This window comes from Lepus europaeus, chromosome 16 (assembly GCF_033115175.1).
Source record: "Lepus europaeus isolate LE1 chromosome 16, mLepTim1.pri, whole genome shotgun sequence".
Lineage (NCBI taxonomy): Eukaryota > Metazoa > Chordata > Mammalia > Lagomorpha > Leporidae > Lepus > Lepus europaeus.
Window position 1 is genome coordinate 55,085,746 of NC_084842.1, and position 144,179 is coordinate 55,229,924.

Consider the following 144,179-nt stretch of genomic DNA (forward strand, 5'->3'; position numbering starts at 1 on the left):
TTGGTTTGCCTCCAATTATAAATTTCTAAGTTGTAAATACAATCATGCTGGCAGATTATGAGTTTTGAATTTAAACTGCAAAAGAACTGTGACCTTCTAGCTTTAGGAGGCTAAGCAACTCTGATGACAATTGTAAAAGCTATTTTAACAAATAATTATTTAATATCATCTGATGTTAAATTATCTGAAATTAACTTTAAAACAGCATTTATTTGTGAGCTCCCATTATCTATTAAGAGGGATCTTCAAAAATAATCAAATTTTCTTTTGGTTCACTAGAAGGATAATCCAATTAACTATCTAATTAACATGACATTTTATGGGCATTTTCTAGAGAATCTTCAGAAATAAAATTTTAATGTAGATTCTTTTTTCTTTTCTCCAAATTTTCAATGAACTTCTGAACTTGTATGTAGGTCTGTGTGTGCGCCTGTGTGGGAGGCATATTTGCATACATATGCTTTTATTCTCCATAAGTTTGGTCTGAAGAAAAGCTTTTGGAATCACTCTGGATGCTGCACTTTATGATAGATTTTTTTTCTCTTAAAATCAGCCTATCTTGCCTTTATTCTTTACATGGAATGAACTTTCAAACTCAAACTATTCTTAATTCTTCCTCCTACTCAAATCACAAAGCCATTGCAGAAACATAGTCTTTGGTTGAGGCAAAAGTGATCTCTCTAAAATATCATAAGGATTTAACACAAAATAAACTTCAGGAAAAAAAGTCATCTTAATTTAACTTCAACTTGAGTCTGTACCTAAACTAAAGAAAATTCTATATATAATATTTTGTGTGATCAACAGAGACTTTTCTTCTTTGTATTGTTTGTCTAATCAGAAACAGTCAAGGCAAATATTAAAAATCAAGCTCAATTTGGGCCTTTCTGTATCTCACGATCTATATTAAGCTTCTATTTTTGTGCTAAACAATAAGAAAATTGACAGCAATCTAAGCACACTCTCAAGAACTTTATGGTTGTACACCTTCAAGAGCTGACCTTAGGGATGTTATGACTTATTATTATTGTGTTATAAAGAAAATTGATATTAGGTATTATTGTTTTGCATATTTTATGTGTAAAGTTCATTGTTTCTCTTACAGCAAGTTAGGTGACAATTGTACTTGAATATCTTCCCATAAATCCAGTCTTGAAAATATTCAAACATGAGAAAATAATAAGCTAATGATATTATTATACCAGTTCACTGTAATTTTATTTATGTATTTAAATTAACATATACATATGGTATATTTTTATTGTATACAACATGTTTAGAAATACACATACATTTTGTAATGGTTAAATCAGGCTAATTAATTAATATCATATAAATTTTCTGTGATGAGAAAACTTATAATCTATTATCTTAGCAATATTTATGTGCACAGTATATTATCATTATCTGTTATCATTTTTGTAACAATGGATTTCTGCTACAGGAAATTAAACTTGTATTTCAAATAGAGATTTTGTCTGCATGTAGAAGATGAATTGGAAGAGTGGATACCATTCACAGAGAGACCAGTTGTACTCACAAGTCTTAGTGAAAGATGATGACAACAAAATCTACAGCAAGTGATGAAAGCAGAGAAGGAGGGGTTAGGTGAGATGTGTGAGGGAGTAGACTGTGAAGGACTTGTTCTTCTACTGTGAATTCCTAAATTATATCTCCGATAAAGAATTTATATAACTGGGTGAGTTATCTGGGAGAACAGAGTGCTGATGTGGGCGATTTATTATTTTTCATCCAGATTCTTGTGTCCTGTTGATACAGAAATATCAAGCAGAAACTGATATCATACACAAAGAGAGACAAAATGTATCTGGCAGTGTGGAAATAAACATACATTCATAAATAATATGGGCCACTCTACACAAAGAAATACACAAAATGAGTGGAACAAAGAGTTACCTATAAACTAGGGAGAGCAGACAAACTGAAAATGATATCTGTCATTGGGAAGGTCTAAGAACAGGAGGATGAAAGAGTGGAAAAGCCTTGAGAAGAGAGGCTCAGTACCTGAGAGTGAGGTCCTATGTGGAGCGTGATGGAAAAACTCCATTGGAGTGCTGAAAAGCTGGGTGCACTACATCTAAGCAGGGTCCAAGGTGGAAAAAAGGGGGGTGGTCTCATGTTTTCTACCTCCTTTTGTTTCCTATGCACCCAGGTCCTGGATGCAACCGTTGCATAATGGGAAAGCAGGCAGTTTGATTGACAAGTAAGAGTGCATGGGATGGGGCTTGTTAACTTCCTGCTCCACAGACCTAACAAGCTGCCTACCTTTTTATTCCACATCAGTGCTACACTTTTCTTCAAATATTTTGAGGTTGTCCATTACATCTATCCTCTATACCTTTATAGAGAAGTATAACTCAAAAAGTTCGTGAAAAAAATTGGACTTAATAGGTAAGAATTTGATGCCAAAGTTTGAGAATTCCATGCACAGGTTTTTGGTAATATGAAATTTCTATGAAGTTCTTGAAGACCTTTCATGTGCATGGCTTATAAAAAAAATTGGGTGAAAATAAACATGACTTTTAACTCTGCTTCCCATGAGGTTTTGAAGTAGTCCTGTCTATATGGGTCCAGAGTTTGGGGGAAAATTAATTTAACAAATATTTATTGATCTCCTATTGTGTAGGTAGTAGTTTAACAAATATTGTGTAGGTAGTAGTTTAACAAACATTTATTGATCTCTTATTGTTTAGGTAGTAGTTTAACAAACATTTATTGATCTCCTATTGTGTAGGTAGAAGTAGTGTGCAGGTGGAATAATTAATGAACCTTCCCTTAAGGAATAGCTAGTCCAATACAGTAGTTTAAATAGGGTAGTTACCAGCAGAAGTTGTGATCCTTGGGATAGTTGGCCATTTTGATAGGAAGTAAAAAAGCAAAGTAATAGAGGAGTAAGGAGGAAAGGAGAAAAAGAAAAGGTGAGCAGAGGAGAATTAACACATTGAATCTTAGTGAAAATCAACCATCAAAGGACAATATGAGCATAGCTCGGTAGACATTAGCCTATGTACGTAAGAGGGGCCAAAGAAAAATGGTGTTTTTTTCCTGCAGCAACTTTTCTGTTTTTCAGTGAGGGAAGACATTGAGAAGTGAGCCTCAGGAGCTGACCTGCATTTACACATCACCTCTCTTCCTTGTTCAATAATCTGGTTGGGTGGGTCCCAGCATGGAGGAACCATACCAAATCCATGAAAACCTCACTCTGGCTGCAGACTGGGCTCTCAGTTGTCTCCTGAGGTGCCCACCAGTCTAACAGATGTATTTCTTTTCATTAAACTTGGCTTCACCCACCCTCCTCTTTCCCTACCTTCATACTTTCATGAGACAGCAAATCCAAGGAGCTCTTATATTCGGAACAGCGCATTAACAGAAAGCACCAAAGTCTCAGGGTGGAATTATGGAGTCTTTATTTCTGAGAGCCAGCAGCTGCAAGGGGGCGTGTGCTCTCCAAATCATGCAGCCCTGATTGAGCTCAGGGGTAAGATTATAAAGGCAAAAACCACATCTTGTTGGAAGTTAATTATAAAGCCAAGCATTTGTTACAGAAGCTAGGACAAGCAAGGTTACACTTATCTCTTGGGGCATCTAATGTTTTCCAGCACTTAATGTAAATAAACCTTACAGATAGCATTCTTGCAAGATTAGTTTTTGAGTAGAGTAGTTGTGGGACTGGTTAGAAGAAAATAGGCCACGTGGGGGCAAAATGGAGTGACTGGTCAGGCCACAGCTCACAGGAATCTCAGAGCTAAGAAGGACCCACTCCTGCTTCAATTTCAAAATAGCCACAAAAGAAAACATTAATGTTTAGAAAAGTAAAAAAAAAAAATCATTTGAATTTTAAACTAAAAATCGGGATCTTAGATTCCAAAGAATAAGAAAAACCAAGACGATGATTGAAACATCTTAAATGTTAAGGAGATTCAAAAACAATCTCTTGTATCTTAGCAGGCCTTACTGGTAAATTTTTGTGACCAGGTACAGCAAAACATTAGAGGCAGATTTTTGATGGCAGAAAAGTAAGAAGTAACTCGAATGTGAGAGTTCCTATTTTGAAAGAAAGAGTAAACATTGACTTTTTAGCTAGAATTTCATAGTAGAAGAAACAAATTGCTGTACAAAGGATTTTTTTTTAAGTTAGCAAAATAAATACTTCATTGTATGTGAAAAAACAATGAGGAGGAAGAGAGAGAAGAGAATTTTTTTGTTTGTTTGTTTTTGGATAGGCAGAGTGGACAATGAGAGGGAGAGACAGAGAGAAAGGTCTTCCTTTGCCATTGGTTCACCCTCCAATGACAGCCGCAGCCGGCGCACCGCGCTGAACCGAAGGCAGGAGCCAGGTGCTTCTCCTGGTCTCCCATGGGGTGCAGGGCCCAAGGACTTGGGGCCATCCTCCACTGCACTCCTGGGCCACAGCAGAGAGCTGGCCTGGAAGAGGGACAAGCGGGACAGAATCCGGCGCCCCGACCGGGACTAGAACCCAGTGCGCCTGGACCAGGACTAGAACCCAGTGTGCCGGCGCCACAGGCGGAGGATTAGCCTAGTGAGCCGCGAAGCTCACTAGGGAAGAACTCCTGAACAGTGACTGATTTTAGGTATAACAGAGCAAATGTGAAGAGGTGGACTAACAAGCAGGTAGGTCAGGTCCCTGTTGGAAGGTGGAAAGGGAAAGTCACTTTAAGAGTGGAGAAGATGCTTGCCTCTCCCCAGTTCCACCCCACTTTGACCATTTTCTTGGACTTTCCTCTTTTGGGGCCCTTCTTTTGATGCCGAGGCAGGAGGTTTCTGATTCAAACAAATCTTGCTTTGCTCACTCACTGTCCTGTGTGCAGTTAAATTCTTCTGTGTCAAACAGGAACCAAGGTCACCTTTGCCTTCAGGTTTCCCCCATAATACAAAGATAGGATTTTTTTTTAAATGCACAAGAAGAGAAATTTGCTATTGATATGGGATAGGGTAGCTAGCTGAGCTGGAGGTCACAAACCAAAGGCCCTGCCCCAGGTCTTTCATTGCTTTTTGGCTGTCAGATCACCACATTTTCTAGGATGCATTATTTTAATTCAGGACCTGGGAAAAAGTTCCCATGTAAGCATGTATATCAATCTCCATGTGGAATTTTATGGATGTATCATAAATTTCCCAAGTGCTCACAGTACCCCATAAAAAGTGCTGCTGGGATGTGTTTGTTCTCTGTTCTGTTGGGGATCAACTAAAGGAGGTGCTGAGCTTCCCCCACTTCTAGCCTCCCCCATCCCTTTTCTCCCACTCCACTCCTCAGATACGTGTGTTTGCTTTCTTATTTTTAAATAAAATTTATCACTTTGTGCACTATCTGTGTGCCTGTACTTAAAATGCTTTTCAAGTGAAGGACTAAGACCTGGATTAAAATTAAACCCATTCCTCCCACCTCACTTTGATCATGAGGAAAAAAAAATTTTTGACTGGATGAAATTGGATAATAATAGATTAAATAATGAATGAGTGCATGATAGATAGATAGATAGATAGATAGACAGACAGACTATATTTAATGCCCAAAGTTGAACTCCATACTTTCAATTAATTATGTGGAGAGAAAAGGTAGATCTTGTTGCAACATTGAGAAAATATCTCCATTATTTTTACTAGTTAAAATTTGTTCTCTTCCTGAATGTATATTTGTTGTAAGATTCTTTTGATTGTTAATCAGATTAGCTGTTATAAAACTGTTAAGTTGGTTGACCTAGCCAACAGCACATTATATTAGTCAGTTACACATGACTACAAGGGTGACTGCATAATACAGCAGCATAATTGCAAATCTGATCTTAATAAATTAATACCAACAAATTTCCTTTTGAATTACTTCATGCCTATTAAAATCAAACAAGTTTTACAAGTAAGGTGACTCTCCTGTAATACTTGAAACACAGTGTCTTTTTTATTTTTCAGTGCAATTTATTTTCATCAGCATGGTATGGACCTTTATAATTCCATCTGGTTATCCAAAATGCATCTCAAACTTACATGTCTCGAACAAAACTACTGATATCCTCCATAACATGCTATTTATCACAGCGAATAGCATAACCATTAATTCTTTTGCTCAAGTCACAAAATAAACGTCTTAAAATAATCCTTGACACCTTTCTTTTCCCCATATCTGCCTAAATACATCAGCAAATCTTTTCTACAACTGTTATTAATGGAGGCCTTTCCCATAGACACACACAAAAACTTCATATTGACATCAATCCTCTTCCCAACTTTAGATTTTCCTCTAACCACTATCTCCATCTGACACTATTTGCACCCATTAGGTTATAAATGCCAGGAGGGCAGGGATCCTGTCAGTTTTGTTGGCTGTTATTTTGAGTATATGCAAATGGTACTTAATCAATATTTTTTGAATTAAAGAAGGGATCTCCTGCTCTGGGAATGCAAGTGCTGAATTGTTTTTCTGTCAAATTTGAGAAACGTTTGAAAGAAATGGCAGCATGTAGAGGGGAGTGGTATTTGGATAAATTGTTCATCCTCATCTGTGATTACTGATGGTTTCAAACCAATTTCATTATTGAAACTGGAAATGGCCTGCAAGCTACATGGTTTGCTTAAAGTGTGATTTAGTACTGTGGAAGCAAGGCAAGAAAGAGGTGATTGAAGGCACACAGAACTACAGCATGGGTAAACTACATTCTGGTTGTTCATCTTTTGTGTATTGATAAAAATGTCTTAAAGTCAACATAAACCTCAAGATCCATAAACTGACAATGTAATATATTTAAACTTATTTCTTATTATAATATAATATTGATATCATACTATAAGAGTTATAAATTGCTTCTTATTTATTGGTTTGATTGCTATTTTTTATTGTTGTTCATTTAAAACTTTCTTCAAAACCCAAAAGATTTGAGTTCTTAGTACACATAAATATATTGGTTGTCTTCTGGATTTTTAGATATAATTAAGTTGTCCAAATTTTGTAAGCAATTTTGTTAAGATTCATTAACGTAATCATGATAATGGCAATTTATGTTACATATTTGCTATGAACTTCACTTAATCACTGAGATCTGGAGAAGTTGAAATATGTGAGCTCTCAGGTCAGAGTGTTGCAGGTCTAATCCTGATATCAACAGAGTCCTGATGCTATTGAGTCCCAAAATCAATGCTAGCAAGGCTCTCCATTCATAACAGTCGATATGAAAGGAAAATTAAGTCCTGCTACTTAAACCACTGTGTGTCATGCATTCTGTTGCTTATAGGGGCAGTGCACCCGACAGATACACCATCAGTATGCTGGTGGTTTTCTAATTTACTTTCCTCAGCCCCTTGTGAGATGTCATATCTTTGGCGCCAGGTGAGTAATTGTTAAATAATTAATCAATAAAGTAAGTTGATCTCTTATCATAAACTCCCTCTGACATATGAAATTCGATGTTTCAAATCAAATATATCATGATTTAAATTGGACTAATATTTCCCCCCACTTTAAATTTTATTTCTTTTATTATAACCTTTTTTGCTATAAAGATGCATTTATTTATTTGAAAGGCAGAGCAAGTTAGTGACTGTGTGAAAGTGAGTGAGCAAGATGAAGTCTAGTCTTTTTGTAACCTGATGCAGAAAGTGACATTCTGTCATTACTGCCATATCCCTTTCCCAGGAAGAGCATCTGCAGGTGAAGCCCACTTGGTGGGAATTCATGAAAGAATAAATACTAGGAGGTGGAGATATTTCAGGCCATGTTAGAGGCTCCCTACACATAGCAGTACTTTAGAAATCTATGAGGGGACTGCTAGATTTTCATGGAAAAGTGAAATCAAAATATACTTTTATTTTGGTGTAGAAAAAATTTGAAATTCATTTGTAGTTCTTGTTTTCATAATATGAACTTTTTGAAGATCCCTCATACTTTAAGTTTTTATATGTCATCTGTATAATGCTTTTTTATCCTCCAGAATATAATGCACATGGACATTTAATCAAATATTTGGTTAAGACTATCTCTCAGGCTTCCTGATCATGACAAGACCATATCAGATACTTGTATTAGGTTAAATAATGTCCTGCTCTCAAAGATACCCACATCATGCAGCCCAGAACCTATGAATATTAGTTTACTCAATGAACAGAGATTTTGCAATTGTGATTATGTAAAGATTTTGAGATGTGAATTTATCCTGGATTATCTGGGTGGTGTGACTTAATCAAAAGGAGCCTTTTAAGAGGGAGGCAGGGTGATCAGAGTGACTAGGAAGAGCCTTGTTGATGAAACAAGAGGTGGAAATGATGGCAGGAAGAGCCATTACAAAGAATGCAGGTGGCCTCCAGATGCTGAAAAATTAAGAAAATAGATTCCCTTCTTAGGCTTTCAGGAGAAACTCCCTAAAAAGCCAAACAACCTAGACCTCTGTCCTCCAAAGAGGAGAATAAAGTTGTGATGTCTTAAGCTACTGGATTGTGGTGATTTGCCTCTACCTAAAAAACTAGTATAGCACTCAAGAAATACTTGCTGAAAGATTGAAAAGTTTCGTACACACGAGTTTTACAACTATCACTACCTATCCAACCTTGCAAATAAAACAACAGGTAAAATAATGAAATTGACAAAGAAAGAATGGAACAGTACAGTGAAAAATGAAGAAAGAAGAGAGGCATAAAAGAAGAAAGGACTGACAGATGCAGAGAGAGACAGAAGAGAAAAAAGGAAGGAAAGAAACTTCAGTAGCTATCTAATTTTTTTATTACCTAGATTATGAGAATAGTTCAAATATATTCCAAAGAGGTTATATCTCAGTTAATGTATAACTATAGTAATGAAATTTTAAGTGAAGTTTTTAAAACATTAAAGTACAGGGAACCAGCATTTTGGAACAGCAGATTAAACTATTGCCTGCAATGCCAGCATCTCATTGAGAGTGTTGGTTTGAGACCCAGTTGCTCTGCTTCCAATCCAGCTCCATGCTTATGCACATGAGAAGGCAGTCAAAGACAGCCCAAGTGCTTGGGCCCCTGCCACCCATGGTAGGAGGCAGGATGGAGTTCCTACCTTCTGTGACCTGGCCCAGCAGGGCTGTTGTGGCTATTGGAGTGGATGAACAGATGGAGGATCTCCCTGTCTCTCCTTCTTTCCTTCTCTCTCTGTTGTTTTCCCATTCAAATAAAATAAATGAGTATTTTTTAAAAAGAAAAAATAATAATGTATATATGGAGCTGTTTAACATGAGAGAAATCACATTTACGAAAGTATACATGCTGCTGTAATTAAAAATAATTAGTCTAGCGGGCAGCGCGGCTCACTAGGCTAATCCTCCGCCTGCGGCGCCGGCACACCGGGTTCTAGTCCCGGTCGGGGCACCGATCCTGTCCCGGTTGCCCCTCTTCCAGGCCAGCTCTCTGCTGTGGCCAGGGAGTGCAGTGGAGGATGGCCCAAGTCCTTGGGCCCTGCACCCCATGGGAGACCAGAAGAAGCACCTGGCTCCTGCCATCGGATCAGCACGGTGCGCCGGCCGCAGCGCGCCTACCGCAGTGGCCATTGGAGGGTGAACCAACGGCAAAGGGAAGACCTTTCTCTCTGTCTCTCTCTCTCACTGTCCACTCTGCCTGTCAAAAATAAAAAAAAATTAAAAAATTAAAAAAAATAATTAGCCTGAAAAAGAGAACAAAGAGAATTAGACACTATTTTTATTATGGATTTCTCAAAATATAAGTTAAAACATGAGAGGATGGGCGCTATGGCATAGCAGGTAAAGCTGCCACCTGTAGTGCTAACATTCCATTGGGCACCGGTTCGAGTCCTGGCTGCTCCACTTCCGCTCTAGCTCTCTGCTATGGCCTGGCAAAGCAGTGGAAGACGGCCCAAGTCTTTGGGCCCCCACTCCTGCACGGGAGGCCATTTGGGGAGTGAACTAATAAATGGAAGCCCTCTCTCTCCCTCTGCCGCTGCTTCTCTGTAACTCTGTCTTTCAAATAAATAAATAAATCTTTTAAAAAAAATATGAACTTTGAACTTTTCAATGATTGAAAGACAGTGGGTATTGAAATAAACAGAGTTGTAGATCCCTTCCAAATATCATTGCTTTATATCGTGATTATTGGATTAATTGAATTTTGTCTACATATATTATACCCTTTAAAAGCTATATATAGATGTCAGCTGAAAATGTATGTACATTAAAAGCACATGTATACATGGTAGTGAATTATATATTATAACCAAATTAATTCAATTAAGTACACTTAGGTAATCAAATTCTTCTGAGAGAAAAATAAAATATCCTATTTTTTTTAATTCACTAAGGATAAAGAGAGATTGAATGAAGTGTATGCTTAAATTGTATCAGTATGCAAATGTAATTTGATACACTTTAGAAAATCTGCTGAAAATACTTCTACAGGTTTATATAAATTCACTTCATGTATTATTCTTGTAATTTTATATTGAGGAACTGTGTTGATTATTTCAGTGTTTAGAATGACATTGTTTCTACTGCTTTTACACTAGAAAATTTTTTAATTGTTTAAATACTTATAATATGCACTATTACAGAGGTTTACATTATAAAAAGCATTTAGAAATTACTTGAACTTCAGTTTGAATATATTCCAAAGACTGTCATGAAATTACACATTTTTTTTTTAAAAGCTAAAGGTTCATCCAGAAGGAATTAGGAAAATACAATTGATCTGTCAAATTATAGTATCAGATTTTCCATCAAGAGTCAGCCATGAAATGTGTTTGTAAATTAAATATGGTTGTGGTAGCAATGTCATATTTGATTGTCACTTGTATTTAATAAATTTCTCTCTTTAATTTACACAGATAGATATAAAACTACCATTTCACAAGAAACCTTTCTTTAGAAGGCCATGGTTTTTGAGGGTGAACTGGTAACTTACAGTTAGAGTAAATATATTTACAATTTCATTGTGTTTAAAATATCACATAGAATACCAAAGGGCATTCTTTTCTCTCACTGCATTTTATTCCCTGCTTTAGATTTTCATGTGAGAGTAGTTGGCAGCCAGTAACCCTGTCTATACTCCTGAGAATTAGAGTGGTCTTTCTACTTACTTCTTGTTGAAGTATTTATTTAGTGGAGGATTAAGCCTGTGATCATAAAGTTATAAAGTTAAAAGCTATGTCATTGCAAAAATTAAAAAAAAAAAAAGGCGGGACAAGGGAGATGAAAGGGAAGGAAGGGACGTTGGAGGTATCATTATCTATAAAACTGTTTATATGAAATACTTGAAATATGTTCCTTTTATAAAATTTTAAAAATCCATCAAAGAAGAAACTAATTAACACACACATTGCACACACACACATGCACACACATACAAGTAAACCTTGAGAAAAATGTGAGTGTGAAAATTAGAGAGGATAACGATGAGTTTAGGCAAAGAGGATGGTTGTAGTTATAATCAGTTAAAATAGTTAACTTAGCTCTGTATGGCTCTTTCAGAATAATAGTGAGTCTATTCTTCAGTTTAAATCTATCCCTGTCTTGCACTTTCCTTTATTTATCCTTTCTTAATGGGAGTGACTACAAAGCAAGCATTCAAGAGTCAGAACACTTATTGTCCCCACCCACATTTGAATCTCAGATCCATCCCACTTAACTATGTGAAAATGGGCAACTTAACTATTAAACTCTCAGTTTAATCATCTCAAAATAGAATTAGTAGTGGAGAGTTATGAAAAAAGATCTCTGAAGATTTGTTAGATATGAGGATTTAAAATGAGAAATCAGAGCACACAAAATATTGATATGCCTGTGCAGAGTAACTGCTCAGTAAATAATAGATATGATTTTTTTATGGGGCAAATGCTGATCTACTTAGTTCTTAAAATTTTTTAGCTTATTTAATTACTCTCCTGACTCTGCCAATATTTTCTCATTTGGTTTTATAACTTAATACCCTAATTCTGTGTTTGCTCTCCCAAGTCTCTCTTCATGCTATTATTGGACTTGTGGATTTCCTTTATTTAATTTTATAATAAACATTTCCAAGACTCATTATTTCCACTAGACAACACCTGAATCTCAATCCTTTGTATTAATTCACAGAGAATGATTCTTAAAACAACATTTATTTAGCTTACATTTCCGGTTATTTGCACAAGGTTCACCTGGACCTGATTGAGTAGCATTGAGGGTGAGTCAGTTCGGGGGTCACTGGTGTGTGGTGACAGCCATGGTGACTGGTGCCTGCCTCCATGCATCATCCCTCACCAAATTAGCCTTAGCTTCTTTGTGTGGACACTACATGATTCCTAGTGCAGAAGATTTATCTTGCATGACTTCTTTGAGCCTGGATTTGGATTGTCATAAAATCGCTTCCAAAAAATTCAACTTGTCAAAGGAAGTCTCAGGCTACTAGATTTAAGGGAAAATAGATCCCACTTTCTAATGAGCAAATGGTAATGAACTATGATCATTTTCATCAGCAGACGCAGGCAGTAAACTAAATTTCTAGGTAAGCTACTAAGTACACACAAATCAACCAAACAGAATCTTTACCAGCTAAGAAGAGCAACCTATTTCCCATATTTGATTTTCACTCTAAATTAGTTAACATTTCTTTTTTTTCCAAATAAGTGGTATACACTGAATTATTTACTTATTAAGAAAATTTATATTTGTAAGCATAGCTCATTTACATGGTCGCACAACCAATAAGGGGAAGCCAAGATTGCATATTGTATGTCAAAAGAAAAATGTACATTTTGAAGAACACATACACAGTCTCTGTTACAGGATTACTCCATCATCACCTTCTTAAATATAATTGGCAAATAATTTTTGACCAATATTGTGAAGAAAGCATTACAATGGATATTTAAGCATGTAATTAAAAGACCTTAAAAACTTTAATTATTAAATGTTAGAAAATTTGTAAATGATTACATGAGCAATACTACATAGACATATATATATATATATATTATCAAAATAGTCACATATGTAGACATTTGTCTTTGGTGTCATTCAGTGTGAAAAACATAGTACAATGCATTTGTCTACTATTACTGAAAGGGATACTATATTAATTGAATTTACTGCTTTCAAATAATTTTATAATGATGTACGAAGTGAAAGATTGTGAGGGATGAACAGCTATCTAATTAATTAGCTAGCTGGATAAAGTTTTGAAGACAGAAATAGTTGGATTGGCTCTCATTCATTACTATCTGATCTTGTACAAGTTATATATTTCACAAGCATCTTGTACAAAAATCATGTCTTAGACTCTTCATCTGTAAAACAGAGACAATATTTTCCAACTATATTTTGTGATGATTCTATAAAAGACTTAATAGGTGCAGGAAGGCTCATTAATTATCATATAATTAGTTTCCTTATAGTTTTCATTTGTTTGATGTTGCCGTTGGACAGTGAATGGATGGATAGATAAATAGATAATTGATAATTATATATTTAATGGAATCTTGCCATTTCCAAAAACCCTTCCATCCCTTTGGAATGAAGTTTTTATTTTTTTACATATTACCCATTTTTCTACCTTCTTAAAAAGAAAGAGTGGGGGCCAGCATTGTGGCATAGGAGGTAGGACCACAGCTTGTGAAGCCAGCATCCCATGTGGGATGTGAATATTCTCTCTCTCTCTCTCTCTCTCTCTCTCTCTCACTTTCTCTCTCTCTCTCTCTCTCTCTCTCTCTCTATCTGTGTGTGTGTGTGTGTCTCCTCTATCTGTAACTCTGCCTTCCAAATAAATAAAACAATTTTTTTAAAAAATCACTTATTGATAACGTACATTTTTAAATAGTACAAAATCCCCTTAATGTTATAAAGTTCAGCCTATAAAAATACCAGATTGGGGCATTTTAAGAAACACTAATACAGTCAATAGGCATTAAGAAAAATATTCTTACAGCTGTAGACTAGGTTGATGATTAGAAAAATGGATGCTTTTTAAATATGGATTGGAACATATGAAATGCTTACTCATGGTTCCTTCCTATTTTTGTCAGTCATATTTGTTTGCCTCATGCTACTGATTGTCATGGTTCAGCAGGGAATAAAGAAGGAAAAATGACATAAAATCAATGTAAAATTGTTTAATGGTTGAAAATGTAAATGATTGATTAAAATAATGTTTGGCTATTTTAAATATTAAAAAAATGTAGAAAATTCCTAGACATTTTAGAGATTTGAAAAAAAGTTTAGTTTTGGTTATGTTTATATGTCTTAAATCTATGTTTAAACTACATATACGAAAATCACTTTAGAGCTGAGCAGCCACAAGTGCACACTTTTTCAGCATCTTTTAAGATTATCCAGGAGCTGGCATTGTTGCACAGTGGTCTAAGCTGCAACCTGCAACATCAAGATCCAGTATAAGTGCTATATTGAGTTCCAGCTCCTCCCCCTCTGATCTAGTTCCCTGTTAATGTGCGTGGGAAAGCATTGTTTATGTCCCAAGTGCTTGGGCCCATGAACCCACATGGGATACTCAGATGGAGTTCGTGACTCCTGACTTTAGCCTTGCCCAGCTTGGTCCTAGCAGCCATTTGGGGAATGAATTAGCTATGAGAAGGGCTCTCTCTCTCTGTCTCTCACCATCTCTCACTCTCACTCTGTGTAACTTTGCTTTTCAAGTGAACAATTAAATCTTTTTGAAAAAGTATTTTTCAGATTGCATTCTTCATTGTAATTTTTCTTAATTAATTTGATAAAAATTAATTTTATAAAAGCATTATTGGTGATCTTACGTATTTATTTACATTAATTGTCATTGTAAATGTAGGTGAAAAGCTTATGTTTATAAATGTTATCAGAAGCCAGTGTTGATATAAATTAATCTTTATCCATCTTGGTGGTTTCAACTGAGGGCAAGTGTGCTGCCATGATCATCACCATTTTTGACAATGTCTGGGGCTATTTTTGATTGTTGTGAATTGAGAGAGGGATGCTAGTGGCAAATAATGGAAATAAGCCAGGAATGTTACAGCATCCTATGACACACACTGATCTGCCTATACATTTTCAAAATTGTAACATACACAGCAATTAGTCATTTACTAGTAAATGCAGAAAAATCTATTATCCTCAGATATGAAAACTGGCCAAATTAAGTACGTTTTTAAAATTACAGTGGAAGGACATTGATCTATACATGCATTTCTTTTTTTTTTAAGATTTTTTTATTTATTTGAAAGTCAGAGTTACACAGAGAGAGAAGAGGCAGAGAGAGAGAAAGATAGGTCCTCCATCGAATGGTTCACTCCCTAACTGCCCGCAACAGCCAGAGCTGTGCCGATCCAAAGCCAAAAGCCAGGAGCTTCTTCCGTATCTCCCACGTGGCTGCAAGGGCCCAAGCACTTGGGGCATCCTCCACTGCCCTCCCAGGCCACAGCAGAGAGCTAGATCAGAAGTGGAGCACTGGGTCTTGAACCAGCGCCCATAAGGGATGGCGGTGCTTCAGGCCAGGGCTTTAACCTGGTGCACCACAGTTCTGGCCCCTATACATGCATTTCTATGTGTATGCATGTAAATATAAATTATGTTGATAGTATTATAGATGCACTTATTTCTTTAGAGTATTTATTATTGGTCATTGTCCATAGAGTTGAGTTCACTGTGTAAGCAATGATTTGTTCTACTGTGAGGCCTGCTTCTGCAGTGAAAGTATTGAAATGTTGTCATGTAGTACGATGATAGCTTGCTGAAGAAAGCACTAGGAAAAGTCACTGACTACTTCAGCTAGAAAGGAAGCAATGACACATTTGGGTCGGCAGTCATACATACATCAACCACCTAAGACATTGTTAAACTCCTTTAAGCAAGTGTCACAGTTTAAACTTCAGCAACACAGAGTTGTCATACAGCAGAATTAATTTGGGCTTTCAAAACAATCCTAAAACCATAAAATACCTAATTTCTCAGCTTAATTATATGTTCTCCTATTCTGTGCTCAATGTGGATGAAAAACAGCTGTTGCTCATCTTCTGGAAAAAATCTCTTCTCAGTTTCGAATTCTAGTATTAAAAATAGTTCAAACTTCTTTTATTTAAGATCATTCATTTTCTCAAGATCACATAAGAAGTTTTGTCCTACTTGTGAAGATTAGAGCTATATGTGAAATATAAGAAAGCCCTTCAAAACTCCAGTAATATAATTAAAACTACATTTTAATTAAACTAATTCTTTTGATTAAAAGCTTAACTTTCCAAAATAATTCCCCATGCCAAAAACCTTCTCTGTAGATGCTGTGTCTGCTGGACTTGAAATAACTTTTTCTATCCTGTTCTAGCATAGATAAGCCCAGGAGTATAAAGTATAAACAATTATCAATAATAGACTATCAATGTAATTTTCATAATATTAGATGTAACAAAGTTGTAACAAATTCAAATATATATATATATATATATGTAGATAGAGAGACAACTTAAATCAAATTGATTAGCACTTGGATATAATCAGTTGTGGGCATGAAATGCTGTTTAATCAGGTAATGACTTCATTAAACATGGTTAATCACATACCACCTTGAACTCATTTTCTAAACATAGAATTAATTATTCAAATTATTGCAATTAAGACACACCAGTCAATGGCTGGATTCGTTTTTTAAAACTACCTAAGAGAGCTTGCCGGAAAGTGTACTCATCACTTGCAGGAGTTGGAGTGTGAATTGAATATCTAATTCAAGAAAGAGAGACCTCTGAGTTAAACAGTACTATAGGAGCAAAGTAAGGCAACACTGTGTTGATATTTTTAGTCAAATAATACAGAAGAGAAGTAATTAGGACATAAGCAATGTACTTGAGACTTGGAAGCAATAACTCACCAGAGTTTATATATGTTCACCATTCATGCCTCAAAGAAGGTATACTTGTTTCTTTATCATGACAAAACTCAGGCAAAGTAAAAATATGTTTTCCTTACTCCAGGCAAAATCAGCAGATTTGTAAAAGATGCCTTTTCAATACATGCTACTATGATATGTGAAAAAATCATAAAAAGAATGATCTACCTGAGATAGTAAATCCAGCTTGTGATGCTAGATTCAAACTGATGGAAACTACAGATAAGATGCACTAATCATATTCAAAGAAGGAAGAGGTATACTTGGAAAACTTACCTTTTTTTTTTAGCTCATCTGAAAAAATTAGACTGAATTCTGTTTCAAAGCACTTTCTTTTCTTTTTTAAAATTTACTTGAGAGACATAGCTTCAGAGAGAAAGAGAGGGAGAGTGAGAGAAAGGTCTTCCATGCACTGATTCACTCCCCAAATGGTTCCAACCACCAGAGCTGTGCTGATCCGATGCCAGGAGCCAGGAGTTTCTTCCAGGTCTCCCACGCCGGTGCAGGGGTCCAAGGACTTGGGCCATCTTCTACTGCTTTCCCAGGCCATAGCAGAGAGCTGGATTGGAAGTGGAGCCGGGACTTGAACCAGAACGGATAAGAGATGCTCAGCCTACTAAGCCACAGCGCAGATTCCTCAAGGCACTTTTCTTTTCTTTTCTTTTTTTTTTTGACAGGCAGAGTGGACAGTGAGAGAGAGAGAGAGAGAGAGAGAGACAAAGGTCTTCCTTTACCGTTGGTTCACCCTCCACTGCACTCCCGGGCCAGAGCAGAGAGCTGGACTGGAAAAGGGGCAACCGGGACAGAATCCAGAGTGCCAGCACCGCAGGCAGAGGATTAGCCTATTGAGCCGCAGCGCCGGCTCCTCAAAGCACTTTATATGTGGTCATTTCTTGACCACTCTTGCAATAGCAGAGGAGTGTATTTATTTTTTTAAAGATTTATTTATTTATTTTGAAAGTCGGAGTTACACAGAGAGAGGAGAGGCAGAGAGAGAGAGAGAGAGAGAGAGAGAGCGATGTCTTAGAGAGAGAGAGCGATGTCTTCCATCCGACGGTTCACTCCCCAATTGGCTGCAATGGCTGGAGCTGTGCTGATCTGAAGCCAGGAGCCAGGAGCTTCTTTCGGATCTCCCACGTGGCTGCAGGGGCCCAATGACTTTGGTCATCTTCTCCTGCTTTCCCAGGCCATCATAGAGAGCTGGATCAGAAGTGGAGCAGCCAGGTCTCGAACTGGCGCCCATATGGGATGCCGGCACCGCATGCAGGGCGTTAACCCGCTGCGCCACAGCACGGGCCCCGAGGAGAGGAATGTATTTCAATTTAGAATACACTTTGCATGGTCTAAGAAACATTTAGAGAAAAAAAATATACTATATTGCCTTAAATTTACATTGTGTTTCAGAGTCATTACTAAGAGAAATTTTAAAATGGCATTTTTTAGAAGTCCTTTCCTTTTGAAAATTTGACCTATCACTTAATTATTTCACAATAAATTCAATATTCCATCTGCTAATATATATGATAATAATGCATATCTAGAATTGTAACAAAGACTTTTTCAAACATTAGTTAAAACTGCTAGAATACCTTCAGTGACTGGCTCTGTGGCGTAGCGGGTTAAGCTTCTATCTCCAGCACAGGAATCTGTCACAAAATGTGATTTAAAATGAACAGCTATTAATAAAGGAGTTATATTAAAATAATAATGACAATTTCAAATCCATTCTACTTTTAACCTGTATCCCAACACCAGCTATAAATTTTCTGAAAAATAATGTTACTGCTGTCACTCTGAACCTGTATTTACAGCATACTGAAATAATACTATTAACCTGGTAATTTAGTTTAATGGAAATTATGACTCATCATAAATTTATAAAATAACACTGAATAATTTTATGGGAAATTGTTTCTGAAATGATGGCATTATAACATTATAATAATTCAATAAATGGGAATGATATGAAAGGAAAGTTGCTTCTTGTTTCTCAGGTAAAATCGTATTTTAATAAAGGCTAACTAATAATATGGATGTTATTTCATTGAGGCTAGATATAGCAATTACAAAAAAAGAGGCATTATTATAATCTGTCCTGAAAAAATATGTTTCTATTCCTATTTTGTTATACATAATAAAGCTATATTTTATTATCTATCTAATAAATATGGTTTAACTGCACTGTCAGCATCAGGAACTGAGTATGCATTGGTGAGTGTATACAATTTGCTGCCAAATACATTATCGTCTGCATGTCCGTTTCAAAAGGAATAACTTGTTTGGTGACTACTCATGGAATAGAATACCACTATTTCAATGTTTATATATTTGTCAGGTCAATTTTAGGATAGTTCATGTTTCATGTTTTAAAATTCAACTTAAATACCGCCTCTTCCATGTAATTTCATTACCCCTTTGAGAATGATTCAAATATGGTCAATTTAGTTCAGAGTACTATGATTATTATTGGTCTTTGACACTGCCATAATAAAGCAAAGGAGAATTTAGACAATGATGTCCCATGGTTGCAAATGAATGTACAAAGTTAGAAAAAAAAGTGTGAGTGATGTTGAGAGACTAGGTGAGTTGCTTTGTTTATGTAGTACTCAATAACAAATTCTGTGAAATCACTGTACATTTTAAAAGGCTTTAAAATGTTGATTATTTTGTTATTTGCTGCCCATATATTATTTTACTTTTCTGTTTTTCTTTCTTGACATCTTAATTCACATTCTGATAGACTAGGCAAAAACAAATTAGCTGGGCCGACGCTGTGGTGTAGTAGGCTAAGCCTCTGCCTGCAGCGCTGGCATCCCATATAGGAGCCAGTTTCTGTCCTGGCTGCTCCACCTCTGGTCAGCTCTCTGCAATGGCCTGGGAAAGCAGACGGGCCAAGTGTTTGGGCCCTGCATCCACGTGGGAGACCCAGAGGAAGGTCATGGCTCCTTGCTTCGGATAGGATCAGCTCTGGCTGTTGCAGCCATTTGAGGAGTGAACCAGTGAATGGAAGACCTCTCTCTCTCTCTCCCTCTGTCTGTAACTCTGCCTATCAAATAAATAAATAAAATCTTCAAAACAAGTGGATCATCAAGGTTTATTAGACTATTATCTTACACTTTTGGGATAAAGTTGTTATTAATGCCTGAAATCACTTATTTAAAAAGTGCTTAAATTTTACAAGTGCTAATTATATCCAAGAAAGGGGAAAATATTTTCTATTTTATACTTAATTGGATTCTAAAATCTTACCAAATCAGGTCTGACACTTCCAAAGTCTTAAAAAGGATCACATCTGTATCTGGAACAAAGGAGTGATACAAAATATTTCAGAAAAATATAACCGATTAAAAATCAATAAAAGAGACAATAAAAGGTTGCTATTTAAAGCTGTGTCTTGGGGCTGGCACTATAGCATAGTGGGTAAAGCCACCACCTGAAGTGCTGGCATCCCATATGAGCACCAGTTCAAGTCCTGGCTGCTCCACTTCCAATCTAGCTCTGTGATATGGCCTGGGAAAACAGTGGAAGATGGCCTAAGTCCTTGGGTGCCTGCACCTGCATGGGAGACCTGGAAGAGGCCCTGGCTCCTGGCTTCAGATCAGCGCAGCTCCAGCCATAGTGGCCATCTGGGGAGTGAACCAGTGGAAGGAGGACCTCTCTCTCTCTCTCTCTCTCTCTCTGCCTCTGCCTCTCTGTAATTCTGCCTTTCAGATAATAAATAAATCTTTTTTCAAAACATTAAGCTGCATCTACATCCAAAATATTCTCAACGATGTTTTGAATAAATTTATGATGCAAATGATGTGAGAATAATGCAAGTCACTTCAACTTTGCTCTTATCACTTAATAATACTACAATATATTTAATTACATTTCATTCTTTTCCACTGAAAAGAGAAAATAATAGAATAAATGCATTAATATAAGTTAATTTATATATTATTTGAGGAGTAAAGAATCATTTTAAATCACATTGTTCAATATTTTATAACTTTTTGTTGTATATATTGTAAATAAGTTCCCTGATATTCAAAGAAAATTTAAATATTTTATTATAATCATTATGTTTTTAAATACTTAATTCTTTCATAATTTGATTGTACTATTAACATAATCTATTACCTAAGTTAACATTAACAAAATAGTAATACCCTGAAAATGTTTTAGGACATAAAACTTGATCATTAAATGTACTGAAAATAGGTCATTATAAAAATTAAGAGTGGAAATCTGAGAGGGAGGTAGAGGAAGGGTTGGAGTGTGCGTGGAGGGGAGAGTAGGGGGAAGTGCCACTATGTTCCTAAAATGGTATAAAGAAAATATATAAAATATATATATATATATATATATATATATATAAAATTTAAAAAGAACTTCATACACAAGAGTTTGTTTGAAGAAAATGTTGTGAAGCCAGACTTTAGTTTCTTATTTCATTGAATTGGAATCCGCTGGCATGTTTCTAGCTCTACCACTAGGGGTAAGTCCGGGTGAGCATGTGCCGAACTGTACATCTCTTCCCTCTCTTATTCCCACTCTTATGCTTAACAAGGATCACTTTTCAGTTAAATTTAAACGACTAAAATAATTGTGTGTTAATTAGAGAGTTCAACCAATGGCACTAAGTAGAACACAAAATACTTAAAGGAATAAAATAGTAAGTTGTTTCTCGACAGTCAGGACAAGGGCTGATCAAGTTATTGTTTCTCAGAGTGTCCATTTCACTTCAACAGGTTTCCTTTTAGGTGATCAGTTAGTCGTCACCGATCAGGGAGAACATATGATATTTGTCCCTTTTGGACTGGCTTATTTCACTCAGCATGATGTTTTCCAGATTCCTCCATTTTGTTGCAAATGATCGGATTTCATTTTTTTTTTTACTGCTGTATAGTATTCTATAGAGTACATATCCCATAACTTCTTTATCCAGTCTTCTGTTGATGTGCATTTAGGTTGATTCCAGGTCTTAGCTATTGTGAATTGAGATGCAATAAACACTGAAGTGCAGACAGCTCTTTTATTTGCCAATTTAATTTCCTTTGGGTAAATTCGAAGAAGTGGGATGGCTGGGTTGTAAGGTAGGGCTATATTCAGGTTTCTGAGGAATCTCCAGACTGACTTCCATAGTGGCTTTACCAGTTTGCATTCCCACCAACAGTGGGTTAGTGTCCCTTTTCCCCCACATCCTCTCCAGCAGTTGTCATTAGTTGTTTTCTGCATGTAAGCCATTCTAACCGGGGTGAGGTGAAACCTCATTGTGGTTTTGATTTGCATTTCTCTGATGGCTAGTGATCCTGAACATTTTTTCATGTGTCTGTTGGTCATTTGAATTTCCTCTTTGGAAAAATGCCTATTTAGGTCCTTGGCCCATCTCTCAAGTGGGTTGTTTTGTTGTTGTAGAGTTTCTTGATCTCTTTGTAGATTCAGGTTATTAATCCTTTATCAGTTGTATAATTTGCAATCATTTTTTCCCATTCTGTCGGTTGCCTCTTCACTTTCCTGACTGTTTCTTTTGCAGTACAGAAACTTCTCAATTTTATGTAATCCCAATTGTTAATTTTGGCTTTGACTGCCTGTGCCTCTGGAGTCTTTTCCAAGAAGTCTTTGCCTGTACCTATATCTTGCAGGGTTTCTCCAATGTTTTCTAATAATTTGATGGTGTCAGGTCATAGATTTAGGTCTTTAATCCATATTGAGTGGATTTTTGTGTAAGGTGTAAGGTAGGGGTCTTGCTTCATGATTCTGCATGTGGAAATCCAGTTTTCCCAGCACCATTTGTTGAACAGACTGTTCTTGCTCCAGGAACTGGTTTTAGATCCTTGATCAAATATAAGTTTGCTGTAGATACTTGGATTGATTTCTGGTGTTTCTATTCTGTTCCATTGGTTTATCCATCTGTTTCTGTACCAGTACCATGCTGTTTTGATTATAACTGCCCTGTAGTATGTCCTGAAATCTGGTATTGTGATGCCTCAGGCTTTGTTTTTATTGTACAAGATTGCTTAACACTCAATGTGACTCTTAGCAGAAGTAGGGCTTTTAGGAATTAATTAAGGTTAAATCAGATTAAAAATGTGGGTGTTTAATATCATAGGATCAGGGTCCTTACAAAGAGAAAAATAGAACTTTCTGCCTCTCTCTCTATAACTCTCTCTATATAACTCTCTCTCGCTATGTAACTCTCTCTCTCTCTCTCTCACTTTGTCTCTCTCTCTCTCTCTCTCTCTCCTTCTCTCTCTCTCTCTCTGAGTAGAGGAAAGATCTTGTGAGGGCACAGGGAAGAAGCATTCATTTGTGAAGCAGATGCACTCATCAGAAATACAATTTGCTGGCACGTTTATTACGGACTTTTAATCTCCAGAACTGTGAGAAAATTAACATCTGTTGTTTAAGTGCAGTCTGAAATATTTTATTATTGCATCCTGTGCAAATTAATAAAGCCCCTCTCTAATTTTGTGTGTGTATTTCAAATTTGAATATTCATTCTTCACATAGTCTTATCTCTATAAACCACATCCTTTCCCTCACCCTCTAATTAATCATTTTGACCTGTTCCATGTATCTTTCTGTATATCATTGCAAACTTGGAAAATGTAACCTAAAAAGCATATATTATAGTTAACATGGATGGTACTATTTTTGCATCTCCTCATGCATCTTATACATTTTTTTGCTTGTCACCTTGTCACTCTATCTATGTGGCTTTATATAAATCTAATGTCTTACTTCCAATTTCTGCATAATATTCCGTGGTCTGCATTCAACATGCTAATTTACTCATTTTCCATTGGTGACCTATAAGTCTCTGCCTCTATATAGTGGTATACTGTAGACTAAACTTTATGTAAATCTAATGTCTTCCAATTTCTCCAAAATATTCCATGGTCTGCATTCAACATGCTTAATTTACTCATTTTCCATTGGTGACTTGTAAGTCTCTGCTTCTATGGAGTTCTATACTATAGACTATGCAAGTCCTGCATTTTATATTGTCCCTAGTCATCCCTCATGTACTCTGAGCCCTTTATGTGTGATTCTCTCTTCAATTTTTTTTTAAGAATTATTTATTTTATTTGAAAGACAGAGTTACAAAGTTACAGAGAGGCAGGGGCAGAGAGAGAGAGAGGTTCTCCATCCTCTGGTTCATTGCTCAAATGACTGCATGGCCGGAGCTGAGCTGATAAGAAGCCAGGACTCAGGAGCTTCTTCTGGGACTCCTATGTGGGTGTCTTCCACTGCTTTCCCAGGCCATAGCAGAGAGCTGGGACAGATGTGGAGCAGCCAGGATTCGAACTTGTGCCCATATGGGATGCCGGCACTGCAGGCAGTGGCTTTACCCACTATACCACAGTGGCAGCCGTGATTCTCTTTTCTTTAAACCCCTAATCATATGTTCAATATCAATATTTCCAGAGTTCTTTTTGGATAATATCTGCGAAAATAAGCATTCCTCCAGAAAAATTCAGTCAAGGTCATCCACATTATAACCTGGGGCTTTGCCTCTAATGCTAAAGGAATCAATTACTGTAGGAATTAGGACAAACATTCAGGAAACTGCTGTTTAAACTGGTGTTTTTCTCATTATTTGAATAATTAAAGTTAAAATTTAAAAATTTAACTAACTGGGAACTTAAATAACAAAACTGGTTGCAGGCAAGATTAAGAATATATTCTATTTTTATGTTCTGCCCATTACCTTCTCCCCACCCACCCCCATGTCTCCCTCCATGAAGTACACGGTTTTGGCTGGATCCCACTGTGGATTAAAATAAAGCAATTTCTGAGCCCTATTTTATGTCTCAATCAAATAAGGCAGTGTCGTTTTAAGTGGGCATTGCAAATTCCAGACTTCACCTTCAATTAAAAGAACGCAAAGTGAGGCTCTTTTCTCCTCACAGTCCAAAGCAGAGACCTGCAGGCATTTGGATTTCCTCCTATACATCACTGGTGTTACCCATTATCTCCCAGCTACAGCTGGTGACACCCAGACACTGTGCCTTTAGGAAGACTTCCTTTCCCCCTTCCATCTGTTTCAGTCCATTTACTTCAGAAATAAAACACTGCTTTAGCTAGTCAGCTTACAACATCTTATCCACAATGAAATTTAAATCCCTTCAGTTAGAGGCAGGAGATTTTGCATTTAGAGGCTAGTTTTACTTTAAAAATCAGCTGAAGATGGACATTTTGACAACCTGATAATCATAGGGAAACTTTTTATAAGTAGAATAGAAAAATACATGTTGCCTATATCATCAAAAGAAAGAAGGCTCATCTGTAAATATGTGTAACTAAAATATACTGAGGGCAAGAGGTTAAATTTAGAACTAAGTGACTTTTCACTAGAGGCCAGGAAGTACTAGAGTTGTTTCTTTTACATTCTAAAGAACATGTGATTTTGATTTTTTCATTGCCATTTTTATTTCAAAGGCAGAAGGAGAGAGAGAGAGTTGGAGAGAGATCCTCCACCCACCGGTGCACTCCCCAAATACCCACCAATAGCTAGGATTGGGCTCGCTGAAGCATGGAGCTTGATCTGTACCTCCCACGTGGGTAGCCAGACACCCACGTACTTGAGACATCACCTGCTGCCTGTAAAGCTGACACTAGCAGGAAGCGTGACAGGAAACATTGTAACCAAGACTCGAGTGGGTCACACTGATACCTACTGTGTGCCTCGAGTAGCGATTTAGCTGCTGCACCAAGATGTCCCTTTTGTGTGTGTGCAGGGGACTAGACTATCTATCTCTTTTAGCTTCTGCTCTCAATTGGGAGGTAGTGATGGGCATCAGTGAAAGATAAAGCAACCATACCTTCTGTTCTGTGTTCACATCTTTAGATCTGACTTAAACATGTAGACTATATCTATAAGATTTTTCTTTTGTTTTTCTTTTTTAATTTATAAGTTTACCATTTTAACTTTGACATATAAGGATTTTTAACATTTGCCACATTCACTTCAAATATAGACAATATATAACTACACATATGCACTGTTTTTTCTTTCTTTTTTTTTTTTGAGATTTATTTATTTTGCTTGAAAGTCAGGGTTACACAGAGAGAGATGGAGAGGCAGAGAGAGAGGTCTTCCATCCACTGGTTCACTCCCCAATTAGCCGCAACAGTCAGAGCTATGCTGATCCGAAGCCAGGAACCAGGAGACTCCTCAGGGTCTCCCACATGGGTGCAGGGGTTCAAGGACTTGGACCATCTTCCATTGCTTTCTCAGGCCATAGCAGAGAGCTGGATCGGAAGTGGAGCAGCCAGGACTGCAAGTGGCAGCTTTACCTGCTAAGCCACAGTGCCAGCCCCCAGTAAAGCAATATTTTAATATATACCAAATGATATGACATCTACTCAATATTTATACTCTTTCTGTATTAACTGCCACAAATATGAGAAAAATGTGAAATTTGTCTTTCTGGGTCTGGCTTATTTTATTTAGCCTAATGATCTCCTGTTCCATCCATTTCATTTTAAATGTCAGGGTTTCATTCATTTTTATGGTTGAGTAACATTCCACCATGTATATATATATCGCATTTTCATTATGTAATCATTGTTGATGGGCTTCTAGATTGATTCTATATTTTGCTATTGTAAATTGAGCTGCTATAAACATGGGAGAGCAGGTAAGTCTTTCCCAGGCTGATTTCACTTGCTTTGGATATGTTCCCAGAAGTGAGAGGTGGTAGATCTACTTTTAGTTTGTTTTTCTCTTTTTAAGTCTCTGTGTGTGTGTGTGTGTGTGTGTGTGATCTCTTCCTTCATTTCAGAGAAACTTAGTTTCTGCAGTCAAACTGTGTGTGAAGCAAGACTACAGCCTTGGTGTGACTTGGGTAGGTTATGTAACATTTCTAAGTCTCAGTTTCATGCTCTCAGAAATGAGGTGCCTATTTCCTAGAGTTTCCGTGAGGATGAAGTGACATGTTTCATTTCCAGTTTTTAATACAGTGCCTGTTCTACTGTTGGGGATGAAAGGTATGCTAGTCTGAGTGTTCCCAAAATAACGACATGTTCGTCTTCCTGCTTTATGGTGATTCTCCCTCATTTTCAAACATGAAGAATTCCATCAGTCTTTTGAATTAGTCTCTTTGTTTTGGTTTGAGGAGATGAAAAAAATATCTTGTACTTAACATTGAGGCTTTAAGAATTACATTTTTTTTTCTTCCTAGATTCAGTTTTGCAATTAAGTTAATTTTGTTCAGCAGAGCATAAAGTTAATGTTTATATTTATGTTTTGTAATGTACAATTTTTTAATTTCTGATTTAGTGGAATTTTTTGAAGCAGTTTATTTTTTTAATGTGGTGAGTATATTCTTTTTCCTAGTGAACACTCTTCATCTTCAGTTTGGAAAAGTAAAGTACATGTTAACTTTATTCTTTTTGGCTGTTTCAAAGTTTGCATATTATTTTTCCCATAAAGCAATAAAATCTAGGAATCTCAAGCTATATTGTTACATTTTCTTATTTCCCACTCTTTTTTTTTTAAATCAGAATTAGTGGAATTTTATTTTTTACTCTGAGGTTTTCTTTTTTTATTTTTAATTTAAGTTCTACAAGTTTCATATACTTCATATATATATATATATATATATATATATATATATATATATATATATATATATATTTAGGAACAAAGTGGGGCTTCCCCTCCTTCTGCCCACATTCCAACACTCCCCAACCCCTTGGTCTCCCATTCTTAATTTTATAATTATCTATTATCAGTTTACTCAGTGATCTTATGGTTGATCCTACTCTAAGTAGAGGAATTCAGCAAATGGTATGAAGAGAAAGAAAACAAAACTAAACAAAACTAAAGATTGTTTCTCAGTGGAAGAGACAAACAATACAAATATAATTATTCATTTGAGAACATTACATTTCAGGTATTCTATTAGTTGCATTGTATCAGGGAAAACACATGATATTTGTCTTTTTTGGTACTGGCTTATTTCACTAAGTGTAATGGTTTTTAGTTGTGACTATCTTGTTGTAAAAACAGGATTTCATTTTTTTCACAGCTGAGTACTATTGCAACGTGTATATATACCATAATTTCTTTATCCAGTCAACAGTTGATTGACACCTGGGCTGATTCCATATCTTGTGAACTGTGATGTAAGAACATGGGTTTACAGATAACTCGTTCATATACTGTTCTCTTTTGGTTTGGGTAAATTCTCAGGAGTGGAAAGACTGGATTATATGTTAGGTCCATATTCAAGTTTCTGAGGTCTCTATACTATCTTCCACAGTGGCTGCACCAATTTACATTCCAACTAGCAGTAGATCAGAATACCTTTTTCCCCACATCCTCATCAGCATTTGAGCATGTAATGATGTATTTTTTAAAATCAATGTTTTAATAGATGTACAGTTTTCCTATTTTAGAATATTTTTAAAACTTTAAATGTATTTTTTTATTTGAGAGATGGGAAGATAAAAGAAGAGCAAGAGAGATATCCCACCAACTGGTTTACTCCTCAAATGCCCACAGCTAGGGCAGAACGAGGCCAAAGACAGGAGCCAGGAATTCAATCTGCTTCTATTATGTGGATGGCCGGGTCAGAACTACTTGAACCATTTCCTGTTGTCTCCCAGAGAGGTCAGTAAGCAGGAAGCTCGAATTGGAAGCAGAGTGGGAACTTACGCCCAGGCTCTGCTGCAGGATGTGGGCATCTTATGTGAGGCGTCACCTTGTGATGAAAAAAATAAATAAATCTCTCCCCCGCTCCAGCATATTAAACACTTGTATTTTTCATCCACATTTTAAACTTTCACTATTACCAATGTGATTATTATTCCCTAACAAACATTCTGGTCCTAATACCTCCAGGACTCCATTTCTGCAGTAAATGTGTTGCTTTGCCTGAGTATTCCATGTATTCAGAGCATTGCCACTGAACATATATTCACATATGTTCTCCTCCTCATGTTTTCTCCTCTTATTGTATATGAAATACACCACTGGCTATCCAGTCATTCAGAATTGAAACCTGGAATTCCTAATTTGTCTCTGTTTTCCTCCAATTTCCAATTGATAACAAAAACTTTCCAGCCTTTGTTTCCATCACTGCTTCTACAGCTTATTGCTGCTACATAGGGAGGGATCCGTTAGGCCAGGGACCTTCATCTGTCTTCTGTTTCATCTCTCCTTCATGTGTCACAAGGTGAAATATTGTTCTAAAGTGCAAAACAGATTAAGCAATGCGCTTAGTAGCTCACAATCCTCAGTGTAATAACTTTGAAATTCCTTACTATGGCCCTTCCTCATCTGTTCCCAGAGCACTTCACAAAGTTTTCTACCATAGCATGGCACCAGTCACTGTTGGTTTTGCCTATAGTAAGAGTAAGTCCTACGGGGGAAAAATGATCAAAAATTCTTGCACTCATGGAGTTATATTTTAATGGAGGAAAAAGAAAAATAACGGAGCTGGCACTATGACTTAGCATGTTAAACCTCTGCCTGCATCCCATATCAGTGCCGGTTTGAGTCCTGGCTGCTCTACTTCTAATCCAGCACCTGGGAATGCAATGGAAAATGACCCATATGCATGGGCCCCTTCTCCCACAGGGAGACCAGAAGAAGCTCCTGGCTCCTGGCTTTGGATTCATCCAGCTCCAGCTGTTGTGGCCATTTGGGGAGTGGACCAGCATTTGGAAGATCTCTCTCTGTATTTCTCCCTCTCTCTGTGTTTAAGTCTTCCTTTCAAAGAAGTAAATCTTTTTTTAGAAAGAATAACAACCAATAATATTAATAATTGCTGTGAATAATGTCAAACACATTTTCGTTATAGAAAATACCAATGCGTTATCAAAGTATGTTTCTGCCAAGACTTGAATTACATGTAAGTTGTAACTCTCATAATTTCCTCACCTTGCACTACTTTTCCATAGTATTTCTCACCTGCTAAAACAAATAGCAATTACTTATAATGATTGTATTCCCACAGCCAAATAATAAGCTTTGTAAAATGTGTATATTTGCCCCATTCTTTGATCTCTAATTCCAAAAATAAGCCCAGAACATAGTAGTTTCCCAATAAATATTTGTGTCTCTGTGTGTCACATTGAACTGAACTTCAGCCATATGTGTGAAAAAAAAAAGTTGTAGAAAGAAATATAAGAAGCATTCAGACTTCATATTGTGAAATTAAAACTTGCCACATAGGCCACTGTGAAAACATTCCAGCATCTTTTCCTCCTTGTATAGAGTCTCCTCAGTTAGCATCAGTGTGGAAAGCCTGCAGCAGTAACAGCTGGAGCAGCGTGTGCAGTTGTGCCCCCTGCCAGTTCAGTAGGACAGAAACAACAATGGGGTAGCAAACACGAGATGGAGATCGTCGCAACACCATTTAGTTGATGCTGACAACTTGTGTTATGGCTAGCATTCTAGCTATCAGATGTCTGAACAATTCTTTTTCTAATGTGAATGTAATTTGCTTTAATGTTAATACAGAATTTCAGGAACAAATATGTGACTTCTATCTATGTCTGTTCAGGCATACCCTGAAATACCTTTCCCTCTTTTAGTGACAGTTCAAGCTATTACTTGTTGACTACCATTACGTGCCTGCCATATTTTCTTATTAATCTTTGTGAAATTCCTACAAGGTAGATATTATTATCTCTATTTTATGGGTAGCAAATCAAGGAGGAAAAAGATTAAATAACTTGCCTCACAATCACATAGTAATGACATGGGGGGATTTGAAGTTACAAGTCCCAGAATTCAGTTTATACTGTTAACCACTATTTTATACTGCATTCTTCAAATTGTAGAAAAACGTGTCAAAAATTTATTATGTGGGATTGTTTCCTCCTTATTTTCTTATACAGAAATTAATGTGATTTAAAAGGCAACAAACTTGGCTTCTTGCATTATGCCCTATATTTTTCAAGAAATTAGGAGCAACTTAACCTCTTTATAAATTGGAAGAAAATGTACATTTAAATTTTAAGACTCTGAAATTTTTGCTTCTTTTTAATTTTTTAAGATTAATTATTTAATTGAAAGGTAGAGTTACAGAGAAAGAGGGAGAGACACAGAGAGAGAGAGGTCTTTAGTCTGTTGATTCACTCTCCAAATGGCCACAAGGGCCAGAGCTGATCCAATCTGAAGGGAGGAGCCAGTAACTTCTTCTAGGTCCCCCACATGGGTGTAGGGGCCCAAGGACTTGGGCCATCTTTTACTGCTTTCCCAGGCCATAGCAGAGAGATGGATTGGAAGTGGAGCTGCCGAGACTGAAACAGGTACACGTAGCGGGATGCTGACAGTGCAGGCTGCGATTTTACCTGCTAGGCGTTAGCGATGGCCCCTAATTTATTTTATTATACAGCAAAATGATGCATACTAATTATAAAATGTTTCAAAAGGTAAATTTTAGAGCAGAGAAGAAGAAAGCAAAATCACCAAGAATGTGCCCCACTCGAAGACAGCTACTATCACTGCTTGGAGGGAAATACTTCAAGTATGCAACAATGGCCACTTAGACACATTCATATAAGCACTTGTACTTGTGGACTCTGTAAACTAAAATTTTTCTTAATTTCGTTATTATCTTCTGTATTCATACAAACCATTTGCTCCACAGAGAAAAATTTCGAAAATCTAACCTTGATATTATTTTTCTTAAAAATTTATTTTCTCCTTGATGAATTGCCAACACTCTTCTGAAGTTGGTCCCTTTCTTAAGAGGTAAATCTGTAAAGCCACTGGTCAGAGAAGTCTCTTTACAGCCACTGAATATACAGAATACTCTTGAATATACCCGGGCTTGAATCCAATGCAGATGCTGGGAATTTGTATTGTCATAATGTGTTACATAATTGCTGATAGATAAGTCAATGGCATCAGTCTAAATGCAAAATATATATTTCACATTTTCAATGGCTAAGAAAAATTTCAATTGTGTGAATATCCTTTATCTACACTAGGAAGCATAACAGCTTGTCTGTTTGCTATTTAGAGATAATTATGTACATATTGATTGATCTAGCCAGGCCTTGCAGGGGAGAAGGCAGACTGTCCCTTCAAGTAAAATATTTTGTTTCTGTATTTTATCATGATTTGGAACATCCATTTTAATGAATGACTCTGCATGAGCATGCTGTGTGTTTTTTACTTTGTAACCTTTTAGATCAAGTCCTCTCCAAATCTTCATTTTACAGTTATCCTAAGAATAAACAAAAAGTGCTTGTTCTATATGAAAACTGGTATTTTGTTAAATACTTAATACTTGGTTCTGTAGGGAAAAATAGCCCCAGTTGGTAGTATTTGCCAATTTCTTTGTTTTAAATACTATCACGATGGCAAATGTCATGCTATGAAGTGACATTGCTGAATGCATGAATGGGAAGGGATGTGCAGTAACATACATTACACGGTGTTTCCACTCTGCAGAAATAGTTGGCATTAGCAATCTCAGATCAGAGGTAGTGCAATGTGATACAATGATCGGGAAGTAATGAGTCTGACTGCTTATTACCTTTATTTGTAGTAGCAGGTATTTAAGGTCACACAATTTAATTGTTCAGTATTGCCTTTCTTCTTTCCTGAAGACATAACAATTTTCTACACTGGCCAGTACAATATATGATCCTTCCTTGTGAGATGTGTTTTGAGGTAAAAGCTATTTTAAAAAACAAGGATTAAGAAAATGAGGGATTTGGCATCATGTTTTGCTGTTCTCATACGCTAGTCACAGTGTTGGAACTTTCACAGTTTTCCCCACCCCAGTTCTTCCCATATATTCCTGGCTGAGAAGTAGTCTCTGCTTTTCCCCTAAGTCTGATTCTTGTTATAATTTTCTATTTGGTGACTGTTTCTTCAGGCTGGCTTTCTTTTTTGCTGCTGAGTTCTCACTGGTACCCATGATCTAACAATCAAGTCTTCTTGCTAGCTACTCATTATCATTTATTTACCATTTTCTGTGTCAGGTACTCTGTTTGACAGTAATAGGATTTTGATGAGTAAAATAAGCCTTAGTATTTGCTGAACCCAGCTCAGGCATATTCCTTTTGTAATCAAGTTTAGTTCCATCAATAGTTATTTTTGTGAGTTAACTAGAAATTGTGAGTGGTTGCGTACACACACCAAAAATAACTAGGAAAAGGCCGGTGTTGAGGTACAGCAGATTAAGCCCCTGCCTGAAATGCTGGCATCCCATATGAGCTCTGGTTCTCTCCCAGCTATTCCACTTCCTATTCAGTGCTCAGCCAAGTTGCCTGGGAAAGCAGAGCATCTGCCACCCACATGTTTCCTGGCTTTTGTCTGGCCCAGCCCTAGCTGTTGTGACCATTGGTCGCATGGGCTAGTTGATGGAAAGATTGCTTTGTGTTTTTCACTCTCTGTCTTTCAAATAAATAAAAATATTACAAAAAATAACCAGCAAACTCCTGTACTATATTTGCATATTCTATTACGCATTGATTTGTAAAAACTTTTAAGATATTAGCTTAACTTATAAAATAATGTTAGTAGTTTGATAAACATTAATTACTTCAACTATAGTTGAATTCAGTATTATATTAATAGAATCATTGACTTGGTCATCATTTTTGCCAATGGCACCAACAATACTATGCAGTTTGGAATCTTCACTGCTGAATGTATTTGCTTATATTTCGTAAAATAATATCTTCAAAAAGATTTTAAGAACTTTTGCTATAAAATGTTAAAAGCCTTTTCATGTAAAACAAATTATTTATTATATAAATATATATTTGCCTCTGAATATAATGTGTTCTGAACCTTTCTGGAAAATAACAGCCTTCGGCACACTGGTTATAAATCAGACAAAAATTCATTTTTATATTTTTATGAACCTGTAAAATAAATCAAATAAGAATATGTGATTGAGACCTCAAATATCTACTATTTAGGTTTCTACAGAAAAGGTTGTTGATCCTTAATGGGTAGTTTGAATAAAGATTATTACTGAGGGGCTGGCACCATGGCGCAGTAGGTTAATCCTCTGCCTGCCACACCGGCATCCCATACGGGAGCCGGTTCTAGTCCAGGCTGCCCCTCTTCCAATCCAGCTCTCTACTATGGCCTGGGAAAGCAGTAGAAGTAGAGGATGGCCCAAGTGCTTGGGTCCTGCACCCCATGGGAGACCAGGAGAAGCGCCTGGCTCCTGCCATCGGATCAGCGCGGTGCGCCGGCCGCAGCACGCCTACCGCGGCGGCCATTGGAGGGTGAACCAACGGCAAAAGGAGGACCTTTCTCTCTGTCTCTCTCTCACTGTCCACTCTGCCTGTAAAAAAAAAAAAAAAAAGATGGCCAAAGTGCTTGGGCCCCTGCACACATGTGGGAGACCTGGAAGAAGCACCTGGCTCCTGGCTTCGGATTGGCGCAGCACCGGCCATAGCAGCCATTTGGAGAGTGAACCAACGGACGGAAGACCTTTCTCTCTGTCTCTCCCACTCACTGTCTGTAACTCTACCTCTCAAATAAATAAATAAAATCTTTTAAAAAATTACTACTAAACAATTTTGACATTTTATATATGCAAATGTTATTAGGATGTTTTAAATTTTCTATTAGATATATTAGTGCATTTCTGGAAGTTTATTAATGAAAATTTGTTAAAAGAAGTATGATAGTGGACATTTTTGTTGTGTTCCTTACTGATGTATTTGATATACAAAAATTTTTACTCTAACAAAAATGTACTTTTTTATATCCTCCTGAGCTATAGAACCATGGACAAAGATAGTAATATATCCTCTGAGTTCTTTAGGAATTAAAAAACCTATTATTGTTTACATGGAAAATTGGAATGTGACAACTCAATCCAAAGAGTCTACTCTTACCAGGTCAATTGTTTCATCTCCGTTTATATAATATTGATAGTTTAAATGTCTTAGTGAATATTTTATTTACTTCTGTGGCTCACAGAGTGTGGCCAAAGGCCTAGAGTATCATGAATAATGAAAGGGACTCCCTTGCTTTTGTTCAGCTGTCTACATCAACCTGGCAAAAGGAAAACACAACATATGTGTCTCACCACAGCGTTTAAATTCAACTTACTGTTCTCTGACACAGCCAGAAGTACCAGGCAATTCCAAACTTATACAGCCTTGGATGGAAAACATATTCTTTTTCGACTACTAAAACACAAATATCCACATTTATCACAAATGTACGTGAAGCCAAGTCCCTACACAGGACATTGGAAACATACAGTCACTAGGTATCATTAGATACTGATCTCCCACTGTCTTCCAGCTTCGCTTTCTCCTTAGCATTTTTTGCCTTGCTTTTATGAAAAGCAGCCTGTTATAAAAATTAGCTTACTGAGTTGACACAGTGATGCAGCCAGTCCAACAGGATCCATGGACACAAGATTCATGAGGTCATTTATGCCTTGTCCTTTTTTTTTTAGATTTATTTATTTGAAAGAATTACACAGAGAGAGAAGTAGAGGGAGAGAGAGAGAGAGAGAGAGAGAGAGAAAGGTGTTTCATCCTCTGGTTCACTCCACAACTGGCCACAATGCCCAGAGCTGTGCCAATCCGAAGCCAGGATCCAGGAGCTTCCTCTGGGTCTCTCATGCAGGTGCAGGGGCTTTCCCAGGCCATAGCAGAGAGATGGATTGGAAGTGGAGCAGCCGGGGCTCGAACTGATGTCCATATGGGATGCCAGCACTACAGGCAGCGGCTTTACTCACTATGCCACTCGCTAGCATCGGCCCCAAAGGTTCTGCCATGTCTTGAGGGATTTCTTTTCAAGGAATCCCAGAGCCTGACCAAAAGCACCATTGACACATATTCCCTATACTGACTGGAACTCACTTTGCCATCGTACAAATTTCCTAAAGAACACAATATCAGTGACCTGTCGACAGAGGGCCATTGGTAAGGCAGACCAACCAGGGACTTGGACGCACACTGAACATGCCGCTCAGTCTGTATGAATCTTTACCTTGGACTCTTCAAGGATTCTGGGAATTAAGCAATAGCTGTCTAGTTCCTTTCTCTGTACTTTGCAAAAAAATCTACTTTCTTCTACAGCCCAGTGTCCCTAATCGTCCTGTTGTGCATCAAGCACACAGACCCAGTTTTAGAGCTTCTATAGGAATTCCTCTAACCAGTTTTGGGAGATACTCTGTATATAACTAACCACTATCAATTGTGATTCAGTATGTTCTGGTGTAAAGAAAACAGAGTGGAGAAAATATTAAAGAATTATTTAATTCTAAAATTGATTGGAATCTGTGTAACATCTCTTGTCCCCAATCTTGTGGTTCCTATATTTGTAAGAAATAGCCTAACAGTAGCTTTTCTGTCTGGAGTTTTTGTGAAAAACATATCAGATTATGTCCTTATTTTAATAGTTATACTATGGTAATGAAATGAAAGAAAATGTGTATATGAGTATATACATAGAGAATGATTTTATCTTTATGAATACATACTGAAGTGTTTACAGGTAAAGGGTATGATGACTATAGATTACACTTAAACATTTCAGAAAGAAAATATGAATGTATATTCGTTGTACATATATGTGTGTGTTTTATATTTTGAACCCAAATGTGATAGCTTTTACCATCACAATGACCCCTATGTATAAATGCTGACCAATATGATTTTTGCAGTTCCTCAGTTTTACTGACCTTTTTAAAGGTTTCTTCTTAATTATCAGCTATGATTTCACTGTTGCTAGAAATCTTACTTTAGAAAATTTAACTATAAATACTTTCTTGCTGCTTAGGTATGTAAATCTTCTAGCTTCTTGCAAGTTTACAGTTCAGGAATGGCAAACTCAAGGGCAAGGCAATGATTCCTTTGAAATGTCAAAAAACATAGCAACTCTATCCCCAGTCTCTGTGTAAGTCTAGCATCCTTATTTAGATGAACAACCACAACAGTCACTTTGACCAACTTCTCAGGTAATGTCCTCCAGCATTAAAAATACTGTAGTGTTTTGTCTCAGGGAAGCTGAGTTGTCTCTCACTTTTGTTGCAACAGTGTTGCATAAAGTCTTCATTGTCACACACACACACACACACACATACGGCATATGAAAAGAATGGTTAAACAAATATAATAACTTTTGGGGAAAAGTAAAGATAAATTTACTTTTTTTTCCTTTTAATAATTTCAAAATAAAAACTGAAATAATCGTGCATAAACATATACAAAATGTTCTATACCATGTTAATCTTAATGATAATCACAATCATTTCAAAACCCACTATCTGCACCAACTTGAGATATATCTCTCCACATAATAAGTTGCTGAGAAAAGCATTGAGAAGCAATTATGATTTGGCATCACACATATATAAATAGTCTCAGGAGGCAAGAGGAAAATTTTGTTCTTTTGTACAAATATAAAATTTCTTTCATCTTGCAGGCCAATTAGCAACATAAACTATTCAAAATATGTTACATGAAATTCAAAGACAAAGATCAAAAGACCATGGAATCTTAGAATTAGAGCTATTCTTGGTGGTTTTGTGGTGTAGATTAACACTCAAAGAGTAATTTGTTCTATGTTCCTCCTGGGAAATGACCATTTCATTCCTGCATGATAACTCTGAGCAGCAAACACTTTGCCACTCTCAATTTTGGATTTCTATATGATAAAATAAACCTTGCCTTCTCATAATTTTTACCCATTAGTCTCTGCTCAATCATCTGAAGTAACATGAAATTAGCCTGCATGTGTGCCTTTTAAATATTTAAAATGTCTTTCTTCCATCTCCTTAATTAAATCTTTCAAACAGTCCTCCTTTAAGTATTCTGGTCTTTTCCTTGGTACTATTCCTTATTGAATACACTGTTGAAGTTTACTAAATATTAGAGCTATTGTTAGATAAATACTGAATATTGCAAATAGCTATGTTAGTTTACTACAAGGAAATACCTGAGGCAGGCTAGCTTTATAAAGAGGCTTAATTTAGCTCTCAGTTTTGGAGGTTGAAGCCCCAAATGGCGTGGCAAAGGATTTTGCAAGCGTCTGCCCTAGCTGTCCCCTTCATGGCAGATAGCTTTCCTCTGGTAGTCCCAAAGTGACTCGAGGCATCATATGGCAATTGACAGGGAGCATGCATGTCTAAGTCCGTGTCTATGTGATCTTTGTATCTCTCCTTATAAAACCACCAAGATTCAATCACAGAAGCCCCATCCCAATGCTCAAATCTAATCTGATCATGTTCCAAAGGCTCTATCTCTACATGCTGTAATTTGATTTAGATTCTCTAAACATTAGCCTAAGACTTTGGGTACTAAATTCTTGCATAAGTTCAACAGAAAAAAAATCATATCCAAACTGTAACAGTGGCTGAATGGGGGTAATCACATCCAGCTCCCAGGTACAAAACTGGGAGCAATGCTCCTGGTGGGGTCAGATGTTTGTATGGGTCATGGTTTAAGACAGCTAGGTAGATATTACCCTATGTGTGTAAGAGGGGCCAAAGAAAATGAGAAGAAAATAAATTTATGTTCAATAAATGAAGAAACAAGTCTTGAAAATAGGACTCAGCCTGTTGTCTGTCTCCCCTACCCCAAGGTGTCCTTGCTAATCTTTATCAAAAGGAATTCATGAACTGAGGGAGTGATACAGCTGGCCTTTCTGGACTGAATAAGTCATTAACTTCTCCCATAAACGAGAACTCTGATGGCCAGGACTGTCTGGGAGGGATTTGTTTAAGGGAATTCCACATAAAAAAAATCTGCCACTCAGACTTTCCCAGAAGAAGGAAGAGGGGAGAAGAAACAGGGAACCTATACTCATGTCCATAAAAATCCCATACTGAACACAGACTGGGCTCTCAACTCTTAACTGAGACACTCACCTGGTCTATAAGGTACAGCAATTTCTTTCTCTTCACATTTTCTAGTAAACTAAGCTCGAATTGCCTTCTTGCCAGCTCATTCATTGGCCACATACTTTGTCACTGACAGAGCAAGTTCCTGGGGTTTAAATCAGCAGCAACATAGTGATAATGTAAGCTATGAGATCTGTGGTTCAAAATAGCTGTGTAGTGTTTTCATCCAACACTTTCTTTGGAACAATTTGTTGGTCTACACTACCATCTCACCTGCCTTATTCCTATGCATTTTACAAGTTCCATTTCCCAAGTTCTTCAGCAAATTTTCAATATATTCCTAGCTTCTTGGATCAGCCAAATATAGCTTCTTTTGTTTAGTTCCAAAACCCTGATGCTGATGCTTCTTTTCAACTAATCATCTGATTGTGGAATATTATTCTATGAAAGCTATGATCTGTGAAAAATGTTCTAAATATCAAAGTGGCATGGCCCTGGACAAATTGTAATAGTCTCCCTTAAAGCCAATCATAAGATTGTTATTCATGGCTTTATTCAACTGTTTCTAATTTCATCTTGTATCATGGAAAATTAGGATTTGAATTGTTTTAAGCTACAACATCTGTGTACTATAGAAATCAGAGCTCAAGCTAGAAATATTGTATTCTTGTTGTAAAGTCAGTTTGATGGAAGTAGAAGTACGTTAACAATCCTAATGTGCATGGATGGGCTACAGAGAAAGAAACCAGGCCTAATAGCTGCTCAGGGTTTCTAAAAATTGATTTTATTTATTTATTTAAAAGTTGGAGCGATAGAAAAGAGATTGAGAAAGACAGAGAAGTGATCACCTATCCACTGGTTCACTCCTCAAAATGGCCAGGCTGAAGCCTAGAGCTGGAAACTCAGTCTGGGCCTCCTATGTGGGTTGTAGAGATCCAATGACTGGAGCAGTCACCTGCAGCCCCCTAGGGTATACATCAGCAAAAAACTGGACTTGGCATCAGAGTGGATCCTCAAGCCCCTGCACTCCAGCATAGGATGCAGGGGTTCTAAGTGATATCAACTGCTAGGCCAAAGGTCCCCCCACTGCTGGAATTTAAACAAGGAACAGGTTACCTGTGTATAGTCTGAGAGTCTACTAACAAGCTTAGATCAGAGCTAATGAGACAAATAATATTTAGTAGGGCAAATATCAAAAATGATTTTTGTAAATCCATGCCATTTTGTCACTCACTCAAAGTCTGTAGTTAACATTTTCATTTGTGAGATGACTCATATCTTAATGTCAACTTAAAAATAGTGCAACTCTGCTTTAATATCCCAGGCTTTTTGGGAAGTTTTGACTCTAATGAATGAGAGCTGCATTCTACCAACGGTGATCCTAAGGCAGACCTAATTTGAGTAGTCATAAATTAAGCTAAATCTTAATTCAAAGAGCATTTCCTAATTCTAGTATGCTGAAATGAGACCACCAGATGTAGATTTACCTTCTTTGGACTCTCTCTGATGTTCTGGAACTTTATCATGTTTTTATTCAATTATAGGCTAAAAAGAATAATTAAAAAATAAAAAAAAACTTCCTTTAGTTTTTAGAACATGGAAAACAAATAACCAGGTAAGTTTAAGCAATTAAAGAGACGGAAATTGTAGTACTGGTCCAGCAACAAAAACAACAAACATATTCATCCATTTGTATTTTAAATTAGTCTAACACAGATTTGAAATCAGGCTGAACTATCTCAATTACTTTCTAGCTGTTAAGACTTACAGAAAAATAACTGACTCTCTCCGGACTTCAGGATCTTTTAGTTGCTAATGGATATTATTTATGACAGCTTGTATTGGAGTTAAAGATAGTAGATGAAATAATGAAAGAATCAAAGCTCACACAGAAGCCACAGAGTAGGCAGATAATATTTATGGAGGAAGGTTATATTCCTTTCCTTTCTCTTTTGCCTTCATTTCTTTCCTCCTTTCAATCCCCATTTTCTTTTTTCAAGAGCTCTTCCTAGTTCAGGTCAACACTTATTAAGATTACTTTTTGAGGAATTCCATGAGAGTTAAAATACTTAATCCTTTCTGTGAAATAACAAGAGCTTTGCTGGTAAAATGCATGGTTGTGTGCAATCAAGCCCCTGCAAATAAAAAGTAATACATACGAGGTTTTCTTGAAGTCACATTTCTGACATTTCCATTAATATTATTTAGCTTTTTGGTTTTCGTTATTTATTTTATTTACTGATACAAAGCAGTAGTAGTTGTTGAAGGCTGAAAAGTATTGAGCAGGGAAACTTAAAATTGAGACATTCTATTAAAATTTGTTTTCATATTTCATGTACTGGTGAACAGAGAACTTGACATTATTTGACTTCTGGGTAAGTATGTGACTCTACATTTCCTAGATGCAGAACTTAAAATCTAATGGTCTGATTCTATAACACCTTTGTTTTCCACAGTCCTCCTACACTAAAATATCTTCCCATTTGTGAAGCATGGCTATAGACTCCAGGCGTTAGTTTTCATCTTTCCGTCTACATGTGGACAATCTATCACTATTAAGATTCCACACTTAACTTTAAATCTCTAAGTAAAAACACAGAGAGTATGTTCTCTTTTTTATAAAGTGAGAGAGGTAGAGAAGGAAGGAAGGAGGGAAAGAGAGAGAGAGAGAGAGAGAAAAAGAGAGAGAGAGAGAGAATCTCCCATTTGCTAGTTCACCTCCAAATGTTTGCCCCAGCTAGAGCTGGGACAGCCTACCATCAGGAGTCAGGAAAACCACCCAGGTTTTCTAAATGAGTAATGGGTCCTCAACTACTTGATCTATCATGTGCTGCTTTCCAGGAACATTGGCTGAGAGCTGGATAAGAAGCAGAGTAGCTGAGACACAATTCAGCACTTGGATAGTAGATTCCTGTGTCCCAAAGGGCAGCTTAACCTACTGTGCTACAATGCCTGCCCCGGGGTGTGTGTAATCTGAATGTGCAACTTTTTTTCTTGACAGGCAGAGTTAGACAGTGAGAGAAACAGAAAGAAAGATCTTCCTTCTGTTGGTTCACCCCCCAAATGGCTGCTATGGCTGGCACGCTGCACCAATCCGAAGCCAGGAGCCAGGTGCTTCCTCCTGGTCTCCCATGCGGGTGCAGGGCCCAAGCACTTGGGCCATCCTCCACTGCACTACCGGGCCACAGCAGAGAGCTGGACTGGAAGAGGAGCAACTGGTACAGAATCCGGTGCCCCAACCAGGACTAGGACCCGGGGTGCCGGTGCCGCAGGTGGAAGATTAGCCTAGTGAGCCGCGGCACCGACTTGAATGTGCAACCTTTAGTCTGGTTTCAAAGGCATTATAGTACCTCCAAAATCATCCTTATCTTCCCACATTGCTGTAGGATTTCATTGTTAAGCAGATCTTATCTCCATAGAAACATAGACACTTTGTTAATCAAAACACATCAATTTTTTGAAGGAGTGTCTTGTATCCTACCTTGTTTCCTAGTATTTGCTTTCTTTTTTTAAAAAAAATATTTACTTTATTTATTTGAAATTCAGAGTTACACAGAGAGAGGAGAGGCAGAGAGAGAGAGAGAGAGAGGTCTTCCATCCAATGGTTCACATCCAGATAGCTGCAATGGCCGGAGCTGTGCCGATACAAAGCCAGGAGCCAGGAGCTTCTTCCAGATCTCCCATGCGGGTGCAGGGGCCCAAGGACTTGGACCATCTTGTACTGCTTTCCCAGGCCACAGCAGAGAGCTGGACCAAAAGTGGAGCAGCAGGGTCTCTAACAGGCACCCATAAGGGATGCCGGCTCTTCAGGCCAGAGCATTAACCTGCTATGCCACAGCGCCAGCCCCCTACTATTTATTTTCTATCTGTAATGCTACTGCCTTAGTTCAAACTATATTAACCACCCTATTTGCTGTTACAAGATCTTCCTATTTCTTCTCACTTCAACAAGTCCCTAAGCCTCGACTCCTTTCTTCAGTGACTATTCATAGTCAAGGATTACTTCATGTAAAGCACTTGTATGATTTTGCAGACATTATTCTCTAAGTAATAATGGACATTAAAAAGAGGCAGATTGTTGATTTAATAAACCAAAGCATAGGATCATAATTTTGTCACAACTGCTTCAGCAGAAGATAAGAGATGTTAAGGTAAATATTACAAGATGTAGATATGTACTAAACAAAAATGTAGGAAGAGAATGAGAGGGAGCATCCTTTAAAGATCCATACCTGTTGTACCAATGCCATCTCACTAGTCCAAGTGATCAATTCCAGTTCACAATTGATCAAAATGATAGGACTAAGAGCCAAAGGGATCACATAAACAAGACTAGTGTCTGCTAATACTAACTGATAGAATTAAAAAGGAGAGAACAATCCAACATGGGAAGCAGGATACACAGCAGACTCATAGAATGGCAGATGTCCTAAATAGCACTCTGGCCTCAGAATCAGCCCTTAAGGCATTCGGATCTGGCTGAAGAGCCCATGAGAGTATTTTAGGCATGGAAAGCCAAGACACACTGGCAAAAACAAACAAACAAACAAAAACAAAAACAAAAACAAAAACAAAAACAAAAACACACACACAAAAAAAAAAACTAAAAACTTAAATGAAAGATCTCTGTGAGTGAGATCACAGTGGAAAGAACCAGGCCATCAGAGAAGGAGGCACCTTTCTCTGAAGTGAGGCGAGAACTTCCACTTTGACTATGACCTTGGCTAAATATGATCAGAGTTGGCAAACTCAAAAGGCTTCCATAGCCTTGGCAACTCATGACAAGAGCCTAGGGTGATTACTGACGCCATAAACAGGAGTGTCAATTTATTAAGTCAACTACAGGAGTCACTGTGCACTTACTCCCCATGTAGGATCTGTCCTTAATGTGTTGTTCAATGTGATTTAATGCTATAACTAGTACTGAAACAGTATTTTTCACTTTGTCTTTCTGTGTGGGTGCAAACTGTTGAAATCTTTACTTAATATATACTAAATTGATCTTCTGTATATAAAGACAATTGAAAATGAATCTTGATGTGAATGGAATGGGAGAGGGAGTGGGAGAGGGGAGGGTTGTGGGCAGGAGGGAATTTATGGGGTTTAAAAGCCACTGTAATCTAAAAGCTGTACTTTGGGAATTTATATTTATTAAATAAAAGTTTAAAAAAAAGATTCATGCCTGGCTGAGTGGATTTTGGCTTTGCTCATAGAAATAAGGGATTCAAGAGAAGAATCAAGCTTGATGCAAAGTGTTGTGCTTATTACAAACCAGGCTGAGTAGTAGTTCTCTAGGAAAAGATATATTAAAGCATCTGAAAGAAAATTTGACATATCTTTCTAGAGCTCAGGTATCAGTTTTATAGTGTAAATATGATGTAGAGAAGTGTAGATTAAAATGGTAATTAAGTGGTAATGTGAGATGTGAAGACATTTGGTTTATTTTCAAAGTAAGATGTTCAGCTGAAAATTTCTAACAGTTATCTAGCATAACAGCTTCCAGATGTATGGAAAGTCACAAGGAGCTAGCTAACATAACAACCAGGTTACAATCCACAAAGTATATGCATCTGAGAGTTCCTGAACTCAACAGAGTGTTAAGGAGATACAACATAAGAGGTAGTTAACTTAGCAAAAGTAAAACAAATGGGTATTAGGTGACATTTGGGAAGACTGTAACCCTATAGTACTCAGCCAGTGAGGAACTGGGGGAGGGACCTACGTACTTAGAAATAAATAGATTGCTACAAACCACCCTGGGTGTGCTGCCTACCAGACAACCAATCTGTAAGACCATTAATAAAGTCTTGCTTTGACTTCACTTCCTGGGACTGTGTCCATCTGGTGAGTGGACAGATGAGGATATTTCCCTCATTAGCTAATATACAGAGTATAAAAAATTTTTTGAAGTGGTCATTAAAAACATGAGAGAAAATCAGTGGGCTCAATAAGAGCATGTTGAGTAAAAACCCACTGTGAGGTCACCGTGGAAAACACCAACAATTGTGATTTGGACACAGGCCAAGAGCTAATGAAGAAGAATGAGAAGGAAGAGTTAGAGTGCTAATTAGAAGAACAAAGAGAAGATCTCAGAAGGCAACGGGATAAGATATTCAAGAAGGAATTGCCAACAATGAAGTTAGCATTCATTGAAAATTGCAGTAAGAAAATCATTAAAAATAATAAGAAAATTTTCTTGGGATTTGATCCAAATATCAAGTAGAGGGTTGAACTTTGGAAAAGGAAAGGCAGAATCTCCCCTGTGTGCAGAATAAGTCAAGGTACATGTAGACACAGATATGTATCGATCTGGGAGTAGACAGTTGATGGTGTTTTACAGGATTAATTTTCCTTTATGAATTAGGGCCAAAGTCTACTGCTAACAGGGATGAAAGTGATTTGAGAAGGTGTACAAGTCCTGGAATAAATCTAAGGATAGAATGAAAACTTAAAGCAAGAGTTCTCAAAATTCCATGGACTCTTGAAGCTCCTTCACTGTTATTACTCATCCTGTCCTTTTATGAACCTATACTACCTACACTGCATACATATTTTCTCACCACAAGGTCAGTTTGCAGTGTTATCTTGTCTAAAATTGCCACAGAGATTGTTTCCTTTTTTTTGCTTACTCAATATTGTATAATACAACTTAACTTTAAAATTTCTGCTTATTTTGTCTATACTAATAACCCCATTTACTGAGGATCTCTGAACTGTCTGGAATTACTCTAAAAATTTATATCTCAAAACAATAAAATGAATCACTGTCTATAGTTTTAATGTTTTACAAACAAGCAAATTGGGCAAAAAGAATTGACTAACACTTGTAAGAGGGATCACAAAGTAGTCATTTAGCCTAGCAGTTAAGACATCTGCATTCTACTTCAGAGTGGCTGGTTTCAATTCCTGGCTCTAACTTCTGACTTCAGCTTCCCATCATTATATTTTTAAAATATTTATTTATTTTTTGAAAGGCAGAGTTTAGAGAGAGAGAGGAAGAGACAGAGAGATCTGCTCTCTGCTGGCTCACTCTCCAAAAGGCCACGACTGGAGCTGGGACATTCCAGAGCCAGGATCCTGGAGTTTCTTACAGGTGTCCCAGTTGGGTATAGGGACTTAAGCACTAGGACCAAATTCTGCTGCTTTCCCAGGCACATTAGCAGGGAGCTGGACTGGAAGTGGAGCAGCCAAACCCAATATTGTGTTGCAGGTATGGCTTTACTCACTATGCCACAAAGCTGGCCACCTACCAGTGTTGAACATGGGAGGCAGTAGTGGTGGCATAAGTAATTATATTCCTTCCTCTGACATGAAAAACCTGAATTGTGTTCCCAGCTCCCAAACTGGCCCTAGGCCAGCATAGCCAATGTGGGCATTTTGAGAGTGATGGAAACTCTCTCTCTCTCTCTCTCTCTCTCTCTCTCTCTCTCTCTCATAACCCTCTGCTTCTTAAACAAATAAATTTGAAAAGGTTAAACAAAATAGAGGTAGAACAAATAATAACACACCATAAGCTATGCTTCTAAGCATTTCAATATAATGTTCTACTCCTTTTGTAATCTTTAAATTTATTAAATAGGGTGGAATGATCTTCACTTTAAATTATATTCCGTTGTCATGCCTGTTTTATTAGAGTACACAATAATAAATGTTGGTGGAAAGAATAATTTAGTAGATGGGAGAATACAATTGTTAGCATTAAGACTTAAGCTTGGGAGAGATGGACAAGGTCACCAGATGCACAGACAGAAATGAGGACAATAGTCCAGCCATTTGGTCAATAAGAAGATTTTGGCCACTGGCAATCTTAGTTTTATGACTGTTAATTAGACTTTTTGACACTTAATAAATGATGCATTTAGCAAATCATATACAAATGGTAGTAATTTCATAAATAAATAAATTTGACTTTGATAAGTTAAATTGGTTAATTTGCCTCATCTTTAGCTACAACTTAAAATCCAAACCAAAAACTTATTATGAGTGTTTCAAGGCTAGCCACAGATGTAAAGGTGAGGAATCTTCAAAATTTCATTGAAAACATGTATTATGAAAAAATCAAGCATAAATTTCAGATTATTTTTATACCAAAACAAACATCATTTTGCAAGATTGATTGATTTATTTTAAAGTAAGAATGACAAAGAGAGGAAGGGAAAGAGAAGGAGAGACAGACAGATCTTGCTTCTAATGGTTCACTCCCCAAATGGCCAGGTTGAAGCCAAAAGTCAGGAACTCTACCGTCGTGGAAGTCCACTAATGGGTGGCATGGGCCCAAGTACCTGGGGTATCTTCCACTGCCTTCCCAGGCACAATGGCAGGAAACAGAAACAAAAATGGTGTAGCTGGGACTTGAATCGTGATTAAACAGGGGATGCCACCATCAAAGGTGATGGCTTAACCCATGCCAGCTCCCAAATTTATCTTTGATTCCATTTTCCCATGAACTTTTTGAAATATCCCTGTATAATAAAATACATTTCATACATTATATCTATACTGTGTTTTAAACTAATATTTATCTCTTTTTAATGGTCATTGTTTATGGTATCTCCCCATTTGAATAGTTTAAGGAAAGAGTATTTTTCTAAACTGTAGTTTTTTCTAAACGAGAATATTTATTATCTTGGTACCTCGAAAGCTTCTAAGGAACAGTTTTAGGCGACAATGGGAAATAATGTTTACTTTTGAGCAGCCACAGCAATAAGAAACAGTTGACAGTATTTTAAGTTCACTGTACATGTAAGTCATGATGTACCAGAACTTTTCAGCACTAAAATATGTTAAGACATAGAGTGAAATCATCTAAACAGAAAAATTAAAAGGTTCTGATCTCATTCCTACTTTTAGTATCTAGTGCTGACATGCTTACACCCATAAATGGGTGAAATTGCCTTGGTTGGCAATTACCATGTCTGCATCTGAGGCTATAAAAAGATCAAATTAGTAATAGAGCAAACTTGTGAACCTCAAAAGTTACAGTAATAATTGAAGTGTTGCAGTAGATTTTGTTACTCTAAATAGTGGGAATTGTCATCTTTTAATTCAAGTATACACAGTGAAGTTTTTAGTCAGCTGGATTATTTTAGAGCTACTATGTGTTTCTGTATTCAAACAATATGAATGATTACCCTCAGTTATCATGCAATAATGTCATTGTCACATATTTTGGTGGTTTTTCTATGCCAGTAATATTTCGACAGCTTTCTAAGATTCCGTATCATAAATAATTTCTTTAACCATTGCCCTTTTGATAGATTATTTTTTGAACAGAAAATCCTGTTAAGAATAGAATATAATATAATGATAATACCCCTAAAGGAAGGGAGGGGGCGGGTGAAGGAGAGAGAGAGAGGGAGAGAGAAAAAGAGAGTGAGAGAGAGAATGACATGACTTTGTGCTGATAATCCAAACATTTCATCCCATTGATACAGTGTGAAGGAAATATCTGTTCAGAATATGTGTTAATCTTCTAAATCAGAGCTATCCAACATAAAATCAATTCACTTTGTAATCATTCTCTCAGAATAGATACTTATGATCACATGTCACCTTTCATCTTGTTACTAGCAAATGATTTTAAGTCATGTTGAGATCAACAGTGAAACCATTTACAAAGGAGAGTTTTTTATGCAGTTTCATTTCAGTGTGTTTAATTCTACTGCACTAGCCATTTCTTTAAAATAGATCAGACATAATAATTTGAGTGAATCCTGAAATTAAGTAACTATTATCTAAAGTGGACAAGAGGTGACTTAAATTGTGCAGGTTTTAAGACATTGATTTGGTTAAAGTGCTGCTGTGTGATTTTAAAGAATCGGAACATAATTCTCTTACATAACAAGAGTCTTTAATGAAGTAGAGTGACAAACAACACCTAACATCCTGTTCCTATAAAGTTGGTGGCTCCCCTTCTCCCATTCAACAGAGGCAATCTGACTACCGCTATAGTGTGACAAAACCCAAGTTGAGTGTGGTCTATCCCAGCTTCACGTTTGTCTTCGGGTTGTTTCATTTTTTGTCCTTTGATATTAATTAAGATAATATTTTACCACTTTGTAGTATAAGATCTGGGGATCCACTTTGGCTTTGAAATGAAGATATATTAAGCTGGAATGGAAAACATGTCAAAACTCTCTACAGGGTTCAGACTAATGAGAATTTTATTTTGGAGACTGGAGTTGAAGGCTATGCTGATTGTGAACTATCACATTACTTTGTTTTGTCGGTCAGACTCCTGTGTGTATTTCACTCAGTGTTGACATTGGAAATTGTAGCTCAGGAATAGCAGAACAGACTTTTTCCCGAGTCCCCTGGCTAAGAACTATGTAACCTACAATCATTCTCTACAACCACTCCAACGGTAAAGTTTTAGAAGTATGGCTAAGTGGTCCAGATATTCATAAATTTGTACCTTTTACATTACATCATGACAAATATACACATTTGGAACTATTATTCAAGGAGATTGTTCACTTTTTTCTTACTTTTGGACATCTGTATGATGTCAAGTACAACACAAGCCTTTTTCTTGATTTTATTCTACTTTATAATTGCTATTCTAGTTAGCCCCTTCCACATTACTCCTAGTTTAGAAAATGATGTGTTGAACATAAATTTTATGTTCTTTTTACCAGTAACATTTCTAGATTTTTATTTTTAAATTTACTTGTGACAAAATAATTGCATTGCTAGAATAATATAATTAACTCTTTTGAAGTAGTATTTTACAGATTTTGACAAAGGGTTATATAATCATCCTTACAATTACAATAGAAAATCATTATTTCCCATAAAAATTCCTTTGTTTTGCTCATTTGCATTCTGGTCCCCTATCTTTGGCAATTGTTGAATTGTTCCATGTCTCTATAGGTTTGGCATTTCAAGAATTCCATGTATATGGAAGATATATTACATAAGTTGTCAGTGTTTCACTTAGAAAAACACATATGAGATCCATCTATATCACTAAGTGTGTTGTTAATTTGTACATTTTTCTTGATAAATAGCTTGTCATTGTATCATTGTTTAAAATATGGATTCAATAGGCTTTTAACCTCTAGGTAAGAACACACAAATTACAAATATGTAATACTTCTAAACGGCTGTATTTTAAAGACCCATGATAGCCTTATGTTCTATAGCACTTCAGTAGTCCTAAGGTCACAAGGGCTAAGATAATTAAGTTTTCACCAAAATTATAGGACTTTTGCTAACCCTGGAACCATAGAAGATAAATAGGTTATGGGAAATGAGTGGACTTTCTTAGCACATGGATACATCAGCAAAGTGATAAAATGACAAACATCTCAAGGTGTTTTCACAACTGATATTCACTGGTATGGCAAGGTGAATTTCAAGTACCATTCAGGAATGAGCATTTATTGTGTCTAATGAACCAGTAATCATGCTCTGTTTTACAGATAAGAACATATCAAATTTACCCAGTTAGGTCAGATACCGTCACTCACTTCATACAAGTCAGAATTTTTTTTCACTATAGGAGCTGCTTACCCTTTGCCTCTACCACTTAGGAAAGTGATTTGAACCTAAATAAATATTGACCTTATAATCTGAGTAAATGAAGAGCCCCTGATCTTTTTAGGTCCTATTTTAATTATCTCAAGCATAGCTATTCATTTATACATGGAGTGAATAAATCCAGTGTCCACCATGAGGTCATGAACAGAGAAGCCTGTTAAGAACAGAAAACTGAATGAGGGTAGTTATGAAATGAAGGGTAAGGAATAAGGTCCCAGACACACTGAAATTTTGTTACAGGCCACGGTATTGAAAATGCTTTCATTACAAAGAATAAGTTAAGTTGTTGATACAGTTTGATTAGGGTTTTCCAATACAACTGGGAGCATATTAAAGAGTTCAGGTAATAACATGGGAAAAAGACCATGGAAAAAACATAAATTAAAAACAAATACATTTTGGGTAAAATTGGCACTTCCTTCCATTTTTAAGACAAAAATATTTTACTTCTTCCTGAATCTCAGCTGACTCATTATAAAACCGGAATAGCCTAATTGCAAAATTACAAAGCATTTAACATGGGAAGAATTGATGAACTAGGATCAGATGGGGGTAAAATTAATGTGTACCTGAGGAATTAAAATGTAATAGTCTGTTAAAATATCCTTAAAAGGGTTGTTGGCTGAAAGAAATGGTATTACTGGAGAGGTTAGCACATTTATTTTAACACAATTTTGTCGAAATAATTTAGGAAAGAAGCTTAAAATAACCTAAAGTGTGGAGATTAGTGTCTGTGTTAGGATATTGAGCACAGGTATAGAAATGGAAAGACTTGCTTGAGGAATATTTCAAAGGCCAGAAAAAAATAACTGATCCTCTAATTCAATAGAATAAAAAATATACTGGCTTCGTTGTAGCTAAAACTGACATTCTAAATGCCTATTATATGAGAAAATAACAGTTCAGTTCACAGTTCAGCAAAAAATTAATATTGAGTTAGACTTGGTAGGAAGTTTGTAAATCCTTGCTTTTCCATCTGGTTTGTTGTTCAGAGCTCAGTTAAAGACCTTGCTAAACATATGATGCTTTGCTGCACAGCTGAGAGCTGTAGAATAGAATAATATATAAAAGTGAAATACTAGATTTGTGTTTTATAGAACTGTGCAGTAGAAATGCATGGAAGTTGAGGTCAGATAGTGAGCAAAATAAATCAGACAGCAGTAATTTGAAAGGAAAATGAACCTAAAAATAGTTGTTGTTGTCATGTTCCTGCACACACAAAAAAGCAGTGCCTGAGAGTGTTACCTTTTCTCCAACTGGGAATTATGTTTAAAATGATCATGAAAACTGAGGAGTCAAAAAAGAACTACTATATGTTATGGAATAAAATCATTGGTTTTGGAAAACAGTGAGTTGAGAGAATGGCTGAATTCTCTAGAAAAATAATTCTCTGAGTCATATTGAGTTGGTCCTGTTTACTAGGTTCTAGTTAAATTTCTCCTCATCTAGAAATAGTTCTAATGTGGACCTAGAATGCGTTTGAATATTGAGTGCATTCCTGCTTTAAAGAAATGCAGATGTTTGCCTCCAGATAATCCTGTTTGATTTCTATGATGCTTCATTCCTTCTATAAAGGCAGGGCTCTGGTGGGGGGAGGAGGGGTAGATAATAATCCTAAAGTGATTTACAGGTTTGTTTTTTAGCAGCAACTAATAAAACACAGGCTCTAAGACATTTGGAAGATATAAAATTTGTGGCTAATGCATAATTATTTGTGCTGAAGATTCTGTACTGCAAAGATAACTTGAGTGTTCCAGGTGTTCATAACTGAACAAGGCTAATGACACCACAGCAGCTATAATTCATTTAAACAAATAAAGATCTCAGTTTTGCAAGGCTGCGTAGGAATGTAGCAAACATTATAGGACTTTATTCATTATTAACATATGCAGAGTAAATAGCCTGGGCCTCAAGCTAAGAATGCTATGGTACTTTAAAATGGATTGCAAATTTGTTATTTAGCTTTTGTTAGACTATCAGGAGAATCACACTATGATTTATGCTGAAGAACTTTTCATTGTAATTTTTCACCAGTATCTGTGAGAGTCAAATTGTCAAACCAAGTAGAAACAAGATAACTCAGTCACAATATGTCCCACTGCCTCTGTTCCTTCTTTTTTCAGATTTTTATGTTTGCTTTATTGATACAACCTCTATAATGTCTGTACTAACACAGTTCCTAGGCTAATCCTGAAATGTAGCTAGTTTTCTATCAGGCAGGCATAAATCAAGCCAGGCTCTCACTTTACAGCCTATGTGGTTGCTTTATTTAATATATAAGTTCCTCCTTTAATAGAGAGTCCATTTTGGAAAATTAATCTTTAGTAAGCATTTATTTCATTATGAAAACTGTTCCATAATCTCTCTTAATGTCAAATATAAAAATTGAGTTAATCATAAGCCACAGTACCTAGTTGTCACTGATTGCTCTAAGGCTCCTTGTAAGTTTAATTTCTTAATTATTTTGCTTATTCTTTTTATTCTCTCAAATGGTTTCCCAGCAATTAGGGGAGAAATGATTGGTGCTACACAGTTCAAGTAGGAAAGAGTACATGAAGTACAAAAATCTTTGTAGAGCATTTCTTTGTACTTCTGTGTCTTGGATCATCATTAGTGAAAACTACAAGACAGACAGGGGAGACTCAATGGTACAGATCCTTCAGAAATAAAATTTCAGGTCATCATGCCTTCCAAGAAACTGTAGTCATCTGTGGTGACAGGAATTATGAAATATGTAGTAGGGAATGGTGTTTATCAATACCAGCTATAACTAATCAGTAGCGGGAAGAAGGACTACCAGGTGTAGCTATTTGTGTTTGTGTGTCTGTGTATACATTGTGTGTGTACATATTTATAAATGAGATATTTGTATAGGTATATTGGCCAAGTGTTATTATTTTTATGTTTTTACTCAATTCTTCTATTATTAAACAGAAGATATAGTAGTTTTTAACCTTAACTTAGAAGATACCAAAGTTAAAGGACACCAAATGGGAAGTGTGACTCTGAAGAATGAACACCCTTTGAGTCTGTTGAGGGAGTATGCTAGGGTGTTTTTGTGTTCTATATGGGTCTTAGTATCCTGTGAGGTAGAAACAGATATTGCTATTGTGTTACTTAGAAGATAATTGGTTAAAATAACGTGTATAGATATTAAGTTGACAAAGTATTGATTGTGGTGGGCTATTATGACTTCATTATGCTTAAAAATACATTTCCAAAAGACCCTATCTTGTATGTTTCTGAATTAGCTGTGAGCAGAAAGAGAAATTTTTATAGGGTTTGGAATGCACAACAAAAGCAGTGGCCAAACCCTGTGAAGATCCTTGCTGGGTTCAGATGTTGTAAATAGCAGATTCAAAGCTGTGTGATGATTTCCTATTTATCTTTGCTATGTGCTGCTACATGGGTCACATGTTTTCCTAAATGCCTGCCCTGCTGAGCAACAGTGATCCTAGGCTCACGTTTACATACATGGCTATGAATCCACAGGACAGTTGCTACACGGAATCAAAAATATTCAGGTAGTTTTCCATGTCTTCTTTAATTGTATTCCACTTTAACAATTAAGTTTGGCTTCTCAAAACTAACAGCTTGGTGATATTCTGCCAAGATTTTTGCTAAAGAAATCTAGATTCATTTATCCAACTGTCTGCTATCTACTTTTGATTGATGTTTATTATAATTACAAACTCAAAATGGACAATGCTCAATGGTTGATCATACCACAAAAAGCTTGACCTCTTCCATGATCTTCAACATGTCTAAATGGCAGCTTTATCTTTCTATTGGATTGGTGATGCCTTTGACTCCCTCATCTCAGAGACTATAGATAATTCATCACAGATCCTGTAGGTCATTTTTTCAAACATTTAACCTTAACTCCCTGACTTAAATGAGTATTATTTTTACCCAGATTGTTACAAAGAATCTTGTAACTGGTCTTCCTTCTTCTACATTTGATATCCCTTTTGGGAATCTTCATCTCAACATTAAGAAAAAATATTTTCAAATACGTGTCAGCATACATGATGCTTTTCTCCAAAACTGTCATTTCCAAATAAAAGATAGCATCCTTATGGATCCATATAATATTTCACATTGGTAGTTCCAAATGGAAAGACCTTCCTTCATAGAAAACATTTAAAAGCTTTGAAATATTATTTTTTGTATTTAACAATGATTCAATAGACACTTATTGAGAAGGAATCAGTGATATTTAATCCTGCAGTTATTGAGACAATCTTAGGCACTGAAGTATTTGCTATTATGTATATCTTTTAGATATATCTTTTAGATAGCTATATCTTTAAATATATGCATACAAAACACACATATATTCATAACCTTCATTTTCAGAAAAAAAAAACCCACAAGTTTCTATGGATTTACTTAGTGCTATATTATAGAGGCGATCAGTCACTGTGGTATATAGTGATCTTTCTCTTTCTCAGTTGCATAGTATTCCATTGGTATGCTTTAGCTCTAGTTTTTAAGTATTATTTTTACCTAGTCATCATTTCAACTTCTTTCTAGCAAAATGGCAAGACAGTGCCTATCCATAGAATTATGATAGTCATATTTTTGCAAGTGCCTTTAGGTGATAAATTCATAGGAGTAGGGTTGCTTGAATCCACTCCTGATGTGCAGAATCCACTCCTGTAGCTGCAGAATTGCACTCTTCTGTGTATATGATAGCAATAGAAGAGAAATATGTCCATGAGAATATTCCTTTGTATAGGACTTATGACTTATGAATGATGTTGGAATTTTCCAAATGCTTTAAAATGCATTCAATACCCACTATAATTAAAAGGAACAAATCAGCTGGTGCCGCGGCTCACTAGGCTAATCCTCCGCCTTGCGGCACCGGCATACCGGGTTCTAGTCCTGGTCGGGGTGCCGGATTCTGTCCCGGTTGCCCCTCTTCCAGGCCAGCTCTCTGCTGTGGCCAGGGAGTGCAGTGGAGGATGGCCCAAGTGCTTGGGCCCTGCACCCCATGGGAGACCAGGATAAGCCCCTGGCTCCTGCCATCGGATCAACGCAGTGCGCCGGCCGCAGTGCACCAACCGCGGCGGCCATTGGAGGGTGAACCAACGGCAAAGGAAGACCTTTCTCTCTGTCTCTCTCTCACTGTCCACTCTGCCTGTCAAAAATAAAAAAAAATAATAATAATAAAAAATAAAAAGGAACAAATCAATAAAAATTGAATAAGAACTAAATATTAAGAAAGACTGAGGTTAACCTACATGAGAATTAGGAATTTTTATTTATCAGAAAACACTCATAGCATAAAAATAAACCTCCATGGCCGGCGCCGCGGCTCAATAGGCTAATCCTCCACCTGCGGCGCCGGCACCCTGGATTCTAGTCCCGGTCAGGGCACCGGATTCTGTCCTGGTTGCCCCTCTTCCAGGCCAGCTCTCTGCTGTGGCCCGGGAGTGCAGTGGAGGATGGCCCAAGTGCTTGGGCCCTGTGCCCGCATGGGAGACCAGGAGAAGCACCTGGCTCCTGGCTTCAGATCAGCGCGTTGTGCAGGCAGCAGCGTGACGGCCGCGGCGGGCATTGGAGGGTGAACCAACGGCAAAGGAAGACCTTTCTCTCTCTCTCTCTCTCTCTCACTGTCCACTCTGCCTGTAAAAAAAATAAATAAATAAAGCTCCAAAGTGGAACAAGTTATTCATAATACAAGGAGCAGGTGTCCAACATATATGAAGAATCCCTACATGTTGATACAGTCACTAAAGGTAACCTAGTGTCACTATGAGAAAATATACAAACAGGTACCTCAAAAATAGTTTAATTGAATGGTGTTTATCCTCATTAATGTCACCTCAAAAAGAAACACTCAGAGACAGGCTTCCCAGAGAAAGTTTATTCAGGAATAACAAGGAATGGAAATCCAGGATAAGAGTCCTTTGAAGGACCATTGGCATATACATAGGCTGGGAAAGTTAACACTTTTCAAGGCAAAAAGGAGAACATGCATGCTGCTTTGAAATACAGTTCTTTGAAGGCATCTGTTGCAGGAGGGAGTGTCTGTGGACTGGTGGTATTAGCTGTTACTGGGAAGGTGTTTTCAGGAATCAACTTATCTGGGATTTTTTTGCTGTTGAAGCCCTTGTAATAATTCTTATTGTGCATTAGAATATTCAGAGAGTTCTTGTAGTAGTTCTTATCAGAGTCATATATACCCGAAATCCTTCCTTCATGTCCCCTCAACCATATTTTGTTTGTGTTTGACATATGTGATTCCATTCTGGTATTGATAACTTCACATTAGCTATCATGGAAATATAACTAGCACTGGACTGTGGCACTGCTCTGTACATAATAAATGTGTAAAATTAGAATAAACAGATAACAGTAATAAAAATAAACAAAAAATGACCATAACACATATCACATAGAATGTGTAACAATTGAATTCTCATACAGCTAGGAGAAGTGCAAATTTGCACAACCATTTTGGACCATAGTTTTGCATTACCTACTATCCATCTGAATATATGAATAACTAATAATCCATCATGAATCCATACTTATAACTTCTGATTCAGCAGTATCACTCTTTGTTCTATATTCAAAAGGAAATGTCTAAAACTGCACCAAAAGCATGCACAAGAATGTTTTCATGGCCAATAACTAGAAATAACTTAAGTGTTCATTAAGAATGGATTAGGGGTAGGTATTTAGCCTAGCAGTTAAGATGCCCATATCCCAATATTAGAGCCACAGTGTTCAGTGCCTGGTTCCAGCTCTTGATTCTAACTACCTGCTAATGCAGCCCCTAGGAAGGAGCAGGTGGTGGTTCAAGTAACTGTGTTCCTGTCACCCATATGGGAGACCCATATTAAATTTCTGGCTCAAGGCCTTGGTCTAGCGAAGCCCTGATCATTGTTAGCATTTGGATAGAGATCCAGTAGATGGGAGTTCTATGTGTCTGCCTCTCAAATGAAAATGAATTTTAAAAAAGAGAGTAGATTGTTAAACTATTACTGTAGTGTTCACACAAGGGAATATACTGTGAGGGGAGGAATTCACTACAATTTTATAGAACACAAACAAAATAAGATAAAGAAGCTGGACACAGGTATACTCTGTTTATGTTTATACATGTATAACTTCAACTGTTAGCGAGATTACTCAAAGGTGATAAAAGTCAAGTATATAGTCAGAAGAAGAAACAGAAGAATTAGGGGTATAGGCAATGTTTCAATTCTTGAATCTTGTGATGACACAGATGTATCCATTTCATGAAAATGTATCAACGTGTGTATTATAATTTGTTCTTTTATATGGCAAAGAATATTTTTACTTAAAAATGTAGTTACTGAAATTGAACCATGAAATAATTTAAAATGAACTCAGTGAAAGGATTTGATAGCAAGGTGAATAAACCTAACACACTAGTTGGAAGGAAAATAAGACAAGAAAGTATCATAATAGGTTTAGTGAAAGAAAGCAGAGAGCCCAAGAGTGAAAGAAAACTTCAAAGACATGAACATTAAAATACAAAGATTTCCATCTACTTATTTAAGTCACAGAATAAACTGAAGGGAGTAAATACTGCCTAGGAATTTTTAAGTTTTAAAGACATGTAAAATTTTATATTTAAAATGATCACAGAGCACCAAGAGCAGCCATTTATTCAAACACTTTGGCCTCAACAGATGCTGCTTTCTGATGATGGAAGGCAGAAAGCAAATAAGCACATCAAACACACAGTTCATGGAAGGTGAAGATGATAATAAGGCAAGCCATTTACATGAATTGGTGAACATATTTCTAGGATGAGGGAACAGCATATGTGAAAGTTGGGAGAACACAAGATGGGTGATAAGATACAGCAGCAACAGGGAGCCCATTGTGGGAGGAGAGAGGGAAACAGAAGGAAAATAATACAAGATGAAGGAAGAAAGCCAGCAGGAGGACCAGTTAAAGTAGATAGACCTTGAATGTTTATTGCACCAAGCTCAATAACTCTATGCAATGGCAATTTTAGGCTTTACTTGTACTAGATGACCATGAGATCCGTATGTAATACACCTATACTTAGACTTTGAAAACTAACCATCAAGATGTCCAGTTTCATGTAAAGGAGAATAAAAAAGGAACTAATTTATAACATAACAATGTATACTTTCATATTAAATTTCTTGTACATAAGTATGCCTGAAGACATAATGATGGAGTCAAATGCTTGGATCTGCACGTAACATTACAATGCATGTGAGCAGTACAATAGCAAGTAACATTACTGTGCTGCTTTTTTGATTTAAATATTATACACACTATTGCCATAGATTATGTGACTTTTCAAATAGTGTAAATATTTCTTAGCAAAACAGGAAAAAAGTGTAAGCATCAAGGCCAGTGTTGTGGAATAGCAAGTAAAGCCACCTCCCTCAACTCTGGCATCCCATGTGTCTGGGCTGCTCCATATCCAATCCAGCTCTCTGCTAACAGACTGGGAAAAGCAGCAGAAGATGGCTCAACTTCTTAGGCCCCTGTCACCCACATAGGAGACCAGGATGAAGCACCTGTCTCCTGGCTTTGGCCTGACTTTGCCCTGGTCATGGCAGCCATCTAGGGAGTGAACTAGCAGATGGAAGATTCTGTGTGTGTGTGTATGTGTGTGTGTGTCTCTGTCTTTCTGTAACTGTGACCTTCAAATAAATAAATATTTTTCAAAAAAGTATAATTGTGTCTTTAAAAAATGCATAATTGTCTTTTGATTAATATGGTTGTTTCCGTCTTGTTATACTCAAGTGTGTAAAGCTGCACTAAAGTCTTTGTGTCATATGTAAAATGAATTCTAGCTTTGGCTAATTATAAAGACATTTTTAACCAAGAGTATTATCCAATAGGAGATATATCTAAGATATTGTATGCATATATCTAAAAGATAATCAATGAAATTGAAATAAAATTTGTGAAGTAAATGAAAAAAACATAGAACTTAGACTCCCCTGAATGTATCTTGCTTTGACATTTTGATATTAGTTTTAAAAGATACATAAAAAAGACACAAAAATAATATCTTTAAAAATCAAAAACAACATGAATAAAATGAATTATTATTAATTCTGTTATTTCAGTTGATTCTTGTCTCCTGGCATCTGACCGCATTTACTGTCTCCTGTCACATACTCAATACGATGCTGCTGACCTTGGGGCTCTGCTGCTGATTAGTTCATGCTGAGTTGAACTTCTGTCTTTAGCTAGACTTGTAGTTTTTCTCAAAATGTGGCTCCCAGGTTTATTGCAGCTCAAATCACAATAGCTAAGACATGGAATCAACCTAAATGCCCATCAACAGTAGACTGGATAAAGAAATTATGGGATATGTGCTCTATTGAATACCATACAGCAGTAAAAAAAATGAAATCCGGTCATTTGCAACAAGATGGAGGAATCTGGAAAACATCATGCTGAGTGAAATAAGCCAGTCCCAAAGGGACAAATCTCATATGTTCTCCCTGATCGGTGACAACTAACTGAGCACCAAAGGGGAAACCTGTTGAAGTGAAATGCACACTATGAGAAACAGTGACTTGATCAGCCCTTGTCCTGACTGTCAGTGAACAACTTAATACTTTATCCCTTTCAGTATTTTTTTGTTCTACTTAATACCATTGGTTGAACTCTTTAATTAACACAATTATTCTTAGGTGTTTAAATGTAACTGAAAAGTGATCCCTGTTAAACACAAGAGTGGGAATAAGAGAGGGAGGAGATGTACAATTTGGGACATGCTCAATTGGACTTGCCCCAAATGGTAGAGTTAGAAACGTGCCAGGGGATTCCAATTCAATCCCATCAAGGTGGCATAGGATCACAATTTTGTCACAACTGCTTCAGCAGAAGATAAGAGATGTTAAGGTAAATATTACAAGATGTAGATACGTACTAAACAAAAATGTAGGAAGAGAATGAGAGGGAGCATCCTCTAAAGATCCATACCTGTTGTACCAATGCCATCTCACTAGTCCAAGTGATCAATTCCAGTTCACAATTGATCATAATGATAGGACTAAGAGTCAAAGGGATCACATAAACAAGACTAGTGTCTGCTAATACTAACTGATAGAATTAAAAAGGAGAGAACAATCCAACAAGGGAAGCAGGATACACAGCAGACTCACAGAAGGGCAGATGTCCTAAACAGCACTCTGGCCTCAGAATCAGCCCTTAAGGCATTCAGATCTGGCTGAAGAGCCCATGAGAGTATTTTAGGCATGGAAAGCCAAGACACACTGGAAAGAAGAAGAAGAAGAAAAAAAAAAAAAACCTAAATGAAAGATCTCTGTGATTGAGATCCCAGTGGAAAGAATGGGCCATCAAAGAAGGAGGTACCTTTCTCCGAATGGAGGAGGGGAGGAGAGAACTTCCACTTTGACTATGAACTTTTCTAAATAAGATCAGAGTTGTCAAACTCAAAAGGCTTCCATAGCCTTGGCAACTCATGACAAGAGCCTAGGGTGATTACTGACGCCATAAATAAGAGTGTCAATTGTTAAGTCAACAATAGGTGTCACTGTGCACTTACTCCCTATGTAGGATCTCCGTCCTTAATGTGTTGTTCAGTGTGAATTAATGCTATAACTAGTATTCAAACAGTACTTTACACTTTGTATTTCTGTGTGGGTGCAAACTGTTGAAATCTTTACTTAATATATACTAAATTGATCTTCTGTATATAAAGACAATTGAAAATGAATCTTGATGTGAATGGAATGGGAGAGGGAGTGGGAGAGGGGAGGGTTGTGGGCAGGAGGGAATTTATGGGGTTTAAAAGCCACTGTAATCTAAAAGCTGTACTTTGGAAATTTATATTTATTAAATAGAAGTTAAAAAAATAAAAAATAAAAAAATGTGGCCCCCAGATCAGCAGCAACAGCATCACTCTGAAATGTGTTAGAAAAGCAGAGGTGTAGACCGTATTTTAGAACTACATTAGAAACTCTGGAGATGCAGCCTGGCAATCTGAATTGTCACAATCCTTCCAGGTGACTCTGATGCAGGAGTTTTAGAACTGCTGAACTAGCATATCCCATTACCTCTCCTTCCATGTCCATATGCAGCCATCAACATCATTCCTAGCCATCTGTGTTCCTGGAGGCCTGCTACCCTGTTGTTTCCCCAGAAAACAGTCACTTATTAATCTATTTACTTAATTAATATTAAGTCCTATTAGGAAATAAATTAGGGAATTTATTGCAGTCTGTTTAATACCTCAGATGAGTGCTAAGATTCTTGCTTGTTTACATCTTTTACAGGCCTAAAGAGAAGACATCTATATGCATCTGCATCTCAAAGTCATCCTAACAATGTTTCAGGGGAAGCCCAGATTTCACATCCTGCCTGCCCTGCCCCCTTTTACCTGATAACCTGCCAGGTGGAGGCCCTCACCCCTCCTGCTTCCTGCCTGATAAATCTTCCACAATCTCCCAGGTGCAGCCCAGTATCTGCATCTCAAACACCCTGCTCCCTTCCTCAGGTCTGATAACATTTGCATCCATAAAGTCCTTTGTTTCAGACCTTCAAGAGAAGTTTTTCTATTTACATCCAAAAAGCCCTTTGTTCCAAGAGGAGCAGAGGTGGGGGAAGCAAGACCCATCTCCTTAAAACCCCCAATACCAGTTACTGCACTGGGGTAATAGCTCAGAGAGTAACATTATAGATCACCCCCCCCAAAAAAAAAAAAAAAAGATAGTGGGAATGGAAATAATTGGAGAGATTTGCGTTAGTTTTGACAAGGTTTGCTATGACTGTAGATAGAAGATAAATGAAAGTGAGAATTCAAAGATGATTCAAAGAAGAGAGATAGTGCCGTGATTGGCTATGACTGGGGAAGCAGATTTGTCACTATGATATAAGACTGAGTAATGATGAACAGTTACATATTTTTATTTGTTAGGTTGTGACATCTGTGAGATATCTAGTTGAAACTATCTGCTGGGCAGCAAAATAAACCTGGTGCTAACATGAGAATCTTGGAAGGAAGTGCCCATTTATGGGGTTACTACTATATCAGTTTTATTTAAAGACTTGTAATGGATAGATTTGCCTAACAGGAAAGAGGTAGGAAGTGTAACAGAGTGGAATCCTAATGAAAATATACCCTAAGTTAGAGACTAAATATAGAAGAACATAGAGTAAAGTAGATGACATGGCAATAGCCAATATGTTAGAATAAAAAATTAAGAGAGAATGAGAATGTTGTTATGAAATAAAAAATAAAAGACAAGGAAATATTTCTAAAGAAGGAGGGTTCAACATTATCAAATTCTTTACAGAAATCACATAAAATAACTATGGAAAAATAACCCTGTAGATCTGGCAATATGGACAGATTTAATGACTGTGGTAAGGATAGCATTGGTTGGTGAATAGGGAAGTCAAATGTGGACTAGAGAACAGGGAGTGGAAAAATAGGTGTAGCATGTAGAGATTTGTGAAACAAACAGAAGAAAGAAACATTGCGGACTCATTCTGCGAGGGCCATGCACCATGGGATGGTGGGGAGACTCGTTCTTCGACAAGAAGCACCAGAGACAAGTTTCGGTGAACATGTCCATTTTATTAACGATTAAGCACACTTTTTAAAGGGCAGGCAGAGGGGGCATAGCTAATTCAGGACAATACTGATTCTTTTTTTTTAAATTTTGTTAATTTTTTTTTTAAATTTATTTTTGACAGGCAGAGTGGACAGTGAGAGAGAGACAGAGAGAAAGGTCTTCCCTTTGCCGTTGGTTCACCCTCCAATGGCCGCTGCGGTAGGCGCGCTGCGGCCAGCGGGCTGATCCGATGGCAGGAGCCAGGTGCTTCTCCTGGTCTCCCATGGGGTGCAGGGCCCAAGCACTTGGGCCATCCTCCTCTGCACTCCCTGGCCACAGCAGAGAGCTGGCCTGGAAGAGGGGCAACCAGGACAGGATCGGTGCCCCGACCGGGACTAGAAGCCGGTGTGCCGGCGCCGCAAGGCAGAGGATTAGCCTAGTGAGCCGTGGCGCCGGCTAGGACAATACTGATTCTATAGGATGAAGCCAATACTGGTGCCACTATGCTTCTCCAATCAGCTTGAAGATCACGTAGGCTATGGTAGCCTTCCTGATAGGCCTGGGCCACACCCAGGAGCAGTTTACCTGATTGGTGGGAGTGGAGAAAATGTGTCTGGGGCTCCTGCCACCTGCTAGCAGTCAGGTTAACCTCCTGCATGGGCTGGGCAGGCAGTCTTTTAGGATCACCCACAAAATACCATAGGCTTGCCTGATGGTAACGAGTACCACTTTGTGGCTCATGTTGGTGATTACTATTAATTTTATCTGGAACGATTCAAGCCAGTTATGTGATTTTCTTTATCAATGCCTTGCAAGTTTTACATAGACTTTAGTTAGACCCCATCCATGTTGGAGTTTAGTAAAATGAGTTCAACAATGGAAGAAAAGTATATAGAGAAAATGAAGGTATGCACAAAAAAATTTTTAGAATACACATAATGGTTCAGTAAATCTAGTAAAGTGAATTTAGTAAAGCAAAACTAATTGAGGAAACAGTGAGACTGATGTATATGAAAGTTTGGATGAAATCTGCAAAAGTTTGTGGTAGTGGTAAAGGTGCCCACAATCAGTATAGGAGAGATTGGGTCAAGTCCGGGATCTGTTCCCCATTCCAGCCTTCTGCTAATGCACATCCTGGGAGGCAGTGTTGACGACCCAAGTAGATGGGTCCTAATACTCACATCAGATCATGGTATTGAGTTGCCAGCACCTGGCTTTAGCCTGGCCCAGCTGTGGCTGTTGTGAGCATTTAGGAAATGAGCCAGCAGGGGTAGATATTCTCTCTCTCTGTCTCTGAGATAAGCATTTTCAGCATTTTAAAAAAGAAGTGTAAGTGGTAATTGCAGTAGTTCAGAACATGTGTTGGAGTGAGGAGCTGCATTAGAAGACAGTATTTGAAAATCAGGAGTTTTCAGACTTGATTGTCAGGAGTGACAGGTTACTGATAACTACAAGACTCATTTCCATCATGGATCAGGATGAATGTAGGAAAACAATGGATATAAGAAAGTCAATGAATGCAAGGTCAAAGTGTAACAAGGGTCATCAGCTAAGATGAGAAAATTATCAATAATGTGGCCAGAGCTTGGAACTATGGGAAAGACCGTAAGCCGAAGAGCAATGCTCAGACCAGGAGTTTTGGATTCCAGAATAAAAATTTCAGTGGGCACAGGTGCTGTGTGAATAGGAAAGAAGAATACTGAAGATCAAAGTAGTTCAAAGATGTCCAACTGGGTATTGCCCCAGTCTAGATGTTTTTCTGACATGGTATAGGTCCATTTGGTGATAAATTAAGTGAATTTATTATGCCATAATCAGTGTGCTATTCAGACACTGTGTTCTAAAATTTGACGTATCTATTACAAAAGGAAGAAAGAATTTTTGTGGGGAATTGGCAGTCTATGCCTTAGAAGGCATTTATCTGCAGAATTCTGGAATTAAAATAAAATCAAAAGATTTAATTTTAATGTTTTTGGGTAAGGAAACTATATGGCTGTTCTCTTGTAGAAACTAAAAACATAAATTCTTTCCTCAGATTACCTGGATTTGAAATTCATTCTATCACTTACAAATTTTAAATCCTAAAGTTAACTTGCCTCTCAAGTCATTAGCCTCCTCTGCTGTCTATGTAAACAATGATTTCCCTTGCTTTCAAAAACTGCATGGAGTTTGTAGAAGTTCAAATATGTACCAGAATTAGAACATGCTATAACATTACAAATGGGAACACGGGTTAACACTGTTTTTCTTGGGATAGTGTTACACTTTTCTTTCTTTATTTTTTTAAAGATTTGTTTATTTGGAAAGCAGAATTACAGAGAGCAGAGACAGAGAGAGAGAAAGAGAAGTCTTCCATTTGCTGGTTCACATCCCAGATGGCTGCAATGGCTGGAGCATTGCTGATCCAAAGCCAGGAGCCAGGAGCTTCCTCCGGGTCTCCCACATGGGTGCTGGGACCCAATGACTTGGGCCATCTTCTGCAGCTTTCCCAGGCCATAACAGAGAGCTGGATGAGAAGTATAGCAGCCAGGACTTGAACCGGTGCCCATATGAGATGCCAGCACTGTAGGTGGTGGCCTTACCCACTGTGCCACAGGGCCAGCCCCTAGATACTTTTATTTCAACGTGGATAATAAAATTGATTGTCATCCCATACATGTATTAATCTTTTTACTAGAGTCAATATAACAAGCAATTTCTCATTTGTGTTTGAGAAGAGTTCTGTTATGAACTGTTGGATGTGAGGTCAAGAATGTTAATATAGGTAACTAGTTAACTGTTCTGAAAATATTCCCCATTTTAAGGAAATTCAGTCAGTTAACACCTTGCTGTTCTATAAATCTCTAACTAACCAGGAAGCATTCTTTTTCATGTCCTGAAAGTTCCAGAGTTAGGAAATGTAACCATGGCCTTTTCAGTTCTGCCTTTGGACTGTTACCCATTCAGCGTTTCTACATATCCTTTACTCCTTAGGTTGACTTTTCCTTTTTCATAATAACTTGCACACTTTCTTTTTTTTTCTTTTTTCTTTTTTTTTATTTTTTTGACAGGCAGAGTGGACAGTGAGAGACAGAGACAGAGAGAAAGGTCTTCCTTTTGCCGTTGGTTCACCCTCCAATGGCCGCCACGGTAGCGCGCTGCGGCCGGCACACCGCGCTGATCCGATGGCAGGAGCCAGGTGTTTATCCTGGTCTCCCATGGGGTGCAGGGCCCAAGCACTTGGGCCATCCTCCACTGCACTCCCTGGCCACAGCAGAGAGCTGGCCTGGAAGAGGGGCAACCAGGACAGGATCGGTGCCCCGACCGGGACTAGAACCCGGTGTGCCGGCGCCGCTAGGCGGAGGATTAGCCTATTGAGCCGCGGCGCCGGCCATAACTTGCACACTTTCTATTCACTCTCCCTCCTTCAATGAAGATTTAAAAAAAAAAAAATTTGGAAGCCAGAGAGAGAGGGAGAAAGGGAGGAAGAGAAAGAGAAAGAGAAAGAGAGAGAGAGAGAGAGAGAGAGAGAGAGAGAGAGAGAAATATCTTCCAACCTCCGGTTTACTACCCAGTTGCCCACAGCCCACAACAGCTGAGGCTGGGCCAGGCTGAAGTCAAGAGCCAAGACCTCCATTTGGGTTTTCCATTTAGGTGTCAGGAACCTGAGAAATTGAGCCATCATTCTCTGCCTCCCAGGCACATTCGCAGGATCAGAACGATGGAGTAGATGGAATTCAAATCAGGAATTCCGGTGTGGGATGGGGCATCCAAGGAGGCAGCATAACTCTCTGGGCTGCAATGCCTACCGTCTCACTGAAGATTTTAACCTGTACAAAATCATCTTTATTGCTCTAACTCTTGTCACCGTTCTACCTCAACCCCTGTGTAGAGCCTCAAATAGAAAATGGGATTTCAAAGCATCTTTACCAGAGTCTCCAGATTCTTTAGAGAGACTCATTGAATGAGGTTTCAATACGAGATGATAATAAAGTCATGCATCTCACTTTGAGGACAGTCATTTGACATATCAAGGTAAGTTGCTCCTTGGGACACCTGCAACTCATATCAGACTGCCTGGGATGCAGTCCTGCCTCCATCTTCCATCCGACTCCCTCAAATGTACACCCTGAGAGAGAGCAATAGATGGTTCAAACACTTAGGTCCCTGCTGCCCACATGGGAGGCATGGATGGATAAGGTTCCTGGTTCCTGGCTTCAGCCTCTCCTAAAAGGGCTTTTGTAGGCATTTGGAAAAACGGTCATCAGATAGAAGATCCGTCTGTCTGTCTGTCTCTTCCTCTCTCTGTCCCTCTGTCTTGCAAATATGTAAACATAAATTTTAAAAAGAGTTGTATTTTGTTTCTTTTCATAATACATATTATGTATTTATTTATGTGGTGATTTTTTTTGAAAGATTTATTTGAAAGACAGTTATAGAGAGAAGTAGAGACAGAGAGAGAAGTCTTCCATCCGCAGGTTCACTCCCCAGATGGCCACAACAGCAGGAGCTGCGTCGATCCGAAGCCAGGAGCAGGTGCCTCTTCCAGGTCTCCCACACAGGTGCAGGGGTCCAAGGACTTGGGACATCTTCTACTGCTTTCCCAGGCCATAGCAGAGAGCTGGATTGGAAGAGGAGCAGCCAGGACTAGAACCGGGAACCGGCACCCATATGTGTCACCGGCAATTCAGGCCAGGGCTTTAACCCACTGCACCACAGCACCAGCCCCTATGTGGTGATTTTTAATGGCATCTCTCCCACTAGATTCTACATATTATCACATTGGAGAATGAAGCATTTTGCTTCTCATGGTATCCTCAGTAATACAGTAGAGGATTACAAAATAGAGGCTCAGAAATATTTGTTGCAGAATTTATAGAAAAGTAAAGTAAAAAATACAAATTTTAAAAGATAAATAAAGGCAGAGCAATGGCTGTTCCTACTTTTTACATATTTACATTTGCAATTATTGTATATCTCCTCCCAAAATATTTGAAGCATATCACAAGCAAATATATTAAAAAATTGAACAAAAAGATTGAGAATGGAGATGTGAATTGTGGCTCTGCAGGCTAAGCGGCCAGTTGAGACACCCATATCCCATGTTGGAGTGCCTAGGATGGATTCCCATATCTGCTTCTTCCCATTCAGTTTCCTGCTAATGCACATGGAAGCCCAAAGATGATGGCCCAAGTATTTAGGTTCCTGTGGTGGAATGAGAAGGCCATGCCAAGATGGCCTCTGGCAAGCGAGCATCAGTTACTCAGGAATGGCTTCAGAAATCCCCTGGGAAACCTCCTGGGGAAACCACCTGGCAACAGAGCCTGCCTGGCAACAGGCTGTGACTGGTTAGGGCATAAACCGCCCCTTGACTGGATTGGCCTTGGCTATTTAAGCTGTTGTACCAACTGAAATAAATGAGTCTGCAGGCTGCTTGCTCTGGCCTGCTTTCACCTGACTCCCGGGGTCTGTGTGGTGACTCTGTGCCTCTTGCCCCCACCACACTCCTCCTCTCAGAACGAATCCACAGCAACAGGTTCCTAGCACCCACATGAGAAATATAAATGCAGCTGCTGGCTCCTGATCTTGGTTTGACCCATTCTCAGATGTTGTGGGAATTTGGGGAGTGAAATTTCAAATGAAAGATGTGTTTCTCTTTCTTTCTGTCTATCTGTCTCTATCTCTGTCTCTGTCTCTCTCTCAGTCACTCTGCTTTTCAAATAAATCTTTTAGAAAAAGAATATTAAAGAGAGAAAGTTTAGTAAAATACATATAAATATATAAAATTCTTGTACTGCTGTAAGATATAGGTTACATATCTGAATCTAGGATTCCTAGTAAAATAAGTAAAAATGAAAAATACGATTATTGCAAGAGTTATAAGTCTCATAACATGAAACTAAATCAGTTGCTCAAAATAGGGATTTTCTTATTAAGACGGAAAATAACATTCTACACACATTCTCATGAAAGAGTTTTCCAGGGCATGTAATAGAATTGCCCTTAATCATTGCTGCATTGGTTTTATACAACTATCTTAATAATATCCTCCAATAAAAAATAATGGATTAATTTAGTAAAAAAATTACACTGTGGTTAAAACAGTGAAAGGGTTAAGGTTTTTAAATATTTTGAATGAATGAGAAAATGCTTTATCCTTATAATACAAAGATAAAATTATTCCTCAGCACATATAGTGAATATATTTTTCACTGAGGGCCATGGAAATTTACAAGAAATAAACTGTGTTCCAACAGCAGTTCACTTTGAAGCTTAATGGAAAATATGCATCCTTTTTTTACTGAGAATTTTTTTCATCTCTCTAATTCTATAATACCTGTACATACTTATTTCTATTACAGTTTTATTGTACCATATAACTTCTACTTATGATTATCAGAATATTTTCATTTACTAATATTTATTAAACAGTTGAACAATATTATGTTTCTTCTTGAGAAATAGTAATGTACTGAACAACAAATTTATTGCATATTTTCTGTTCTGCCTCTTATTAGCATTTCTAGATTTAATTTAAGATATAGCTGTGTCATTATTATATTTTCCTATCAGTTCCTATTTTAAGAGTTGGCATATTATGTGTGTTCAATAGCTGCTTCATGATATTATAAGCAAATATATGGCTTTGTGGTTAAAAGATGTAATAGTTTCGATCATGTTGGTGATCAGAAAAAATAAACACTAGTTTTCCAGGGATTCAACAAACTGGACATTTATTTCTTTTTTATATGAGCATTTAACAGGCCTTCCTTCACAGGCTGTATGTTCCCTTCATCTATCTGGTGACTGAAGGGCCCACACCATTGCCATCCTGTAGTTTCAATGGGAAAAGCAATTTTCCAGACAATCAAACCCTGATATTATAAGTCATCCATTGTATGAAATGAATAGCCTTTTTCTAGGCATTTACAAGGGTAATAGTTACATAATCCTTCAGATAACTGAGAAAACACTTGATGCAATCTATTACTATGTTCTAGGTTTTAGACAAAATCCCACTTGGGAAGGGCTCTCATGGAATCCTCTTCATCCAGTCCACAGAAGGAGTAAGAGAGAGTGACAGAGGTATTTCTTCCATGTTCACACAGAAGTGAGCACAAAATTGCTTCAGATTTTATTGATACACATCTGTCACCTGGCTACACACTGGCGCTGAAAGAAATGGAACATTTCACTGGGAAGCCCCTTCCAAAAATGGCTGCACAACTCTGGGAAAAAGAGCAGGAATATTGGTCCAACGATTATTGCTTCTATCTTATTGGTTTTTGTACTACTTTAACATCAAAAAGAATAGTTATTTTGACTATTGAATCTAATTTTCTATCTTTTAGGCAAAGATAATTAAAGGTCTGTGTGTTGTGGCTTTGTCTAAACTGAGAGGCATAGATAAGAAACAAACATATTGAATGACTGGTTTACATGAGGAATATTGATAAGCATTTCCCTTTTTTTATCTCAGTTATTCTCAGTTAATCCTCACAAAAACCTTATGATGTTATTATTTTTTCCTGTTTCTAGGTATCAGGCTGTTACCTTTATACTCCTTGGTGTTACAACTACTCCTTTTCAAACATCTGTGGTGTCTAACAGCTCCTCCCATCAGTTTCAGGTAGGAAACACGATTTCATGTCCATAACTGAGTGCATGATTAACAAATGTCTTATATGAAGTATGTATATACAAAATGTTGCTGACAGAGTTTAGATTGTACATAAGATGAATTAGTTCCAGGTAATAACTCAGCATTTACTTAGTAAATTCCTGCAAGTGGCCTAACGTATTTGAGCCATTGTTTCTCCAAGGCACAATGGGATGCATATTTGTATTACATTTATTAAATAAAAGATCACATGTTAGATGTTGAGTTGTAATGTCTGGCACAATATGTATCAACATGAACTATTATTAATAATATTCTTTCAAGATATCTAGTCAAAAAATGGAAAGAGTGGCATATAGGGTTAAGCCACCACCAGCAGTGACAAAATCCCATATTTGCATCTGTTTGGGTGTGAATCCTGGCTGCTCCACTTCTGATACAGCTACCTGTTAATGCACCTGGGAAAGTGGCAGAAGATGGCCTAAGTCCTTGGGCCTCTACCACCTGTGCAGGAGATCCAGAAGAAGCTCCTGGCTCCTGGCTTTGGACTGACCCAGCCCTCACTGTTGTGGCCATTTGGGGAGTGAGACAGCAGAAGGATGATTCTCTCTCCCTGTCTTTCCTATTCTCTCTCTGTAACTCTACCTTTCAAATAAACAAAATAAATAAATCTTTTTTAAAAATGAAAAAAAAAGTGTTTTAGATTTTTTTCTGAAAGAGTATTTTGTTGTAGATATTATCTTTTGGATTCCAATGTAAAACAATGGCAAAATTTATAATATCTAGCAAATAAAGAAATTATAAGTCAAAGTTATTCCAAGATCAGAGGATCAAAATAAAGCAGTGGTAAAAGAGGAGACCTGGAGTACTTTTTTCATCAACAAAAGATTAAATATTATATGCTTTTTCATTGATTGCACATTCTATGCATTTATTTTTACTAATATGGTAAACCATAACAATCTCTAGAAAATGGAGTAAAAAGGCATTTTTATAATGTTCAATGACTTGGTGCTATTTAATACATATGTAATCCAATTATCACTTATTTTTGAATATTTGTTTCAAAAAACTCTGGACATTCTTTGCACACATGTTTCATGACATCTAATTATAAAATAAGCAGATGCATTTTAATAAATGATCCACATATATATCACTGTTGGATTTCAGTCACAAAACTGATTGATCTAAGGCTGCCAAGAATGCTTATAGTATATAAAAGTTAAATAAATAGTTTATAATCACAAAAATCAATTGTCCAGATAAATAGAATATATTATATTGTAAAAATTACCATCTGACATCAAGATCATTAGATAACTTATATGTTTATATGTCTGTAACAATGGCAAGTTTTTCCAGCCAAAATTTTATTAGTGAACTATGTTAGAAAATTTCTTGATGACTTTATCTTAAAACTGCAAATTAGGATTTATCAAATGTTTTCATATATCTGCTGCATTCTGATATTATATAGGAAAAATTCATCAGGGAACCAAAAATCAGAAAAAAAATAAAACAAGTAGGAATTGTGTGGCTCAGATCTTCTCCCAAATAAAACTTGCTGTCCAGCCACAAGGAGTGCAGGTCACCTGGAAGGTGTTAGTTGTTAACTGTATATGGTTCACTCAGAGCTCCAAGTTAGTAGTATTCTTGAGACAATCCTCACACAATGACTGGACAAGGCAGTAGTTAAGGTGCTTAGTGGTTTCTTCCCAATGCAGTACTATTCTAGTGGGCAGGGATTGCTTTTGAGCTTTATTGTGCTATAATTGATCTGATCATATGTGCATCTTGATCCAAAAGCTCCCCTTGCCTAATCCTACTTCATCTCTCTTTGCCTCACAGATAGCAATCCCTCTGAATCTTTTACATTACCACTTCTGAGCTTCTCCTTCCCAGATATCCCAATCAGAAATTGAACCCAAATGCTTTCCAACTACATTATCACATTTGAAAAATGAAGTACTATTTTTCTAAAACAATATACTCACCATAGGCCTTACATAAGCACTGCTGATGACAACTTAAACTTTCCCCACCCTAAAGCTAGGAGAACTGTACCAGGGGTAGTCATGTGCATGCCTAGTTTATGTCTATGACTGATGACCAACCACTTCCCATAACTGATTGCTTGCAAGCCCAGCACAGGAGGCTGAAAAACACACAAATGATCCAACCTGAACAATCAAATAGATGTGTCAAATTTCCACATCTATGTTGCTATGGGAGGAAAAATAATTCACTCTCTACCTTACCTTCAATAGTTCCTCACCAAGATTCCTTGTAACAAAACATAGAATAACAAGCAAAAACCAAACAAACATAATTAACATCTAGACATTATATATACCCAGGAAGAACAGAGAAATGTGTCAATCTCCTCTGTAGATCTCAAAAAAAGTATGTAAACCTTGGATACAAATGCCATCAGTTTCAAAAGGTAAGGAAGAAAGATGTAGGTAAGAAATCCCATTAAGTCAAGACAGTCATAAGAAGCACCTTAAATAAAGGGAAGGCTTGTTATAAAGACTCAAGTTCATGCTTTCTCCATTGTTTAGGAATTTCTAGTGATCTGGTCTTTCTTCACTTCTTAAGGCAGAGAGATTTCAACAGTTTGCACCCACACAGAAACACAAAGTAAAAAATACTGTTTGAGTACTAGTTATAGCATTAAATCACAATGTACAGCACATTAAGGACAGAGATCCTACATGAGGAGTAAGTGCACAGAGACTTCTGTTGTTGACTTAACAAATTGACACTCTTGTTTATGGCATCAGTAATCACCCTAGGCTCTTGTCATGAGTTGCCAAAGCTATGGAAGCCTTTTGAGTTCACCGATTCTTAACATATTTAGACAAGGTCATAGTCAAAGTGGAAGTTCTCTCTCCTCCCTTCAGAGAAAGGTACCTACTTCTTTGATGACTTGTTCTTTCCACTGGGATTCTAAACTGATCTTCTGTATATAAAGAGAATTGAAAATGAATCTTGATGTGAATGGAAGGGGAGAGGGAGCGGGAAAGGGAAGGGTTGTGGGTGGGAGGGAAGTTATGGGGGTGGGGGAAGGCATTGTAGTCCATAAGCTGTACTTTGGAAATTTATATTCATTAAATAAAAGTTTAAAAAAAAAGGCAGAGAGAGAAAGAATAGAGAGAAAGAAGCTTACAAATGCAGGTTTCCCTTACAGATTTAAATTTCTTTTTCAAAAATATCCATTCTTCACAGCTACTTGTTTGTCTGCAGTTTCTCAAAATAATCAGTATGGCAAAAAAGTGCATATTTGAAGTGATGTATCCTGATCTACCAGATGGTGTGTCCTGAGCATCTTCATACATAAAGTAACCACCTCCCTACCTTCTTTGCAAGAGATGAAAGAAAAAGCTTGACATTTGCATTCAGGGTAGCTGGAATATAAATTCTGGTGATGATCACAAGGATAGAAAAGTGTCTAGATAATATGGTGATAGGCAGGACATGCATTTCATTGCTTATCCCTAGAGAAGAGGGGAAGCTCCAGTTCCACTGTGTTGTGATAGATTCAATACTCCAGACAAAGTCTGGTTTAGTGATATCAGTACTGACAAGTAACAGAGTTGCTCTGGATGTGAGAATGAAAAGAATTACCTGAAACTGTCTCCTTTAATTTCAATGCATATGTATTTTTTATTCACCAACAAAGTATTTTTGGATGCTTATCATCTGCCAATGTCAGTAGTTAATATTGACTTTGGATCCTTTTATAGAAGATTCTAGGATGGAATTAGTTTGTTATACAACAATAAATAATGTTAACACAATTCCTTCATAGTATGGTGGGTATTGCAAACAAGTGAAAGGGTAAATATTTATGTTGTGGGAGGTGTTATTGAATGAACAGTACAAGGTGTTTTGGGAGCACAGATGACATGTTCTGATGCATGTGTGGTAGGACTGGGACTGTGGATTGTTGCTTATAGGAAATAACTACCAAACTGAGAACTGAAGGATGTGATGGAGGATACAGGGCAGGGATATTGTGTAGGGAAAGAGCAAACTGTTCTAAGCAGCAGGAGTACAGTGTGTGAAGGCTCCCAGGTTTGTAACAGTTGGCTCTCATCCTCTCTTTTCCTTTGTTGGGCATTTCTCTAAAAGGAGAAGACACTGGTGTATCTATGGGATGAAGAGAAAGAAAATATTATGCATCTTTAGTTAGAAAACAGTCTGGAATTTTGTTGAATTAACCTTTCTTGTGCCTTGTTTGTGTAGGATTATTGCATAGTCTTGTCTTGCCCATTGTTTGAAAACACATACATAGCATTCAAGCCTTAACTCCTATCACCTCCTTATGAAGTCATTCTATCATAATTTTAATAATTTTCTCTATTGTGTTTTTGAAACAAAACATGATCTTTAGCACAAAGTGACTAAACATTTATATCCAAGAACTTTTGCTAATGGGGGTTTTTAGTGTTGGTATGAAGGAAATAGCATAGTATTACAAAATGGGCAGACCCAATGTCACCTTGGGCTCTAAGTAGAAAATGATTCTTCAGCAAAATGACATGACAGAAACTGAAGAAAATTGGTCCCTCAGAACCAAGCACAAAATTCTCAAAGTGGAGAGGCAGAAGTTATAGAATATAGTTGCCACTGAATTGCAACAAGAAAGCCAGCTAGCCAATACTAACCATCACTTATTAAGTGAAAATATATTCATCCCTAAAACTTGTTACCTGAAGATTATTATTTTCATAAATAGAATTAAATTGTTTTGTAATTGTCAAATGGGCTGCACAAGCAAAAACTGGTATCAGGGAAAACATCTTCATATCTACAACGGAAGCATCTTGGTACTACAGGATGACACAATTTTTTTGGCCACATCTGTGTAGGATTCATAACCACCTCTTACCTAGTTATTTCACAGCCTGTTGCCTACTATTTGTTCTATGAAAAATTATATGGTAATTATGTGTTCATATATTCCTATTTACAGTATTTGTATCTAACCATTAAGAATATGTGCTTTTTTTGATTTTTTTCTCCTCGAAAAGCTCCTAGTCACAAAAATAACTCATATAATATTGTTCATTTCACTCTACAGTATCTTTTTCAAATCCAAGGTTTTGTTATGTGGTGTGGGTGCTATGGTCTGAATGTTTATGTCCCCCTAACATTCATACATTAAAACATTAGTATCAATGTGATGATATTTGGAAATAGGACTGTTAAGTAGTGATTAATTTATAAGGGTGGAGGCCTCACGAATGAGATTAGCACCCTTATCAAAGAGGCCCAGAGAGAAAGAAGGCCCATCCATTAACCAGGAAGCAGCTCTCACCAGACGCTGAATCTACCTTGTTCTTGGACTTCCATGACTGCAGAACTTTCAGAAATAAAAGCTTATTGTTTATAATCTCACCAGTCTGTTGTATTTCGTGATAATAGCCTGAATAGAACAAGTCATTGGTAAAAGTTGGTTAGGTAGTTCCTATATAAAATGTTAGTTAAGAAGAACTTATTTTGTTTTAGTTTTCTCAATAGATATATATTACATATTTTGTTCATATCTTTTTCCTGTTTTTGCTGTATTGTGTACATATGTATGTATGTATGAATGTGTGGATATGCATATATATATATATATTCAAAATAGAACTCTGAGAGTCTCAAATTATGTGATTTCACTGGTATAGTGTGGTGTCTCCCTAATTTGATAGGTGAGTGAACAAATGTGCCAAAAGTCACAGAAATTCCTCATCTTACAATAGGGTCACATATTGATATGATAAGTTGAAAATGTATTTAACACATATAACCTCCTGAAGATCATAGTTCAACAACATAGTATACTGTAGAGCATAAGTTGTTTCCTTCAGGATCATGGTGCTAAATGGCAGGTTTGGCTGCTGCTGCTGTCTAGCATCAAGAGAGAGCATCGTACTGAATATTGCTAGGCTGGAAAAAAAAGCAAAATTCTATTAACAGGATAACCTCCTATTTGATCAACATTGCTGTATATTTCAGGATTTTATTTCATTTTATGACTGGATAAATAGTTCATTGTGTATATGCACCATATATTCAATATAGTACTGGGAATTTTAGTAAGAGCAATTAGGGAAGAGAAAGAAATAAATACCATCAAAATTGGAAAACAGTAAGTCAAATTATCCATGTTTTCAGATGGTATGACATTGTACATGGATAAACCTAAACACTCCACCAAAAAGCTGTTAGAATTGGTAAACCAACCAGTAAAGTTGCAGGTTACAAAGCAAACATACAAAAAACAGTGGCTTTTTGTATGCTAACTATGGAATCATAGAAAGAGAAATCAAGAAAGAAATCCCATTCACAATAGCCAGGAAAAATCAAATATCTAAGAATAAATTTAACAAAAGAAATGAAAGATCTCTATAATAAAAATGATCAAATATTAATGAAAGAAATCATCAAGGATGCCAAAAATGGGAAGATATTATTTGCTTATGGATTGAAAGAATCAATATCATTAAAATGTCTATACTACCTAAAAAAAAAAACTTCAGATTTAAGGCAATCTTGATCAAAATGCCAATGATATTATTTACAGAATTAGGAAAAGCAATCTTAAAATTCATATGTAATCACAAAATACTCAGATTAGCTAAAGCAATATGAACGTGAAAAATTAAGCTGGAGGCATCACAACACTTGACTTCAAAGCATACTATAAAGCTATATTAAAACAGCATGGTACTGGGATAAGAACAGATACATAGATCAATGGAATAGGATAGAAAGCCCAGAAATAAATCCACATACATAGAGTCAACTGATTTTTGACAAAACATTCAGACCATACAGTGGAGTAAGGATAATGTCTTCAATATATGGTACTAGTAAAACTGGATATAGATGTAGAAGAATGAAATTAGAACGATACATGCAAAGATCAACTTAAGATGGATGAAAGACCTGAATTTAAGATCTGAAACTATGAAGTTGCTAGAAGAAAATGTAGTGAAACTCTCCCAAGACATTGCTGTAGGTGACGACTTCATGGATAAGACCCCCAAAGCACAGATGAAAAAGCAAAACTAAATGGGAGACCAGGAGAAGCACCCGGCTCCTGCCATCGGATCAGCGCGGTGCGCCGGCCGCAGCGCGCTACCGCGGCGGCCATTGGAGGGTGAACCAACGGCAAAAGGAAGACCTTTCTCTCTGTCTCTCTCTACTGTCCACTCTGCCTGTCAAAAATAAATAAAAAATAAAAAAATAATAAAAAAATAAAAAAATAAATAAATAGGACTATATAAAACTTAGAAGCTTTTGCTCAGCAAAGAGTATGATCAATATGTGATGAGACATCCAATGGAATTGAAAAAAAATCTTTGCAAAATATCTTTCCAACAAAGAATTAATACCCCGAATACATCAACAACTTAAGAAACTCAACAATAAAAAACAAACAATTCAACTGAAAAATGTGCAAAGAACTTAGATAGTTCTCAAAAGGAGAAATACAAATAGTCAACAAATATATGAAAAAATGCTGAACATCGCTATCCATCAGGCAAATGGAAATCAAAACTGCGATGAGATATCACCTCACCCCTGTCAGAATGGCTAAAGCCCAAAACACAGAGAGTAACAAATGCTGGCCAGGGTGTAAAGACATGGGAAGAATTAAACACTGTTGGTGGGAATATTAATTAAGGCAGCCACTGTAGGGAATAGAGTGGAGATGTATTAAAAAGAAAAAAAAATCTAGACATAAGTTTGCCATATAATCCAGCAATCCCACTACTGGGTACATACCCACAGGACATGAACACATTGTATCAAACAGATAGCTGCACCAACTATGATTGTAGCAGCACTGTTCACAATAGCCAAAATTTGGAATCAACTAAGGTGTCCATCATTGGATAAATGGATAAAGAAAATGTGGTATATGTACACAACAGAATATTATTCAGCTATAAAATAGAATGAAATTCTACCATTTCCAGTAATACGGGTGCAACTGGAGAATATAATGTTGAGTAAAATAAGCCAGACCCAGAAAGACAAATACCACATGTTCTCCCTTATATCTGGGAGTTAAAATTTAAAAGACAGAAAGAAAAAAGAGAAATAAAGACCTGTGTGTATCAGTAATGTTGCAAATATAGTTTAATGAAACTTTGTTTTATACTTTTGTGAAACCAATGGTTAAGCATGTTGTACTACTATAGTTTAAATGATGTGCGATTATTCTAAAATTTACTGTAAATGAGTGAAATGGTCATTTTTCCATTCAAGTATTGAATGTCTGTATTCCCACTAAACTGCAGTCTTTTTGCTTTTCAATGGTTAAACTTAATTGGTGAAGGATTAAGGCTTTTTACTCTAATGTAGTTTTAAATATGTTGTCTCAAAAACTAAGAAAAAAAAAAGAAAGGGAGAGGGATAAGAGTGGGAGGGAGGGGGGAAAGAAGGAGTAGGGAGGAAGGGGTATATCATTATGTTCTTAGAATTGTATCTACAAATCACATTGAATCTGTTAAAACTTAATTGAAAATTAAGATACAAATATTTTTAAAAAGTATGTTTTACTTTCACACCATAGTAAATTTGAAAATTTGTAAGTTGGGGACAATCTCATTTTTATTTTATTTGAAAGGAAAAGAAACACTGAGAAACAGGAAGGAGAAAGAGAGCTTCAATCCACCTCCTCATTCCCCATCTACCCTTAACAGGAGCCAGGATCTCCATCTTGGTTTTCACATGGGTGGCAGGAACTTAATTACATTATCCTGCCTCCCAGGGTCTTCTTTAGTAGGAAACACTTTTATGTATAATAAAGTATGAGAATGGTACACTATGTACTAGCGTTTGAAGTAAATTGGGTTTATAAATTATGAATTTAAATTCATGATCTTAATCCACATATTTTACAAGAAGGAGTTTAAAATATGGGCATAATTATATGTGCACATATTTTGTTTCTTTAAAATTCATCAAATTATTCAAATTTGCCTATGAATCTCTTACTTTAAAGGATTAAACAGAGAGTTAAGCTTTCTTCATAGAAGAGTTGCAGCCCATTGCTATATCAGGGTCAGCTAAACCTATTTGGTTACAAACAATATTATAGACATTTTGAAAATAATTAACTTGTTTTGAAGGAATTAGAGAAGACTCGATATTATTCCTCTAAGACACTGTCTGACCTTTTCATTGGTGTATCTTTGCTCCTGTGTGGGTGAAAAGGGCAGGAAGTAATGGATGGGGCGAGCACACAGTATAGTCTGCCTTTTTGTCTGCTGCACTCTCTAAAGAGGAACTTTTCCAGGGATACACTAGTTGTGTTACATACCAATTATGGAGGAGCTTTAACTGCTCAAAAATAATTTTGGTTTCATCAAAATACGAATGCTTCCAGAGCACTGTCATGAGTGTAAATGCGGTCCCATAGGCGTGACCATGAACTACGGGAAACAAAGATAATGAATCAAAGGACTACCTTGTTATTCTTGGTTTTTCAATAAATCTTTTGGATTTCTGATATGTGAACGTCAATGAAAGTCTGTTAACTCTACTTCTGGTAAATAGTAGAAGAAATATTGCTCTTCATTGATATATTTTTCAGCAATAAGAGGGCAGCGATTAGTTAATGTCCTAGGTGTTTTTTTTTTTTTTTTACTTTTATTTAATGAATATAAATCTCCAAAGTACAGCTTTTGGATTACAATGGCTTTTTCCCCCCCATAACTTCCCTCACACCCCCCCGCTCCCTTTCCCCTAAAAATTCATATCAAGATTCAATTTCAATTGTCTTTATATACAGAAGATCAATTTAGCATCTATTAAGTAAAGCTTTCAACAGTTTGCACCCACACAGAAACACAAAGTGAAAAATACTGTTTGAGTACTAGTTATAGCATTAAATCACAATGTACAGCACATTAAGTACAGAGATCCTACATGAGGAGTAAGTGCACAGTGACTCCTGTTGTTGACTTAACAAATTGACACTCTTGTTTATGGCATCAGTAATCACCCTAGGCTCTTGTCATGAGATGCCAAGGCTATGGAAGCCTTTTGAGTTTGCCAACTCTGATCATATTTAGACAAGGTCATAGTCAAAGTGAAAGTTCTCTCCTCCTTCAGGGAAAGGTACCTCCTTCTTTGATGACCTGTTCTTTTTTTTTTAACTTTTATTTAGTAAATATAAATTTCCAAAGTACAGTTTATGGATTACAATGGCTTCCCCTCCCCCCATAACTTCCCTCCCACTTGCACCCCTCCCATCTCCCACTCCCTCTCCCATTCCATTCACATCAAGATTCATTTTCAATTATCTTTATATACAGAAGATCAATTTAGTATATATTAAGTAAAGATTTCATGAGTTTGCACTCACACAGAAACACAAGGTGTAAAATACTGTTTCAGTACTAGTTATAGCATTAATTCACATTGGACAACACATTAAGGACAGATCCCACATGAGACGTAAGTACACAGTGACTCCTGTTATTGATTTAACAATTTGACACTCTTGTTTATGGCGTCAGTAATCTCCCTAGGCTCTAGTCATGAGTTGCCAAGGCTATGGAAGCCTTTTGAGTTCGCCGACTTCGATCTTATTCTGACAGGGTCATAGTCAAAGTGGAAGTTCTCTCCTCCCTTCAGAGAAAGGTACCTCCTTCTTTGATGGCCCCATTCTTTCCACTGGGATCTCACTCACAGAGATCTTTCATTTAGGTGTATTGTTTGTTTGTTTGTTTGTTTTTGCCTGAGTGTCTTGGCTTACACAAAAATTCACTCAACATGGATAAAGACTTAAATCTATGACCCAACACCATCAAATTATTAGAGAACATTGGAGAAACCCTACAAGATACAGGTACTGGCAAAGACTTCTTGGAAAACACCCCAGAAGCACAGGCAGTCAAAGCAAAAATTAACATTTGGGATTGCATCAAATTGAGAAGTTTCTGTACTTCAAAAGATACAGTCAGGAAAGTGAAGAGGCAACTGACAGAATGGTAGCTGTATCACTCAGGTGTGCCTCAGTGCACAGTTCACTCTCAAGGGTACTTATGGGGTTTCTGGAAGAACACAAGGACAGCAGAGGATGACAACTGGTATGGAGTATTACTAATTGCAGAGAAAAAAGAGAAGGGGGTGGGGATGGGAACTTTGAAGAATAAAAAGATTGTAGCTGAAAGAGAGCAGCAAATAAAAAATTGGTGTGTGAAGAAAAAGACCAGATAGAAACATTGAGTGAGATGATGAGGTCATGACACAATCAGCAGTGAGCAATTTAGACTTTAAATTGAGAGAGACTACCAGGTTAATAACTTCTGCACACTCTGGGTATTTAGAGTTCTGTTTCAGACACTTCCAGGAAAATAGATTACTTTTCTTCCCAGAGTGTGAATGAAAGTCCCTACTTACCAGGACTAAGATGTTCTTCTAAGATTAGACACAGACTAGGGACAAAAATTGTCACATTCTATGGAAGATGTGACTATTGGAAAAAAAAAAAAACTAGTTTAACCTTTCAAAGGAAATGGATACCTTTGGAAGTGAACATAAAAATATCTTATAAGAAATAAAAAGCCAGATTGAGGGTTTTGGAGGCCCCATGCACCATATGGGAAAAAGAGAATAAATTCAATGTCACGTAAAGGCAGAGTATAATGGAAGGTACTTCTGTACAAGATTCAGAGTTGCATCGTAATTAAATAGAGCATTCAAGATGCCAACACCGCAGGAGCAAAACTGATAATAAAAGTAAAGTTTGATCCTGGCTTCTTTCACATAGCATATTGTCCTCTATGTTTTGTCACAAATAACAGGGCAAAACACTTTATAATCTCACTCACATGTGGAATCTTAGAGAGTCAATCTCATAAAGAGTATAAGAAAGGTGGTTACCAGAGGCTGGGAAGAGGTAGGAAAAAGTAAGATACGGTTCAAAAGGCACACCTATTTATTCAGACTGAACAAGCTAGTTTAGTAATCTATTTTACCGCATTGTATCATGGCCAGTAAAAATAGATATTCCAAAAATATTTTTAAAATTATTTATTTATTTGAAAAGCAGAGTGACAAAGAGGATGGGAGAGACAGAGACAGAGACAGAGAAAGATCTTCCATCTACTGGTTCACTCTCTAAGTGCCTATAACAGGCAGGGCAGGGTCAGGGTGAAGTCAGGAGCTAGGAACTCCATCTGAGTTTGCCAGGTGAATGGTAGGAATCTAAGTACTTGAGCTAGCCTCCACTGCCTCCGAGACACATTAGGGGGAAGCTGCATTGGATGTGGAGGCAGGACTCAATCCCGGCCCCTCAGAAAGGGGATGTGGGTGCACCAAAAGGTGTCTTAATACACTGTGCAACAATGCCTTGCTCAAAAATAGGCTTTTGATGTTTCCACTACCGTGATGGATATTAATTAACTTGACTGAATCTTTCTAGAAAGTGTATATAGCTTAAAACCCCACACTGGATCCTACATGTTATATAGTATTTGTCCATGAAATATAACATTTGTCCATGAATAAAAAAATAAAAAGATTCACCTGAGGAAAAATATATAAGAAATATTTGAGATATGGGGTTAATGGAGATTCCAATTTTCATTTAATAAGTTTCTAAATGTAAAAAGGTTTCATAACTATTATCTAGTATTTGTGTGGAGAATAATGTTATTGAAACTGTACTATGATTTTAGGATCTTTGCTATAATTTGTATTTGTAGAACAATACTAATAAAGAATACAGTACATAGGTAAATCTTATCTTTTTTAAAAATATTTTAATTTTTAATTATTTTTAAAAATGTCAAGGTGAACAAATTTTATGTATTTCATATGCACAGATTTAGGAATATAGTAATACTTCCCACCCTAACCTCCATCCCACCCACAATCCCAGCCTCCTCCTTTCTTTCCCCTTCCTTCCCTTAATTTTTACAACTATCTGTTCTCATTCTGTTTTTTTTTCTTTTTCTTTTTCTTTTTTTTTTTTGACAGGCAGAGTGGACAGTGAGAGAGAGAGAGAGACAGAGAGAAAGGTCTTCCTTTGCTGTTGGTTCTCCCTCCAATGGCTGCCGCGGCCGGTGCGCTGCAGCTGGCACATCACGCTGATCCGAAGCCAGGAGCCGGGTGCTTCTCCTGGTCTCCCATGCGGGTGCAGGGCCCAAGCACTTGGGCCATCCTCCTCTGCACTCCCGGGCCACAGCAGAGAGCTGGTCTGGAAGAGGGGCAACTGGGACAGACTCTGGCTCGCCGACCGGGACTAGAACCCGGTGTGCCAGCGCTGCAGGCGGAGGATTAGCCAAGTGAGCCGCGACGCTGGCCCTAAGTCTATTTTATACTCGTAAGATTAACCCAACATAAGTAAAGAATTCAATAAATAGTAAGAAGAAAATAAAAAAAAAAAACACTGCTTCTCAATAGTAGAGACAGACGCTACAAACAATCATCGAATTTCAAAATGTCAATTTCACTCATATATATTTCATTTTTTGGTACTCTATTAGTTGTCACAAATCGGGGAAAACATATGATATTTGTCTTTTTGGGACTGGTTTATTTCACTAATTACAATGGTTTCCATAAAATTATTTATGAGGGCTGGCGCCATGGCTCACTTGGTTAATCCTCCGCCTGTGGTGCCACCATCCCATATGGGTACTGGGTTCTAGTCCCAGTTACTCCTCTTCCAGTCCAGCTCTCTGCTGTGGCCTGGGAAGGCAGTGGAGGATGGCCCAAGTGCTTGGGTCGCTACACCTGCTTGGGAGACTGGAAAGAAGCTCCTGACTCCTGGCTTTGGATCGGTGCAGTGCCAGCTGTGGTGGCCATTTGGGGGGTGAACCAAAGGAAGGAAGACCTTTCTCTCTGTCTCTCTCTCTCACAGTCTAACTCTATCTGTCAAAAAAAAAAAAAAAAAAACTATTTATGAGAAAAGTTAATAGAAAATGTATATTATGAAAAAGCAGACATGGATTTCAAAGTTTGGTAGCACCAAAATTAAACTTATCTTTTAATTCCATTTTCTATGAACTTTTTAAAGTCTACACTTATTATAAAAATCTTAGGAGAGGGCCCGCGCCATGGCTCAACAGGCTAATCCTCCACCTTGTGGCGCCGGCACACCGGGTTCTAGTCCCGGTTGGGGCGCCGGATTCTATCCCAGTTGCCCCTCTTCCAGGCCAGCTCTCTGCTATGGCCTGGGAAGGCAGTGGAGGATGGCCCAAGTCCTTGGGCCCTGCACCCGCATGGGAGACCAGGAGAAGCACCTGGCTCCTGGCTTCGGATCAGCGCGATGCGCCGGCCGCAGCAGCCATTGGAGGGTGAACCAATGGCAAAAAGGAAGACCTTTCTCTCTGTCTGTCTCTCTCACTATCCACTCTGCCTATCAAAAAAAAAAAAAAAAAATCTTAGGAGAGATTCAGGGCACATTCTCCTTATACAAAATTTTACAAAATAATGTGTTTCATGTGTTTACTTGGCAATATTGTTTGAGCTTTAATTGATTCCAGATGATTTAATTTCCTTATTACTGGATTAGATTTTAACATAAAATAATAATAAAACTTTTTTGTGTGCAATAATAACTTCTACAAGAGGATAGAAGAACCCATATCCTTCAACTTCTCTAACTCTTTCTGACATCTTTAACCATCATTCAACATTTGTTCACATTCTATTTACTGAACACCTATTGTATGCCAGAGACTGTGTTATCTGTGGTGTATTAACTCTTGAAAATTATGCTGTAAAATGTGATCAGCGTTAATAGCAGAAACATTTCTTTGTTTAGACATTCTACAAAAGTAGGAAAATAATTTGACAATCCCATGAAACTGGAATTTGCTGAACAGAGGGCAACCATGTGCAATGGAAATATTCACAAGTCGTGAATTCATCTCCAGCCTCATGTTTAATCATTACTGTTGCTCTACTAAGTTTCTTTGAACTCCTTACAGAGGTCATGATTGCTTGTCTATAAGGCTTTAAAACACTTCGCATGTTGGGAATTCAAAAACAAATTGGGAGATCTATTTCAGTCTAAAAATCACTATCCACTATCCACTGTGTAAAAAACTGCTTCTAAGTAATTTGCAAACAAATAGATAAGAGTCTTTTATTCAGGTGCTATTCTTTTTCACTTTGAGCTCAGGTAGACTACAGTTACAAAACTATCTGTAGTCCTTGTCTTTAAAAAGGGTGCATAGGAATGGAATTTCAGATGCAGATGGAACTGAGAGAAGATCCAGCTAGAATGCAGAGCAGATGAGCAAAACCATCATTAGTGGCATCTTAAGGATACAGTCAGGCCTCAGAATCAGCCCTTAAGGCATTCGGATCCGGCTCGAGAGCCCATAAGAGTGTTTTAGGCATGGAAAGCCAAGACACTCTGGCAAAAAAAAAAAAAAAAAAAAAAAGAAAAAAGAAAAAAAAAAGAAAAACCTAAATGAAAGATCTCTGTGAGTGAGATCCCAGTGGAAAGAATGGGGCCATCAAAGAAGGAGGTACCTTTCTCTGAAGGGAGGAGAGAACTTCCACTTTGACTATGACCCTGTCAGAATAAGATCGAAGTCGGCGAACTCAAAAGGCTTCCATAGCCTTGGCAACTCATGACTAGAGCCTAGGGAGATTACTGACGCCATAAACAAGAGTGTCAAATTGTTAAATCAACAGGAGTCACTGTGTACTTACGCCTCATGTGGGATCTGTCCTTAATGTGTTGTCCAATGTGAAGTAATGCTATAACTAGTACTGAAACAGTATTTTACACCTTGTGTTTCTGTGTGGGTGTAAACTGAGGAAATCTTTACTTGGTATATACTGAATCAAACTTCTGTATATAAAGATAATTGAAAATGAAAAAAAAAACTTGGTGTTAAATTGGAAATTGCATAGAAAATTAATCAATTTTTTAAAAAATATCATGTAGGATCTCTGTCCTTAATGTGCTGTACATTATGATTTAATGCTATAACTAGTATTCCAACAGTATTTTTCACTTTGTGTTGCTATGTGGGTGCAAACTGTTGAAATCTTTACTTAATATATACTAAACTGATCTTCTGTATATAAAGAGAATTGAAAATGAATCTTGATGTGAATGGAAGGGGAGAGGGAGTGGGAAAGGGGAGGGTTGCGGGTGGGACGGAAATTATGGGGGGGGAAGCCATTGTAATCCATAAGTTGTACTTTGGAAATTTATATTCATTAAATAAAAGTTTTAAAAAAAAGGATACAGTCATACATTATTATGTACTGCCTTAAGACTAAGTTGATAAATGGTTAATATTTCATATAGGTTAATAGGTATGAATAAGGTAGCAATGAACCTGGATTAATGCCCTAAACAAGCAATAGCTAATAGCAAAATCATTAATTACGGTTATGTTTACTCTTTTATCATCAACTCTAATTTGTTTGAACTCAGATTCTGTCATTACAGTCAACATTGTTAGCTGTAAAAGAAAAATCCTTATGCTTGTCAAGTATGGATTGCAGAATATTGCCAAGTTTAGCTCAAGTCTGACTTGCTATTTTAATAATAAGATTGCTAAAGAAAGATTTTTCTTTATAACAGATATACAGAACCTCATTAGTGAATTTGCTAATTAGTCTTTGGCTTTAAACACACTGAAGAAGCAGGACAGACTAATCAGTTTTGTTAAAGGAACATGGTTGCTTTCCATTAAAACAAAGCCCTTGGGCTTCTAATGAGATACATTATTTCTAGTGAATAACATTTGGAAAGTGAATTATAACATGATTGCTGTATTTAAATTTCAAATCACTATAACCATATTAGAATTTGACTATGGGATTGGATACTATAACAATTATTACCATTATCCCTTCCAAAATAATCATTAAATAGGTTGAAAATTATATTTACAAATAGCACTAGTTTAATTGCCTTCAATGCATTTGGCAACTATCATTAAGCCATTTTTTCTTCATCATTTGGGTGTTCCAAATAGGCCATATATTTTGGAATTTTATACAGCATAAATTTAACTAATTTACCAGTCAACTAATTAAAAGTTTTATATACTTTTATTTATATTTCATGCCCTGTTATATATTTCAGATTTTACCACTTTTACTGTTGCATTTTTTGTGTTTCCACATTCCATCAGTCCATTAGATAAGGTAGCAGCAGCAAACACTAGTGGTTCAATGAAGAAACTTAAGAACAATCTAATTATGACGGAGTAGACAGGAATGAGGAACACTGTAAGAGACTCCCTAACGAATAAGAGAAGAGAAGGGAAGTGCTGTGGTCTCCCATTCTATTCTATGCTAAGTGGCCAAGGATTCCTGCTTGCTTGAAAACTGATGTCTCTCCTCTCAAAACTCATATCCAATAATCAGTATTGAGAAGGATGAAAGGTCATAGTTTGCGATTATTTTAAGGAAATATCCACAATCTAACTCTAAATGGGATGGCCAGGGATTTCTGATGTAACAACTCCTGTTTCCCTAACTTCCTTACTGGTGCTTCCTTGAATTTTCCCTGAACACAAGAGTCTTTTTCCGTGAAATTTGTTAGAACGTTGGTGCAGATACAGATTCTAAAACAAATTTTTCAAGTTGGATTACCCATAAACTGGATTGCAATGAGGACTCACACTGGAAGTAGATAATATTCTGATTATTCTTGGTATCCTATGTCAGTACAATTTTCAGCCTTCATCATTTGTCATTACGGAAGGAGTACAGGTTGACTAGAATGTATTACTTGTTCATTGTGTCAAACATTTAGGAACTACAGGAAAAGTAGTAAATTCTAAAGACTAGAATTTGATGTCTACTGATGGGTACTGTAGATTCACTGAAGAATGTCAAAGAAGACATCAGAGTGATTACCCACAATTTTAATGTTAAGATCAAAGAGTTTAGAAGCATCTAAAGACATTTTCCTCTACCAGTGTGCAAAGTATCTAGATCAAGCTCAATGTTAAATTTAAGTGTAGTGGAACTCTAGAGAATATGAATTCTCAACCCAGCAGGTGTTCAGTTTAAAAGGCTGGGCCCTAACTGAGAAAAAAGTCAAAGTACCAAGGTCTTTAGTTGGCATGGGAAATATACCTCAGGATCCTGAGGCCCTGAAGTGGCTCACTCCTTGGTATAAAGTCTAGAGCTCTCCACATCCCATTGCCCCTCACTCCTGTATACACCTCTCTGCTTTTTAAACAATGACATAAAGGCCACTGCCTTTTAAGACACCATTCACCACTGCTCATCTATAGTTCAAAATCTCTTCTCTACCCTCCAGGTTTCTGAGCCAGTCTCAACTCATTCTTAACCAGTTGTTGCAGGGCTGGGCTAAGGCAAGAGAGAAATCACAGGAGGAAGGAACTTAAGTACCTACCAACAAGTACAGTCAGGAATATGAGGAATATGTTTTGGACTAGACCCTTAGGATGCTGAATTAAAGTGAGTAGGATATACTACAGACTTATTTTGATTTTTTAAATGAAAAATAAAATCTTTGAACACATGATAATCACCCTGGTGATGAGGGGGTGGGATATTTTAGTGAGTGGCAAGTTTGGAACAGCAGCAAGAAGGCCTGACCCTCTCATGTGCTCATTTTCCTCACAAGAGCTAGTTTTTGCAACCAGACACATGGAGCAAATGAGACACCAAGTTTGCTTAAGAGGGACATTGTAAAAACACAATGAGAGGGTACAATAAATATCCTCTGAGTCATTTCCAAAGAGACCTTTCGCAGCTTTTGTGGATATCTGTACATTGGGGCATAAAATCTATCCAGGTATTTTGAGAAATGTTGGATACAGAGCCTGAGCTGTCAACCATGTCTGTATATGAAGCATCATACCAGCTGTGTGGTACAAGTGCAGGGGAGGAAGCCTCTTTTCCAGAATTCCTAATCGTCAATATTAGGGATCAATGCCTACCACAGTGGCATTCATCATGGGAAAAACTAAAAAAACCAAGAGAAAGAAGGCCAGGGAGAGGAGCTGTGGCATAGTGATTAAATCACCACATCCCATATCTGAGTGGCTGGGATTCAGATGCTCCCCTGCTTCTTGGGGCTGGTAAGTGGGTTCATTAACAGAATCAACGTGGTTGCAAAGATGGAGTTTCCACACGGCCCCTAGGGCAGAGATTTCTGCTCATGTGGCCCAACTAACCATCCACAAACAGTAATTCCAGCTCTTGATATGACAACATCCTGAGAGGAAAACAGCCATCAATTGGTGACAATTAATTATCATTTTTTTTTTTTGACAGGCAGAGTGGACAGTGAGAGAGAGAGGCAGAGAGAAAGGTCTTCCTTTACCATTGGTTCACCCTCCAATGGCTGCTGGGGCCGGCGCACCGCGCTGATCCGAAACCAGGAGCCAGATGCTTCTCCTGGTCTCCCATGCGGGTGCAGGGGCCCGAGCACTTGGGCCATCCTCCTCTGCACTCCCAGGCCACAGCAGAGAGCTGGCCTGGAAGAGGGGCAATCGGGACAGAATCCGGCGCCCCAACCGGGACTAGAACCTGGTGTGCCGGCGCCGCAAGGCGGAAGATTAGCCTATTGAGCTGCGGCACTGGCCAACAATTAATTACCATTTCAATTTAGTCATATACTTAGCAGTTCAATTTAGATAACATTCAAGGTAACTACATATCTTGAATAACATTTAGTACTTTAGTTCAATGTGTTTATAATTAACCCACTTGTAAATATGCATTATTATTGTGTAGAAGTTGTAAGTTTTTGTTTGTTTATTTTCATTTTTAGTTAAAAGCCAGAGAGAGTGAAAAAGAGTTACTCCCCAAATGCCCAGAAGAACCAGGACGGGGCCAGATTGATGCCAGGAGCCAGGAACTCAATCTGGTTCTCCCACATGGGTGACAGGTACCCAAGTCTTTGATTAGCAGGAAGCTAGAACTCAAAACAGAACCAGGACTCAAAACAAGGCACTCTGATATGGGCTACAAACATCCCAGTGGTGCCTTAACCCCTGTGCAAAACACCTGCTCTACTGCCCACATTGAATTCTGTTTTTTTCTTCAACTTGACAAACAATATAGAGTTGGACTCATAAACCTGGGTGTGTGCTTTCCTTCTGTGATCCTGTACTTATTTTGGAGATTTGCTGAGTTGTTCTAATTTATAATACAAGAAATGCAAACAAATCAAATATCCTCTAGATCACCTACACTTTTTTAAGAAGTAATTTTCCCAAGAAAAATAATCAGTACAAGATTTTTTTTTTCTGTTTCTATTAACTAAGGTAAAGGAGTGGGAAATAATTTTACAGAGAAAGCCACTGTTACATTCATTCTTGCTGACAATGCCGAAGCTGGGAAACAAACCTGCATCTTTCAGTGGGCTAAATGATTAACTTGGCCAACGTAGAAGTTCCTGACACACTAACAAGAAAATATTTATTTGCAAAATATCTGTTGTTGCCTTTGTAGAAGATAATTTAAGGGGAACTATGTTGTTTTTTCTTATTCTTAAAAAATATCCATTAACTCTCCAACCGTCAGAAGTTTTTAAAAAGACAGAAAATGTGTGAGACAGTATTTGTATCTTTACACCTGTTTCTCTGTAAGATATCCACTAGTATGCCCTGGCGTTTATTTCAAATCTATGTAAGCATAAAAAGTGTGTGCTTGGGGCTGGTGCTGTGGTGTAGCAGGTTAAGCCTCCGCCTGAGGCGCCGGGATCCCATATGGATCCACTTCTGATCCAGCTCCCTGCTAATAGCATGGGACAGCAGCAGATAATGGCCCAAGCACTTGGGCCCCTGCACACACATGGGAAAGCCTGGAGAAGCTCCTGGTTCCTGGCTTCAGATTGGCCCAGCTCCAGCCATTTCAGCCATTTAGGGATTGAAGTCGAAGATGGACGATCTCTCAGTCTCTGTCCCTCTCTCCCTGTAACTCTGTCTTTTGAATAAAATAAATAAATCCTAAAAAAAATTTTAAAAAATGTGTGCTTGACATTTCAAATGGGTTTTGACCCATGACTATGTATAAAATGTGGCCTAAGGGCCAGCACTGTAGGCTAAACCTCCACCGGCAGTGCCGTCATCCCACGTCTGTGCTGGCCGGATAGTGTCCTGGCTGCTCCTCTTTCTATCCAGCTCTCTGCTATAGCCTGGGAAAGCAGTAGAAGATTGTCCAAGTGCTTGAGCCTCTGCACCCACATGGGAGACCCAGAGGAAGGTCCTGGCTCCTGGCTTCAGTTAGGATTAGCCCCGGCTGTTGTGGCCATTTGAGGAGTGAACAAATGGATGAAAGTCTACTCTCTCTGTCTGTCCCACTCTCTGTAACTCTACCTCTCAAATAAAAATTTTTTTAAAAGTGTCCTAAACAAATGATGTTCCAGACAACATTTATGATTCCTTTAACTTATTCCTATGAGGGGAGTCTTCCTCCATTTTTATGCTTGTACCATCATTGAAATTCAAGGTAGGAATACAAAAATTTCATGAAACAAATCACAAAGTCATTGGTACATAGCTTATTTTAGATGTTTATTTTCCCTTCTCTTCTTTTTTTATGAATGTCTCCCAGGATTAATCACTCCTGTAAGCAGACTTCAGTGGCTGAAAATTTGGATTGTGCTTCTGAGAGCATCATATATTCCTGCTTTAGAGAATTGTGTGGCCTCAAAACTTATATTTCCCAAACTGCTGTCTCCGTATAAGATAGTTCCTCCTCACATGTTATCTTGACAAATATCCTAGAAACATTTTAATTTTCTTTCCTTTGTAGAATTTATAAAGATTTTCAAAGTACTTTGCTTATTTTTTGAATAAAGAAACTAAGAGAGTAAGCCAAAGAATTTCTAATGATATAACAATTCTTATACAATGATTCATGTGAATTGAATTTTAAATTATGTCTTTTTAAAATATGTTTTAAGCTTTTTATTTAGTGAGAGAAATGCATAGGAGAGTGAGGGCCCTATCTGACACAGAGAGAAATCTGGATTCATACCGAGTACCAGGAGCCAGCCATGTGGAGGAGCATGCAGGTTAGGAAGCATGGGGCAGGTGGCCCGAAGGCACAGGAGCAGCACAGACGGCAATGGCAAAAGAAGCAAAAGGCCAAAAAAAGGCTAAATTATCTTAAAAAGTAGTTCACAATAGCTTATGAAATGCTTTTTGCCAGCAATGCTAGCATCCCATATGGTTACCAGTTTGTTTCTGGGCTGTTCCACTTATGATGCAGCTTCCTGCTAATGGCCTGGGAGAAGCCGAGGAAGATGGCCCATGTTCTGGGACTCTGCTACCCATGTGGGAGACCTGGAAGAAGCTCCTGCGTCCTGGCTTTGGCCTGGCCCTGCCCCAGTTGTGGCCATCTGGAGAGTGACCCAGCGAATGGAAGACCTCTCTCTCTCTCTGTCTCTCCCTCTCTCAGTAGTTCTGACTTTCAAATAAATAAATAAATAAATAAATCTTTAAACATGTTTTATGAGCAAATAGGAGAGTAACTACATGAAGTAATGTCAAAGAGTGGGAAATGTTACTTGCCCTGATTTGACCAGCATGCATTATACACATGAATTAAAATGCTGCAGTTTTCCCCATAAACACATACAGTTAGTATTAATTTTAAAATAAAAAATACGAATCTCTATTAATGAGGAATGTTAAAGGGACTATAAACACTTATCATTTGAAAGGAAAAAAATAAAATATAGGTAATAATCCTATTGTGCTAACAAAATAAAGCACTTGTTCACAACATTCCTCCTACTTATCTTAAACTTACTGGTTTCTTTTAAGTATTAATCTTTGCAATTAATTAAATTCTACGTTGAAGCAGAGTGTGTGAAATGAATTCTAGAATAAGGATTAGAGTACAAGCCATAATAACAGGTGCCTTACATAAATTGCATATATATGATGGTTCAAATTCTTTCCTTAGTATTACTTGAAAATGTTTGTCTTTGGAATAAATAAAACAATTATTAAATATAAATTTATTTGGATATTTTAAGTAATAAATTTAATTTAGAATGGCCTATCAGTTCTTTCCATTAGATAAGTGCTTACTAATATAAATCTGCTTTTACTGTATCTCAGTTTGGGGTTAATAAAACAGAAGCTGTGGTGACTGAAATATGACACGGAGGTAGTAGGATCTCTTCATTATGCTTATTGAATATATTCCCATTCTTCTTTTAAGTAAAATTTTAGTACTTTGTTTTGAAATTGTCACCTCATTTCTCTATCACAGTTCTTAATCAGGATGTCTCACTTTTTGATATCAGTTAAGAATCAAAAGTAATCATTTTCTGTGATACTCCACAGCTGGTAACAGGTCCTACTTGGTTTTTCCATTTAGATCTGTTGGATTGGATTTGCCAACAGGTCTAATCCCTGCCTTATATCCTTAGTGACACTGTAGATTCCAATGATATTCTCTATTTAAAACTTAAAAATAGGCACTAATGCTTTATTTTGTCCTTATAAAGCAGATTTCTTGCTTTCAAATTACTTTTAATTTATTTTAACTACTTAATTTTAATTTACCCTTGTCTTTAACTTCTCAAACTCCAAAAATTTACCCTTGTCTTTAACTTCTCAAACTCCAAAAAAAAATGTAAGATTTTGCATACTTTCACCATAAAAATGTTAAATGTCTGAGTTATGCAAAGTGCTCTAAAAATACACAATATCCATGTATGAAGATCACTGGATAATTACATTTGACTTCCCCTACAATGCAACTATCTTTTGATTAAACACATTATTTTCTTCAACATAGAAGCCCAAAGCATCAATAACTTCAGGAAGTGTGGTAAAAATACTTCTTTGCTCTTTAGTCACATAGTTTCCATCATCTTTCAAATATTTTGTGGATCTTCCCCCTAAATTTTTTTTAATTATTTATTTGAAAGGCAGAATTACAGGGAGGTAGAGACGGGGTCGGGGGAGAGGAAGGTTTTCCATCTGCTGGTTCACTTCTTAGATGGCTGCAACGGCTGGAGCTGAGCAGATCTGAAGCCAGGGGCCAGGAGCTTCTTCTGGGTCTCCCATGCAGTTGCAGGGGCCCAAGGCCTTGGGCCATCCTCCACTGCTTTCCCAGGCCATACCAGTGAGTGGGTTCAGAAGTGGAACACCAGGACTTGAACTGCAGCCCATATGGAACGCCCGCACTGCAGGTGGTGGCTTTATCCATTATGCCATGGCAGGGGTGACGACCCCTCCCCCTATGTATTTACTGTTACTCTTGCAGTCTCTTGGCTCTGAATGAACCACTTTGTTTTTCATTTCTATTGATGGTGGAATGATCATAGTGGTACATTTGGTCTATTTCTCCTGCTACAATGCTCTCTCAGCTTCCAATATTATTGTGTTATATGAGGGGAGGCAAATTAAAACCGCAAAGATGATCAAAAAAAAATTTCACTGGAGGATCAGGACTTTGCAATGCTTCTCTGAGAGTAGTCTTCCATGTCAAATTGCATATCTTTCGTGTGGCACTCAACATTAGAGGATATGCTCTTACAGCCCAGTAGGATAACTATAGCCAACAACAATGTATTTTATATTCCAATGTAGCTAGAAGAAAGGATTTTGAATGTTAATACAAAGGACAAATGTTCCAGATGGGAACCAATGTTGTGATCCAACAGGTTAAGTCACTGCCTATGTTGCCAGTTTCCTATACTGGAATGCCAGTTTAAGTACAAGTTACTCCAATTCTGATCCAGTTCCCTGTTAATTCATGGGAGAAAACAGCAAAATATGGTTTAAGAAATCACCCACGTTGGACCCGGATGGAATTTCTGGCTTCTGGCTTCAGCCTGGCAGAAACCAGGCTGTTTTGGGCATTTGGGGAGTGAAGCAGCAGACGGAAGACCTCTCTCTCTGTCTCTGTCTTTCCACTGCTCCACCTTTCAAAAACTAAATATATATTTTTAAAAATCAAGAAGATGGATATGCCAAACATTCTTAATCATCAAACATTGTATACATGTTTCAAATTAATATACTGTATACTTTATAGGTTATGGGTAGAAAGGAGTAAGAAATTAGGAGTAAGAAATCCTATTGCACAGTAGGATAAGGACAGGCAATGCTGATGTACTATATGGTTCTCTACTGAAAACAAGCTAGAAGACAAGATTTTGCATATTTGCACCATAAAAATGTTAAATGTCTGATGATATATATTTACCCTGATTACACATTATACAATGTATACATGAATCAAATAACACTTATTACCCCATAAGTATATACAATTTTTTATATCTGTTAATTTTTAAAGAAACAGAGAAAATAAGAAAAGATTCTCCCAAAGGCTACAGGTATGAAAATTTTGTCACCAGCAAATTAAATACTGCCTCATGCTCCCAAAATATGTCACTGTGTACCTAAAAAACTTATTTCTGTGAGCTTTTACAGAACATGTGCCTCATTTAAAATACATACATACATATATATGTACATATATATATATATATATATTTGAAAGGCAAAGCCACAGAGAGGCAGAGGAAGAGAGAGAGAGGGAGAGGGAGAGAGAGGTCTTCCATCAACTGTTTCACTCCCCAATTGGCCACAACAGCAAGAGCTGAGCTGATCTGAAGCCAGGAGCCACGAGCTTGTTCCTGGTCTCCCATGTGGGTGCAGGATCCTAACGACTTGGGCCATCTTCCACTGCTTTCCCAGGCCATAGCAGAGAGCTGGATCGGAAGTGGAGCAGCTGGGTCTCTAACCAGCGCGCATATGGGATGCTGTCATTGAGGCGGTGGCTTTCACCCTCTACACCACAATGGTGGCCCCTCTTCTTCATTTTCAATGCACTAGTGCTTAATGTAGAACAGAAGAAAACACTGATGTTTTCCTTTTGATTTGGAACAACAATTTTTTCATTGCAGTTAAGTACCCCATCATAGAAAGACTGCAGGAGAAGAGGGGTGTATAAGTATTTACCCAGGTTTTCATTATATAATTTTCTTTCTTTTTTTTTTAAGATTTTATTTATTTATTTGAGAGGTAGAGTTACAGACAGTGAGAGGGAGAGACAGAGAGAAAGGTTTTCCTTCCATTGGTTCACTCCTCAAATGGCCAGAGTTGCGCCGATCCGAAGCCAGGAGCCAGGTACTTTTTCCCACTCTCCCATGTGGGCATGGCCCAAGCACTTGGGCCATCCTCTACTGCTTTCCCAGGCCATAGTGGAGAGTTGGATAGGAAAAGGGGCAGCCGGGACTTGATCTTTTGTCCATATGGGATGCTGGCACTGCAGGCCGAGGATTAACATACTGCGTCACAGAGCCGACCCCACGTTATATGATTTTCCTATAAGACGCCAAGAATGAAATGTATCTCAAAAAAAAAAAAAAAAGGCACAATTATCTCTACAAACAGGGTTGCTGTTACTCCTCCAACACCTGTGCTTAAGAATCACTCTGTGTATAAGGAATAGAGACCCATGTTAAAACATAATTTGAAAGTTGTTGCCCTATCCAGAAATAAACAGCAGAATATCAATTTAAACTATACTATAAAATTATTTAAAGCTGGCTTTGGTGTCTTAAAGCTTTATGTATTCTAGAATAGGGCAAAACATGCAAATTATGGAGGGCTAACTTCACAACCTGCCTTTTTCAGCATTCCCTGCTTCCTATAGCATTTCAGATTTCATACATAGTATAATTCTGCCAGTAAGACCCAACACAACAGTGTAAGTATGAACAGAAATGTGCCACTCGGGTTATACTGTGCATTTTCAGGCGTAAAGTCAAACTTTTCTTTAGTGGTTGACATGAATTGGCTGTAAATTGTGCCAATGAAGAAATTATTTAGAGGCAGAAATAAATGTGGTTTATCCTTTAACATATTTTTTTCAATCATTCATTTTTCAGACCTGTCAAAGACCTCTTCTGGCCTACTGAATTATTACCTCTTTCCTCCCCACTCCTGCTGCCTCTCTCCCTTCATTTTGTTTTATTTCTATGTGTGTATGTGTTAGACTGTTATCGGCATAATCAAAGCCTTTCGTTGAAGGGAAAACAAAGTGAATCTGTTTCACCATTAAGAAAAGTTATGCTGAGTCAGCAAAGTATAAGGGCCATACCTCAGCTGAGTGCTGAATCCAGAAAGAGTGAACAATTTATCATCAAAATCAAAAACAGAAAAAGAAATAGGTATTTCCAGATCTTCATAAAGGAACTAACTCAATTCTGGGACAAAAATCTTTAAAAAGGTCTTAATAAAAGCATAACAAATAATTCAATAATAAATAGATGCTATGCAGTGTCGAATTTTATGTTTCAGTCAATGACAGGAAAATAGATACTATGTTCAACATGTATTTTAAACAGATCAACAGGAGAAAATTCCTATTTTTTTCAGAAATACTTTTAGTAAGAAAGATGTGTAGAATTGATGGTAAACGCTAGTGGGAAAAATGAGAAATAGAACTTTGCAGCTTTTTTTTAATAGTAATAAATTATTCCCCACCCCCATAACTCCCCAACCCCCTGGAGAGTAGGGATGGTCCTCCTGCAGAATCACTGTTAGAAAACTTACAAGCAGCCATACATCTCTAGAAAATATAGAAATCAAGAATATCAATATTATTATGAAAGCTTAAAGAATTCACGTTGCACTGGGTCTGGGATTCTGACCTCATTGTGCTTTATTCTGATAGCTGTTCTTGACTATCTCTGGGTTTTCTGAAACTTAGAAGGTATGTTGAGAAGATAAAGGAAGAACAGAAGTTGAGAGGTGAATCTTACTCAGTAGGGATCAAATACCAGTTTCTCCTGCTGAGTTGGCTTCTAAATGATTATGGAAGATGTAGGCTGTAATTTTGTTAAGGAGTAAAATTAATGTATATTGTTCTGTACTTTGTTAATTTTCTAAATTCTCCATTCAAATTTTTAAGTAGCTATCAAATACTTGACCACAACCTGGGGGAAAAAAAAAGAAACAAACAAACAAAAAAAACTCTGTTTCTTCTATTCACCTGCCCCAAAATGTTAAGTATTTGAGTTCCTGTGAATTGAGCTGTAAAATAGACATGGGGATATAGGTACCTCTTTCATATACTGATTTCATTCCCTTTGGGTATATTCTCAGGGGTAGGATAGCTGAGTCAAATGGTAGATCTACTTTTAGTTTTCTGAGGAATCTCTAGGCTGTCTTCCATAATGGTTGTACCGTTTACATTCTCACCAAAAATATATTAGGGTACACTATGCAGCATTTGTTATTTTAGGGGAGATGTTGGGATAATAATCATTCAAACTGGGTTGAATGAAACCTCATTGTGGTTTTTATTTGAATTTCCTTGATGGCTATTGCTCCCGAGCTTTTTTTTTATGTGTCTGTTGCCATTTGAATTTCATGCTTTGTAAAATGTCTGTTCATGCCCTTTGCCCATTTTTAACTGGATATTTTTATGGTTGTTATTGAATTTCTTAAGCTCCTTATGTATTCTGGGTATTTGTTAAACTTTTATTTAATAAATATAAATTTTGAAAGTATAACTTTTGGATTATAGCAGTTCCCCCCCCAAACACCCCCCCACCTGCAAATCATCCCATCTCCTACTCCCTCTCTCATCCCATTCTTCATTAAGATTCATTTTTAATTATTTTTATTTACAGAAGATCAACTTAGTTTATAATAAGTAAAAATTTCAATAGATTGCACCTGCAAAGACACACAAAGTATAAAATACTGTTTGTGTATTCTAGGTATTAATCCTTTATCAAATGCCTGGTTTGCAAATATATCCTCCCATTCCTTCAGTTGTCTTTTTGTTGAGAGTTTCCTTTACTGTGCAGAAACTTATTTAATTTCATTTGTTTATTTTTGCTTTTATTGTTTGTGTTTCTGGGGTCTCATTCAAGAAATCTTTGCCTATGCCAGTGTCCTGCAGCGTTTCCTCTGTGTATTCATCCAGTAATAAATGGTTTAAAGTCTTAGGTTTAGATCCTTGATCCATGGTAATTTGATTTTTGTGTGTAAGGTAGAGGTATTTTTTTTGTAAGGAAGGGGCCTTGTTTTATACTTTTAAATGTGGAGATCCAATTCTCCCAACACCATTTGTTTGAGACTATACTTTCTCCAGGGAGTGATTTTAGTTTGTTTGTCAAAGATTAGTTGGTTGTAGATGAATGGATTGCTTTTGGGGGCTTCTATTCTGTTCCATTAGTTTACAATGTCTATTTTTGTGTCAATATCAGGCTGTTTTAATTGTAACAACCCTGTAGTATATCTAGAAATCTGGTATTATGATGCTTTCAGCTTTATGTCTATTGTTTAAGATTGGTTTGGCTATTTGGGGTCTCTTGTGTTTCCATCTGAATTTTAGGATCATGTTTGGTTGATATGAAAAGGTAGGAATCAATCGGGATATCCATCAACTGATGACTAGATACAAAATATGATATATATATATATATATATATATATATATATGATGGAATACTACTCAGCCACAAAAAGAATGAAATTCTGTGGTTTTGCAACAAAATGAATGCAACTGGAAACTATTATGCTTACTGAAATAGGGCAGACCCCAAGAGACAAATATCACATGTTTACTCTGGTTTGTGGTAGGTGATGTATAGAGTACAGAAATTTAATATATATGAGTGAAATTGACATCTTGGGATGTGATTTTCATTTATACCCCTTGTCTAGATTCCTGTTGAACAGTTGGTATGTGTAATTTTTACTTTTTGAAATTCTTATTTAGTGGATCATTAAGCCTGTGATAATAAAGTAAATTTAAAATATGTTATTGCAAAAATTAGAAAAGAAAGGCGCAGAGAGGGAGGTAATATTCTTCTATTCTTAGAATTGCATCTATCAACTGCATGGAATTTACTACATTATATTAATAAAATATGGGGCAGGCGCGGTGATGCAGTGGGATAATGCCCAGGTCTAAAGCGCCGGCATCCCATATGGGCACCTGTTCGAGTCCCGGCTGTTCCGCTTCCAATCCAGCTCTCTGCTATGGCCTGGGAAAGCAGTAGAAGATGGCCCAAGTCCATGGGCCTCTGCACCTATGTGGGAGACCTGGAAGAAGCTCCTGGCTCCTGGCTTCGGATCGGCACAGCTCCAGCCACTGCAGCCAACTGGGGAGTGAACCATCGGATGGAAGACCTCTCTCTCTCTCTCTCTCTCTCTCTCTCTGCCTCTCCTCTCTCTGTAACTCTGATTTTCAAATAAATAAATAAATCTTAAAAAAAATAAAATTGCATATGTAAAAGTATAAAACTGCTTAGTATCTCTGTAGTATTCACTGAATTTCTATAATACATTCTTAATCTTAATTAATTTTTTTTTTTTTTTTGGCAGGCAGAGTGGACAGTGAGAGAGAGAGACAGAGAGGAAGGTCTTCCTTTTGCAGTTGGTTCACCCTCCAATGGCCACCGTGGTTGGCACACTGCAGCCAGCACACCGTGCTGATTCGAAGCCAGGAGCCAGGTGCTTCTCCTGGTCTCCCATTTGGGTGCAGGGCCCAAGGACTTGGGCCATCCTCCACTGCACTCCCGGGCCACAGCAGAGAGCTGGCCCAACTGGGACAGAATCCGGCACCCCGACTGGGACTAGAACCCGGTGTTCCGGCACCGCAGGCGGAGGATTAGCCTATCGAGCCGTGGCACTGGCCCTTAATTAATTCTTATAATCTTAATCTAGTTTTAAACTTATTTTCTCCTTGAAGTAAATTCTTTATATCCAAGCGTTATGGGCTAACTGTACTTCCCTCTAACTTTATATATTGAAATCCTAATCCAACCCTCCCAACACTTCAGAATGTGCCTGAATTTGGAAATGTGATTATTTTTTAAAGATTTATTTATTTATTTATTTATTTGAAAGATGCAGTTACAGAAGCAGAAAGAGAGAGAGATGGAAGGGGGGGGGTGGGAGAGAGAGAGAGAGAGATCTTTCATCCACTGTCTCACTCCCCAAATGGCCACAGTGGCCAGAGCTGAGCCAATCCGAAGCCAGAAGCCAGGAGACTCCTCCAGGTCTCCCTCATGGGTTCAGGGGCTCAAGGACTTGGGTCATCTTACACTGCTTTCCCAGGCCATGGCAGAGAGATGGATCAGAAGTGGAGCAGCTGAGACTTGAACCGGTCCCATATGGGAAGCCAGCACTGCAGGTGGTGGCTTTACCCACTAAGCTCCATTGGGTAAACCCCACTGCAATATGGCTGAAGCCATTTGTGAGAAGAGGAGATGAGGACAGAGACAACAGACAGCAAGTTAAAGCAACCATCTACATACTAAAGGCAGAGCTTGCAAAAGAAATGAAACATTTAATCCCATTGATTTTGCATTTTTGGTCTCCAGAATTAACAGAAAATACCTTTCTGTTACCCAAACCACTCAGTCTGTGTTATTTTGTTATAGAGATTCTCTGGCAAATAATACAACCAGTTATGATAAAGTTGATTAACTATTTTCCAAAAAAGTCCTGCCATTTATTGAATAATTATTGAACATTTACCAAATACCAGTCACATTTATTATTTCATTTTATGCACAAAAACTGATACTGGATTAGTAATCTCATTTTAATGATATTCATATTTTATACTAATATGTATATCTCAAATTCTATAACTTGTTAACACTGATTATTTCATTTGAATTTTGTTTACATTTTAGAATATTCTCATCCCCCAATATAAAATATTTATAGCCCTACGCACTTCAGCTTAATTTCTTTTCTTCCCTAATGTCTTGATATTTGGATTCCTTTTTTCTGGATTTTGTTCACTATATTAAATTCCTTTATCTGGCAACTTCAATTTAAAATTTTAATAAATTTAACAGCAACTTCCAAATAATGGAAAGAGAACAGACCTGGGGATGAATCTTCTATCTACCAATCAATAGTTGTGAAAACCAAGTTAACCTGTTTGAGCCTTGTATTTTCATCTGAGTACTGTAGTCACAGCAAATCGTTATTTTTTTCCTGAGGTTTGATGTAGTCTATGCGCAGTGTCTGGTTTGTAACCCTTCAGTATCATTCAGATAATAAATAGTCTTTAATATAAAATCTCTGGTTCTATCATAAGATTTGTCATTTTGGAGTACTTCCTTACAAAGAATTTTGAGTTCTTTTAAAAAATCAGTTATTGCTAAATCTTGACAATTAAAAATTCATTAGTTTCAAGGCAACATCAATTACAGCAAAGCAAGTATCTCTGGGTCTGTATTCTCATTGAAGAATTGTTTTCTCATTAGGTACTGACAAATAAATAATTAATCATGAAATTATAAGGAGCAAGAGTTGTTTCTAACTTTACTTGACAGGCAACACAAGCCAAAGTGAAAAATTATTAAGACAAAAATGTGTACCCTTCATTATTACTTCATTTGTTGAATCACTCACTCAGTAAGCAGTTAATGGATGAGTAATGTGAGGAAAGTGCTGAAATGATGCAGAGGTTACAAAGATAAATCAAGACATAGCTAATAAAAAGGTATCAATATGATTAATACAGGATAAATGGGAATTATTTTCATACTAGAATTACACAGAAAATCCCCAGAAGGTCTCATAATACAAAGAATTTTTTTTTTTTTTTTGACAGGCAGAGTGGACAGTGAGAGAGAGACAGAGAGAAAGGTCTTCCTTTTGCCGTTGGTTCACCCTCCAATGGCCGCCGCAGCTGGCGCGCTGCGGCCGATGCACAGCGCTGATCCAATGGCAGGAGCCAGGGGCTTATCCTGGTCTCCCATGGGGTGCAGGGCCCAAGCACTTGGGCCATCCTCCACTGCACTCCCTGGCCACAGCAGAGAGCTGGCCTGGAAGAGGGGCAACCGGGACAGAATCCGGCACCCCGACCGGGACTAGAACCCGGTGTGCCGGCGCCACAAGGCAGAGGATTAGCCTAGTGAGCCATGGCGCCAGCCACAAAGGATTATTTTTAATTGACCTGGTTAAGGCACACAATATAAAAGGTGTACAATTAAAACTGGATCATATCAGATAGACAATATTTAGGCTTTATGTAAACAGTAATGTGGGAGAAACCAAGTATTTTTTTTTTAATTTGTTTTATTTATTTGAAAGACAGTTACAGAGAGCAGTAGAGACAGAGAGAGAGGTCTTCCTTCTGCTGGCTCATTCACCAGATGGTTGCAATGGATCCGGAGCCAGGAGCCAGGAACTTCTTCTGAGTCTCCCCCGTGGGTGCAGGGGCCCAAGGACTTGAGCCATCTTCCACTGCTTTCCCAGGCCGTAGCAGAGAGCTGGATTGGAAGAGGAGCAGCCGGAACTCAAACCAGCGCCCATCTGGGATGCCAGTGCTGCAGGCCAGGACTTTAACCCGCTGCGCCACAGCACCGGCCCCCAAGTGTATATTTAATAGAGGTAAGGAAGCACTGGACATGTACCCAAGAACTCAGTAGTTATTTTAGGCAATAATGCAACCTTTGTCTTGGAAAATAGTTGAAAATAAATTTGGAAACCATGAGTGTCTTATATGTCAAGGTAAGGAGATTTGATTTGTTCAGAAAGAAATGGAGATTAATTATAGATTTTTGAGTAAGGTGCAGATTGTTACTCAATCAAAACTGTATGACTTTTCTTCAAGGAATCCTCGTTTTTCATTCCATCCCAGCAAGGGGCAAGAATTAGCTTCTCATTTGAGTTACAAATCAATGTTTTTCTGTCTATGCACTGAATTTTGGTAAATTCACAGCATTTAAAATTCTTCAAGTCTCTTATTCCCATGAATAATCATTAGGATTTTCATGACCTAGGCATAATTCAGAAGAATATGCCACATACACGTATACAAACACACATACATGCTCACATGCACACGTACTTCTTTGATTACCCTTTTAACATGCTAAAATTGTCTATTTATTAATTATGCTATATAATTACATGAAAAGTACACAGAATTTATATAAAGATTTATTTTCATGTTATTATGTAATACTGATTCTATCTTTGTTGTGAACAGTGTAATGCAATACCATGAGGCATAAACAAGCTTCACTGAATGTAATCATTACACACATCATATTTTATGTATAATAATTTTTGGCCAATATAACTTAATAAAAACATGTCTTTGTTTGCCATATTTATATGAATTTTAAGTATGTGTTGAAAATATCCATATATATACATATGATGTATTAATTTATTTTTGTATAATTACATTGGAAGCTGTCAAACAGAAGGAGGTAAAATGATATTGATATTAATTTTATTATAATTTAATGTCAATTTTATTACAATTTAATTATAATTGAACAGTCTGATTGGACATACAACCATAGTGTTTACACTTTGAAAAATATTTTTTTGCCAGTGGTAATCAAAGGCCATTGAGGTAGAAACAACTCCTCAGATGTGGGAAATAAGCCCAGCAGAGATCAGCTACCCACCAAAGGATGGACTCTGACACAGAAGTCAGCACAAAGCAATCCTGCATTCAAAACCTTGCAAGCATGTGTGACACCTGGAGCAAGGAGAACACAATTTTTATTTCCAAGGGCACAAGTCTCTCCCACAGTTCCTCATTGGCTGAATATGGGTCAGTCACAGTCTTCCCAGATGCCACCTAAGACTTTGTTTTTCCTTTACATGGCTTTCTTTCTGTTCCCTTCCCTATTTAAGTTTCTTAAGTTTTATTTCTCCAGAATGGTGAAAGCCTTTGCAAGCAGGGTTCAGGGCTAAAGCTGATGGGTCTTTGCTGTGGCCATTGTAGCTACTAGGCAGAATCAGCATTGCAGAAGGAACATTTGAGGTTAGGCTAAGTATATATGGGCTCTTCAGGTTTGAGCATAATATCCTGCATGTGTAGTCTGAATCCTGTGAGATGGAGGCTCGATCTAACATGAAATTATTCTGGTTGTTCACTTTTATTATTTGAAAATCAACTACCAGATGTGGCAACATTTCACCACTCCCACCTGCCCAAATTTTTATTTCTCAGAAATGGTCTGTTTACCCTGTCTAGCCAACCCTGTCCCATTTTAACATAAACCATTTGGGCCCCATTTTAACATCCTGTTTTGTGTTTGAGCTTTGTGGTTGTTGCCACATCAGCAAGCTAATTGTGAATAATTTTCCAATTACTTAAGAAAGAATAAAAAGTCAAACAGTCTTAAACACTTCTTGTTTAAAAAATGCTGGCTTATAACAACAAGCTCAAAGACAGCCTACTGGCATTCATGAGGCAAAGACCAGCTACACCTGACATGGACGGAGACTGGGACAGTTCATTATGAGATGCTCGGACTTTGGTGGCAGTCTATTTGGCAATGACTCCCTGTTCCTTCTCTAAGTACTTTACCTTTGAAAATGAACCGTATATTTTTACTTCTTACATCAGATGCGTCTAATCTGGAACTATGTAAAGAAACATTGAGGGGGCCGGCATTGTGGCGCAGTGGGTTAACACCCTGGCCTGAAGTGCCTGCATCCCATGAGGGAGCCGGTTCGGGTCCTGGCTGATCCACTTCCAATCCAGCTCTCTGTTATGGCCTGGGAAAGTGGTAGAAAATGGCCCAAGTCCTTGGGTCCCTGAACCCCTGTGGGAGACCCGGAGGAAGCTCCTGGCTCCTGGCTTTGGAACAGCGCAGGTCTGACCTTTGCGGCCATTTGGGGAGTAAACCAGTGGATGGAAGACCTCTCTCTTTCTCTGCCTCTCCTCTCTCTGTGTAACTCTGACTTTCAAATAAATAAATAAATCTTTAAAAGAAGGAAGGAAGGAAGGAAGGAAGGAGGGAAGGAAGGAAGGGAGGGAGGTAGGGAGGAAGGAAGGAAGGAGAGAGAGAGAAAGAGAAAGAAAGAAAGGAAACATTGATATTTCTCTCAAGATCATGTAGCAACATAAAACTACTGAAATCTCTTTGAGTAGCCAACAACTTTATTTCAGTTCTTAAATGAATTCAGATGACAAAAAAATAACTCTTACTTAGAAAGCATCTTTAATAGTCATCATAATCCCTTGAATTTCCTGTTACCAAAATCTTTGACTGGAAAATATTTTCATCCTCTGTTCAGAAATGGAACATCTGTGATGCTTGGTAACAGTTTTTGGTGTTGGTCAGATAAAAATATGTAAATGGGTCTTGATTCTTAGGACAGGTGTCAAATTTTGGCCACAGATTCCATAGGAAGGCCTGAATTTTTGCTGTCAAACATTACCTTCAGTGGAACTGATGATCACCACTCTTGGAAGTGGATGAGGAAAGAATTGAATGCAAATGAGTTTACTCCCTTGTGGCAGAGGATTTTGTCACCTCTCAGTAAATAATTGTTGACGTGTTTGAAGGAACTTCAGTCGTAAGATTGACTTTTTAAAATGAACATGGCTGTCTACCTCAAAATAACTTGATAGAGAGTTGTTCATGCATTCAAGATTTTATCTTTTAGCTAAGAAATTTTGGTGATAGAACAAAGTCTATTTTTGTCTGTTTGATATCTTTGTTCCTAGGAGTATATTAAAATTTCCAGTCACAACTGTTGAGTCAGTTTATCCAGTTGTTCTGTCAAAAGAATCTTAACACATGTTAAGGTAGCTTATATATGTTTAGGATAAGTATAACTTTTTCATCCATTGCTCATTTTACAAGATACAATATTCTGTCTTTGATGTTATTTTTTTCTAATGCCTTAAATTCTATTGTTTTTGTATTTTATACTTGTATATCATCCTTTTTCAGTTCTTTTATAGTTAACATTTTATATTGAACCTTATATTTTTTGTTTAAATAATTTTCATTTCTTGAACTCTTTATTTAGTGGAGCATTAAGCCTTTGGCTATAATTTAAAAATAAAAACATAAAAATGAAGATTAAAAAAGCAAATCTTAAACTTCTTGTTTCCCCTATCTAGCTGTAATTTTGTACCCATAAGACCAAAGAAACATCTTCTCTTGTATTCTTTCATAACAGAGTGACTATAGATGACAATTGTCCTATATATTTCAAAATAGCTAGAAAGTAATTTGAAAAGACATGACAAATGCTTGAGGTCATATATATGCTAAATACCCTAATATGATCATTACACAATGTGTTCATGTATCAAAACATCATACTGTACCACATAAATATGCCCAATCATTTGTCAGTTATAAACAAAATTAAAAATGAATCTTGGAAAATTATTGTCTTATCTTTTACTTCATTCTTTTTTTAAAATTGTATTTTAATTATTTGAAAGACAAAGTTACAGAGAGAGGTAGAGCCAGAAAGAGAAAGGTCTTCTTTTCTATCCACTTGTTTACTCCTCAAATGACCACAATGGCAAGAGCTGAGCTGATCTGAAGCCAGGAGCAAGGAGCTTCTTCCGAGTCACACATGCCTTGAGCCCTCTTCTACTGCTTTCCCAGTAGAGCTGGATCAGAAGTGGAGCATCTGGGTCTTGAACCTGCGCCCATATGGGATGCAGGCCCTGCAGGCTGGGGCTTTAACCCTCTTTGCCACTGCACTGACCCCTTTACTTCATTTCTAGTTGATAAATTAAGCCAATAGATATTTAAAATTACAGTTATGTTTGAAAGGAATTGACATTCTGAGATTTGATTATTGTTCGTAGTCTTTGTCTACACTCCTGAGCAGTTTTTCTACTTAGCACTTGTTGAATTCTTTATTTAGCCAAGGATTAAGCTTATGACTATAAACTAAGTTGAAAGTATGTCACAGGGGCCATCATTGTGCCATAGCAGGTTGGGTTTCTGCCTGCAACACTGGCATCCAATACGGGCACAGGTTCATGTTCTGTCTGCTCCACTTCCAGATCCAGCTCCCTGCTGATGCACCTGGAAAAGCAGCAGAAGATTGCTCAAGTGCTTGAGTCCCTTACCGCAGGCTCTGAATTCTGCCTGGCACAGCCCTGGCTGTTGTGACCATTTGGGGAGTGAACCAGCAGATAGAAGCTTCTCTCTCTGTCTCTGTCTCTGTCTCTCTCTCTCTCTTTCTGTGTGTACCTCTGCTTCTTTTTCGCTGTAGATCTTTCAAATAAATAAACAAATATTTTTTAAAAGAAAGCATGTCATTGCAAAAATTCAAAGAAAAACAAGAAAGGAAGGAAAAGGGAAGGTGGGAGGGAGAGAGGGAAGGTAAGACGAGAAGTGTAATTCTATTCTTAAACTGAATATAAGAAATACATGGAATTTGTTCCTTTCATATAAATAAAAATTAAAATTAAATTAAATTTAAAAAGGAAAGAGAAATCATACCTCTCAAAGTGTTAAATAGTTTACAACTACCAGTTTTCTAAAGGAAATATTCTAGGAAAGAGAGAGAGGGAGAAGTCTCTTGCCTTTTTTGGTATTGGTGAATATTTTTCTGTTTTTGTTTTATGTATGTCCACTCTTATATTAAAACACCATTTTGGGGGGGGTGGCTAGCACCGTGGCTCATTTGGAATGGTAGGGCTTGAACTGAGAAAAATAAGCCAGTGGGGGGGGGGGAACTGCAGTAAAAATGTAAAGATGTGAATGAAAGGGAAGGCAAAAATACAGGGACAGAAACACATTAAGGAATCTGGACAGATTGAGGCAGTGAAAATGTAAAGTTGTGAGGGCTACAGTAGAGTTATGTTATTAAGAACATGGAGGGGGCCTGAGCTGTGGCTCACTTGGTTAATCCTCCCCCTGCAGCGCCACATCCCATATGGGCACTGGGTTCTAGTCCTGGTTGCTCCTCTTCCAGTCCAGCTCTCTGCTGTGGCCCAGGAAGGCAGTGGAGGATGGCCCAAGTGTTTGGGCCCCTGCACCTGCATGGGAGACCAGGAGGAGGCACCTGGCTCCTGGCTTCGGATTGGCGTAGCTCCGGCCATAGCGGCCATTTGTGGGGTGAACCAAATGAAGGAAGACCTTTTTCTCTGTCTCTCTTTCTCACTGTCTAACTCTGCCTAATAAAAATAAATAATAAAAAAAAACATTTGGTTCAAAGATGAAAGTTTATGACACTTGCTTGTTATTCATTGATCCTGAGAAAACAGTTAACACAAATCTTCCTTAAAAAGAATAACTGAGACAAAGTGATTTTGTAACTATATAATAGTCTTTGATTTACCCTGTTCCTAGCCTAATCTTAGAACAGCCCATCACACTGGGAGAACTCATACATGAAGTAAATGTGTTTTCTTCCACATTGTGATGGGAGGTGAGGGGCATGTAGCAACAATCACTTACAAAAAACTGCATCTTTTATTCACAACCTAATTCTAAAATAAAGTACTTCTCATACATCTTCCTGATAGATTTTCTTTCATGAATTTTATTTAGTAGTCTGCGGCCATCGTGCTGTGCCGATCCGAAGCCAGGAGCCAGGTGCTTCTCCTGGTCTCCCATGCGGGTGCAGGGTCCGAGGACTTGGGCCATCCTCCACTGCACTCCCGGGCCACAGAAGAGAGGTGGCCTGGAAGAGGGGCAACCAGGACAGAATCCAGCACCCTGAGCATCATCTTTCAACATCCTTATAATGAACGTTTACACATAAACTCCATCTTTTAAAATAATCCTCAAATATGTTTGGCTCAAATTCTCAAATATATTTGAATGCAAAATAGTCACTTGTTTTTTATAAAATATTACAGTTTATGTAGTATTACTGTAGCCATTCCCTCATTTGTAAAACAACACCGTGAGTCAGCAGGGTAGCTGCCAGCACACAGATTGTGCCTATCAGCATTTTGACACCCGGAAGTGCTGGGCCTCTTCCCAAGATAAGGGTTTCAACAGAGATTCAAACTCAGCACTCCTGATGCCCAGTTCTGAGTCTTCTATTATACTATAATAACAAGTTTCTTTGATTTCTGTAGAATGAAAAAGTAGCTGGCAGTATCTGGTTATAAATTCAGATTAAAATATCTGAACCAAGAAAAAGTAATCATTGAACATATTTTTATTAATAAACAATCAGATTATACACCTAAACATGAAGATGACACAAAGGTTCACTGTAATCTAATAAATCATTTTGTAATACCATGCGTTGCACTTTCTGAAATAAAATGGCTATATTCAGATTGAATAAACACAGATAAAACAGAATGATTCAGAAGCTCTTGGTGTAGTTTTTTTCATAATTTTTCCAATTTTCAAACTGATGTACATATTATGGGGTATAGTGTGAGAATTTAAAAAATGTCCTTCCTTCCTTCCTTCCTTCCTTCCTTCCTTCCTTCCTTCCTTCCTTCCTTCCTTCCTTCCTTCCTTTTCCTCTCTTCCTCTTTCTTCCTTTCTCCATCTCTCTCTTTTTCTGTCTCTTCTTCTATGGAAAAGACACAGAGACAGGGACAGAGTTAGTTGTTTAACCACTGGTTCACTCCCTAAATGCTCACAACAGTTGGGGCTGAGCAAGGACTTCAGGAGCTGGAACTCAATACAGATTCCCATGTGAGTGGCAGTAATGTATTTGGGCCATTGCTAGCTGCCTCCCAGGGTACACATGAACAGGAAGCTGGAATCAAAAGTGGAGCTGGGGGCGGGCGACATGGCTCACTTGGTTAATCCTCCACCTGTGATGCCGGCATCCCATTTGGGCGCCGGATTCTAGTCCCGGTTGCTCCTCTTCCAGTCCAGCTCTCTGCTGTTGCCCAGGAGGGCAGTGGAGGATGGCCCAAGTGCTTGGGCTCCTGCACCTGCATGGGAGACCAGGAGGAAGCACCTGGCTCCTGGCTTCAGATTGGCACAGCGCGCCGGCCGTGGCGGTCATTTGGGGGGTGAACCAAGGGAAGGAAGACCTTTCTCTCTGTCTCTAACTCTGTCAAAAAAAAAAAAAAAAAAAAAGAAAGAAAAGAAAAGAAAAGAAAAAAGATGGCACTAGGATTTGATTCAGGCACTCCATTATGGGATGCAGTTGTTCCTGCTAATGCCTTGTCCACTGCATCAAATGCCCACCTGAAGTGTGGGAATTTGATACATGTATACAATGTGGAAAGATCAAATCAGGTAATTAGCACTTCCAGCTCCTCAAACATTAATCTCTTGTTTTTCTGTCATGAAACCTTGAGCTCCTCTCTTCTAGCTATTTTGAAATACAAACTAAATTCTTTTAAACTATAGTCAACCCCCTGTGCTTCAACAGACTAGAATCCAAGTGCATTTTGGTACTTGTTTTTCACCCTTTCTCTATCCCCACTTTTTCCTACCCTTCCTAACCTCCAGGGACTCTACTTCTATAAGAGCTACATTTTTAACTTCCAAATAAGGGTTAGAACATATGGTATGGTATTTGTCGTTCTGTACCTGGCTTATTTAACATCCTCTAGTTCTATCCATGTTTTCACAAATGACACTATTTCATTATTTTTTTGAATGGTCCTATTGGATACATGTACCACATCTTTTTATTTATTCATTCATCAGTGGACTCCTCAATTGATTTAATTTCTTGCCTATTGTGAGTAGTGCTGAAATAAATGTGACTATACAGATACTTTTTCAGCATATTGATTTTATTTCCTTTAGATATATACCTGGTATGATTGCTGGGTCAGATATTTTTAATTTATGGAGGAAACTCCACACTGTTTTCTATAATGTCTTTTCTAATTTATATTCCCATCAACAATGTATAAAAGTTCCCCCTTCTTCATGTTCTTATAAAAACTTGTGAATTTATTATTATCAAATGATACAAAAATTAGGCCAATTTATGGATTACTATGTGAAACTTGGATACATGTTTACATGTATAATATTCAATCAGGGTAACCATAGATCTCTCCTTTGGTTATAGTCATTGTAATTGGAATGAAATAATGTCTCATTTTGGTTTTCATCTGCATCTCTTGTGATTAGTATTGCTGGGTATTTTTTCATGTACTTGTTGCCTGTTTATATGCCTTCTTTTGAGAAATGTTTGTTCAGATCATTCATGAAGGCTTTTATAAAAATTTTATTTATTTAATTATTTTCATATTTTTGAAAGGGAGAGACAGAAACTGAGACTGAGAGAGATCCATCTTTCATCTGATGCTTCACTCCCCAAATGTCTGCAATGACTGAGCTTGGTCAGACCAAAACCAAATATCCCTGAACTCAGTCCAGATTTCCAACAGGGGTAATAGGGATAAAAGTACATAAGCCATTACCTGCTACCTACGAGGATGCACATGAAAAGATGCTGGCATTGGAAGCAGAGCCTGGACTCAAACACAGGCAATCCAGTGCAGGATACAGTCAACACAAGCAGCATCTTAATTGCTGACAAAATAGCTACCCAGATTTGCCCTTGCTTTAATTGGATTATCTGTGTGGGTTTTTTTTTTTATGCTAAATTGCCTTCCTTATATATTCTGGTTATTAATCCCTTGTTAATTAGAGGTTTACAAATATATATTTCTCTTTCTGCAGGTTATCCCTTCACCCTGTTGCTTGTCTTCTGTGCTGTATAGAAGCTTCCTCATTTGATATAAAATCATTTACATATGATTAGTTTTGTTGCTTGTGGTTTGGGAGTCCTTATAAAAACACTTTGCTAGTACCAATACTAAAGTATTTCCCTAGGTTTTCCAAGAGTAGTTTTGTGGTTTCTGCTCTTACCTATAGGTCTTTTGTCCATTTTGAGTTGATTTTTCTACATGGTAGATGGCAGAAGTTTATTTTAATTATTCTGAATATGGATAGCCAGTGTTCCCAGAGCATTTACTGCCTAGCCTGTTCTTTTGCCAATATATACTGTAGGCAACTTTGTCAAAAATCAGTTGGTTGTAAATGCATTTATTTTTTCTGAGCATTCTCCAATTGATCTATGTGTTTTTCTTGATGCCAGTATCACTGTGTTTTGGTTACTATAACAGGTTTCATAGTTTAGTTTGAAATCAGGTATTGTGATATCTCCAGCTTTGTTATTTTTTTCTTTCAAGATTATTTTGCTATTCATGATCTTTTGAAGTTCTAAATAAATTTTGGAATTGTTTTATTCACTCCCAAAAGGGGAGTGATTTTGTAGTCTAATCAACAGATGGGCATATACAGGTGAGATCAAGTAGGGAGCAGGGTGGGGCACAGTTTTCCAGTTCATGAATATAAATAATTTAATCCTATCTGCCGGCCTATATCAATTTTGCTTCCATTTTGAATCAATTGTTATTTAAAATATTCATTTTTTAATCTGAGTTTAGTCTTTTACTTCACTGAAGTTGACTAGAATTAACAAATTGAGTGCTAGCAATATAAATGGCTAATCATAGAAAATATACCAATTCTGGGCTGAGGAAAAACTGAATACAATTTAGAGAACGAAATAAATCAAAATATTTTATCTGGTTTGTAATGAGTCAATAAATATAAATTTGGATATTCCAGAAGGGATTTTGAAAATACTAGTTGCTTTTCTATTTACTAAAAGCTCCACCTAAATTGCTAGCATTAATATCATAAAATGAGACTTTATTAGAAGAAAGAAGTACCACTCAAGCTTCAAAGAGTGTCATCTACAAGATATTTAGAAAGGAGCAAAAATTATCTTCAAAAAGGCAATGGATATTGGGCCAGAAAGACAATCAAAGACAAGTTGAATGACAAAGTGAATAAATTACAGATAAATAAATTAATAAAGTAACACATGAGAAACATTTAGACTCAAATCAAATATTTTCTCCTTTTTATTACAGGAATTTTTTCAACTTTTTATATTATGATTTGTGTGGAAACTTACATGAATTTATGAAAATGATATATCCAACAATAGTCCTAAAAGCTGTATTATATCACATCAATTTATTTGAGAAGAAAAAGATTGTAACATATATATATATATATATATATATATATAAATAATGGAGAGGAAAATTCCACTCTCAGGAAACTCATTTCAGTGAGCTCTTATCTTTAACCCAGAAAGACTCTTCTGAAGCTTATACAATCAAGAATGCTGATGAGTTGATGATGCAGATACGATATGGAATATCAACAAGATGATAATATGATAGGATTCTCCTAATTGCCACACTTTGATAGAAACAAAAATATGCTAATTAACCAAAGATTTAGATTCACAGGGGCTCTCAGGAATACCTTGTGCTGCATGATATGCTCTTTAATTAAGATGTTTTTTAAAAAATAACTGGAGCCATGGCAATTTTTTAAATGTAATAATTTACATTTTTTGAGCACAAAGAAAAAGATATTGTAAAGAAATTGTATAATAAACAACTAGCATGTTATTTTTGAAGTAAGCCTTGATGCCTTTCTCACAATTAGCTTATTTATAAAAGTAAATTCATCAATAAAAACATGTCCTGCAATTTAATGTTGACTGAGACGTGAGTAGATTGAATCAAAATTATTCAAATCCAATCCAAGGTGAATTCATGTCTCAGTGGCAAATTAGAGAGACTGAGGCACTGATAACCTTAAATTTGATGTCAGTCATGTAACATATTGACACCCTACTAACATATTGATTGCAATAGAACCAATGATGTTTTAAAATAGATTTTTTTTTAACTCTCATGAATCCTATTTTTGTGCTACCTTTGCTGCAATGTAACTGGATTCAGGGTCTAAGTTTTTCCACCTAGTTTATCATAAGTGTTCCTCACAACTGATGAATACATGATTGAAGAAAATTCAGGTAGGCTAATAGCAATTGATAGATTCTATAATGTAATTTTCATTCATTTGTATGTATACTTTACAGGATTGTCTGCTATCAAATAGGATTTTATGAAGAACTGATTCAAACTTGTTTCATGGCTTCAAACATTAAAGCTTGATGAAGAAAAAACAGTGTATATGCTACACACAATATTCTATCATTAGCAATTGTTGTAGGTTTAAAAACTACTGATTTTCCAGTATACCGTGAAATACAACTGTATCCATCTATGTGGTCTTGCATAGCTATTAATACTCTAAACTTTAACTCTCTTCTCTGTAAAATAGGGGTACTAACACTATCAATTTCAAATGATGACAGGGATTAATCATGAGAGGATCTATCTAAAGATCTTGACAACCATATTAAACAAGTGCTAGTGATTTTAACCTTGATTTAAATATGGTCTTAATAATTTAATTTAAATAATGTAATTTAAATAATGGAGATGACTAAGAAGTGTGAAGGGACTGCTTTCTGCTCCATCTCCTTTCAGAAATCAGTTTTCTCTCTTCCTATCTTAATTTGATCAACAGGGTCTTTAGTTTTTCTTATTCTCCAAACATAGCTTACAATTAGTGTTCTACTAAGAATAGAATCTCTAACTTACTTCATCACAAATCTTGGTACAAAATTTTTTCTCACCTGTTAAAAATGGCACCCATGAAATCTCTTTCATGAGAAGATTTTTGCTTCCCAAGACTGTTTAAGAATAATTCTAAGGTGAATAACGATTTCTTGGATATTTTCTGAAAGAAAAAATAAAGTATGAAATAAAATGAATCACAGAACTACAGTATTAATATCCAAAGAAAACCAAGACCAAGATTATCTGGTTAGAGTTCCTAATTCAAATAGTAATAGTAGCAGATTAAATTATACAGTTTAGTTTATCAGGCAATTGGTCAGATAAAAGCAGACAAACAAGAAAAATCACAACCCTCCTAAAAGTTGCAGCTTTTATTCAGTTCCATGAATTGTTCCCAAATGAGAAACTGATCTCAATAATGTTATATGTTCATATTTTTCAAAATAAATGTAGTATTTATGTATTTGTGTATAAATTCCCATATTTTAAATGATTTCAACTTCTGTGAGTTTCAGAACCTATCTTTGGCTAGAAACATCCAATGGGCATCCAGTTTCTGAATTCTGTGCTATTCCATGCGTCCACTTTCTTCACAAATTAGAAAGCTGGTACTACAAATACTCACTTTGCAATAAATACCAATATATATGTACAGACAATGTACATATAGTAATAAGTTTAATAGTTAAAAATGTTTAATTTCATTATTGTGTGTTAAAAAAGGAATATGTTTTTCTTACTCTTATCCAAAGTCCACCCATTTTCCTACTTTAATTATATTGTATATTTTGGTTTAAAATGTCCTTTTTCACAATAATCTTTCACCTATAATCTGCTACCTACACCTATACTTTTATAAATACTTTGTTCTTCAACATCAAACACAAATGTAAGTTCCCTAGGAAAAAGACCAGAAATAACTTATTTCCCACCTTATTGTTTGCGTTTGGTACAACGTCAGAGGCACTGGACATGATCAATAAATATTTTCAGAATGAATGTGTGTGTGAACTAATGAATGAGTGAATGATAATGCAGATCAGAATTGATGGTTCTATACTCTACAAAGCTAAAGACATTTGTAATATTTACAATGATCCCTGTCTTTAACTGTCTGTTTTTGTTACTTTTTTAGACAGTTTAAGAAAGGGTCTCATATGTGACTCATTGTTTTCTTGTGGCCTTTAAAATGTAGAGTATTGTATTTTGAAATGTCGCCTTATGTACCCCAGAGGCAAGTTCTGTTACTACATGTTAATCAAAACAAATTTTAAAAATCTAACAAATGGAAATGTCAACTACCTTAAAAAATTATTGAATTTAATTGAAAGGCAGAGTAACAGAGAGAGAGAGAAAGAGAATCTTCCTACATGGATTCACTCCTAAAATGGCCTCTATGCCCCAGTCTAGGCCAGGCTGAAGGCAGGAGCCTAGAACTCCATCTGAGACTCCCACATGAGTGGCAGGGGCCCAAGTACTTTGGCCATCTTATGCTGCTTCCTAAGCACATTATCTGGGAGCTTGATTAGAAGTGGAACAGTCTAGACTTGAACCAGCACACCTATATGGAATGCCACCATTGCAGTTGGTGACTTAAACCTGTGAACCACAAGCCAACGACCCCAAATGCTATTTGATCATTACACATAAAATACAAGTAATGAATATTCACACTCTACTTTATCAAACTGTACAATTAAAATATGATAGTGAGATAGGCTGGCATTTGATGTAGTAGTTAATATGTCGATTAGGCTGCTTATATCTCATATTGAATTATCTGGGTTTGAGGCCCTGCTCTAGTGCCTGCTTTAAGTTTCCTGCTAATATGGACTATGGGAAACAGTAGGTGATGGTTCAAGAACTTGAGGCCCTGAAACTCACATGACAGACCTGAATTGAGTTTCTGGCTTCTGGTTTTGGCTTGACCCTGCCCTGGCCATTGAAGGCATTTGGAAGTGAACCAATGGACAAATGAATGGGAGCTTTCTCTCTCTCTCTGTATATATATATATATATATATATATATATATATATGTGTGTGTGTGTGTGTGTGTGTGTGTGTGTGTGTGGTGTGTGTGTCTTTTCCTCTCAAATAAAAATTAATTAATTCTACAGGTTTTAATGCCAGGAGTCAATTCTGCGGCATCATAAGAAGTCTTATGAAAAAACATATATTCCTTTCTTGTCTAGACTCCTTAGATTCCAGGATCTTTACAAGCAGAAGTTGTGTAACACTTAGCCTGCTTCCCCTCAAGCATTTATTAGCAATGACTTCCAACATATTATTTCTACAACAAAAAGAAATAAATAACTTCAGAAGGAAATGTCTTACTTTAATTCCCCCACAACAACTCTTTTCTAGTGGTGTTATTTTTCAACCTAGTTATCATATCAGATATTCAAATAATTAAAAAGGAGCTAAGGTATGCTTTGCAAATTTCATAATATCTAGTTTTCAGTAGAAATGATTTTAACAACTTGTTATGGCAGTGTGATCATGTGTCAAAAATGGTTCTTAGGTGCTAAGGAAATAAAGACAGAGAGACAATCACAGACTAATCAAAGGAGGCACACAGTGGTGATAGGAACAATCAGTAAAAGATTTTCCAGTTACAACTAAATACAGCAGTATGATTATTTCTCCCTGGCATGATACATTTTTAAGTGCTTATAACTTTCTAAAGGTCTTATTATTATCTTTCAAATTTTCATTGTTCAACACTTTACTTGTTTATATAAATTAGGAAAGAGGGACTACTTTTATCTTTTGATTTTAAAATTTAAGATTTCAATTTTTAAAGATTTATAATTTTATTTAAAATGCAGATTCACAGAGAGATTGAGACAAAGAAAGAGATCTCTCATTTGCTGATTCACTCCCCAAATGACGGTAACAGCTGGGAGTAGAGAAAGCCAAAGCCAGGAATCAGGAATTCCATCCAGGTGTCGCACATGGGTGTTAGGCGCCCAAGTCCTTGGGCCATCTTCCACTGCTTTCCCAAGGGCATTAGTGAAAGTGCTGGGACACAAACTGGCACTCTGATATCAGATACTGGAGTCACAAGTGGCAGCCTAAATTCATGCACCGCAACACGGGCCCCAGGCTTGTAATTTAGAATCAGAGTGACAGAAAATTACTGGTTATTTCTTTCTCAAATCCCATGCCCTTTGTGTGTGCTTCATTTTCTATTTTGGGACCATGTTTGTCCAAACTCTGGGATGACTACCTTCCAGATAGGAAGGTTAACATATGATTTATCTGTTGTTACGAAAAAAAAAATCACTCCATTTTTGGCATCTTAAGACAAAAATCATTTATTATTTGCCAAAGTTTCTTAGGATTAGGAATTTCATAGTGGATTACTCAGCATCCCTCAGTAGTTGCAGCCAAGATATTGGCTGGGCTGGAGTCACCTAAGGCTTTGCTAGGATTGGAAAGTCTGTTTCCAGGTTCACTCATGTGGTTGTTGCCAGGCCCAAAGGTTTGTAGTAGTCTTCAGTTTATATCATTTGGATTTACCTTAGAGCTACTAATAACACGGCAAATCCCTTCTTTCAAAGTGATAGAGTCCCAAAAAGACAATGGGTATTATCCAGAAATCTAAAAGCAAATCCTGTGAGGTTGTAGACAAAACAGTATCTTAAAACACTATTGATGGGAATGCAACCATTATAGAAAACAGTATGGAGATTCCTCAGAAAACTAAAAATGGGCCGGCGCCGCGGCTCACTAGGCTAATCCTCTGCCTTGCGGCGCCGGCACACCGGGTTCTAGTCCCGGTTGGGGCACCGATCCTGTCCCGGTTGCCCCTCTTCCAGGCCAGCTCTCTGCTGTGGCCAGGGAGTGCAGTGGAGGATGGCCCAAGTCCTTGGGCCCTGCACCCCATGGGAGACCAGGAGAAGCACCTGGCTCCTGCCATCGGATCAGCGCGGTGCGCAGGCCGCAGCGCGCTACCGCGGCGGCCATTGGAGGGTGAACCAACGGCAAAAGGAAGACCTTTCTCTCTGTCTCTCTCTCTCACTGTCCACTCTGCCTGTCAAAAATAAAAAAATAAATTAAAAAAAAAAGAAAACTAAAAATGGATCTACCATATGACTGTCCCACTTCTGGGAATATATCCAAAAAAGTGAATTCAGTAAATTAAAGAGATAGCTGCACTCTCATGTGTATAACCGCTCAATTCCCAATAGCAATGACATGGAATCAACCTAGATGTCCATCAACTGATGACTGGATAAAGAAAATGTGTGGAATATGTGCATGATGGAATATTACTCAGTCACAGAGAATAATTAAATCTTGACATTTGCAACTAAGTGGATGGAACTGGATATCATTTGCTAAGTGAAATAAACCAGTCACATTAGGAAATTTATGACTTTTTTCCCCTTATATGTGGAAGACACACACACACACACAGAAAGAGAGAATAAATATTGTGTGGGTGTCATATTTTTGGTATAGATGGATAGATATAGTCTTCACTGAATTATGCAGTCCATATGACACTACATAATTCTTTCCTCATTTTATGGCAATTGTCATGAATAACACACTCTGTGATATTGAACTCCTTGAATTCAAGAAAATTGTATAGATGTGTTTGTATATAGTATTCCAAAATGTGAAAAATTAGTAAATATTAAAATAATTTACCAATATTTCTAGGAGCACAAACTTTTATAAAAAGGAAATATCATACTGTACCCCATAAATATGTATCATTATTGTTAATAAAGCATTTTAAATTTAAGAAGAAAGAACTAAAGAGAAGATTTGTGATGAGTTTGAAAATTGCAAGGCTGATCAAGGAAAAGCACAACACTGTGGGGTGGCAGTATTTTACAACCAGTTTTCCTGGGAGGCATTTGGACAGGCTCACATAAGAGGGCAAGAGTCTCAGAGCAGGACACCTTCCAGAGATAGCTACATGAGGCCACTACCAAGAAGTGGGAGAGGGCAAGGGAGCTACTGAGGAAGAAGAGGAATCTGAGAGGAGAGTGTGTGAGCAAATTATATCATTCAGCCACAAGTTGGGAATCTCTGGGTTAGTGAACCGCAAAAAAGCAGTAGTTTTAGGGGTCTTTTTTTAGCTACAGGTTTGTCTTTTCTATAGATAGAAGGTATGTTAAGTGTAATTTCATGGGGTGTGAAAATCAGGAATGCTTATTTAGGCTTCACTTAAAATAATTGGGGTATAAGATTTTGAGTTTGGGGCCAGCACTGTGGCATAGTAGGTTAAGCCTCCACCTGCAGTGCTGGCATCTCTTACTGGAACCAGTTCGAATACTGGCTATTCCACTTTTGATTCTGCTCCCTGCTGATTACCTGAGAAATCAGTGGAAGATGGCCCAAGTCCCTGGGCCCCTGCATCCAAGCCCTGGAAGAAGCTCCTGGCTCCGGGTTCCGAATCAGCCCAGCCCTGGCTATTGTGGCCATTTGGGGAGTGAACCATCAGGTGGAAGACACCTCTCTCTGTCTCTCCCTTGCTCTGTCTATAATTCTGCTTCTCAAATAAATAAATAGATCTTTAAAGAAAATAATTTAAGTTTGACATTTGCTGTTTTTGAGTTAATGTTTCTATCCTTCTGCATAAAGAAGTAGATAACATACAGGATAATATATTGAGACCACTTTTGTCTTATTTACACAAAGCACCCAAGTTCGAACCTATAATCTTTTATATTATAATCTAAGAATAGATATACTAACACTACAGAAGCATGGGAAATTCAGGTAGTAGAGAAAATTGAAAACCGTCCTCTACAGCTCTAAAGAATCACAGACTAAGAACCTGTGTGTGAGCTCCATCAAGACTTACTTTCCTTCTTGCATCTAGTGCCAAAGCCTTGCCAAGATTCAATCTTGGACTATCTATTTAATTCCCAATGTTCTTCTTGATAATTTATGAATCTAGGCTTTATCTTCACTTTAGCTGTTCTCCTGGATTCAGCGCTTTGCTTCTTTGAACTAAAATACTACTGGCCATTATTTTTCTTAGCTGATCTACTGCACTTCAACTGTATAAAACCTGACTTATGCTACCAAAACATTTCTTAGAAAGGAAGCACCTCTTCTTTTCTCAACTCTCACAATCCTTCAGTAATGGATTATTGCAAATCTACAACATGGAGCTAACTCTCCTGAGGATAAGGCTACTAGGGATAACCTCCCTCAAATTCAAATGAAGACAATTGGCACCATATCACCATACACCGCACCACATCAACCCAAGCACTAATCTTTTCTCAAAAGTCATTCTTAGGTCTTTTCTACTTTTCCACTCAAATCTTATGCAACAAATTAATAGGCTTTTGGTAAATAATTCCTATTTCAGGAAAGCAGAGTCTTGTTATGGGCAAGGCATACCTGTTATCCCCTCACCTGTGTGGATTTGCTGACCTAACTTCATTCTTAATTAAAAGTCACATTCAGGGGCTGGCACTGTGGCATAGTGGGCTAAGCCTCCACCTGTGGCTCCAGCATCTCTTATGGGGATCAGTTCATGTCCCTGCTGCTCTTCTTCCAATCCAGATCTCTGCTTTGGCCTCTGAAAGCAGTAGAAAATGATGCAACTGTTGGGGCCCCTGTACCCATGTAGGAGACCCGAAAGAAGCTGCTGGCCCCTGGCTTCAGATTGGTCCAGCCCCAGCCATTGTGGCCATTTGGACAGTGAACCAATGGGTGGAACACCTCTCTCTCTCTCTCTCTTTCTCTCTCTCTCTCTCTCCCCACTCCCCCGTAACTCCTCCTCTCAAATAAATGAATAAAATCTTAAGGAAAAAAAGTCACATTCAGATTATTCTGTATAAGGGTTGAAAAAAGGTGACATTCATATCTCACTATATACACTGTTCTAGAAATGTTATGATTAAACTTGATCAATAGAGGATTTAAAATACTAATTCTATAAAGATACATTTAAGAAACAAATTTGATACTCATTTTTCACTGTTATAAAATAATTCTTCAACTTTCCTGCTCTTTCTGTGATCTCTAACTTTTTATGAATAGTCAATGAATTTCTTCTGCCTTTCAAATAGTTTGTGAATTGTTCAAATTTATTTAAGGAAATATGTATGTCAATACTAATTTTGTATGAAAAATGAATTTGGGAATTAAGTTACAGCTTTGCATAAAATAAAAATACCTGAACCACCATATCCTAAAAGGTTTTACTCCATTTTTTTGTTCATGCCAAAAAAAAACCACATCTTATTTTAATTTTATATGGGAAGTTTCTTTTTTTAAAGTTTTATTTAATAAATATAAATTTCAAAAGTACAACTTTTGGATATAATGGTTCCTCCCCAACCACTCTCCCACCAGCAAATCATCCCATCTCCCACTCCCTCTCCCATCCCATTATTCATTAAGATTCATTTTTAATGATCTTTATATACAGATGATCAACTTAGTATATACTAGGTAAAGATTCCAATAGTTTGTACCCACACAGACACACAAAGTATAAAGTAGTGTTTGAATACTAGTTTTACCACTAATTTGCATAGTACAACACATTAAAGACAGAGATCCTACAGATCCTACATGGGGAGTAAGTGCACAGTGACTCCCGATGTTGATTTAATAATTGACACTTATTTCTGACATCAGTAATCACCCGAGGCTCTTGTCATGAGCTGCCAAGGCTATGGAAGCCTCTTTAGTTCACAAACTCTGACCTTATTTAGACAAGGCCATAATCAAAGTGGAATTTCTCTCCTCCCTTCAGAGAAAGTTACCTCCTTAAGATGCATTTAGTAATTTCCTCCTATGATTTCCAGATATAGTGATGCTTTCAATGTTACTAAACATATAGTGAATGAATTTTAAGTGTATGTCAATAAGAAATATGTTCTTGCCCCCTTGGATATTTGAATAAAGTAGAAACAGACAAATACTTCCAAAGAGGTGTTTTGACTTTCCAAATGTGTGTGTGTGTGTGTTTATTTGTGTGTCTGATTACTTTGCAGGTAGCATTCTGTCAGTTGAAGCATCATAAATTCTCCTTATTCTTTACAAGTAAACCTTAAGAAAATGGAGTGTCCTAAGAAAATCATATTGCTGGGGACTATGAATGTCAAGCACTTGGTCATAGGGGATCATCCCCATCATATCATCCAGTAACTTTGTCCACTCTTAAGGAGATCAGCGGGGCTGAGATCTGGGGAACTATCCCCTTTTGGGAGCACAAGAAGGAGATACACTGATCGTCAGCCTTCATTCTCTGGTCACACCATAGTTTTAAAGCATTTGATTTAAAAGACTCTTGATTTCATTAGCCTACATGGTTCAGCTAGGGAAGAGTGGAATAAATCATTCTTACCTGCCCCTAATCCTCTTATCCCATGAGCAGACATGTGGAACAATCCTTGTCTAGACAGAACTGAAACTCTCTACAATCATTCAAGTGCAATCTTTAGAGATGAAAGCAATAAACAAATGTTTTGATTGAGCTTAAAGATACTTCTTTTATTGGTTACTTGAGTGCCACACTTAATAGGGTTATTTATGATTTAGCTCTGTGTCTGCTTAAGGAAAAAAGAGCTGCAAAATTATGAAACTTATTATTATGTATCAAACTCCGGATAAAATGTGAATAAAAGACAGAAAGATACAGACCCATCTGCAAAGCAACTTAGAGTCCAGATAAAGGAAAGATACCAATGAAATAAACACATCAGAATAATTGCAGACTGATAATTTCAGAGCACTGTGGAAGTAAATGGCAGATTCAGATCTTGTATGGGAGTCAGCAAGAATTTTCTCTAGCAACCAACTTTCAAATTATGATCTGAAGGGTGAAAAGTGCTTAATTAGAGACAGAGAATGAATAAAGGATATGGAGAAACAGACCTGTTAATCACATCCTTGGCAGTAAAATGAAAGAAAAATAAGAGAAAGAGTGGACAAAGTAAAGAGAAAGAAGGAACAGTAGCATAAAGTGAGAGTGAGGATGCCGTTATGAACCAGAATATCATGACCACGTAACTAATGCAAACTGTTGCACTTCTGAGAGTGAAAGGTAAACCTATTGTTTTTTCTAGGAAATAGGATAAAAGTCAAGACTTTTCAAAGCAAATAAAATTTTATGGTATTTCTACATATAGGCCTAGTAGGGATTGCCTATTTAATCATAAGAATTGAAACTAGTTGGAAGGTAATAAACAAGGGAGATAAATGATTATATTGGTTCTTGAAAAAATCTCTCAAGAAACAGTGAGCATGAGAAGTACGTCAAACACTATTGAATTTCCAAAACCAAGAGATGATTGTAACTTAAAGACTGCGGCTGTGGAAATAAAATTATTATGTAACAGGTTAGACATGGGAGATAAATGAATTGGATGAATCTAATCTGAATCATAGTTTTCTAATTGGCTCCATTGACTTTATTAGGTCTGAATGATTCATTCTTGGGGGATTTTTAGATATCATACATGCCTTGTAGGCATAGTTCCATAGTAGTATACTTACAACTGAATAAAACTGTATTTATTAACTCCTTGTAGTGAGGGAAACTATCCATCACAGACAGCTATGGTTCATCTCAGTAAATGCATTTAAGAAAAGTGTTTACAGGATTTGGGTTTGCATTAGGTGATTTGAAGAAGGTACAATAAAGCCAATATTTGTTTTTAATTGGATGCTGCTTGTCAGAGGAGGAATTCCATGACTGCATTTGTTAAACATTCAAAGACAGAAAAGACTAGAGTAAAGCAAATTGATTCATATAAATGGTAATGTGTTGATGGGTTATTTTTGCTATTTGGATAATTTTCTGGTATTATTTGTTTTCACACTTGATTACCAAGTGGTCCTGAGTTGTCTTGATACATTATAGATATGGAGTGGCCTTGGCTAATGTTGATGTTCTGTGAAATTATTTCTGTTCTGTGGGAGAACACAGTCTTGGTGTGAGTGCTAGGCCAGCTCACTCTAGCATCAAGATCCAGAAGCTGTTAATAACAGATCAACTCCTGCATGTTGGAGCCTGCCTTCCTGTTTCTCAATGGAGAAATAATGGGTTTTTGAGACATCCATACTTGAGGACATTTCTGAAAATGTAAGTCTATGTCTTAATAAAAAGATCTTAATTGAGAAAAAACAGTTCAATCTATCTTTGAGCAATCAGTAGGTACTAACAATAATTGACTTCAAAGTGATATGTGTATATTAATTAAACCTCACAACAACTTTAAGATTTGGTTTCTACTATCCCATTTAGGACTAAGAAAATTGAGCCATAGAGAGCCTAAGAAACTTTCCCAAGGGAAAGACATACTATACTTGATAACTAAATTTAGATAAAAAGTTGACATAATTTGATAAAAGATTTGCCTTAAAGTTAAGTTACAGTAAATGTAAAGGACATCTTTAAGGCCGAAGGGAAATGTACTTGCAATGCCTTATGAGTCAATTTCAAAAAGTTTGTGGAAATGGAATCAAATATAAAATAATAAACTATAGACATTTTTTTGACATAAACTCCATCGAATGCAAAACATTTTTGCAGCAATGCAACCACTCACTCAGTCAATGCCTAAAGGTTCTTGGGAATTTAACCTTGTCAATGCAGTCTTTTCTACATTATTAACTGAAGAAATTATGTATCCTTAGAAACATTTTTAAGATTCAGATACCCCAGTACCCTCAGTACCTTCGGGTTTTCCTCTCTTGAAGCCTCCTCCCATGTCACTCTGGCTGGAGGTCTTTGACTCTAATAAATCTTGCTTTTAACAGTTTGAGACAAAAAAGATTCGGAAACAAAAAGAAATCAGGAACCAATTAACAACTATTGATTTTCCATAGAAACTCTAGCAAAATTGCTCCTCTTTGATGAGAGGAGTGAGCAGAAACATTGTCATGGTGAAGAAGGGATTTCTGGTAAAGCTTTCACAGGTGTTTGACTGCTAAAGCTTGGCTGCTTTCTTGAAGCACTCTTATAAGAAGCACCTATTATCGTTGTTTGACCTTCCAAAGTCTACAACAAAATGCCTTGAACACCAGAAAAAACTATTGCTCTTGTCTGGTCTGCTTTTGCTTTGACTAATCCACTTCCATATCTTGGTAGCCATTGCTTTCATTGTACTTTGTCATCAGGACAATACCAGTAAAGGCAAGCCTCATCTCTTATTACAATTAATGGAAGAAGTGTTTCAGGATTTCCATCTCGTTTGTGTAAGATTTCTGTTGAAAGCTCTTCTTATGTCTGTAAATGGACTGGGCATAACAATTTTGCAAACCATGGAGCAGATTCATTGTACTACTTTAATTTTTATAGTAATAATTCTATAATCTGAACTAATTAAAATGTTTGTAGTGATGGCTATTGTTTCAGTCCTCTTCAATTAGGGCACAAAAGTTATCTTTTCCTTGAAAGTTGATGTGGAAAGCAACATTTCAGATTTCACCTTAAACAGTGTCTCATCCATTCTTAAAATGAGTTGTTCATTTGTAAACTACTGTTTTCTTTAGAAGTATTATCCCCATAAATTTTTCATAAAGCATTAATGATTTTATCATTTTCCACGAAAGTTTTACCATAAATTTGAAGATTCTTGTTTCAAGTTTAGTGTAATCCATATTGCTCTGAGAGAAGCTCTTTTCAAATTGCTATGTTATCCTTCTTAATGGGTCAAACTAGATCCTATCCAGACATATTTTAACAAGTTAGTATGAGCTTATTTTGGTGCAAAATTCTTGAAATTCATATCTATGAACAGTTTTTTTTATTAATAGACATTTTATATGAGGTTTTTAGTTGCCTATTTTAAAAACATGCTAGAAACAAAAAGATCAAATACTGGGATCAATTAGAAAGTAAGCATTTTAGTACTATTTTATAAAATTAATTACAAAAAGTTAGTGGAACAAATATTTAATCAGTCTTCTCAAACCATTCCTGAGCAAAGGGAATATACTTACATGATCATGAATAGCATAAATTCTCTTTGTTGAATAAAATTCTCTTTTCAAAACATTATGAGCTGCCAATAAATGAGACGCCCATTGTTTTCATAACATTTTTTGACTATTTTATGACACACAACTTCAAAATGTGATTATATCCCTGCATTTCAATAGGATTTGTCTTGGCCTGTGACTTGGCTCTTTTTTTTTTTTTTTAATAAATATTTTCTCAGGTACTTACTGAAATCAAGTGTTAGGCAATGATGTCTGTGGGTAGAATAAAGCATGAGATCTGACTTTCTACTTGGAATCTGCTATCACATAGGATAGTGGCCTTCATTGATGTCTGCGGCTAACTGATGAGAAAATAGGCATCTTTCAATAGCTGAGAAAAATATATATTACTGACTTTCAGGACTGCCCACACAAATGATATCAGCTAAAATGCTAGAAGGAATAGTCCAGAACCTGTCCCTCTATTTCATCAAACTTACTCAACATTCAGAAAATATTGTACCTCAGAGCTATTAAAATTATTTAAATCATTGAATTATCAAGATGAAATAGGAAAATAAGGATTTTTTTAAAGACCATGTCTTTAATTTAACCTAGACCAGTTTTTTTGTTTTTGTTTTTGTTTAAAAAAAAAAAAACTCAAAGCAATGTCCTATAACCCTGCTTGACATTTGATAGAGTGTGCATCAATTCTTTGAATGCAAGTCATATTTTATGTCACTTTTTCATTAATAGGGAGAAAGCCAAGAACATCCCCCTCATCACTAGGCATGAGTGCTGCTAGTCATTTTTATCCTATGAAAAAAACTAGAGGAGAAAAAGGATACATCTAAATGCTATATAGATAGATAGTAAGTTGGTCTTGTACATATGTGTGTGTGTGTTTATGTGTGTGTGTAACACATGATTTCTAATATTCTGCAAATCTTACTTAAATTCAAATAAATTATGAAAGATATCTCTGAAAAAAATCCCTATAGGGATTGAAATAAATAAGTTTTTTTTTTTTTTTTTTAACAGGCAGAGTGGATAGTGAGAGAGAAACAGAGAGAAAGGTCTTCCTTTTTGCCGTTGGTTCACCCTCCAATGGCCGCTGCAGCCGGTGCATCTCGCTGATCCAAAGCCAGGAGCCAGGTGCTTCTCCTGGTCTCCCATGCAGGTGCAGGGCCCAAGCACTTGGGCCATCCTGCTCTGCACTCCCGGGCCACAGCAGAGAGCTGACCTGGAAGAAGGGCAACTGGGATAGAATCCGGTGCCCCAACCGGGACTAGAACCCGGTGTGCCGATGCCTCAAGGCGGAGGATTAGCCTGTTAAGCCACGGCGCCAGCCAATAAATAAGTTTAGATTTGCTATTTGAAATCTAAGATCTTGTGACAGATTTGTATTGTGATTAATTACAGTCACAGGATGTGATGTATGTCACCTTTTAAATTATTATAAAATGATACTACAAAAATTCCATGGGAAGAATTAGCCTTGTTCTAAAGACAGGGGTGAGATAGCCACATCTCATATTGGAGTATATGGGATTGATGCCCAGATCCTGCTTCTGCCTCTCGTTTCCTGCAAATACAAACCTTGTGAGACAGTAGAGATGGCTCAAGTAATTGGGTTCCTTCCAAACATGTGAGAGACCTGAACTGAGCTCCCATCTCCCAGCTATGGCTGGGCCCAGGCCTTTGTAGGAATTTGAGAAGTGAACAAATGGATGGATGTTCTCTCTGTATATCTTTCTATCTCTCAAATAAATAAATAAATAAATAAGAAATGCATATTATGGGAAAACTCTGCATGGGTGTCAAGTTTTTAAAACAAAATAAGCATCATTTAATTCAATTTTCCATGAATTCTTTGAAATAGACTGCATTATTTTTGAAACATATCTGCTTTGCAAATAATAAGACTTTTTACAACATAGAAAATTGTTTTCCAAGATAGATCCAACACATTATTTTGTGATTTCATATATATGAAAGAATAAACACATAATAATCAGAAGATCCCTAATTTGGAACACCAGATCTACAAGCATATGGACTTGCCAAGTTTGGATTGAGTTAGATGGGTTATTCATTAAACTCACTGAACCTTATATTCTCATATGCAAAATGGTTACTTCCTATGCGTGAATGCTAAAGGATCAAAAAAGAATAACCACTTTCATAATCTTCTTTATATATGAACATGTATGTGTGTGTGCGTATGTGTGTGTGAATTGCTTTTATGACGTTCTGAGTTAAAATATACATATCCTTAAACATCCAGAATTTAGGAGATTTCTGCATACAAAACTGATTTTAACTTGGCTTCTTTTTTATGATCTTTCTTAATTTCCTGCTTCAAACCCAAGGCCTAGAAGATGATAATCTTCATTTAAGACCACATTTTAAAAGTGCACTCAAGAATGATAGCATCTCCTTGTAATTTGTGTTATTTTCCCCCTTTTCACATTCTGAGGAAACCCAAGATGCTCTGACTCTCTAATAGAGGGATTGAGTTCTCACTGATCATAGTAGATAAAAATCATTCCTTAATACAGGAAATTCTCCACACCTGCCCTAAAGATGTGATCTGTTCATTTGTGTTTAATAAAATGGAACAGTTCACCACGTATTTTTTACCTGTAAACCAAATACAGGGAACAGACGTTCCAATATTGCTGATTAAAAGCAAGACTCAACTTAAAGAAGCACACGGTTTGAAAAACTCTCTCTGCCAGTGGATATCCTAGATACTAAGGCTGCATACACTGGTTCCGTCACTGCAGAGAAACTTTGAACACGAGCAGTCTCCTCACTGTCACGTTCAGTGAAGGCTCTTTTACAATCTGGCAGAGGTTAGTATCAAATCTTCTGTTTTTAGAACTTTTTTTTTTTTTTTTTTTGGACAGGCAGAGTTAGACAGTGAGAGAGAGAGACAGAAAGGTCTTCCTTTCCGTTGGTTCACCCCCTAATGGCCACTGGGGCAGGCGCACTGCGCCAATCCGAAGCCAGGAGCCAGGTGCTTCTCCTGGTCTCCCATGGGGTGCAGGGCCCAAGCACTTGGGCCATCCTCCACTGCACTCCCGGGCCATAGCAGAGAGCTGGACTGGAAGAGGAGCAACCAGGACTAGAACCCGGGGTGCCAAAGCCGCAGGCGAAGGATTAGCCTATTGAGCCGCGGTGCCGGCCATGTTTTTCGAACCTTTACATGCACTAGGCCACAAGAAAGCTCCTATGCCTGCATTCACAGGGGCATGTGCCTTATGAATTTGTGAAACAATTTAACCTCAGAAGTTTTGGTAGCTGTCTCTTTTCCCTTGATTTCTCCTTGGGTGCATTTCCCCTATGCCAGACAGCATTGAAATGGATGCCATTCCAATTCAGGTGGGAAAGAAACACTGACTTGATTCTACAACTACTTGTGTTCTGTGAGATATACTTACCTGGCATTAGTTTTGTATATAGCCAACCCAGGATAGGAATGGCCTCCAGGTGGTACCAGCCGCATGATCTCTTGATGTGAAGATGAACGGCCAAAGGACCTGTGGTGTATCCAGGGAGAACTGTATATAGATCACATTATATGTGGTGGCTCCTTAATTGGAACAGAAGTTCCTAGTCTCAGGACAAAAGGACTGAAGCATGGCCTGTGTTTCCTGCAACTCAGTAACATGGCCATGATCTGAACTCTACCTGGGGGAAGAAAGTTGGGCCTTCAAGTGGTCACTGCTTTGAGGGGGCCAAGCTTCTTAGAAGGTTATCTCAACGAATGTCCCCCTACGTTTAAAAGCAGATTTGCCTTTGGAAGTTCTCCAAATAGCCGCTAAAAACCTCTTTCACTGCACTTATACTGAAGGAGAGAAAACACCCTGGGTTCTGTTCAGCTGAATGTGGCATAACAACTCTTAGTGCACAAATGTTTGAGTCTTTAGAGGAGACGTGGGTCTGAACCAGCTCTAAACCACTTCATTCGGCTCCAATGTCATATCCTTGGAGAGGTTTTCACCGACATCCAACTTAAAAGACAAGGCCTTGTCACACTTCACTGTCTTACTCCAATTCATTATTCTTCATGATATTCACATACGCTGGTATTTCTTTATACATTCATAGATTTTTTTCTTCTTTTTCTTACTGGTAAATTACACAAGAGTGAAGACTCTGTCTATCTTGATCTCTGTTGTATCTCCAGTATCTTAAGCAATGTCTGGTATATGGAGAGTCTCAAAAATTTAGTAAGTGAGTGTTCAAATGATTGATGCATTTTCTTCCGGGCAGGGAGCTTGCCTCTAACACATTCATATAATTTGAGACATCATTTTACAAACTGCTTCCAGGTGATATTGAGCCTGTACAAAAAACATTTGACAGATTCTTTCACTGTAAAGGAAGAAAAACAACTGAATTTGGCAAGCCACCGAACCAAACTTAATCGTGGGTAGAATGGTTCGTTTTATGTTTTTTTCTCATAGAAAAGAGAATATTAGAAGATGCATATGTATTCTTAGCTCTGGAATATGGAAATCACATGTATTATATTTGCATGGCAGCATTTAGGATGCTTATTAAAACAAAATGAGAAATTATTATCTCTTTCACCTGAAGGTGGAATGATAAAATCAAAGTATGAAAAAATAATGATTGTTTTTCTTTTTGTTACTTGCTTGCTTGCTTTTTTGTTGTTTTATTCTGCAGCCCAGTGATTAAATTCTCAACAAGTAATGTATTTATGGAAGTAAACAAGTATAGAACAAAGCTTTGATGGGTATGGAAATTTTATGAATACTACAAAAGAAATGCAGCCCACAATTTATTTTTCCTGTGATTTATCAGGAGTCTCTAATCTTTTGACAACTAAAATTGGATAGTGGAATAGAAGTGATCATAGGAGATGGACTGATTTGTCATTCTGACTGTTTCTATGCAGGTAAAAATGCTCTTAGTTTATAGAAACTCAGCTGAGCAACACCTGTAGCAGAAGCCCTGGGGTCAATATTGTGCTTTGTGTCCCTAGCTTCCTCTGATAAACTGTAAGAAGACTTAGCTAGTTTTCATCACAAATGCCATGTGATATCAGGAGAAGCAAGGTACATCCACATTCCAAGAAGACATAGGAGTTACCAGTCAAATGCATGAAAAGCTCAACATATACTCTGAAGTCTTTGTAAGAGAGGAAAAATGAAAAGAGAGCTGAAGGATGGAATTCAACCTATTTAGCAAAATATTTTGGGAAGTTGTGCATTTTAAGATATAAAAGGAAATTTGTGAGGGTCTGAAAAAAATTATTTTTATATGTCATGTATTTGAGTAGCTTTTCAACTATATTGGATGAAAAACTCTATTTCATAGGAAATATTTTGTTATGACACCTTTATTATTATGAAGTAAATTATGAAAATCACAAAACAAGAAATACAATCTTCTAGCTGTGATGTATTGAAAATGAACTTGTGTGTATGGAAAGTGATTTGTAATGAAATAATATGGAATTTACTCTGTGAATCCTTAGATGTGGCTATCATAATACACATAATAAAGTTCAACAGTATCTACATCCAGAATCACCATGGATGAGCATATGTGTAACAGAGTAGATGTTTAGTATTTATGTATGAAAAAAAAAAAAAGTTGAGGCCAGCATTGTGGCATGGCAGATTAGGCTACCACCTGTGACACTAGCATCCCATATGAGCACTGGTTCAACTCCTGCTTCTTATATTTCTGATCCACCTCCCTGATAATTTTCCTGCAATAGCAGCTGAAGATAGCCCAAGTTCTGGAGCTTCTGCATCAATGTGGGAGACTTGGTTGAACCTCTTGGATCTTGGCTTCATCCTGGCCCAACCTTGGCCATTGTGGCCATTTGGGGAGTGAACTAGCGGATAGATGATCTCTCTCTTTCTCTACATCTCTCCCTCTCTCTCTGTAACTCTTTCAAATAAATTGATAAAATCTCTAAAAAAATAAAAAGCAATGGCTTATTGTAATGTATTTTTTGGAAATTTTAACTCTTCCTCAAGTTCTTAAAATGTCTTCATTCAATATAAATGTTAATGGCACATTACAAGTCATTATACATCAAAAAGTATAAAAATATTTTGTGTCTTGTGAAACAGCGTTTGTTTCTACATTTAGACAATTTTAAGTAGGATTTAATCAAATTATTTTTTAAAGATTTATTTATTTATTTGAAATTCAGAGTTACACAGAGAGAGGAGAGGCAGAGAGAGAGAGAGAGAGAGGTCTTCTATCTGCTGATTCACTCCCCAACTGGCCGTAACTGCCATGTCAATCTTAAGCCAGGAGCCAGGGGCTTCCTTAGGGTCTCCCACGTGGGTACAGGGGCCCAAGGACTTGTGCCATCTTGTACTGCTTAGCTTGTATAGCTAGAAGATTATATTTCTTGTTTTGTAATTTTCATAATTTATTTCATAATAATAAAGATGGCATAACAAAATATTTCCTATGAAATAGAGTTTTTCATCTAATATAGTTGAAAAACTACTCAAATACATGACATATAAAAATAATTTTGTTTTTCAGGCCCTCACAAATTTCCACAGCAGAGAGCTGGAACGGAAGTGGAGCAACCCATATGGGATGCTGGCACTTCAGGCTAGGGCGTTAACCCACTGTGCCACAAGCACTGGCCCTTCAAATTATTTTAATCATGCAAGTTACCAGAAAATTTGTTGTTGTGTGAGGCTGCCATTCACACTACAGTCCATCCAGACCTGTTCCATCGTCCTCAGTTGTGCCACAGTGTCCCCTCCATTATGGCTGCAAAATTCCCAAGTTTACTCTGCATTCAGCATCACTCAACTGAGAAACACTGGCAGATGTGGTAAGAAATTGTGGAAATGCTTAGGAAGGGAAAGAAGGTGCTAAATGTGACAGTGTCAGTTTAAGAACTCTATTCCTGGTTATAGATATTAAGAGAAGACATGAGACTATCACCATACTCCTGCTGGGATGGGGAATAGACATCAAAGAGGGGAATGGCAGTGAGAATTTGTAAAAGAACACAAAAATATAAGATAAGAACATAAAAAAAATCAATAGAAGGTGAGGAGTGATTGGATATAAACAATGAAAGACAGGGAATCGAAGGATTTTTTAAAACTTTGTTTTTTGTTTGATTTTTATATTTTTTACCACATGATACATTTTTCTGTTAATGTTATATTAATGCAAATAGAATAGATTCAATATAGTTCAAACATATAATTCCAAGAATATAATGATATGACCTCCCTCCCTCCCAGGTTCTTGTCTCCCTCTCTCTCCCTTCTCTCTCTCTCTCTCTCTCTCTCTCTCTCTCTCTCCCCTTCTTTCCTTTTTACTCTTTGAGATAATATATTTGTTAATTTATGTTAAAATCAAGGGCTTAATGCACCACTAAAGAAAGAGTTCAACAAGTAAAAGGTAAAAAGACTATAGTTTAGAAGGAACATAGGCAACAGCTATAAACAATAATAAAATGGAAAGCTGTATATTTCACCTATATAAAGTAAGCATTAAACTATTCATAGATCAATAAAACCACAGTACTGTCACGTTCTTAACTATGGGTTTCAGGAAGCTATAAAACAAGTTTTTCAAAATTATATTTGCAGCAATACTAATACACCTAGGTATTTCTTTCTTTTTTCTTGTTGTGTTTTTTGAATTTTTCCTTGAATTTTAGCTACCACATATAAGGGAGAACATGTGGTATCTAGCCTTCTTTATCTGGGTTATTTTGTTCCACATGATGCCTTGCAGTTGCATCCATTTTGATGCATATGGTAGTTTCATTCTTTTTTTACAGCTGAATAATATCCCATTGTGTATTCATCTGATGATGGACACCTTGATTAATTCCTTATTTTGACTATTATGAACAATGCTGCTATACACATGGTGGTGCAGGTGTCTCTTTGATACAATGTATTCATGTCTTTTAGGTATATACCCAGTAGTGTGATTGCTTGGCCATATGGCAAGTCTATTTCTAGTTTTCAAAAGAAATCTCCACAATGTTTTCAACAGTTGCTGCATCAATTTACATTCCCAACAACACTGTATAAGAGTTTTCCTCTCTCTTCATTCTCTTCAGTGTGTGATACTCTGTCTTTGGGGTGTAGTAATATTTCATTGAGGTTTTGATTTGCATTTCCTTGATAGCTAGTGATGTTGAGCATTCTCTCATATATTTATTGGCCATTTGTATTTCTTCTTTTGAGAACTATCTATTGTGGTCCTTTCACTCATTTCTTAGCTGGACTTTTTGTTGTTGTTGTTGTTAATTTTATTTAAGTTATACCAGTTTCATGTATTTCATGTATACAGATTTAGGAACCTAGTGATACTTGCCACCCTTCCCTCCCTCCTGCCCATGCTCCAACTTTTCTTCCTCCTCCCTCTACCATTCCCACTCTTAATTTTTACAAAGACCTACTTTCAGTTTACTTAATGATTGTAAAGTTAACCCTACATTAAGTAAAAAAGTTCAACAAATAATATGAAAAATAAGCACTCTTCCTCAGTGGAAGACACAGGGCTATAAACAATCATTGAATCTCAAAAGTTGTTGATATAGTCTGGATATTAATCCTTTGTCTGATAGGCATTTCACAAATATTTTCCCCATTCTGTTGGATGATCTTCACTCTATTGACTGTTTCCTTTACTGTACAGAAGCCTCTGAGCTTGATATAATCCTTGTTTAGTTTTACTTTTGTTTCCTATGCTTTGGGGATCTTATCCAAAATGTCATCACCTACACCAATGACTTGGAGTATTTTCATACATTTTCTCTACAACTTCATAGATTCAGAACTAAAACTTAGGTCTTTGATTCATCTTAGTTGATCTTAGTATATGGTGAGAGGTTTAGATCTTATTTCATTTTTCTACATATATATCCAGTTGTTCTAACATCATTAATTGGAGAGATTATCTTTAGCCCACTGTATGGTCTGAGCACTTTTCTCAAAAATCAGTTGGCCGCATGTACATGGATTAATTTCTGGGCTTTCTATTCTGTTCCATTGATCTATGTGTTGGTTCCTGTGCCAGTTTCATGCTGACTTAATCGCTATCCGTTTGTAGTATGTTTTGAAGTCAGGTATTGTGATGCCTCCAGTTTGATTTTTATTCTCAGCATTGCTTGGGCAATTCTGGCCATTCCTATGTGATTCCATATAAATTTTGGGATTACTTTTTCTAATTCTTCTGTGAAGAAATTTGTTGGTATTTTGATAGGGATTGCATTGAATCTGTAGATGGCTTTAGGTAGAATATGTATTTTAATGATACTAATTCTATCAAACCATGAGCAAGGAATAGCTTCCTATTTTTATGTCCTTGATTTCTTTCATCTAAGTTTTATAATTTTCATTGTAGAAATGTTTCATTTCTTGGGCCGGCGCTATGGCACAGTGCATTAATGCCATGGCCTGAGGAGCCGGCATTGTTCTAGACCTGGCCACTCCATTTCAGATCCAGGTCTCTGCTATGGCCTAGGAAAGCAGTAGGAGATGGCCCAAGTCCTTAGGCCTCTTCTTCTGGGAGACCAGAAACAAGCTCCTGGCTCCTGGCTTCGAATCAGGTCAACTCTGGCTGTTGTGGCCCACTGGGGAGTGAACCAATGGATGGAAGACTTCTCTCTCTCTCTCTCTCTCTCTGCCTCTCTTCTTTCCATGTAACTCTGACTTTCAAATAAATAAATAAATCTTTAAAACAAAAAAGAAATATTTAATTTTTTCATTGTAGAGATCTGTCACTTTTTTGCTTAAATTTATTCCTAAATATTTTTATGGATATTGTGAATGGGATTTCTTTTTTGATTTCTCTTTTAATGAGTTCATCATTAATGTATAAAAAAGCTACTGTCTTGTGTATTTTTATTTTGTAATTGCAATTTTACTTAGCTGGTTTATCAATTGTAACAGCTTTTTGATTGAATACTTAAGTTTTTCCATATACAAGATTATGCCATTTGTAAATAGGGCTATTTTGACCTCCTCTTTTCCAATTTAGATGGTTTTATTTCTTTTTTGAACTGTAAACCACTATTGATTTTTTATGAGAGAAGTTTCATGCTAATGACTTTTTTTTTTCATTTATCGTTGTGAATCTCACTGCAAACACAGTGGCTTTAATTGCAGTAATGGATGGAGATTACATGATGTTGTATTGGGTGATACTTAATGAAGCTAATGGATACTGACTCCCTATACTTCTGCTACCCTGAACATCCAGCCATTCTATTTCAGTCACGGTCAGCCATGCCATACCATCTGCTACACCCAAAATACAACTGCATGGTGCACTAACAAATGTGTCCTAAAGGCATTCCTGCAGACGAGAGTAATTTTCTAGTTAAACTTAACCACAATCAACTCCCTTCCCTTTTGATGAGTTTGCAGTGGGGATCATGCTGCAGAGAATAAAATGCACTGTATAAGTAATCAAAACACATCAAAAATATCATGTAACTTTGGAAAATAGTTAGGATTATTGATTGAAACAGAAAATTGTCCAAAGTAATGTATTCAGAGTTAAAAGGAAAGTTTAGAATTTATAAATGTTAATTTTGAAATGATGAGTTATTTTAAAATAACTTCTAAAAAAACAAAATCAAACTTTCTGCCTCTGGAAATGGGCAAAATCATTGTGACAAAAATTTGTGGTTGCCCAATATACATTTTGTCAAATGAACTACTTGACAAGCTTAGCTTTTGTGACAGAGATAACTTTACAGAGGTATTTCTATACCCCAAATTGGCACTGCCTTGATGCCTGTAGGTCTTCATTCTGAACTTAGATGTCTAAAGTAGAAGTTCTTATCTGATTAGGGCATGGGAAAGCACTCTTCTCTGTTTTCACAAAGCAAATATTTTCTCACTCCCTTCTTCCAATGTTTACTTACTTCTAAACAGAGAAGTCTATTTTAGACAATGTTCCTATGACTCTGTGATGGAAGCTAACAAGACAGGTTTGCACCTCAGCTGGGAAGCTTCTTATATTAAAAATGCCACATATTCATTCCAGGTGACATGGCTAACAAAGACAGTAGACCATGTGTGTGGTAAGTGCAGGATATATCTTCCACAGCTCCCAATCCCTCTCCAATCTCATCTTGTATCACTTAGCTGCCTCACAATTAAACAACTGTCAGTTGTAGCTCATGGCAAACTCAGCCACCCCCTTTTGCCCTTATTTATATTGTTCCAATGCTTGACCTGCTTTTTTCCCCTTTGGGGATGTGTTAACTCTTCTTGTATCTCAGTCACAACCTGTGACATAAAAGCCTTCTCTGACTTGCAAGGTTTGGAACAACTGGGCCTCCTAAGCATTGCCACAGCATCTCACACACCTCGTCTTCACTGCTACTTTTTGGCTCTTTCAAAAAGATCTTGCTGAATTAGCAGCACCCATTCAGTCATGTTATCATCACTCTCAGCCCCTTGTTTTTGGCCTTAGAAATGCTTATCACAATTATTTATACATTTCTCCATGTACTTACTGGTTATCTGTCTTACATGATAAAATGAAAGCTATAAAATGAGAAAGGTCCTGTTTATTTCTTTCTTACTTCTGTGCCATAGAACTTAGAAGGAGTTTTAAATAGAGTAAGGGCTCAATGAAGCATTTACTGTGTGAATGAATGGATGATGGATGATGATACTGTTATTTTCTGGCAGTTCTTTAAAATGGACAGCAGAATGGTAAGAGACTACCACACACAATTTTTTCTCTTCAGTACCTATCATAGGACTGGGCACATGATAGAGACTCAGCAGTTTAGTTTAAGTGACAATATAAGTCAAAGAATCTCTTTCCTAGGTATACTATAGAAAGAAATTCTGTCCTCAAGTCAGTTAAACAATTATTTTTACAAGCACAGGAGTTATTAAAATATATTTGAAAATTTATTATTTCTTACATATGTTCAATAGTCATAATTTTTATTTTGAGAAAATATTTGGCTAATTTAAAACAACTTTATTATTATTATAAGAACTTAACAGGACCTAAAAATGTTAATCCCTAATTATACCAAAGCATGAATACAGTACTGATTATCTAACAGGTTTTGTGTTTTCCTCAATAGCCTTTAAACATAGGCCCACCTGAATCCCAAAATTCTCAAGGAAAATGATGAAGTGCTCAAAACTCAATGAGGTCTAGGAAACTGATTGAAGAGTTATATTTTATTGAAAAAACCATAGTTAGAAATTGTCCAATTTCCAATTTTGAGTTATACTCTAAGCAACCCTAAAAGTTAGCCAAAACTCAGCAAACTGCAGCCCCTAATAGCTAGTTATTTTGATTAAAGAAATCCCTTAAGACTGAACTATAAATTTCATGGCCAATAATAAAACACATAATTTTTTACCAAGACTTATCATAAAGTATTTTACCAGCTTCTATGGGAAATGTGAAATTGCTTAGTTCTCACTTGGAAAACAGGTGGTAGTTTGGTGACTATTCTGTGCAAACACAGGTATTTCCCTTTGCTGTGCAGCAACCCATGTTATAAAGAAATGGAACATACTTTATCCACAGGATAGGGTCTTTTGAGAGACCTTCAACCCACAGCTAGCACTCAGTTACACTGTAAGTATAAATGAATTTCCCTCACAGGGAAACTCCATATGACATTAGTAATTTCATAATTTCCTTCTCTCTGATTACTTTGAAACTATACAAGCATAAGGAGGACAAAAGGAGTGTTTAAGGAGAAAGGAATTCATACAAACCTGCTTTTTTTCTCTCTTTCACTTTCTCTTGGAAACACACAAACACACATACACATGTATACACACACCAGACATATGCATAACAAATAATTTAGCTCCATATAACATCTCTTCCCTGGTGAAAGATATGACATTTTGATTTTAGCATCTCAAGGACTAAGAAATTAAGGATATAATTTTCTCAGGGATGTAAGTTATACAATAATAAAAAGAAGGTATTCAGCATTCCATAAATTCAGACCATAAAGAGTATTAAATGTAAAGGATCAGGGCCAGCATTGTGGCATAGCAGGTTAAGACTCTACGTTTGATGCTGGCATCTCATATGGGTGTCTGTTTGAGACCCAGCTGCTCCACTTCCTGATCCAGCTCCTTGCTAATGTGCCTGGGAAAGTAGCGGAGGACATCCCAAATCCTTAGGTTTCTGCACTAATGTAGGAGACTTGGAAGAAGCTCTGGGCTCCTGGCTTAAGTCTAGCCCAGCCCTGGCTGTTACAGTCATTTGGGGAGTGAACCAGTGGATGGAAGATCCCCCCCCCCCCTGTGTGTGTGTGTGTGTGTGTATGTTTGTGTCTCCTCCTCTCTCTGTAATTCTTCCTTTAAAAAAATAAATCATTTTGAAAAAGAAAGCAAAGGTTTGAGATTGTTCAATGGTAAGAGAATAAAGTAGGCATGTTCTGGAGGTATTGAAAAATTCCAAGATACAAAGATAAAAAGTCATTGTGTGTATATATATATATATATATATATATATATATTTAACATCACAAATTATGTACAGCCCCATTTTTCAATACAGATTATCAGAGGTTTTAAAATGTGATTCAGTATAAAATATGATACACTCTTAATAATATCCATAAAATCCATAATGTAAACATTACTGAACCTTCTCTCATTATCAAGTTCTTGGGAAGAAAGAAAAGTACCAAAAGTGAATTGCTTCTCAGAATAAGTTCCAAACAACTAAAAGTTCCCATTTCATGCTACCTGATGTTTCATCTAAACATTGTCAAGTAAGACCCATGAGGGATTCAGACTCGTAGATTTGTCTTTGACAGTTCATTCCATAGTCTTTTGCACATAACACAGTAAATAATGGTTTATCTTTATTTTAACTGGACCTATTGATTTTAAAGAAATATGTTTACTATTTTGTTTATCTTTGTTAATCTTACAAACCAGTGTTTCCTGTGACGACATTGGAAAGTAGATACATAATTGATGGTTGCCTCTGAAAATTGTCAAACCTCCTTTCACTACCTGTTCTCACTCCATACCCGCTAATGACTGGATGTCACACCTGTCAGCTAATGGCTCAACTAGGCATTGGCTAATAATAGCTTAAAGTAAAGCGTCAGATTCTTCAGGACACAAATGAATAGTTCCCTAAATGTAGGATAACTAAAGTTATACATATTTGCAGCAAAGGATTTTTTCTAGATTTGGGAGCCTTCTTTGATATGTCTAAATCATTCTGTTTACTCTCTATATGAACATTCCTCTAGGTCCTAGGCATTCAGAAATTAAATAGTCACTATCTTAACCCAGATAGTCATCACATACCATTTCTCATTATCTTGAGGCATGAAAGAAATCATAAAAAGCAAAAGTTTATTAGAAGGAAAGATACAGTAGATACATTTGTGAGTGCAGCTAGAAGGAACAAGATGGCTGCTAACTGCCAAGGCCAGGGAATCTCATCAAGCTAAGGAATGTGGGGGAAGCTATCTTGATCAGTCACCAAATTGATTTGGGAGAGCTGAAGTGGGTCTTGACAGATAACAAATTAGGAGCCCTGTTTCACCAGGGGAGTCAACAATACTTAAGTATTAATTAGTCTCTTATGTAGGGAAAGTGAAACCTAATGTTTCTATATAGCTACTCCTTTGGAGCACTGTCTCATCACAAGTATGGGCTTAGGGACAAAGTTTGACTCCCATGAACATGAGAGGTTTCAGATATCAGGGAGGCCATCAACTCACTAGAGCTCCATTTAAATACATTAAGGTGACCTGGATACTTGTCAAGAATGCAGAGAGAAGTACAATTGTATAATCCAGCCAAGTGGTAGCTCATTTGTTATATGGAGGCCTGTGCTCAGCCTTGGCTACTATGGACAAAATAATATGTTAATCCAAACTGACAACTGGAGGAGGTAGGGATGCAATGAACACTGATTCAGAAACTGAATGGAGTAGACCCAGAGGTGCGAAGCATCAGTGGCCTTTGCTGAGATGTGCTGGAGGCAGGTTGGACTGACATGTAGCAGAATGTCAAAGGAGGATGTTATGTGACTGCAATTAAAGTCTCAAGAGGTGGGCATTTAGACTAGCAGTCAAGACTGGCACATTTACTATCTGAATCCAGATCCAGTACCCACTCTGGCTACCAATTCCAGTATCCTGCTAATGTAGGCTCAGGGAGGAAGTAGTGATGGCTCAAGTGGTTGGATTCCTATCAGCCACATGAGACACCTAGATTGAGTTCCTGGCTTTCAGCTTCAGCATGGCTCATCCCTGGCCATTGCACATATTCGAGGAGTGAAGCATAATATAATTAATAGTTGTGCATTCCCCTATGCAAATCAATGTCTCCAAAACTACTTTTCAGTTCCTTTAGTATTTTAAAGTTCCATTTATATAAATCTTACTCATTTCTTGCTGCACTTTTTCTTTGGAACTTGATCATTCTGCTGCTTTTGTCAATGTTTTCTATTAAATTTTTAATTAGGTGATCGTTATCTATAGATAGCTTAAATATTTGTTATAAAGAGACTGAAGTGATGTATGAGAGTTTGTAGGAAACATGAGGGGGAATATGAGAAATGAGTTTGGAAAGTCAAGGAAAGCAAGTCATAGATACTTGAAAGTATTCATTTTTCTCACAATAGGCAATGGGAAGAGTTTATATTATTTTAAATAGAAGACTTACAGGATTGTATTTTTTAAGTCAGAAAGTTGGGTTTGGGGCTGGCGATGTGGCATAACAGGTAAAGGCACCGCCTGCAGTACCGGCATCCCATATAGGCACCAGTTTAAGTCCTGGCTGCTCTACTTCCAATCCAGCTCTCTGCTATGGCCTGGGAAAGCAGTAGAAGATGGCCCAAGTCCTTGGACCCTTGCACCCTTGTGGGAGACTTGATGGAAGATCAACCTCTCTCTCTCTCTTTCTCTCTCTCTCTCTGCCTCTGCCTCTGTGTAACTCTCCCTTCAAATAAGTAAATAAATCTTTTTTAAAAAAAGAGAATTGGTGTTTTGTAAGTGTGAATAATTTTTGCTTTATTGGGGGTAAGAATGAAGATGGGAAGACATCAAAGATTGTGTCATAAGTGAGGAATAAAGAGGAACTGGACTAAATGGGATCAGGAAATGAGAAAGGGACACATTGCATTTTCTCTTAGGGAAGAAAATTGATTGGATAGGTGATGTGGGCAAAAGAGAGGAGTCTGCCAATGAAACAGGAAAAAAGTTGGAATTCTATGGTCTTTTTTTCTGTTTCCATGTTTTTATCTTTTTTCTGAATTTTTATTAATATAGAGAGAACAAATTGTATGCTTTCCATAAGTACAGTTCCAAGAAGACAATCACACTTCCCTCACTCCACTGCTCTTCCCTGAAACCCTTCCCTCCCTTCTCTTTCTTCATTAGTTTTTGCAAAGCAAATACTATTCAGCCACAAAAAAATGAATTCCTGTCTTTTGCAACAAAATGGAATTGCCTAGTCTTTATAAATGCAAGGAAGAAACTAGCAATGACCTAAAACACAGAAGAACATAAGAAATAAGTCCAGGCATGCTATTGACTATCAATGCAACATAGATGTGCCTTTGAATCCTAATCTTCTAGTCATGCATATGTATGAAACCAGCCTGCAGATATCTGAGGAGCAATTAAATGGTAGGAGAAGAAAGTAAAACAATCATAAAGAGTCAGAGTTACACGAAGTTTAATCATAGAAGAAATAAAGACTAGAATGACATCTTAGGACTTATCAAAGACCAATGAAAAAGATTTTTTGTTGTTGTTGCTTTGCTTCACGAAACAT